The following is a 137,241-nucleotide window of genomic DNA, read 5'->3' on the forward strand; positions in this document are numbered from 1 at the left end:
AGGAAACAATCAAAAATGCATTTACCTCCCAGAGTGGTGTTCAGTTTGGCGTACAGGTAGGCAAATTAAAAAAACAAAAAAAACAAAAGAAAGACAAATAATAGCCAATATATGGAGGCTCATTAAGCGCAGGAAGGACAACAAGAAACATTACAAAAAAAAAAAAAAAAAAACATTTTAAAGATGATATGCAGAAAATTAAACATCCACAATTTTTAGAAAAGCGCAAAGTGGAAAAAAAAATCTAATATTTACATTCAAGTGAGTTGGCTGACGAACCAATAAGAATCTCTGAGCCAGAAGCGTAACTACGTTGACGTCACACGTAATCTGTGTGTCATCTCCCTGAATCTCCCAGATCTCACTTCTCACAGAAGCTCCAGGTTTTGGTTTAACCAGATGAAATCCTGAAAGTCTGACCTTTTTTCCCTCACAACTTAGAAGTTGGGGTGGGAAACAAATGACGTACGTCTTCGTTCACCTCAGTAGATCGAATGAAGTGTAAAACTACTGTTTGTACTGCAGGTGTAGTTCCACAGCGTGGTGCATAATTTAAGGATTCCAGCGGGGAGCAGCTGTTTCTAACTAACCATGTAGCATATTGAAAGTTTAGGAGCAGCTGCTTCGCTCGCGTCCCAAATGGCTCGTCGGCAGATGTGTTAACTTGTTGATCGACTGATACTGCTGACTGATGTTTAGCCCAAGTCGGCTCAATTGGACGGAAACGAGGCTTTAAAGAGCCACCGACGCCAGTTGGACACTTAACGACCAGATCTGTTGTACCTTGTTGTACCTGAACCTGGACTTCAAATTTTATCCCCTTCCAAGCGTGTCAGCGCTCCTTGATCATGGTAGCTAAAAAAAAAACAAAAAAACTGTGTTCTAGTAGGAGGCTGTAAACAGAGGGCTAAGTATGCAGCTTTTCGGTTATGGTCGGTAATGAGTGCTGCCAGCTCTTTCAGAGTAAAGACGATGAATTTGAGTCCCTTCAATGAAAATATGGAACTACAGATCGTAAAATGCAACATCCTTCATATTATTCCATTTTTTTCTGGATCCCATTATTGACCAACAGCTTCCGTGCTCTCTCAAGTCAGGGTGTCCGCAGTTGAGTCATCGCCGTGTCAAAGTGTTTCCTCGCCCCTAAACATCAGAGGACATCTCGGCTAAGTCAAGTCTGCTGAGTAGCTCAAAGGCAGGAGCAGATCGTGGCTTTGATCCGGTGGAAGTTTTACAGTTCAGTCGCAAAGATCGAAAGGCTCATCCACTTAAACCTTGGAGATTGAGAGCTGTTCTGGTGCCCTTACGACAAGCAAATCGCCTCAGCTCTTGCCTTTTTTTTAAATTCAAGGTAATCTTTTCAGAGTTCAACCTTGATTTTTGGATTTCTTTTTAAATCTTTTACTGGGAGGTTAAAAAAACACTGCATTAATTCAGTTAGAGGGTGAAGGTTGGGCATTTTCAATCACTACTCCCACTACATCCACTGTTTCTCCATCCTTGCCCTGCCTAAGTCAGCGATTAAATCTCCCTTCATAATGTTTACAGGAAATCTTGATTAAATATTCCCCTCTGCCGAGACCTGATGTCTTTGCTTTTAAATGGTCTCGGGGTGTTTTGATGACAATGGTGTGGTTGCAGTCAGATTGTGCCACTCATCCCACTCCTGCCCACCTTCCCTTCACTGTGTTTAGCGGCTGTTTATTGTGTTTATTTGCTGGAATTAAGTTGTCCGTAAAATAACAAAGTCGTGAAACACAACACATGAATTATGGATTTTCTTTATTTTTCTCGCCTTACTTTGAGCCAATTGAAGCGGCTCACGTGCCAGCTTCAGCTCACTGGACGTTAAGGCGTCATCCGATTGGCTACTTAATATTCTGACTGTTGTTTAGGAGAAAAACAAGCTGGAAAAGATAGATTGTCTTTTCATGCAGAAAAAAACAGCCTTTATCTTCACCAGCAAAGAAGGATGTTGTCACCGCTTTGTGGTTTTAAGAACTTTCTGAAAAAGTCGTGGTAGTCAGGTAACAGAAGAAACAAATGTGCTTTTGTGGCTTTAAAGTCGATTTTCTCTGATGTGTTTTGACGTTGTTGTGTCTCAAGCAGTCTTTCAAGTCGTTGTTTCTCACACCCAGCAGTGCATCGAACATGGGAGGAATTATTAAGCAGTAGAGAAGTTGACACAATCTTTCAACTCAATGCTCCGCTTCCTCAGTGCTCGGTATTAAGTTCAAGGTCAAATCTATTGTGTATACACCAACACATCCACTTTACACTGGAGCGACGGATCCGTTGTCTCTGATCTTCTACTGAAGCTGGTTCTCATCCATTGTGCCAACTGACCAGAGATTTGAAGGATTCCATGAGCAGTTGGCATCCAGCAGGAAGATGAAGTGACTGAATGTTCCAACGAGCGGTTGACACTAAAGAATTGGACAGCATTTCCACATTTTGACCTTGAAAAACAAAGACAGCACTCTGAGTGGCCATTTAAACCGCGTGGCTTAATTCCCAACAAGTTCACTTTTTTGCTAGTACTTTCTATTTTGATTTGACATGAACCAACAGGCTAACCGCCTCTGTATGAGATGTTACAGTGAAGGGAGACGGAGCAAACAGCCTTATTTTCTGTTGCTTGGACAGCCTGAGTCCAATTTTCTGTCAGTTTATCTCCTCTGTGACTGGAGATTAGCCAGAAGCTACATTTGAGCCAAGCGTAGCAGACTATTGCTCCCGTCCTGGATCTTTTTCTTTACCCTCAGCTTGAAGGAACAAACACAAACCTGCACACATCATTTGTGTGGCCGAAAGTGTCGGGAACGCGATAACGTGACGGCTTTTTTACACGAGACAGCTTAAGCCTGCTGGCATTTCAGGTTTAAGCAAAAAAGTGGAGGTAGTGCTTAATATCAACGGCAGTTTTCATTAATAACCTAGCATAACGCTAAAGAAATCAAAGTAAATAATAGATTAAAAAAAGAAAAGAAAAAAATGCCAATAACCAGAACCTGTTGCAGGTGATAGCGCGTCCTGAGGCAGTGATTAAGATGCTGCATGATACAAACTAAAAAAATATGCTGTCGCTTTATGCTATATTTAATTCTAAATTGCCAATAATGGCAACCGCTTGTATCCTGGTTTCCTGCAATATTGCTCTGGCTTTAGTTGTGCTGACAGCAGCAACGCTGCTGCTCTTTTGTTGTGTGGAGCGCACCAGTTCCTTTGTCTCTTTTGTAGTGGCTGCAATTAACTCCCACGAAATGTGCAGCACATAAAAGAAGGAGAAGAAAAAAAAAGGTAAATTCCCAACAATTACCTGGATTTTTTTTTTTTTTTTCTTCCGACTGAAAGAGGTTCCGCATTCTGATAACAAAGACAAGTTCACCAAACTTTACTGTCACATTTCAGATTTTTTTTTAAGGGGAACGTCTGTGAACTTTGTCCTTTGTGATCTCATAATAGCTGAAGCTTGTAAAGTGAGTATTTTTCTTTGGCATATTATGTTATTTCACGTTGATTGGATTAAATTGTATCGTGTGATGCCACAGAAACGTGTGCCATTATATATATTTTTTTTACACACTGGGATCGAAAAAAAATCCCATTTTGAGTTTCTCACCGACTGACTCTGTATTAGTGCATTTGCATCCGCGCTGACTTGTCGAGGGATTTTTTTCCTCAACAGGAAATTGTCAAGATCCTCCAGAGTCCCTCTCTGCTTTAGTGACCAAATATTGTTGAGCAAATAAAGCGCACAGTAAGAGGCTTATCTGATAAATTTCCTCCTACTTTGGCTCCCATGATCCTATAAGGCAATAAGCTTAAAACCCTCCTCCCATCGGCTCCACTAAATTAATTTAACACAAATACAGATTCCACTTTGGAGTCCCTGTCCACTTGTCCTTGTGGTTGTTTACTCTCTATTTTTATCAATGTGTTTGTTTTTAATGCATGCAAATGAGGTTTTTCCTCTCACACCTTGCTATATTTTCTGTCTTTTTACATATTGTCTTGGTGGGTTTTTCATTTCACGGCTGGGATAATTGGGATCGCTGGTGGATTATAACTACTGTTTTGGGATTTGGGGAGATAAGAAGGAAATTATAAAAAAATATGTAATAATACAGTGCACTGTACACAATGAATGCCTGCAACTCAACAATTATTTATTTATGTATGTTATAAGACATTTCTAAACCTAAAAAAAAATGGAATAATGCTCGCATGTGGGGATATTAATTTTCACTGTTTATACGGAAGTGGATGAATGGAAAAAAAAAAAAAATATTCCTCTGCATCCTATGCATCGTCGAGTATGTACCTCCCTCGGGGAGGAAAGCAACACAATATTCTCCACTGAGAAAAATCCTCAGCGACGGTTGTACGTTCTTCTTGTCCATGTATGTATATGTAAGTATGCATGCACGCTCCTTGTTACCTAAAGTTTTGTCTTCTAATCTATGCTTGCATACGTGCAGTAGGTCAGTAACTCAGAGCGACATTCTATCTCGTCCTCCTGGCCCCCTCGGGGCGTTTCATCCCAGCTTTGCAGCTGATTGTTTATTGAATCAAATGAAAGCCATGCAGAACGTCACCGAGTGCAAGGTTAGATATGGTGTCTGACTATATAGACAGATAGATAGATTTCTGCATGTATTCCCTGTGTTGTGTGTGGCCCTTTGATTCGGCCTAATGAGAGCCGTGTTACAGAGGACTGTAACGCTTTAGGGGACCGTTGCTCCTGCTGCAGTGTGCGCGCGCGCTCGTGCGGCAGCCTCCTCTGACTCCCTGTTAATATTCTCATTCCGAGGTCTGCACGGAGCGAGATGGTGCTCGGACCCCTTGAGACCTTGCAGATGGGCCGGCTCATGCCATGCTGTGGGGCCGACACATCCAGACGGTGAAATGCCACAAAAATGTCAGGGGTAGCCCAGTTGGCTGCACGGCACGCACACACACACACACACACACACACTCCTCAGTGATACACCATTGAACAAGACCAAAGAAAAGGCCAGACCCCCTCCACACTTCCACCGCGCACGCCCCCCCCACGCTCAAGTGCTACCACAGACTGCATATTGGCTCTGTCGCCGCCACTCAGACATTTGTTCAATATTTTATTGGCCTGTTATTACTCGGGACTGTAACGAGCAAAGTTGTGTGTTTATTAGACGACAGTGTGCACATAGTTGGGAGAGCAAGTGAAGTTGTGCAGCTCCAAAATTTAGTCATTAGCCATCACAGGCGACTGGCGTTTTTTTTTTTTTTTTTTTTTTTGCAGCCCGTCCGCTTGTTAAATAATCTATGACCTTTATTGGCCTGCGAGGAGCCGCAGCCAATTTGGCAGAACTTACATCCTCCCCCCAAGTTACTGGCAGAGAACCAAACCTCCAGCCTCCCCCTCCCCCCTCCCCCCTCCTCCGCCTCCTCCGGGCGACGGCCTCCAAGATGCACTTTAAAAAACGGGGGCAAATAACTGCGTTAATTACCACAAGACTCCAGTTCAAGAGGAGGCTGAACAAGAGCTGTTAGAGCAGGAAGCTTTACCGCTCGCAGACTAATGCTGATACTAGTGCAAGCCTTGTTGTGTTATGTTTTTTTCTAAATTGTTGAACCTCCTTAAATGGAAGGTTTAATCTCGTTATTCCCTAATTCAAATGCACAAAAATGTAAAAAAAAAAAAAAAAAGAAAAAAAAAAATGTTGAATTCCACTCAAAGGTTGCGCCTGAAAGCTGGCAAACGTATCATCACAGTGACCATAATTCAGTCAACTTATGGGCCATTTTGGGAGGTCGATGGCGTTTCGCTCATTTTATGTCACTGTAACTTTGCAGGCGACGAGACCGAGAGCATCTGCTCGTGATTTTCCGATAAATAAAATGTTGGCTTGCTCCCCCTGTATTAGGCTCGACACGCAGCACAGCTTCCCTCTCTGCGGACTTGGACGTCAACGTCGCAGACATTAATCCATATCAGGGAGCGTCCTCGGCCGGATGAGTGAGAGGCGGACGCCTCCTCGCGATATGCATTTGTGAGTTTTGCGGCGTCGAGAGCCCGTCTCAGCAGCGACGCTTGATTAACATTAGAGCCAAGTGGGTTCTCTCCCATTATCTATGGGCTAATTACCGGCTAATTATTTCAAGGGAGAGATGTGCGAGCGGCCACTCGGCGGGGTTGTTTTATTGATAGAGACACTGCGGCAGTGGCGGTGACAGCTACATTGTGTGTTGCTGCAGTGAAGGGGGAAAAAAAAGAGACAACCGTTCTAATTAGAAACAAAAAGAAAAAAAGGTAAAGCTCAGTTTCTTCTAAAGAACATAGACGAAATGTTGGTTATCACCTGCATTAACGTCCTCAAATGAGTGGCTGTGGGAACAACTTCTGTGGCAAATGAAAAAGAACAGAATGTGCTCAAAAGCTAAAAAAAATAAAAAAAATAAAATGTGTCTTTTATTATGGCTTCCTTTATTGAAAAAAAAAAAGTTGCTGTTTTTCTTTGCTAGTTGTAATTCTTATAAAAGACCTTCCCGAAAAAAAAGAGCTTAAAAAAGATTTAACAATCTGAACAAAAACAAAAAGTTTAATTTAAGAGAAGACTACAGTTTTATTTGAGACACTTTGTCATTTCAAACGACACTGGAGACGTTTTGAGTTGCACACAGCAGCAGTGATCTATTCCTTTGCATTAGAGACGGTGCAAAAGACAAAGAATCATCTAAAAAAAAAAAAAATCATTGGGACAAAGCTGGAGAGAACGGCAGAGACTCTGCAGAGCATTAAACCAACTTTGACTCATTATTTTGGCCTTTGACTCTCACAGAGCTCATTAATGTCATGCAGTCCACCTGTTTCTACCACATAACCCACATACTGACTCTTTCCCCTGCCGAAGCCGTGAGAAAAAAAAAAGATCCACGGTCAACCGTCACTCGGCGGCACAACATCAGCAGCTCAAGGTTTGTAGAGCTGCAGCTGCTGGTAGAACCCGGGGTTGGGGCGAACTGAAGGTCTGGCCATCTTCACCTGGCTGTAGGCCTCCTGGAACAGCAGCTTCTCTCTCAGCATCAGGTAGCCAATTGCAATGGAGGAGGAGCGTGACACGCCGGCGTTGCAGTGGACCAGAACTGCACCGTCCTGTGTGGACAGAGACAAAGATGAGGCATCAGGTCCAGCAGGAAGGTAAAATCAAGTGTTTGACTGGAGGCTGTAAACAGAGGGCTACACATGCTGCTTCTGGAGTGACTATTTGAGGATAATTGCTTGTGTTACTCTACATGATTACAGACCAGAAGATGTGTTATTAAATTAAATGGTGCTCTCAACTAAAAAGAAGCGTACACTGTTTTGGCAAGATGTGGCTGGTTTCATCACGTTAATTATTGACTAAACATCTCTGAAAAGTCTGCTGTTATCCACGTGTATCTTTCACGTCAACAACCACCCCGAAAAAATTTTTTAATGCAAAAATTCATCTGAAGACGGAAAAGTCTGATTTCAAAAGGCCTTGTTTTTTGCGTTCGAGCTCGAGTGCAGCAGCTCCAGGAAAATCAAAGTGTGCGAGGCCTGTGTGAACACTCGCCACTGACAAGGCAGCAAATGGGTTTAGCGATCACATTTACATGCAACATGTTCGCGCAAATGAAGTTTCGCGAGTCGCAGGGCGGAAAGAAAACATCTCCGCCTGCCTCGGCGCCTGGTTGAAAACGTGTAACGTCTGACTCTTGCGCGTCTTCGGCGGCAGGATGGGACGGAGCATGTAGGCCGAGGCCAGATGGAATAAATCGCTTTCTGCCGTTTTGCCCTTGCGTGAGCGCCGGTGTGCGCGTGCGTGCGTGTCAGAAATTTGCGATACGATTAATATTAATGTTGATGTAATTATTTTACTGCCTGGAGTGCCTGGCTGGAAATGAATTTTTTAAATTCCTGCCACATCTTTAGACAATGCTTGCAGGCCCACGGCTGCGTTCTGAAGCTCAGCATATTGACACATTTATCTCTTTTATTCAACACGGCGCCTCCCATCAGAGGCAGGAAGGGGGGGGGGGGGGAGAGCTCCTTTTCTTGGCTGAGTTGGAGAAGAACAGTAGGCAGGTTTGTTTTTTTTTTTTCTTTTTGTTCTAAATTTTACATGTCAATCAACACCCACCGGAGGACGGGACATTTAAAATAGCTTCGGCTCGCCGCAGTTTAGGCTGTTTGAACACTTTGGCACTTTATCTCAGTGAGAAATTCTTATCATTATCAAACACGAGCAAATCTGGACAGTCAGAACATACAGAGAGGACAGACTGATGACTCTTTCCATCAATCATAAAGTTTGTCTGCAGCGTTGCTCTGCTGCCTGTGCACACTGTAGATGTGCACCTGATCTTGTTTCACCCCCCCACAACAACAAAAAGAAAAGTGGGGACGGCAAAAAGTTCTGGAGTGGAGAAATTGCCCAAGTAAGACAATCCATCACAGCAAACATGGAGACTTAATTTGGTTTTGTCATAGTTTCTTGTTTGCTGTTATTTCATTGCCATCGAGTCGAGCGCTCTCATATCAGCGCTCATATCGCATTATGTTCTCTGTGCGCACAATTCCCCAACGCACGCACGCACACACACACACACACACACACACACACACACACACACACACACACACACACACACCAAAATAAATTCAAAACGTCCAGTCGGGAACCTTCCCTAAAAAAGTCAGGCAGGTGTGGACGGAGAATGTTGCGACTGTGTCCACATTAGATGAGACCAGCGTGATCACTCGGCTATTCCGGCCCGGGCCCGTCTCACCTCAGCGTTGAGTTACAGATAAGTGATTGCCGCAGATGTGCGTTAATGCATCACAATGAGGCGGCGCGATAGATGTGCACGCTGACATGTTCAATAAGCCGGCAGACGCGGGGGTGGGGGGAAGTGCTGCGGTGAGGGAAGCAGATACAGGGAAATTAGAAGAGCCTTGGTGCGCTTTTGTCCGCCGGGAGCGTCTGTTGTGAGTGTTTGTGCCTTTCCTGTGTGCGTGTCTGTCAGAGGCGGAAGACAGAGTCCTTGCACTGCAGCGTCGCGGTTCTTGCACTTTACTCGGCTGTCTGATTGCGAGAACATTTTATGCTCCGATGCACTTATTTGCTTTACGCTTTGGCACTTTAGCGCAGCTTTTGACACTGACGTTGGTCATGATAATAACGATGATTTTGGTGGTTACTTTGGGTTTCTTTAATGACGCTAAATACCAAAGAGTAATCAAGGTTTTACTGTTAAGGAGAGGCAGTTATTTCAACCTACAATACGTACAATACGATGAGAAGCAATACAAACAACTTTTGACTGGTCGTGTATATTGTGTTAATTTTCTATAAAAGGAATATTTTTGAAGACATCTATTTCATCCCAGCCGTGTTTCAGAGTGATGAATGCACCTTGTCTCGGGCCTGGTCAATGAAGCAGCTGCATTCCTCCATGTATGAAGTTATGTCAGTGTCTGGGAGGTCCAGGATCTGGAGCGTCTTGTACACCAGCCGATCCGGGAACGGGTTTGTGACTCCGTAAGCCACATTTAGCACATGAGACACCTAACAGGGGACAAAGAGACGAGAGAGTCCTTCAGCAAATAACCTCTCAGCATTGACTTGTCTTACAGAGAGCGCTCCTCGCTCTGGCAGTGGCGCTGTTCCGTCAGCCATATTGATGACACGACACCATGTGAATATGACTGAAGGGCAGGAGGGTGGTAGGAGATGGATGACAGACCGAGAGGGAAGAGAAGCAGGTTGAAAAAGAGACTGATGATCCAATTCGTTTGAAAGAATCTTGTCAAGCTCCTGCTTAAATGCCACCCGACACCTTGGCCACTGCACAGACATGCAGTCAAAGACTCGCAGCACACGTGGACTTACTAATGGTTTTCTGTATTTACCCGATGCTAAATTATCGCAAACTCTTCAGGCAGTTTGCTTGAATTCGTATTTATTTAACTATGTGGCCTCGTGGCCACATAGGGATGTGACATCTCTTAAAGTCACATTTGACTTTTGTCTTTTTTTTTTTTTGTTGCGATATCAAACAAGGATTATTAAATTGAACAGATAGGACCAGGCACCCCTTTATAAATTGACTCTGGTCCCCATTGTCAAGAGCTTTACAAGCTATCTGGCTTTATTTGCTTATCAGCGGCACGAAGGTCTTGTCGCAGGGAGCAGGAACGCATCTGTAATCTGTCCGATTCATCACGCTGAGACTGCACAGGCAGCAATAAGCCGGTGCCCGGGAGCAGCCACTGCAGAGGGAAGGCGGCCACATATCTCCGATGTGGAGGGGAAAGAGGGAGCCTCGTGGTAATCGTGGACTGACTCCCTCTAGTGAGCCAAAGCGTCACTGCACGAGTGGCGAAGCTCCTCCAGGTATTGGCTGCTCGGCGCACGCACCTGCACGGCCGCCGCTAATCTCATGTCACAGCACATGAGACGGGCTGCGAGGCAAGGGCACGCCGGCCGCATCGATCCCACTGTACTGACCTTATATCTCAGCAGGGTGTCGATGTCATGGGCCGCATCCTGAGAAGCTGCAAAAGGCAAAGGCAACGCGGTGAGAAGACAGACGGGAGGGCACGCCACAGCTTACAACGTCAAGGCTTTTGTCTGGGGGAAAATGCTTCCTGCAGCTTAATTACTCTACGGATCAATGCAAAATGTTTATCAGAATTACTATTTTTTTTGGTCAAATTTTAGAAAGAGGAGACTATACACTTTATTTCGGCTTTGCAACACGAGTCAAAAAACACTTAATTTGCTACTGAAGGCGTGTTAAAAAAAAAAAATCTATTTTCTTGGCAGGTATTGTTGTTGACTGGACAGAACTGATACGTCTGTAGATTCTGGCACTGGGGCTTAAAGAAAAAGTGAAAGTCTCCTCCTAGCCGTTTTCCTCCAAACAGAATGAATAAAAGCGTAAGCCATGCGGCATGAAGGGAGATAAAGCGATTCAGTTGTGTAAATTTCCAGCAGCAGACGGCAAATGCTGCAGGATATCAGCACCTTTATCACTTAGTGGGAAAACATTCAGACAGAAAATGCTTTTTGAACAGCTGTAACACCATAGGGGGAAGATATCAGTCAGCAGAAACCAACATTAAAATGGCTTAAAGCTAGAGTGTGGGGAAAAGGAATCTGATGATTTGTATGGTAGCACCGGGCCAGGCCAGAGAACCGCTGAAATAAACATTTGCTGTTATCTCCCACTGCAGCAAAGGGAAGTTTATGGTTTTCATGAGAAGTGGGTGTCTTTTTTCCCCCCCCTCCAACAACAGCCAAGAGTGTGAATAACTAATGCAGGAAGCGCCTCAAAGACAAATGGAGGGCGAGAGAGACGCGACTACGGCCAACCGGCCGACCAGCCAACTGGTCCGACTGACCGTTAGTGAGGGGAATCGCAGGAGGAGCCCAACAACAGGCGCTCTTTTAATTTGTCACATGACTGTCGATTAAGTCAGCAGTGGTCGTCCGGAAGTGGCAGGAGCAGGATGGTCACGCCAGAGAGACACATGGGCAGGATGGGAGATATAAAGGCCAGTCTTCCGCATGCAGTGGACAGCCGGCGCTGCAGCACGCCGCCTTTAAAGCGGCAATATTTGCACTCTCTCGCCGCAGCTGCTTTCACATAATGCCAAAAATTCATGGAGTTCAGAAGTAAATCTAAGTCCAGGGGATAGAGCGGGCGTCTTTGGATTTAATCCAGCCGCAGCCCATATGTCTCTTCAGCGTCAGAGGAAAAGATTTAAACTAACACATCTGTGAGGAGACGCAGGGGGGCCAGGACTTTTTTATGTGGGCACGGGGGTGGAGGAGGGGGGGGGGGGCAACAAGCGACTAAAGTGAATCTGGTAAGCGATGGAAACAAGTCATCTCTAAATCAAGCTGTTGGGTTTTTTGTTTTTTTTTGCCGCTGTCAGGGTTTAGCAGGAAATGTTAAATTGTTGAGATTAAAACAAACTATTATGCATTTTAAGGCTACAAAACTAAATACACATTGATTAACTTTCTGAATTCTATTTTGAGATTAAAGCTCTTTTTCAAGGATTATCCAAAAAATCCAGACTGTGCTAGAATAAAGAGATTATCTGCCCAGTTAATCTGAACAGACTAATTTTTTTTTTATGCAAAACGGTCAGCATTCAGTCAGCATCATTAAATTCAACCAGCGAGAACAACAGCACACTGTAAATATTATGTGGTAGAAGTACAGCAGAAGTGATGCTATAAGGTTTCCTACCAGCGGAATGACCAATATGACGTTATTAGCAGTGAACCGCTGTACGGGAACGAGTGACCTTTACCGAGCTGAACAGATGTAATATTTTATTGATCCCCGCTGAGAAATTCTCTCTTTTCATTCTCTCCTGCGGTGAGGTCAGAGCGCAGCATAAGCCACAGCTGTGAACTGCACCCCTGTGTTCAATATCAGGCTCAAGGACACTCCAGTAGGACACATGCACGTTGACATGTGAGGGTATCGTCCATTGGCCTGAGGACGCCAGCCGACCCGCTGAGACTAATTCAAAATGAATGACATTGATTTATACCTCATAAGGTTTTTTTGTGGGTTTTTTTTTTTTTATAACTTAAATCATTGTTACATTGACTGGAACACAGGGGTAACTTGTGCATTGTGCAAGTTAGAAAATTATTTGGCAATTAGGTCTATCGACACTGATGACTTTTTAATGCTTACAAAAGTATTTTACACCTATGCATCCATCTTCTATACCTGCTTTTTCCTGCACTTAGGGTGGTGAGTGTTTTGCTGGAGCTGATCACAGGTGTCATTGACAGAAGGCAGGGTTACACACTGGACAGGTTGGCAGTTTATTACTGCCCCAGAAAATAATAATAATAATAATAATAATAATAATAATAATAATAATAATAATGGATTGCTTGAATCCAATGCCAGTCCTTTTGGTCCACTTGACTCGCCTGTCATGTTAAGTGACAATATGTACTTCCCCTCCACAGGAGGGCACTCTACATACCTATACATTACCTAACAGTAAGAAAGGTCTGACGACACCAACTTGAAGGTCCAGACTTTTATCTTCAACAAATCCGCATCCTCCTCCCTCCTCCAGCTCTTCCACCTGCTCCTGGCCATCACCTCCATCACTCCTCCTCTCCAGCAGCTTCCTGCCTGTCACCGTGGTAACATGCGTGCACTGTTTCTTCAGACTGCTCTTGGAAAAGCCCTGGATCTCCTGAGCCAGCGAATGCATTGCAGCAGCCTCAACCTCAGTCAGCTGATAATAGAAATGATGAATAAAATTCATTTTAAAACAAAAAAACTAACAAAGACATTTTGGGTGAAGTGTTGATGTTCTTCAGTAGGAAGATTACCACCTATTAATTATGTTATGCTGTGGTTAATCACTTTTTTTAACGGGGCAGTTGTGTCACGTGAACAAATGTGCATGAGCTGCAAGACTTTACGTTGCGGACTCTACAGAGTCAATAGAACGCGTTGCGTAAGAATGTGAATTAAGATCTTTACCTCAAAGAAGTAATGGAAGACAAATGGTCATTATCGTCTTTTGTTTCTTTTTGTTAGTTTTCCTGCATTTTTCCCAGAGGCAAAATATAACTAAGTCCTATTTACGTGTATCGAACTTCGACGCCGTTCAAGACGGACCTAAATTCTGCATAAACCACTGTAATAACGTAGCATTAGCTTCTACAGGGAGGAATTCAGCGATTGACAGCTGAGGCGGAAGTTGCGTCATGAACCTGATGCGTTCAAAGACAAATAGTAAAATTGTTAATAACGGGTTTCTTTTTATTTTTAGGGTGCTTCGCGCAGATCGACGTGAACAGCCAGCAATACTTGTTAATACTGCATAAATTTAGAGAATCTGACTTTTTAGAATATTGACAACATTTCTCAATGCCATTTATATGAAATACTGAAGCAGGAAAGTTGATGCTGTACGCTCAGATTCTTCAGGAATTCCAAGAATCTGATTCTGGTTTCTGGTTTCAGGTTTCAGTGGGTGGCCAATTACTAGATTGGAATGCATAATATCGGTGATATGTAAATACATATTTCTAGTTCAGAGGGGAAAATATGTATTTTTATTTGAGCGGTGAGACATTTTCTCAGGTTTTTAGTCCTGTTACCGATTAAAGTTTTTTTTTTCTCTGGGTAATGATTCGGGAACGTCTAGTTTAAGACACCGGTATTCTTATTTACGAAGATCTTTGAACGCAGCAAAGGGGCAGCCTCGTTGTGGAAATCAGGACAACTCCTCATCCCTGTGACCGAAAAAAAAAAAAAAAAAAAAAAAAAAAAAAACAGGCAGGGAGACGGTGGGTGGAGTACAGGAAGCGACTGTCCTCGAATATCTGAACATGGGCGAAATCTGATCATATAAAAACACTAGTCTGTCCTTTTTTTTTCTTTGTTTACGGGCGAGAGCCTGCGGAGATTCGTGATTTTTTTTTTCCCGGACCAGATTGGAATTTTAACCGAACAGGGCGAAGATGTCTCGGGGAGTGATCCAGCCCAGCCAGCAGAAGCTGGCAGAAAAACTCACCATCCTCAACGACCGAGGCATCGGGATGTTGACCCGTGTTTACAATATCAAAAAGGTTCGCAAACACACGCATGTTGTAGCGGCAGTAATAACCACACGGGATATTCACTGTACGGGTAATACTTGCACCTGCATCCCAGACGAGTGTCCATATTAACGCGAGTGATCGTATTGCCTTATTAGCTTTGACGGATCACTGCTAATGTAAAAGTGAGCGAATGTTTTGGGTTAGTTTAACTATACACCTTTGTTATTACAATAGAGACGATCAATAATGCTCGTTTAATGAGGTATTGTGGGTCGTGTAATCCTTATTTTGACTTCAATATGTCACATTAGCATCCCGGTGGCGCTTTGCTAAGCCGAAAGCTGTCGCTTTAGCTTGCGGTAAAAGCTACCTTGGGTTTGTAAGATGTACGCTGGTTTTTGGTGGTGTTGGGTGATACATACACTGTAAAGTTAAGAAGCTTAGATAATCTTGACGATGAACGAATCGCAGGAACATCCTAAAACATGGTCCAGTGAACCCCCCCGAGATAGTATCGGCAAAACGTCAGGCCTCGCTAACTTCGCCTTCTAGTGTTAATGGCGGCGGTTGCTAGGCTAGGCTAACCAGCGCTCAGCTAAGCCAGCAGTCGGGCGTCGTCTCCGCTCCATCATCAGCCCAAACACTAGTGGTGTAGTGAAGACCGCAATAACCGAGACCCAAGACATTTGGAGCTCGAGACCAAGACAAGACCAAGACTTTATATATCAAAGAAAAAGAAAAAGAAAAAAAAAAAAAAAATCAAGTTTGCTTCTAAATCGAACGGCAACATCTCTTTTCAACGAGGTATTTTAAAATAAATAAATAAATACATTTCTTTAACATTTTGCTGCTTTACCAGCTATTTTGAAACATTTTCCAAAAAACAAGTTTGCTTCATAAAATAAAAAAATAAATAACTAGGTATAAGGGGGTGTGTCACTCTACGTGTCACAAACGGAGCGTAAAACGGCCGCAAGTGGATTATTTCCCGTTATTATTTGTCATTGTAGTGTTGGCTGAGTATTGACTAGCCTTGATCAAAATCCCGAGACTAAGACAAGACCGAGTAAAAATGCCTCGGAGTCCAAGACGAGACCGAGACCCTTAAAAAGTGCTCTTGAGACCAAGACCAATCTTGAGTACTACAACACTACGAAACACGACTCCCACTAAAACATCAAACCACAATGTTTGCTGATGCAGGTGTTATTCAGATTGAATAGTCTTAGAAGTTTTTTGTTTTCTTGTTCTAATTGTTTCTTATTTTATGGAGGTCGACTGCATTTGCCTAACCAAGCTATTTTAGAATGAATATACTGTCAAATTGTCATATGGGGCATCTTGGGTGGGTTGGGGGAGCGGGGAGAATCAATAGGCTATTGCAATGTTTATTTGTCTTTATCAATCTGAAGTGATCGGGAATTGTTTTTGCATACACTACCAGTCAAAAGTTTGGACACGCCCTACAAATTTAATGTCTTTAATGTCTTTTGGAAGTTGTAAAGATAAAAATTAAAAAAAAGAAAGTTGCATCAGGTGTGTCCAAACTTTTGACTGGTAGCGTAGGTTTACTACATTCGCCTAACTAAGTGGCTGTGAGCTACTTTAGAATGAATAAACTGTCAAATTGTCATGTATATGGGGCATCTTTTGGGGAGGCGGGGGTAAAGGGGTAGTGATAAATCAATAGCTTGTTGCTATGTTTATTTGTCTTAATCAATCTGAAGTGGTAGCATAGATTATCAGTCAGACGTATCGCTAAACTATATGTCATTTTTGCGATTGGCTCTTAAAAACTCATTTATGCTCTATATGAGATATGAGATATATGTTGAATGAAATCAAAGTGAAGATGTCAGGACAGAGTGAACTGAGCACGTTTGAGAAAGCCAATGAATGGAAATTTTGAGAGGGTTGTCAGTTATTCTTAGTCCTAAAACCAAGAGGGGGATTTGTCACCATTGTTTTGTAACAATACGATCCGACCCCACAGGCCGCCGCCCTGCTCCCAGACTGTTTCTGGTTTTGCGTATTTCTGTACAGATTAGTTCAACATCTCCTTCCTGGGCTTTGTCAGGAGCGTTTGACTTTAAGCGGTAGTCTCTAGTGGACGATGTGTTGCCTCTCATTCATTCTATCTCAAATGACATGTAATAGTCTATGAGGGCCGTGATGTTTGCCTCATTTTAAACAAGTGGATCCTTTTTCCTGCCTAGGGGAGCATCAATGAGCCTTTAGTAAGTGTGTGTTGGAGAAAGTAGTGAGTCTGTTTGTGTGGCATGAGCCTCTGTGCCAGAGTGTGCGTGATGCAAAGGGCAGAGAAAGAGTTCAGTCTGATCAAATGTGTATAATAGGGACAGAGCAACGTTAGAAAGTCTGAATGCCCACGCTAGGCTTTCTGTCCACAGATACACATCAGCGGAAGTGAGTTTAGTGGAACCTGTTCACTAAGTTCCGTGTTTTTCTCTTTTTTATGAGCTTATAATTCAGTTAACAAGGCCAGAATGTACCACGTGGACATTCAAGTCCAAATGGAACAGTGTGAGAAGTTAGACTCCGAGTCAGAGAGATTTTGTTGCTGATTGCTTAAATATGCCGCCCCTTTCCTTCCTTCCTTCCTTCCTTCCTTCCTTCCTTCCTTCTCTTTCTGTCTTCCACATCATGCTGTCTTTCCTTATCTTCCTAACCAAGACACTTCTCAACATCTCCACCCTAAAATCATTTTCATCTAGCTCTATCATGTACTGTATAATGGAAATATCTAGCATCAAACAAAAACCGAGTCCGAACGTTAGAAATCAGGGAGAATTTCTCAACAGTTGTATCTCTGGAATCCCACCCCAACAGGATTATCGTCATCTAATTTTACAAATGCATTCTTTTACATCCAAACATATTTCACTCATTGCCCATGTGCTTACATCAAGACAGGAAACGCATAAATAACAATAAGTCTAATAAATACAAGGTCATCAATCAAACTGGCTGAAAGTGAGAACAGTTCAGGCGATGGTGAATACTCGGAATGCTTTAAATATAATCAAATTGTTCAAAATTGGATCGAAATTTGAAATGATAATTTTAATATGAGCAAATGTTACACAACAGTGCAATGAGCCTAAGCTTGTGGAAAAAAGTAGTACAGGATGAGTACAAGCCCAAGAAGAGGTAGACCAGTCTTAGGTCACTCTCAATGCATTGCATTACTGCAGTCTTGACTGCAGCGGACCCATAACACGGGCTGCACTTGCATGTTTGCAAGTTGATTTCACTAAACGTCACCCACTTTTGTTTTTCTGGGGCTGCCAATCATGCAAACGTTTGGGTGAAATATATTTTGGAGTTACATTTTTGTGAGACCAAGGCTTTTTAAATAATTACAGTGGGCTGCCTGAAATATTATTTTCCTCCTTCTCTGACAGTTTTCTTTTATGTAGGTGTGTTTCTTTGTCCAACACGTGCTTAACTTTGCAGCCTGGATTTAAGGTCATGTATGCTGGATTAGAGGGGACACTTCGCTGTGGTTGCATATCATTAATTCGCAACTGGAACCAAATTATAATTTGACATTTAATGAAGGGCACTTCTGAGTACCAGGGGACATTTTTCACTCCTCTTTTTTTGAATATTAATGGTGTTTTATGGGCTCTTAAAGGGCAAATTGCCCAAATTTTGAAACCACTTTGGGGGGGGGGGGGAGTTTTACCCAGAGACCTGACCGGTAATAAGTCACCCTTCTTTTTGTCTTCCATGCTGACTGTCTGTTATATCTGCCTTCGAAAAGAAACTCGGGAGATGTGAGCCCTGTCTGGATACCTCAGTGAAGTGCACGCCCCATGATGAGCCATTGGTTTAGCCCTCAGCATCCACCCTGGTCTGAATCTGGCCTGGTCCTTAGCAGCCTGTTTCCACTGCTGTGTCTCTCGCAACATTTCCAGTCTCTTTCTACCGTCCAGCCAGCCAGGATGTTGTAATTAATTGTCGTTTTTATTCGCAGCAAATTCCCTCATGGTATCGTAATCAAAGCTTAAAAGCGTGTGTATTATAAGTCTAAGGAGCGGGAGCGCGCTGAGTTTGCGTCTGTGGCAGAATCCAGTTCAGCAACAATTAGAATCCAGTTCAGCTGCTATCAGAGATCCAGTTCAGCTCCTCCTCAGCTAGCTGTCGAGACTTCAGCGTCTGCCAAAAAAACTGCAGACTACCATCAGTTACATTATATTCCAAATGCGTCAAGAGAACTACTGCGTGATCAGCTGTTCAGCCATGCATAGTCACGATTAAAGCCCCCGTGCTTGAGCGACCAGTGAACTCGTCATTATCAGTTACTAGGCAACCGTCAGGAGCGGAAACGTGCTGCGCAAAAAGTAGAAATTGCCAGCGGCCAAACTTTTGTTTTTTTTGGTGGACGTAGCGTCGGCCATATTCCCTCGTTCCCTCGACCCTTGTACAAAACACACGGTGTTAACATCTACCAGGGGGGGCGGGAACCACAACCTGTGTTACTTTGCAGGCCGCTCGTGTTAAATCCAGTGTGAACACGATGACATGTTGGCGCAGTGTTTGTTCTTGTCAATGTGTCACAAGGAATGGCCCGAATACACTCATAAACAGCAGTGTGTGTGTGTGTGTGTGTGTGTGTGTGTGTGTGTGTGTGTGTGTGTGTGTGTGTGTGTGTGTGCCTGTGTGTGTGTTTGTGTGTGTGTGTGTGTGTGTGTAGAATCAGAGATCTCAGCAGTTTGTCTGGGTGGGCTCTTTGTTTTGATTTCTTCTCTTCTTCTCTCCGTTCCAATGCTTCCCCCCTCTCCTATGCAGCAAGGACAAGTTTGGAAGGTTTGCAAAGTTTATCACCTTCCACTTACAAATTCCCACCCCACCCCACCCTCCCGTCACCCTTCCTCAACCGCTTCCTCCTCCTTCTCCCGCCCTCCCCATCTCTCCCTCCTCCTGGCTACCTGTACTGATCTGTCGGTCCTCCTCTTTGTGTCCCACTCCAATTCACGTCGGACTCAGTCTCGCAACGGAAAAGGCCTCACTCTTAGTTTCACCAACATTCAATAGAATGTTAATGCATTTTGTCATATTTATGGTAGGTATATAGCACTTATAACCGCTGCCAATAATGTGTAATTTAATAAAACTACATTCTCTTGTTGTTTTTTGAAGTCTTACCAATTAGGATGAGCTTACTAACCAACTATAACAGCTTTATCCAGCCCCCACAATTGGAGGTATTAAAACAACTCTGGATTGGGTCTAGAGCCCAATCCCTAGATTGCAAATCATTCACGTGATCAGCAAATGTATCATTTGTTATTAAGCACAGAATGTGGTGTTTAGGAGATCACACTGACTGCTGGGTGGCTGTTGAATGGCACTGTCCCTTCAGTAGCCAAACAATGCAAACATGTCTGGCTTCTACTCTAGAAAACTACTGAACTCCGCTCTTACCACAGTTCACATAATATTATGTGTTATATAATTTAAATAGTAATACAAAAACACTCAGTTTGAATTGGCAACAGTGCTTTGTTCTTTAGAAGGTGTTTTTGTATCATTTTGCTGGCTTTAATTCCGACAAAACAAACAATAAAAACAAACACAATCGCGTGGTCTTTGTTGTTTCTGATGGGTCATTTTAAAAAGTGCCTGTAGGCATGGTTCCCTGAAGCCATAAATAAGCCCGTCTGGGATCCTGAGAAGCTCCTAATTCTGACCGGAGTGGAGAAACAACGGTGGAGGCCAGACTGCGGTCTGTGCTGTTATCCAGGAAAGAGCCTAACCCCACCCCCCACCTCACCCCACCCCACCCCACCCCCGACCTCGACTGATTTATTCCCATGGCCCGTCCCGTCATTCACCGCGTCCCTTCCTTCTTCCATCCATCCGTCCATCAGCCCCCCACCCAAACCCAGCCAGCCAGCTTACTGCACAAAGCCGCCACCACCAGCACTAATGGCCAGTGTCATGCCACCAGAAATAACAGAAAACATCGACGAATGTCCGCAGTGTTGTTGTGCGATGTCAATTCCGCTGTTTAATTATTGAGACTAGAACGGTTCAAGTAGAGCGAGACGCTGGAATGGTGTGGCTGGAGTAGATCCACTGAGACTGAGACTAGACAGACACATGCTGGTTGAAAGGGAGTTTTGCATGTTTTAGCCCAATGATGACAAGACGCTGATGTAGCTTCACCTGTAACGTAGTGTTTTACACACTGGATGTTTGTCCAAGTTTTCCTGCAATATACACCACCGGTCAAAGGTTTGGACACATACTTCTGATTGGATGTTTTTTTTTTTCATTTTCATCACTATTTACATGGTAGATTGTCACTCAAGGCATCAAAACTAAATTAACACACATGGAATATGTACTAAACAAAAAAAAAAATATTTAGGTTTAACGGTTTTTCTTTTGCCTCATTAATCCACATATATTGGTCATATTCGATGTCTTCAGTGTGTATCTACAGTGTAGAAAGTAGTCAAGTTAAAGAAGAAACAGGTGTGTCCAAACTTTTGACACAAAAGAAGTTAAAACCTGTAAATGTGTGTACTAGTCAGTACTTTAACACGCACACACACACAATTTGTGTTTGGGCTAAAACTTGTCAAAACAGTTTGACGGCCGAGATGCAGATGTGTCCAGTAACCAGACAGTGTTTTTCACTCTGCAGTTCCCCAGCGTGAGTCAAAGGGTAACTACAACCTTAGTGGCTGCAGTAGAGATTAGCTCGGTGTGTAGGGTGAGGCCCTGTGCTGTGCGTCATCACAGGAGCTCCGTGCCTGTTAAGCCCGGGCTTTTTTCGTTTTCTGTTTCTTTGTATTTTTTTTATTTATTTTTTTTGCAAGTGCATGGATTTCACAGTCGACTCTTGGCTTCCTTGTCCCTGTTAGACACGGTTTCAGTTCAGTCCACCTCTCTCACACCTGAGCAGGTTGTGTTGTTTTTTTTGTTTTGTTTTTAAATTTTTTAAACCTGAAGCTCTCAGGAAACGTGCTCAGGTGCGAGGGGCCAAAGCGGATGCAAGGAAACAAGCTGAGACTGGAGGTGTACAGTCTGTGTCGTCAGTAGGTGCTGAAGTCATGTCGGTGTCGTGTGTGTGTTTCTCTGTGTTCGACTCCCCAAAGTGTCGTGTGTGAGATCCCTGCAGTAGTGGGCGCCTTTATTTCTAGCCTTGGCTCAGCATGTTTCTGCTGTTCCAGAGAGAGTGGACCCGGTCAGGTAGCCAGCATGATGCGTTGTGTAAAACTGACCCCACCCATGGGTTGCTGTTGTTGTTGTTTTATATGCTGAAGTCTATCATTTTGCATCCTTTGTCAAATGAAAGCTGATGCAAAGTGACGGCAGATGCTGATGAGTTTTTCCTCTGGAGCTGGAAGCTGACCCAGTAACATCCGCAGCAGCTTTTGAGAGTCCTGAAAAGTTGAATCCAAAGTGGCAGAAGAGCAATTTGTTGTGCCTTTCACTTTGGATTTATGGTTTCCAAGTCTGCGTCGCTGACAGACTTGTTGGTGTGGCGTCTTTTTATAGGAGGAAAAAAGTACAATGTTACGGTGTTCTGCTGCCGTCGGTAGGAATGCTGCATTTATACCATGGTGCTGTGTTCCAAGACCTCATTTTGTAACTTCATGTCGATGGCTTTTTCTTTTTTTTCTGAATGTGTGCTTGCATTTCCTGAACTTGAAACAATTGACCACGAGGAAGTCAATCTGCAGAAGTGTCGGCGGCACTGAGCTGCTCTGCGATTGCTCCTCCGTGTCGACCGGCGAGCGGCCGGCAGACTTTTTTTGCACATTCACTGTTTAAAGGCACATGCATGGACCACATCTCCCTCACCATCCACTTCTGCACCACCCATAATGCATGAGCAGTGTGGCCGCCTGCCCAGAGACAGGAGCAGCTTTAGCGGGATAAAGGGAATATTGATAAGCAGGAAACAGGTTGGTGTAGTCAAATATTTATGTAGCTGCTCTGCAGAAAATTCCGCTCTTGCAGGTTAGTGATAAAAGAAGCTTCCCTCTGAGAAAGTGACACTTGCCTCTCCCGAGTCATTTCTCAGTCGACCTCTGCGTGCGTCCACCTCTTTCTCTCTCTTCTCCCATTCTGTCCCTTACACATCCCGCCTGTCCATCACTCTGCCTGTCATGCAGCAGTATGAACAGGTGATGGCACCGGCCCCCTGCCCCCACACTGAGGTTATCCCACTCCCCCCCACCCACCCACCCACCCACCCTCGTCAGTGGTTCTCATCCTTTCCTGGCCTGTAAAAAGCATTTTGTGAAGCCAGACCTCTGATACGTGATGTCAGTCTTAACTCCAGGTGATGGAGGAAAGAGGAACTTGCACTGTAGACGTTTCCATGGCAAAGTGTTTGGAAAGAGTACCTTTCTGGTGCATTCCATTTCCCTTGGAAGTGTGAATTTGCCGAGCGCTGGGTCACCTGCATCATCAGAAACGGCCACTGAAGTCTGACTTATTGGCTTTTCTTTATCATGCTCTGCATAACACAGTTTATCGGCCTCTCAGTGTGATTCTGGTCTCATTACACTGACCAACTGTGTTTGATGTTGCATGCAGTTATGGGCTGATCATGCAGCAAAGAATGAACGTGTCCATCTCGCATCGCCACCTACTGCTTGACCGTTGTGGCATCATTTTAAATGCTCCAAATTCCCTCCTCCAAGGAGAGGATCGGAACGGTGCTGTTCCCCTGCAGCTCCCGCAGCTCAGCGCTGGGCTGAGAACCACTGACGGCGAAGGTCCCAGCCGGCTCCGCTCCAGCCGGTTCCGCTCCAGCCGGTTCAATCTGGTTTATTTCCAAACATGAAATCCACAAAGTGCATTTGTGGCTAAATGAAAAACGTGCCGGTCACTCCACTCGCCTCGAGTCCATGTCTATTCTGTCTCCATGTCTTGAATATTCCACCGGTCAGTTCATCCACACTCACGAGACCCTCAGATTAAACCAGTTGGCACTAATGTCTCCCCGCTGACGATCACACATCTAACATGCCTGACATGAAGACATAAAACGATAACAACAACAATAATAATAATGATGATGACAATAGAAAAGTATTAAAGTGTCTTGGTTGCATTTGTGTGCGTGTCTGTGTTTGTAGAAATGAGCCTTTTCTCTTCTCACCTCCTGCTCTCCTCTGCTTTGCAGGCTTGCGGAGACCCGAAGGCTAAGCCCTCCTACCTTGTTGATAAGAATTTGGAGTCTGCGGTTAAATTTATTGTCAGGAAGTTCCCGGCCGTGGAGACGCGTAACAACAACGTAAGTGCGCTTGCATGGACCTGAGCCGTGGCTGTCGGGGGTGGGGGAGGGGGGGGTCGGGGGGGGGAGTCAGTTGCTTCTGAGGTTAAGAAATTTGAATTCAATGAAAAGTTTCACGTCAGATTATGGGATTGAAACATTAACGTGACTCCCAACAAAACTGCCGACTGCTGCGACAAGAGAGGCAAAGCAGGTGAACTTTATTTGAGAAGCGAATGCAAATCTTCAAATGATAATAATAATGGAAATTCACCCACTGTGTCACAATCATAGCGCTGATTGACAGTCGAGATGCAGCACAGCAGGAGGAGAAGAGGAGACGACTGAAGATCGACAGACCAAACACGATTCTATATTTGTCTAACCGGCTCACTTTTATTTTGTGTGCCTGTGTGCGTGCTTGAGAGTTCCACGAGTCATTGCAACAATAAATGTGTCTTTGCTTTAATTGTCAGTGTAGCAGCTGGCCTGTGATGATGTTGAAGTGTCGTTTAGCCAACAGCTGCGTGTGAGTGTGTGCGTGTGCGTGTGTGTGTGCGTGTGTGTGTGTGTGTGTGTGTCTAGCCAAACGCTTTATTCAGTATAACTGTGCAATATGTGTCTCTTACGTTGTTTTTTTCTGCTTTGTTTCCGTGTTTGTTTGTGTTCTGCATGCTAAACTCGGCTTTTTCCGGACTTGTGCTTTTTGGTAAGTTTTTGTATTTCAGTTCACGTACTTAAGTTTTGTAACAATGCAGTTTTTCGTAGCTTTTTTTTTTCAGTGTGTTTTCCTTTGCTCAGCTTTATCCTCTCTCCTCTCTTGGCTAGCAGCTTTTTTTTTTTTTCCTTCCTTTAATCCTTCATCCGCTGAGTGACTGTGTGGCGTCCTTATTGAACTGTACGCTCTGCCAGTTGATCCAGTCGACTGGCTTTTTGAATGATGCACTGCCCTGCACTTCCTGCACCGAGGAGTCCGGCCCCGTGCCCGACACATCAGCCTCTGGCAGTTTTGCTTGTTGGACTGCAGCGGGAGCGAGCGCTGACCAGTTAGCACCGACTCAAAAGTCTGGAAAGCTCACAGATAAGAAAGCAGTCATTCTGTTTCCCGTCGAGCGGTGAAGTGTTGAACTCCTCGGTGCAGCGGCAGTCTTTCCTCGACTTCTTCCCACTTTGCCTCACCACAGTTCTCACCGGAGCGCCTGTGGCCGGAGGCTTTTCCTATTTACATGCAGCATGATTCAGTCAGTGCCGACATGTAAATAGAGGCTGCTTCGCACTGGCTGAAGACAGAGCCGTCACATTCTGCAGCTTCTTAGAAGATGAATGTGACTTCTTTATTCTTCTCATTATTATTCCTAAAGTCACGGTTTGGTTTGAAAAGGCTCTCCCTCCACAGTTTACCATCCCCTGAAAGTTCCCTCTCCTGATGCTTAATGTTTGCCCTCCTTCATTTCTTTCTTTCTTCAAACTTTCGACTTAAGACATTATGGGGGCGACAGTCTGGCTTTGCTTTGATCATCAGATTTTCTCTTTCTTATGTTGAGATCTTAACAGCATCTAGATTCGAGTTTGTGCAGCCCAGACCTTAATTCTTAACTCTGTCACCAACTCTGACAGATGATGGGTTTATTTGAGGATAGAGAAATAACTTTAAAGAAATCCAGTGTGGGGCATTTAAAATGTGCCTTTGAATGTGGCTTTCTTTCTGTCAATATATATTTTCCTTTTTTGCTTTGCAAAAAAAAACAACAACATATTTTTAGTTGGGACAGGTATCGTGCAGGGCAGTTAATCAGATTTCAGTTTGCAGTTGTGATATTCAAATAAAATTCGACAAAGCAATTTGAAAAGATTGCAAGTTTGTCCCTGACGCTGCAGAAGATGCAAGGGAAAATGTAGCCTCTCTGAAGCAAAAAGAGATAAATGCATACAAATTTCTCTGTCTGTTATCAAAGCAAACAAGGCCAACGCACACAATTTGTCACCAGCACGTCCGTCACCACTGGTTGTTTGCTAACTGTTTGCTGCCTGCGTTCACAGCAACAGCTGGCTCAGCTGCAGAAGGAAAAGTCAGAGATCCTGAAGAACCTGGCGCTCTACTATTTCACCTTTGTAGATGTGATGGAATTCAAGGTAGGAAAACACTCACTCACACACACACACACACACACACACACTTAGCATCCTGTAAAGTCCACTAACGTGAACATTTCAACTCTTATGGCAACAGGACCATGTGTGTGAGCTGCTGAACACCATCGACGCCTGCCAGGTTTTCTTCGACATTGTAAGTCCATCGCTAGATTCCACCTCAACACCTCAGACTGAACTTTGTCACCACCACAGGAACCTGAAAAAAAAAATATGAAAGAACGTTTCTCAAAGTTCTCGCTACCGTGTCACAATCTCATCTCGTTCCCTGTCAGACGGTGAACTTTGACCTCACCAAGAACTACCTGGACTTGGTGGTGACCTACACGACCCTGATGACCATCCTGTCCCGCATTGAGGAGAGGAAGGCCATCATCGGCCTGTACAACTACGCCCACGAGATGACGCACGGGGCCAGGTGAGCCGCGCTGCCTGGTTCAGTAGCTGCCGCGCTGCAGCTCGTGACTGGGCCATGGCGACGACGGCATCTGACCCTGTCTTTGTTGCTCTGCAGCGATCGGGAGTACCCCAGATTGGGCCAGATGATCGTGGATTATGAGAACGCTTTGAAGAAGATGATGGAGGAGTTTGTTCCTCATGGAAAGGTAAGGAGACTGTTTCTGGCCGTGTCTTTCTTCAGGCAGGGAAATTAGCCCAAATGTTTTTTTTCATCCAGTCGTCTCACTGTGTGAATCTCTCTCCACCCCCACCCCCCCACCCCCGGCCGTCCAGTCTCTGTCCGATGCTCTGATCAGCCTCCAGATGGTTTACCCCAGGAGGAATCTGTCCGCTGACCAGTGGAGGAACGCCCAACTGCTTTCGCTCATCTCTGCTCCCTCCACCATGCTCAACCCTGCACAGTCGGACACTGTTAGTATACACACACACACACGCCTGCGGTGATAATAAACCCAATTCTGGCAGGCAGAAGTTTTGACAGAAAATCTTTTTGCCTCTTGTCTGCAGATGCCCTGTGAATACCTTTCTCTGGATGCCATGGAGAAGTGGATCGTCTGTAAGTGTTTTTCTCCCGTGCTCAAACCTCCTGCTTTCACACCAGGCGCCTGCTTGTTCAGTCATTTATTCCCGTTCCGTGTCCTTGCAGTTGGTTTCATCCTGTGCCACTCGGTGCTGAACAGCGACGCCACGGCCTTGTCCCTGTGGAAGGTGGCGCTGCAGAGCTCCACCTGCCTCTGCCTCTTCAGGGACGAAGTCTTCCACATCCACAAAGCTGCGGAGGATCTGTTTGTCAATATCAGAGGGTACGAGCCCGAGATGGAATGAAAGAGTTTGTCAGTGGGTTGTATAAAGACAAAATCAAAATCTGGAAAAATAAGCTGAGATCTTGAAACGAAGAAATCAAAGAGGCAACTTGTTGCCCTTATGTTGCTCTGCTTTGACTGCCCTCCTTTGTGTTTTCCAGATACAACAAACGCATCAACGACATCAGAGAGTGCAAGGAACAGGCCCTGTCGCACGCGTACGTACACCGTCGTCACGTTCGTCACACACGTGTTGATGAGTCACCATCATTTTCTTTATGATTCTTTCATATTCCTCCATATCTTCCCTGCTTCCCACCTTTAACCAGCGGTTCAACTCTGCCCCCTGCCTGGAGTTCCTCTTTCGGGGGTGTCACATAAAAACATCACCCTCTTCTTATCCTCTTGCCTTCTTCTTTCTTTCTTCTTTTCCCCCTATTTGTCTCCCCCGCCCGCCTTCTCTCCCCCCCTGCTTTTATCCTCATTACTTATTCTTCCTTCCCCTTTCATCTTCACTGCCTTTCTCCCGCTGTCGTCTGTCATCTGCTTACTTTTGTCCTCTAACGGGATTGTCCTGAAAGTGTCAAAATAAGCGTTTAATCGTGATGCGTGTGTGTTTTGATGCTACGAGCTGACTCCCCCCTCCGTCCCCCACCTGTCCTTCCTGCAGAGGGTCCATGCACAGAGAGAGACGCAAGTTCCTGCGGTCGGCTCTGAAGGAGCTGGCTACTGTTCTGGCCGATCAGCCCGGCCTGCTGGGTCCCAAGGTAACACAGCCGCCTGGGAGTTTGACGCCTTATAGAACAGATACTCAGAGGGAACAATAGTTTAAAAAAAAACACTTTAGTTCCCTTCCGTTTAAGATTTAATCTTAAATTCCCGCTTATTTCTGCTTCCGTGAGTTTCATCACCTGATAAATCTGTGCAAAGTGTGATTTTTCAGCAGCCAACCCACCTGCAGTGTTGAGTATTTGGTTTTAGACGGTTGCTTCCAGCACTCAGTCATTTTCATTTCGGTCTCTGAGGAAACTGACATTTCTTTAAAGCGCCGTGTCTTTCTTCTTCACTTTCGCTTCCTTCCCCCGCTCCCACCAGGCCTTGTTTGTGTTCATGGCGTTGTCGTTCGCCCGAGACGAGATCATCTGGCTACTCCGACACGCTGACAACATCCAGAAGAAGAGCACAGACGACTTCATCGACAAGTATGCGAACAAAAAATAATCAAGTCATGAATAACTGCAGTTTCGACATCGCTGTGTCCTTTGGGCTCATTGTCTTTTTGTTTTGACTGTGCGTTGTTGTTTTGCAGACACATAGCAGAGCTGATCTTCTACATGGAGGAGCTCAGGGCCCACGTCAGGAAGTACGGCCCAGTCATGCAGCGGTACTACGTCCAGTACCTCTCCGGGTTTGACGCTGTAGTGCTCAATGAGTTGGTGCAGGTGAGGATACATTTTCACATGAACTGGTTCATATGAGCAACTACGGCCTTTTAAGATTGTACGTATATCCAAGCTGCAGCTCCTCCATGAACTGGATCTTTGTCTTGCTCTCTTTTTCTCAGAACCTGTCGGTGTGTCCAGAGGACGAGTCCATAATCATGTCTTCATTTGTCAACACGATGACCTCCCTCAGTGTCAAACAGGGTGAGGGGTTTGTTTCAAGCAACAAGACACAGCAACACTATACGAGCAATTTGGCACCATGCAAGTCAACAGATGTGGCAAGCAGGTTTTTGTTTTGACTGATTTTGCTGCAGTAGAGGACGGAGAGGTGTTTGACTTCAGAGGCATGAGGCTGGACTGGTTCAGGCTGCAGGCCTACACCAGCGTCTCCAAGGCCAGCCTGGGCATCGCCGACCACAAGGAGCTCGGCAAGATGATGAACACCATCATCTTCCACACAAAGATGGTGGACTCTCTGGTGGAGATGCTGGTGGAGACGTCAGACTTGTCCATTTTCTGGTAACCGGCCCGCTCACACATTGACAGCACTGTAAACTGTGTGTGTGCAGGCGCCCGGACGCTGACTCTACTGTTTTATTCCCTTTCCCTTGCAGCTTCTACAGCCGCGCGTTTGAGAAGATGTTCCAGCAGTGTCTGGAGCTTCCTTCCCAGAGCCGGCACTCCGTCTGCTTCCCTCTGCTCTGCACGCACTTCATGTCCTGCACACACGAGCTCTGTCCTGAAGAGGTGAGTCACCCAGTTCTACTGTCTACTGTCCTCCCGAGTCAGCTTTTCTGCCATTCCTGCAGTTTAAAATGCCGTGCTTATTATTCTTCCCTCATTTCTCCACCAGCGCCACCACATAGGGGACCGCAGTCTGTCGTTGTGCAACATGTTCCTGGATGAGATGGCCAAGCAGGCCAGAAACCTCATCACTGATATCTGCACTGAGCAGTGTACCCTCAGCGACCAGGTACACACACACACACACACACAGGAAGCCCTTTAAAGAGAAGAAAAATGTTTGTGCCCAAATCAGAGCTCAGAAGACTCTTAAAAGCTCTGGCAGTGTCCTCCTCTGCTCATCACTGATTTCCATTCTTTCACTGCAACCTTGCACAACATTTTAGAGCAATTTATGAACTTACTTTGGAATAATCATGTCGGATGGGGGCGGGGGGAACCGACACAAGAGGGACACAGGAAATCACCTAGTTGGTGGCTTTTAACCTTGACGCGTTTCTCGCCCCTCAGCAGTTGCCAGGTAACCGGCTGACGTTCGGCGAGCTGCTGGTCCCAGCCGTCAAATATTCTGACATTTATTGAGCACCTGAGAGGGAGCGCTGATATTGTTATCGAACGCTTCTCCGCCGGTGCATCTTCCAAAAATGTCCAATAATTGTTTCTCGATTGGACCTGAAGGCAGCCATTTTAAAGGCTCACAGTGACTTTTACACGCGGTCACGTTAATATCAATGTGTCTTTCAATGTCATTGAGTCTTTCAGAGTGGCACCGTTTCAAAACGCTGCTTAAATTTACCTGCTTTCTGTCTCACAACTCAATCTGCAAGACTGGGACTTTTTAAACGCCTGTCTTTTTTATCTTTCTGTCCCCCCTGTGTTTCTCTTGGATGCTGCAGCTGCTCCCAAAGCACTGTGCAAAGACCATCAGCCAGGCTGTGAACAAGAAGAGCAAAAAGGCAACGGGGAAGAAGGGCGAGCCAGAGAGGGAGAAGCCCGGAGTGGAGAGCATGAGGAAGAACAGACTGCTGGTCACCAAGTAAGTACAATCACGTCGCTACAAGTGAAATTGCATCAGATATGAAATTCAGAAATTATTTCCACAAGCAGAAACGACATTCAGGCTTCTCTTTTCCCCGCGAGTGGTTTAGTACTTTCATCTCCTGTATGAAGTAGGGACTGCCGAGAGAATAACAGAAGCAGAATAACTATTACTATATAATATATTTATAATAATATAATCATTTGTTAGAAATATTTTATTTTCAAAGATTAAAAAAAAAAAGTCCTTGCAGGCGTTTTATAAAGACTTGCCCTGTTAGAATTGCTCAAACCAGCGTTCATCCTGTTGCTGCTTCAGGTGAGATTGCGTAAACAAATGCGACAAGCCAAAACATCGCTGCTTCCCGTTGTCCACACAAAGCAAAAAACCCCAGGACTGCACTGGATGTGTGTGTGTTCATCATCGGCCGCGCTGCACGTCTGCTCTCTGTCCCACTGTCCGCCAGCACACACCAGCTGCTTTTGCAGACTGAAGCAGCAGCAGCAGAAGCTGCTTGAGGCTTTCTTTCGCTTCTGGGCCTCCACTTCCCATCCCGTGCAATCTGCTCCGCGTCGCGTTGCTGCGTTCTGCATGCGGCAGCGAACGAAAGTAGCAGCCCTGCGTTTCTGCTGTGTAGGACTCTGGATGGCTGGAGGTTTAATGGACCTGAGATGCACTGCACACACACAGAGGGGTGGAAGCACAAGCATTGATTAGAAGTCCAAACTGTCGGCTCCGCTGCTGCTGCACAGCAGAGAAGCAGCACACGCCAACTGTAATTAAGGAATTAAAAGTTCTCTGGAGGTCTCTGCCCTGCAAGCAGTTTCCCCGAAGCTTTAGTTTCTGGACCAAGAGGCCAAACTGGATAAGAAAATCTCGGAAAACTCGAATAACTCTGCTGCTGTTTGACCGTTAATCTGTTTTTATTCCCAGTCTGGACAAACTCCACACAGCTTTATCTGAACTCTGCTTCTCCATCAACTACGTTCCCAACCTGGTGGTGTGGGAGCACACGTTCACTCCCAGAGAGTACCTCACCTCGCACCTGGAGATCCGCTTCACCAAGTAAGCGCGCACGCACACGCACACGCACGCACACACACACACACACACACACACACACACAATGGCTTTGTTTGCATTCATCGTAATAAGGCCAAGCATAGAAAGTGGTCTGTTCTTTAAATGACAATCTGTCGACAAACCACCACATGTCATTCCGGTTGTTGTTGTTCTTGTCTGACTGTCTGCTTCCCCTCCTTCTGCAGGTCCATAGTGGGCATGACCATGTACAACCAGGCCACCCAGGAGATCGCCAAGCCCAGCGAGCTGCTGACCAGCGTGCGGGCGTACATGACGGTGCTGCAGTCCATCGAGAACTACGTCACCATCGACATCACCCGGGTCTTCAACAACGTGCTGCTGCAGCAGACGCAGCACCTGGACAGCCACGGGGAGCCCACCATCACCAGTCTGTACACAAACTGGTGCGTTCACGCTCTCACACACACGACCACTGTACTTTCATAATAAACTCCAGCAGATCCCCGTGTGGTTGCTGGCGGTACTTCCTCGGCACTGCAGGGAAAGATGTCACGGTGTTGCTGCTGCTGTTGTTGCGGGAAACGCTGTTTTTATCACAAAAGACTGAAGGCCAAACTTTGTATATTTGCACTGTGACGCTGCAGGATTGTTTTTCATTTTATCGAGGCTCATGTCTGTACTTGTTTTTGGATATTGTGTTTTTGTTTCTCGGTCTTCAACTTGTGGGAAAGTTTCAGTGACAGTTGTTTGTTAGTTTTTTTCTTAGCTCTCGCCTTTATTAAAAACAAACACATGAAATGAAAAGCAATGCAGACATGGCGGTGCATCAGTGTATTAAGCTGCTTCACAACATTGCTGAGATTTAAAGTTGGCATTTAAAGTGCCATACTGTTTTTTTTTTTTTAATATATATAGATTTAAAGAATTTAATTTTTCAGAGAAAGATGTGATGATAAACAGAATTTTGTGTGTGTTTTGTGTAGGTATTTGGAGACGTTGCTCCGTCAGGTCAGCAACGGACACATTGCCTATTTCCCCGCCATGAAAGCCTTTGTTAACCTGCCCACAGAGAACGAACTGACCTTCAACGCCGAGGAATATTCTGACATCTCAGGTGCAGAGACTCACTGCTCTCCGTCTTTCTGGAGGGTTTGTTTTTTTTCTTTTTTGTCTTTGTTTGTTGTAACGTTTGCGTTTGCGTTATTGCAGAGATGCGTTCACTGTCGGAGCTGCTGGGCCCCTACGGAATGAAGTTCCTCAGCGAGAGTCTGATGTGGCACATTTCATCACAGGTCGCCGAGCTGAAGGTAAAGATTCACAATCGCAGTGAATCTCAGTGAAAAGTGCAAAACCTGACAGAGAGCACGTTTTGACAACATCTGACGTTTCTCTCTCGGCTCATCGGAATCCTTGACGGTTGTAGTTGTAGAAGTTGTTGGCAGGTGCACTTGGTTCTTGGTCCTGAATAAATAATAGGAATTCAGATATCCAAGTTCTAATTCCAGTTGTCTGCCGCTCAACCCTTAAAAGATGCTTTGAAAGTTAACAATGTGGATGGAAAAGCGTGAATCGGCAGTTTCACGTGACGTTCACTGTGTCTGTGCAGAAACTGGTGGTGGAGAACATGGAGGTGTTGACCCAGATGAGGACGAGCTTTGACAAACCAGACCACATGGCCGCTCTCTTCAAGAAACTTACCTGTAAAGACACACACACACACACTCACACTCAGACATGGCTGCCTGAGACAAATGCTTTGGAGTTTTATCTTATTTGTGCTCTAAAGGTTTTTAAAAAAGTAAATTTTTACATTTTACTCTTGTACAACTTAATTAAACCAAATGTTGACAGAGCAGACTTGACTGCGAGCCAATTTAAAGTCTGACATGCCCTTAAAACTGAAAGCGCCAAGTCCATTTTATTCTGGGCTGACGAACAACTGCATTAATATTGATTCCAGCGCAAAGTGGACGGCATTTATGTCTCGTTTTCTTTTCATTCATATTCATCCTCTGACGGCTGAAGCTGCTTTTAAATAACGACGCAGCCCCTTTTAGTGCAAAGGGGCCGATAACACACACACACACACACACACACACACACACACACACACACACACACACACACGATCCAAATAGTCCAATTTGCGGAATTGTTATTGAGTTTTGCTTTGGTTTTTCTCTGTTTGCAGCTGTGGACAGTGTATTGAAGAGGATGACCATCATCGGCGTCATCTTGTCCTTCCGCTCGCTGGCTCAGGAGGCTCTGAGAGACGTAAGATATTTCCCCCGCCACTGCAGCTGGGAGATAACCAAGACTTGGAATGCTGACAGCCACACACCGGGGTTCATGTTCTCACCCCCAGCGGGCAGACAAACACCATCTCATTCTCATCCTGCCTCCCTCCCCTTGTGCAGGTGTTGTCCTGTCACATTCCCTTCCTGGTCAGCTCGGTGGAGGACTTCAAGGACCACATCCCCCGAGAGACGGACATGAAGGTGAGAGGCAAACACGGGGGTCGCTCACGATAAGCATTTCTGCTGGCTTCGCGCCGCTCTTCATTGGTGCCGCCGCCGTGGCCTAAACGATCCCTCGTGTGGTTGCAGGTGGCCATGAACGTGTACGAGCTGTCGTCGGCAGCAGGTTTGCCCTGCGAGATCGACCCGGCGCTGGTCGTGGCGCTGTCCTCGCAAAAGAGCGGTGAGACGCACAAGCTATAGTAGTAGAAGTAGCCTACACACACACCTCCTCTAGCCACTGTACCTCTTCATGCTACTAAAGGCTGCAGGGCTGTGAATGCAAGTCTCAAATCCCTTTAAAGGTCCAGTGTGTAATATTTGGAGATTTTGATAGAGAAACAGCGACATCGAGTGGTCATATCTCAGATTGCAGCGTATTTCACTCTCTCTCCCCCTCCTGAGCTTGTCAGTGAACTACGGTGGCCTGCACACCAAAACCTGGATACAGTGCCCACCTTCTTCTTCGTTGGTTTATTTGATCTGATTACGAAACGTGTTGTCAGGCAGTTGAATTGTCCACACCGGGCTTCCTTAGAAATGTAGCGGTGCAACTGGGAGAAAACCATATTATTTTACCAATATAGCAATCACGAATCAAGCCAAATATCACACACTGGACCTTTATATAACATTGTCAGAAATTTCAAATTTAATTCTAATCCCTTTGCTGAAAAATCCAACGCCTTTAATTCTTCTCGCTACCCCCAGTTGTAGATTTGCCACATCGCGCCTCTGATTATCGAGATTTGATTCCTGCTCGTGCTTGTTGTAACACTGGCAAACTGGTGCCAGTCCCAGCTGTCCTGCCGCCTGCTCCGCTGCTGACGTTGTGCTCTCGTCTGTGCAGAAAACATCAGTCCAGAGGAGGAGTACAAGATCGCCTGCCTGCTCATGGTGTTTGTGGCCGTTTCCCTGCCGACGCTGGCCAGCAACGTCATGTCGCAGTACAGCCCCGCCATCGAAGGTGAAATTACCACTACCTTTAAGAAGAGGGGCTTTCTGTCAAATCAAGCAAAAAAAAAAAAAAAAAATGAACTGGTTTCCTGCTAAAGAGCTGCTGGACGGGGGGGGGGGGGTCATGGGGTCCAATCTTTTGCAAATGATTGCCACGCACAGTTTAACCGGCGGTATGTTTGCGCTAAAAATGCCATTATTTAATGTTGCATAATTGCTCCCCGACAATTTAAACCCATAATAACTTTCTTTGTTCAAACAGTGGCAATAACGAGTTCATTGTCGCGGTGAGAAACGGCTCGGGAAGGAGCGCGAGCGCTGCGGCAGAAAATACCAGATACATAATTTGCTGCTTCAATGGCACGAGACTGTTCTGCATACAAATGATATCGACCTCGCGGCCTCAGATTGATTCAGCGGGGCGTCCCGCACCCACAGCACCCCCACTTCATTACGTGCACTTTTTAAAAAAAAAAAAACACACAGCTAAATTATAAATACGTCTTTTGTTGAAAGGTCGGCGTACTCGCCGTGACGTGTTTGACCTTATTTGCCGCTTATATTTACACGGAGAAAACGGTGCATTCTGCCCCGCGGCGGCCGACACTCGGCACAATGGAGACATATTGTTGCAGCCAAATGAGCTTTTGATAAGGTATCAGAGATTCGTCACTCGAGGATGAATTATGAAGACGTCACTTCTTAACAACCTTGAAATGAAAGGGGGCCGGTGTTAATAAGGGACGTTTGAAAGGGATAATAGCTTGTAATGGGCCATTGTTAGTATGCAGACTGCGAGCCGGCCGCCACTCGCATTTTCCAACAGCACGTCGGCGGCGCGAGGCTGCAGAGGGAGCAGAGGGAGCGCGCAACTGTTTTATCAACTTAATATGGCACGCTTGTGTTTCACGCACACGCACGAACCGAACGCTAGTTTTTAAAAACCAGAAAAGCGCTGCAGGCTGCAGAGGCTCCAGTCTGGAATGTTTCTCCGCACGACGACGGGGGGAGGGGAAAAAAAAAAAAAAATCCCTCACACGTCGGGAATCAAAGCGAAGGTTAAACGAATTTCAATCCGGGGGAGCCGACGCCGACGCCGTCGCCAACGCGTGTGTTTGCTGCCCTCTGCAGGCCACTGCAACAACATCCACTGCCTGGCCAAAGCCATCAACCAGATCGCGGCGGCTCTCTTCACCATCCACAAGGGGAGCATCGAGGACCGCCTGAAGGAGTTCCTGGCTGTAAGGCGGCACACGCTCACACACACAGTCGTCTGTTTCGTTTGGATTCCGCTAATGATCTCCTGGGATCTCCCATTAGAAAGAGAGAAAAAAGAAAAGCCGCCCATTTCCATCCCATTGCTCGCGTTTGAGGGAAGGACGAGCGCAACAGTCAACAGTCAGACCGCAGACGAGCTAAATTTGTCGCTGCTTAATGGCCCTCGTCGTGAATTCCATCACACTTATGAGGATCGTTTGTTTTCCCTCGTTGTGGAGAGCAACAGACACATTATCATTATCATACTGCCGTTGTTCAATACGAGCGCTCAAAGGCGAGATTATTCTATTTAGTTTGCAGAAAGCTTCTTTACTATAAAAAAAAAAAAAAAACTTTTGTTTTTTTCTTAAGTATTGCTATTATTTATGTTGGTACTTTTTACCCTCTGCAGCTGGCCTCCTCGAGCCTGCTGAAGATCGGCCAGGAGACGGACAAGATGACGACCCGTAACAGAGAGTCGGTGTACCTGCTGCTGGACATGGTGAGAGACAGACAGACAGACAGACAGACAGACACGTTGCTGCCCTCGGATGGCAGCCGACGGCTTCAGCTCGAAAGTCTCACTCATCCACTTTGCCTCCGTCCAATAGGAAACAGTCGCTCTCGAAAACCTCTCTGTGGTGAATTTAGAAGCTGGACGAATTAGAGGTCAAGCTGTGATCAGACCTAATATACACTACTAGTCAGAACTTTGGACACATACGTCTGAGTTACTGCTTTTCCTCTCAATTTTTCGGGACTATTTACATTGAATGAACACATGGAATATGTATCGAACAAAAGAGTGTGAAATAACTCAAACAAGACGAAGATAAAGAGGAGTACAGTCGTTCCTGTGAGCTGTAAATAACGGCTGCTGCTAAAGATGAGATTAGAGTGTACTCGATGGAACTTTTCTTTTTAATCCCCTGCTTGTAAAACCCATTTGTCCCGGTGATTGTAAGAGAGGCGCGCGAGGACGATGCAGCAGCTGCATCGTTTTCACTTTCAAACAACACAGCAGGTTTCTCTCAGGCGACTGGGCTCCCTCCGCCGAGGGTTCGGCCGGGTAAACACGGCGGCGGCGGGCAGCCAGGGGGCGCCGACGCGCAGGCCGATGTGGCCGCTCGCACCTGTTGGGAGCTGCCGGCCACATCGGCCGTGACAGACCGACGCTTTTGCCCAATTACTTTCCAAGTTTTGCCTCCCAGACGCTCGGAGTCAGCGCCGTCTGGCAGACGGACGCCTGAGATCCGTCCAAACGCTTTAGGAAGGGATCCATCTGGCAGCAGGTCGACTGTAGTCCAGTCTGATTAGTACCGTACACACACACACACACAAACATACACACAATCAGAAAGTCACAGAAGCTGCTTTTCCATGACAGTTTTTCGCAAAATAAAAGCGATTTTTCTAAAATTTCGACAAAGTGCAGTTGAGTTTTGTTTGAGTTGTGTTTCCACGTACATCCCCGTGCATCACATCTAGTGATGTGTAAATGTGAAAAAAGTGTTTCCATGACACTTTTGCGATATGCCTCTATATCAATACATCTGAAAAACCCCATTATGCGAGCGTCAAAATCTTTTAGCCATATTTGAGAGCTTTTTCCAAGTTTGGGTTTTTCCATCAACGTTTTTTTTATTGAGATATTTAGAAGAAGTGCCGCCAGGTGTCGGTGACCCTCTGCACGGACGCTTGCTGAAACTTTGCTTTTATGTTGTGTTTTTCAATTAAATTTTTCTAATTTCCCTCTAATCCCCCCCACCCCCACCCCCACCCCAGATTGTGCAGGAGTCTCCCTTCCTCACCATGGACCTGCTGGAGTCCTGCTTCCCCTACGTCCTGCTGCGGAACGCCTACCACGCCGTCTACAAACAGAGCATCAGCGCCAACGCGTAGACGGCGCCCCCGCCGGGCCGACGGGGGAAGCATTCCCGCACACATCCCAAACACTAACAGCAAACGACACTAAACACGACACTAAACGCAACACTAAACACGACACTAAACACAGCCAACTACAACAGCAAAATAGTCATTAATGATGAATAAAAGTCCAGGTGCAAAACTCCCGCAATGCAGCGCGCTGAGACACTAAAAGACACTGAAATTGGACCAATAAGAAGCAGACACACACACACACACACACACACACACACACACACGCACACACACGCACACACAGACAACACTAGCTGGATGACAGTGGGGGATCAGTGTCTTTATTTTAATCATTGTACTTTTTCATGATGTTGCCGGGGACCATCGCGTCGCATAACATTATACCATATGTTTGGTTGGTATAAAAAGAACAAAATATAAATATATAGTATATATATAGTTGACACTAAAAGTATAAATTCCTTTCCTCTCTTTTATTTCTCTCTCTCTCCCTCTCCCTCCCTCTCCCTCTCTCCACCTCTCTTTCTCTCTCTCTCTCTCTCTCCACCTCTCCCTCTCTCTCTCTCTCTCTCCACCTCTCTCTCTCGCTCTCTCTCTCTCTCTCTCTCTCTCTCCACCTCTCCCTCTCTCTCTCTCTCTCCACCTCTCTCTCTCTCCCTTGGATGAAATCGGATTTTCAGTGTCTGGCTGAACTTCTCTGTGGTGATGGATTTGGATGCTTATTTCAGAAAAAAAAAAAAAAAGCAAACTGATTCTGACGTGGCGTGTTTTTAATTTTGTTTTGCTTTTAATAAGGTGGGGGGGTGGGAGGGAGGGTCGGGTAGGGTGGGGGTGGGGATGGGGGAGGGGTTTCCTGTGTTGATGATGGGGAAAAAAAGCAGTTGCTCGTTGACGTGAGTTTACACCACACCGACACACGCTGACCAGAGATACTACTACAACACACACACACACACACACACACACATATTTCATAGTGAGCAATGCAGACACACTCTCGTACAACATGGTGACCTTTTTTTTCTTTATTTTTATTTCCCCCCCCCCGGAGCTTGTTGTCAACATGAACATGAACTTTTTTGTGGGTAAAGATATAATATCTGTATTCTACTTTGATGTGAAACTGAACTTGTCTGTTTTTAATGTTTGGGTTCTTTTTTTTTTTTTTTTTTTTTTTTTTACTTTTACGACGACGAGGATTTGCCAAATGTGTTGACACTACAAAAAAAAAAAGCTAACAAAACAACAAAAAAAAAGACGTGTATCAGGGCTTGGAAGTGAGTGGTGCGGTGTTTGGGTGTTTGACGGGTGAGATGCCATGTTTAAGTGTTTGCACGGTTTGGACTGTAGATGTTCTGGACGCGCTCCATCTGGCGCCTCCACTAGGACTTTTTAAGCTGAAGACAGAAAACCTCTTTCCCAATGTTCCTCGCAGCTGTTTCGTTTCGTTTTTTTTTTTTTAAATCCTTTCTCCTGATTCATCAAAAGTCCAGCAGCTGCCGTTGAAAATGTTCTCATCACGTATTTGGCCACGAAAATGAATAAATATTCTTTCTTTTTGAAGAGAATTTCAGTTTTTCTATCCCGACTGTTGTAGCGCTGACCAGTAAACGGCGCCTCAGCAGCTGAACACAATTTACACACACACACACACACACACTGTGGGCTTATGAATGCATTATTTAATTTCCCAATAACAACAGTTAATTGAGACAATTTTAACCCCTCCCCCAACCCCTCCTTCTCCCCCAGAGCTTCAATGAAACACTAATTGATTGCATAGTTTTAACCTTTTACAGCCAACAAGCTGGAGAAAATGCGGCCTGACGTTTTAATTTATTTGAAGGGGTCGCGAGGGGCATCGCGCCAAGAAAGACACACAATATTCCACGCGTGCGAGCCCTCGATACCGGCTGTCTCTTCTGAAGGCTTCCGCTGCACACTGCGAGCGCAAAAGTTGGCAACTGGACGGAGAGGAAAGCATCGGAAAAAAAAAATTTGGTTTTGTTTTTCAGGACGTAGCAGGACATCTAGTGAAGTGGTGTGTTTGACATTAGAGCGCGCGTCTTAGTCGGCTGTATGTTGTAGTCTATAGTGTGCATTGCAAGTGTGAGAGGACAGGACAGATCAGGCGGCGTGGACACATTCTGCCATTCAGTGTGCATCGGTTGCTGTAAGATTCTATTTTTTTTTCTAATTTCTTTTGTTTTTATCTTTATTTTTTATTTTTTGTCTCTGATTCCACCGTGTAACTTAAACCAACATGAATTAAAAAAAATAAAAATAAAGTTTGGGCCTGTGTCAGACCTGAGATGTGATTAACAAAGTGACGTGGTGGTGCTTTATTGAAGCTCTTGAAGACAAAATCAAAGACATTACTGGTATTGCAAAATTTTGAAAAAAAAAAGAAGAAAATAAATCACCCGGAGCTACTGTACATAGTTAATAAAACCTCTTTATGTCTCTTGACCAGCAGATGAAAGAGCACATTTTTAAAATATATACTGTATATATATATATATATTATTACAATTACTTAAAATATCCAAAATGACCCTTGTGACCTCCATCCAAACATGCAGCAGGTCCATCAGAGCATTTATATTGGCTACAGGCTGTAAACAGAAGGCTAAATGTGCTGTTTTCTTTGAATGTTTTTTGATTGGCTGCTCTATTGGAGTCTCAACATATAAGTAATACTGTACTGTTTTTTAATTGCTGACAGGTGGTACTTACCCGGAAGTCCTTCAGACTGTTCAGTGGAATAAACCACTTCCTGTCGGACAGCACGTCAAACATTTCCCCTCTTTTTATTTGTTGAAGTTTCTCTCGCTATTATTGGCCAGGACTCACTCCAAAACTGAAGCGTCCTCATTTTCGATACCTGCTGCGTCTCATGCAACCACCAGGGGGCGCCCCTGGCAAACCGACAGAGTGATTTTGCTCCTTCATTGCGACGATGTCTTGACATCCGGTGGCTCGTTTAACAACGGAGTAAAATAAAAAATATATGACACGAAGCCGTGATAAAAAAAAACAAAAACAAATGTTCAGATCACCCAGTTCCGTTACAAAATCAACTTAACTGCAAACGGAATTGAGGTTTAAAAAGATTTGTATAAAACCCAAGTTTCCAGATAGTCCGTTTGTTTGCACTGGAATGTAATTCTTCCTGACGATTTGGTGGTGGCATTGTGGCTGAGCGAGATTTCATCAGTGAGTAAACGTCAGTCATTTATTGCTTTATTGTTGGCTGGTCCTAAACATTTTTGCGAAATAAAATGTCATCATTTGATGCCTTTTGTTTTTGGGTCAGAAATCAGTTTCTCCCTCGGTTCCTGGAATTATTTAATCATGATTTCAAATGTGAATTTTTATGACACAATCGCAAACGTGTTAATTTTAATAGTAAGTGAAAAAGACAATAGGCTGGATGTCCTGGCTGATCCAAGGCCTCTTCTCAGCCTCGCCACTTTGACTTAATTTATTTATTTTTATTTTTTTAAACCTCCACTCTCTCTCTCTCTCTCTCTCTCTCTCTCTCTCTCTCTCTCTCTCTCTCCCTCGGTCGATGACACAGAGGTCAGCAGTTCGGTGGTGTTGGTTCTCTGGCTGAGGTTGGGCGCCAGGTTCAGTCACTTTGTCCCGGTGGTCAGAGAAGAAGCTGCCGTGCTGAGGGTCCTGCTGCGGCTCAGTCGCCCTGAGGGTTCGTCTCCTCCTCGTCCTCCTCAGGTACTGGAGTCTTCAGCTTACCTGCAGCGCGTACACAAACACACACACACACACACAGTCATTCAGTTACCGAGTCGAACCCAGGCACCTTTAAGTTTGTATCTTCTCTTCCTTCCTGAGTTCCACCTCTCAACATCTCGCACACTTTCACACAAATTTTGAAATGTATTCCACTTTTTCTGCCTCTGGTCATATTATTCATGTACGAGTTGCACAACGAAGGTCAACGAAGGCACTGGAAAATAGAGGAAGTAGAAGTGCACCGATGTTTTGAATGTAAAGGTCCCATCTAATTGTGCAACAACACGCTGTTTTTAACACTGAAAGAGCACATTAAACGTCCATCCCCCATTTGTGATGTCACAAGGGGCACTGATACCTCTCTGACATCTCTCCCAGCTTAGTGACTACACCCCCTCCACCCTGTGAGCCCCCCCCCCCCCATCTGCTTTTTTGTTCCCCTTTCCAAATACGTGCAAAACCCAACAAAGCATCAGTTTACGCAGGAGGCTGTAAACACAGGGCTAAATAGCCTGTTTGACGAGATAGGCAGAAGTTTATTGAATGGTGTAAAACTGTGTGAAGCTGCTCCACGTGAGTCCAGAATGAGAAAGACGTCAGTAGAATATCTTTACCATTGAAAACCCCTCCAGGGTCAGAGTGATTTACGGGAAGTGTCTCGCCCTGACAGCTGCTGCCGTCCCACCTGCGGCTGCTGCAGCTCCAGCTCCGCCCCTCCTCTCGCAAACAAGCCGAAGTGTCTCAGCTGTGGCGGCGGTGGCAGGAGACGCTGATCTCCAAACAGCCGGGTCGAGCAGATGTGCACAAACAAAACACGGCGTCTCCCCTGGACAACCTCCTTCCCAAACACTTTCAAACACTCTTAAAAGGCTGAAACTGCTCGAGGTTGCGCCCCCACCAGAGAGAAAAAGCACCTTTCATCCAATCTCAGTCAGAACATTTACGAAAGAGGATTAGGGCAACAAGAAGAAGAAAAAATATTACAGGAAGGAATTTTTTTAGTTTCTATTTCGAGTTTTAGAGTTGAAATTTGGTGAATAAAGTCGACTTTTTTTTTTTTTTTTTTTGTCTTGTTGCTTGTCGGAATAAAAACAGACACGGCTGAAGGAAGAGACAAAGTAGAGGAGAAAAAGCACCCAGACGTTTAGTAAACATTTCAATATAATACATCTTTATTCACAGCCAGTTTCTACACAAGCACCAGCAGCGCCTACGTTGAGCCTGATCTATCACCTCCGACTGACACCTCTGCGTTTGTGTCTGAGGCGAAGGAGGAGGAGGAGGAGGAGAGTGTGAGTGAAGACATCCAGTGTTTATGTGCAGCGACAGTGTGTGCAAGGCAGCGCGTCAGTGGGAGCAGTGGCCGTCCGAGGAAGAGGAGGTGGAGGAGGAGGTGGTGGAGGTGAAGGAGGAGCAGGAGGAGCAGGAGGAGGAGGAGGAGGAGGAGGAGGCTACCGGGACACCGAGTCAGGGCTCGATGCCTCCTTTTTGTGGTCGCGTGACAAATCTGGTGATGATCAGGGGGAGGTGGGCGGTTGTGATTTCAGGAAAAATAAAAGGAGAAGAGAGGGAGGAAGAGAAGAGAGGAAGAGGAGTTAGTGCTGCTAGTGAATGGTATGGAAATGTAAACATGGTCTGAATTATTAGTGGCCACTGTGTGAGTGTGTTTGTCTGTGTGTGAGTGTGTGTGTATGGACTGTTCTCAGTTACGGGAAATGTTTATAAGTTCACAATTTAAAACCATCAACTTGATGAATTTGGCTCAACTTCTCAACTTAAATGAGTTCTTTGCTTCTTCTTTTTTTTTTTCTTTGCTACAAAACTAAGCACTCAACTGAAAGCTGTTTTAAAGAGATTCCAGACGTATTTATTTATCTATTTATTGTGCCTCGTATAAGCGCCAATCTATTAAATTAACAGAATGAATGCACTAATATTGGACAGGTTTGCTCAAATTGATCAAAAGGCATTCGTTAAAACAATTTAAACCTTGTGTGAACTTATTTGCTACTGCAGCGAATACTGTTTTGAGTTCTATTATCCCCAGAAATCCTAATTTCGCGGTCAAGCCTTCACCCTTGAAACTGGTGGAATGTCGACAATCGACCTTGAGTTTGCAGGTCACGATAGTTCCCAATCTCGTTAAAAATTTGTTAGCAAAAGTTTTGTGCAACTTTGGGATATGTTGTCGTCATCCCGACCACCAGTCTGCGGTAACTGAAGCACAGCGTGTGTGTGTGTGTGTGTGTGTGTGTGTGTGTGTGTGTGTGTGTGTGTGTGTGTAGATATAGATGATGTTGCGCGATGGTGAGGTGGCAGCCATGTCTCAAAAGCGTTTTTACCCCCCGAACTGTTGCCCTTGGCCACTCCTCCTCTCTCCCGATTGGCTAACAGCGGACACGCCTCATTCCCATTGGCCTCCTCCGGCCCATTGTGATTGGCCCAGAGGGAGGAGCTGGCGTACAGCTGGGCTGTGACTGGACTCAGCTGGCCGTCTGTATCACACAACCCCGCCCCCAATAAGTGTTGCTCCGCCCCCTGTTGAAGGTCTGAGGAGAGAAGAGCACCTCTATTGGAGACACGCTGCAACTACCACTATAGTTGCGCAGGATGAAGCCCAAATCATCAGAGGAATAAGGGAATTTACAAGAAATCCTTTCAAAACATGGATCACAACTGAAGCAGGGAGCAAAATGAAAAAAACAAATCCAAGTGAAAATCAGCAACAAAAAAAAAACTAGCCTGAGTTTCCTTTTTTTAACGCTGGAAAATCCTCTCTGCTCCAGTTACTGTATTTCCAAGTTGTAGGGAGGAGGGAGATGATATGAAAGTTTGGAGAATTTTAAATTTTAAGTACTTTTTTATGAGCTATGCAACCTGCAGGTGCTCTTCGAGAAATTTACGAGGCTAATAGCTAGCTGGCCACACACACACACACACACACACACACACACACTAGATCAATCAGAGAAGCTTTTACTGTGGGTGCTTCCTGGAAGCGGCTCAGTGCTGCACTTGCTATTCGCTATGCACTCTCACTGCATGCTGACTTTAAAACCCTGTTTTTTTTACAATCACAATAAATATTTTTGTTGTTGCTGCTTGCTGTAAATAAACAGCAGCAGGGAACACGGAGCACCGGCTGTGCCGGTTGCATGAATTATTCAGTCGGATAATGATAACAAACGGCAACCAGGCCATTAATACAGCAGTTCAGCAGGCAGGAGGAACATCAGCAACTTTGCCCCCAAAAGTTCTTGTTTGTCGGGTCCAAAGTGGCGACTGTAGATATAAAACCCGTCACCGATCTCATTCTCTGACTGACTTTTAAGAGGAAATGGTCCGAAATGATCGCCATTTTGTGTTTTACTCAAGTTGGCAGATGTGAACCGACCCAACACACAAGTAGCCCACTTCCCCAATGAGAAAGAAATAGAAAACAAACCAACAAAAGTACGGCTGCAGGGGGAAAAAACAGGGCGGGATGTGACATGATAATTATGATAAAGCAAACAGACAGCGGTGGTCAAACAGTTACGAGGTGGGTGAAGCAGCAGTGCATGACTTCACACACACACACACACTTAAAGCAAACACGCAGTCAGTTCCTCATCACGGAGGACGTTCCTGTAAACATCATGAGATGATTCTTTGAACAGGACGACGCCGGGCTCAGGAGTTCTGTCACGGGTTTGTGCAACACCAAGAGCATCTGCAGCTCCAGCGTTGTCATCGTTGACGGATGACGCTTGTTTTCTTTTCTTCAGACAAATAAGTGGGGTTGCCAGGATGTCACCTGTTTATTGACAGTTTGGACTGCGACTCCAGTCTTCGTCAGAGGCTTCTGACGAAGACTGGAGCCGCAGTCCAAACTGTCAATAAACGGTTTTGAGTGGAGAGTCACAGTCCAAACTGTCGAGTCATTTTACAGCCTCATGTGACTGAACCCTCTGTTAAAATTGGTCCTTTGTTTACCTTTCATGGTGGGCGGGGCAAAAGTGCTCTGCTTCCTCTGTGCTCCGTCCGCAGCCTGCAAGAGACAAAAAAAAAAAAAACTGTGGGAAAAATGCACACATTTGATTATGTGGTTAAATCTTTTCATCTAATGAACCTGTGGTCTGTTTAATTCTTAGCTAAAAAAAAAAACAAAAAAACTAGGGGGCACTAGAGGTGACTACTATTAAGTGCAAATAGAAATCTTGTCTTTGCGTTTCAATTTTAACTTAAGTTTAAAGCAAATCTGTTTCTAAATGTTCAACCTTTTACGGGGGAGGGATGCTGGGGAGTGGGGGGCAGGGGGGTCATTCCTAAACTCGTTAGCAGCGCCACCTAGAGGCTTGACGCTGCGTCGCACTGACACCAACCTGTGGTTCTCCGCCGGCCTCGTTTTGGTCCCCAGCGTCTGCAAGCAGAAGAGCACACGGCAGCAGCGTTACGCGTCTGGTCGCTCCTTGTTCTTGACTGGTTGCACGCAGTGGTTAGCTCTGCCGCCTCACAGCAAGAAGGTTGTGGGTTCCATTCCGGGCCAGGGGCCTTTCTGTGTGGTAGTTTGCATGTTCTCCCTGTGTCTGCGTGGGTTCTCCCCAAGTTCTCCAACCTCCTCCAAAAACACGCATGTGAGGTGAATTGAGAACTGGAATTGTCTGTAAGGTGTGCGAGCGAGAGTGAATGGCTGTTTGTCTCTCTGTGGCCCTGTGATGAACTGGCCACTTGTCCAGGGTGTCACCCTGCCTTCACCCTATGACAGCTGGCAGAGGCTCCAGCAGACCCCCGTGACCCTGAGCTCAGGAAGAAGCGGGTTTTGGAAATGGATGGATGGATGTTTCGCTCGGCTTGGTTGATCTGAGTCGCCTGCTCGTGTTTTCCTCTGCGGTCTGACGGCTCCGGCTGCAGCAACGGGGCTGCTTGTGAACTGACGTTTTTAAACACGTCTAAAAGTCAATGCACTGCGGCCCTCTGAGAATTCCTTTGTTTCCTTCTTCTTCTTCTTCTTCTTCTTCTTCTTCTCCCCATGGGAGAAGGTAGAAGACGTTCCGCCTCTCATCTGAAAGACTTCTTCAGTTCTGAACGGGGTTGGAGAGTCCCAGGTATTTCACCACCAGGAGGTGTGGGTGGGGCTAAGGCTGATGGTGCCTAATCTTAGCACGGTGTTGATTTTTTTTTGAGGTGTTGATTATCAACGAGGCGTTCCAACCCCTGTCAGAACTGAAGAAGCTAAGCGTCTTCAAGATCACGAGAAGCAGTCCAGTTGCCCTACTGTGACCCTTGACCCTGCTCCTCCTCCTTCTCTAACCCTGCAAACGACTCTCTCCTTCAGCCGAGGTTGGCAGCAGATCCAGGCAGCGTGTAAACACCTCCTGTACCTGCTGACCTCACGCACTCTGATGAATGGGCTGCTTTTCCGAGTTGGCGGCGGTTTAGGATAAAAACAGGCTGCTGCAGTCAAGTGGAGGCTGACGGAGACGTGTTGTGTGCGTGTATGTATGTGTGTGTGTGTGTGTGTGTGTGTGTGTGTGTGTGTGTGTGTGTGTGTGTGTGTGTGTGTGTGTGGGTGGGGTGGGGTGGGGTGAGGGATTGGAGGGGTTTGTGCCTGAAGAGCACGGCCGCTGTTTTGTTTTGTTTACATCAGATTCATAGAATCAGACACCGCTGACCTTCGTGTTGCAGAGCGGTTTACACAAGCGGCACCTGGAATAATTTCTCTTTATGTGTTTCTGCCAAACAGTTTTTATTACATTAAAGTTTGGGATTCCAGTTGCACGTTTGGCTCCCCCCCCCCCCCCCCTTTTTTTTTTCTTTTTTCCAGACCAGCGCAACTCGGTGCGTTCCCATAATAATCTCCGACGGTCTATTGCAGGACCAGACGGTGGATGTCGTTGAGGTTTTCAGAAATACACAACTTCAGGTTGAGCGTCAACAGCTGTTGTCGTCCGCTGCTTTTCTGCCGTGACGGAAGACAAACTATCGACTGAATTGGAGCCCGCAAAACATTTTCAGTCCGTCCGAGGGTGGAAATTGCGGGATTGTGGGACCGTGTTGTGGTCTGTCCTCGACAAGCGTTTGCTAGTTTGTCCTCGTTCCTGTTGACAGGCAGATGTTGAAAAAAAAACAAACACTTAGAGCGAAAGAAAGAAGTGTCGAGGGAGGACGAGGACGAGGACGAGGACGGGAGCTTTGTACCGCTGGAAGCAGCTGAGCTGAGCCGAGCTGAGTCGGCCAAATGGAATCGCTCTTATTATTCTCTCCGTCAGTGCCTGTGCACTGGGATTTATGGGAGCACGCACGCACACACACACACACACACACACAAACACACACCATAGGCATCCATCAGTCCAGCCTGCATGCTGAGATCACTTACCAAAAGCTGCAGCACAAACCTAATAAAGGCTCCATTATAGCTGCTGCCCTTTCAGCTCTGCATCCACCCCCACTCTCAACACACACACACATACACACACACACACACAAAATCTCTCTCTCACTCTCTCTCACTCTCTCTCTCTCTCTCTCCCTCTCTGTCTCTCACCTGCTCCAGGTTGTCTGTAGATCTGCAGGGTGGCAGGAGTCGGTCGTCTGCGGCGGATCTGAAGTAAACACACAAACACACACGTTTGCTTTTTAAAACTCTGCTATGTGTGTGTGTGTGTGTGTGGTGGTGGTCGTGGAATCAGAATGGGAACCTTGTTCTCGCTGGAAACCATCTGTTCCAGTCAGCCTCTCTCTGCTTATCGGCCTCGGTGTTCTCACGTCGTTCCCACTTCCCGATTTTGATTTACCGCCGGGATTCATGGAGCTCATAAAGCCTCCACATGCTCCGAATTAAGGATTTACGCCAGTCGTGTAAATAAACAGGCCGAAATCTAACAGCCCCTGATCTTTATACGTCCATCCAGGACATTTCTCTGAGGGTGTTTCTTTTTTGTGAATGTGAATGTGAATGTGAATCCACTTTACTGGCCTTCAGGCTTCAAATGCCTTTCACGACGTCGCCCTGCTCTAACAGACAATCGCTGCTTTATCCTCGGCTGTCTGAGCTTTTCACCGGCTACTTACATTTCTAGAGTTGTATGTCTCTTTGTTCATATCCATTAGTCCAAATAGATCATATTTTTATTTTTTATTTTTTATTTTTTTTTTTTAATTTTTTTTTTTTGGGGGGGGGGGGTGTCCCCCTTCAAGTCAGAGAGCAGAATTACTCACAATGTCCACTGTGCCCAGACATCTCGCTGAGACTGCTCGTTTATTTTTTACTGTTCCCTTCTTTCTAATAAAACGTTGGCCGTAAAAAGGCCCGTTTAGATTAATCTTCCAGCCATTAACACCAGACGTGTGAGTCAAAAATTCCTCTTGCTGAAACAGTAATTGAACAATTGGAAATCGCAGGTCCCTCTGCCGGGCTCACAGTTGAGAGATGAAGGGAACGGGGCAGCAGGAACGTTGATGAACATCCAGAAGTAACTCATGGTTTTACAAGATGATATCCCACGAACAAAACAACGTCCAGAAAGTATCTTGAACATCTGGAAGTGCTGAGCCAGGGGGGGGTGGGGGGGGGTGGGGGGGGGTTCTGAGCAGGCAGCCACACTGGGACCGGGGGACTTCCGTCTCAACCCAAAACTTCCGGGTTCTGTGCGTCAGACTCCAGAGAGAAGCAAAGGCCAGTGTTCTCTGCCGCAAAGCTCCTGCGTGAGGCAGCGAGTCAGTATTTGGGACCGGCTTATGTTTGTGTGCCAGAATCAGCGAGAGGGGAAATCACACATCGCATAATCCACCTTATTCAGCGGCGTGTGCGTCAGGAGCCCTGGAACTGGCCTGTGTGTCAACCGGCCCCGGCTCTTCTGTTGTCGCACTTATTAAATTAGCCGCAGATTAGCCACCGCGGCGCTGGATTTACATGCACAGTCACATTTTGCATCGTGAGCAACTTGTGAAACAAACAAGTGAAAACTTCAAGGTCCCACGTTCTGCTTGTTTTTCACATCTTTATTTCTCCTCCGAGGAGAGGAGAGCTGAAAAACTTTTATTCCGACCTGTCACAACCTTGGAAGGTTCTCGGTCTCAGAAGGCGGAGCCAACACCTGGATTGGGGGTGTGGTCAGTAGCTTGGGGGAGGTGCCAGTAACGTGTCACGGCCCTTTGTGTCGTCACAAAGCAGAAAATCACACTTTGTAAATAGTCAAGGATGAGATTTTTTTTCCTCTCTGGGGAGCTCTAGGACGACAAAGATGCGACAAACTATATTTAGCAAAACTTTCATAATGTGTGCCCTTAAAAAAAAAAAAATCACAGCAACATTTTCCAAATGCCAAAATTAAACCTGATGAGATGTTTCTCAGTGGCATTTTTCAGGCGGCTTCACCCTTTTACTCGTCCACACCTTTCTGCACAACGACGCAACAACGCACAAACACAGAAACTCTCCAGCTACTTTAACGTGCCGCACACGCAAAAGCAAGTCGACGGGAGCAGAACATCTCCACATGTTGTCGTGCAGTTGCACAAAACACAGCGGGACTCGCACTGCTCTGCACCCACACACACAGAAATTCCAGACGCGGCTCACAACACCAGATAGAAGCTGCATTCAAAGTCTGGTGTTCGTGGACCCGCAGCGTCCACATCACTCCGCTCAGCAATCACACCCACACACACACTCACACTGGCACACACACTCACATGTTCGGCAGCCTGTGGGTCCAGCTGTCCCTGCAGCGGAGGCACAGCAAACTGGATCTTCTTGGGACTGCTGGGCTCCATTACTACTGACTGAGAGGAGGAAGGAAAGACGGACAGGGGTAGAGGGAGGAGTGAGGGAGGGAGGGGAGAAAGAGTGTGTGTGTGGGGGGGGGAGGGAGGGAGGGAGTAAAAGGGGAAGGAGTGGTCTTCTCTCAGCCGCCGGGTCCATTATCACTAATTGACAGACTCATAGAGGCAGAAAAGAAAATAGCCGCCGAGTCACTGCAGCATTTTTCCCAAACACGCGTGCAGGCGATGCAGGAAGGAGGCCAGTGATGATGTCACACGTGTTTACATCCCTCCAACTTTGAGTTATAGAGAGATATAGTGAGATATATGAGATATAGAGAGAGACATAGTGAGGTATATAAGATATACAGTGAGATATAGAGAGATACAGTATATAGTGAGATATAGAGAGATATCATGAGATATATGATATATATGTATATGTATATATATATGTATATATATATATGTATATATATATATATGTATATATATACATATATATATATATGTATATATATATATATATATATATGTATATATATATATACATATATATATATGCATACATAGTGAGATAAATTAGATATATTGTGAGATATATGAGATAGAAGTGAGAGATATAGTGAGATACATGAACATTCAAGAAGTGGTCTGCGCGTGTGTGTGCGTGTGTGTGTGTGTGTGTGTGTGTGTGTGTGTGTGTGTGTGTGTGTGTGTGGCAGTGGAAAGACCTGGATCTTGATCGACTTAATGGCCACACACACATGCACACGCACACACACAAGTATACACTGCACAACAAGCCTCTTGTCTTTGTATTTTTTTTTCTCTCAATCCATGGAAACTGTGCGTGAAGTTTGGCCGCTGATGTCGCCTGCAGCCGGCAGGAAGTCACGTCTTTTCCACTGCTGGCGGCCGTGACGGCCGACTTCCTGGTCAGGACGTGACGCGACGCTGGTTGTAAATTAGTGACGCTGCTGCGTGCGTGTGCAGGCATAACAAGTCAACAAGATTTGGTCCTGCACTCAGTGACACACCTGCCAGACGTGGTTATATTTTAATTTTCCTTACTACCTGACCTTCTGATCTTATATGTTTGACATGACAACAACATTTTCATATTTATTTACTCAGAAGCCTTTTGGGGTTGTTCAGGTTTATTAATTTATTCCTGAAACATTGCAGGAGAAGGTCTACAGTGCAAACAATCTCAAAATCTTTTTTCTTTCCATTCAGCTTCCTTCCAATTCTTCATTTTCACACACAGACATGTTTTACTTTTTTTCTTGATATTACACTAAAACCAGAGAACCACTTCTCTTTAATACCTCAGAGTTGTAATAGTATAACTTTATTTGCAACTGTCAGGACAAACTTGGAATAATATTGTCAGACGCGCCGGCCGACACTGCGGGTCATCTGGTCACGTTTGCGGGACACAGGTGGTTCCAGTAGGGGGTGCTGCGGCAGTACCAGCAGTGTTGTGGACTGGGCCCCTCCAGATGTGGCTGGGATGCACTTGGGGCCCAGAGGGCAGGGTGGGGAGGTGGCGGGGGGTGCATCATAGCAGGCCCGGGGAGGCCGGGCGCTGACCTCTGACCTCCGGCCGTGGGCAGAGTCACGAGGCGAGGCTGGAGCTGCATCATGTGATGCTGTTGTGACAGCTGCTGTTGATGGACGGGCGGATGTGGCCACTGTTGCCACGGCGACCCGGCCTGTAGGTGCTGGTGGCCGCCTCCCTCGGCCTGAAGGTGCTGGTGGCCGCCTCCCTCGGCCTGCAGGTGCTGCTGGCCGCCTCCCTCGGCCTGTAGGTGCTGCTGGCCGCCTCCCTCGACCCCTGCGGCCTCCTCCGCCACCTTGACGATGCGAAAGTCGTCAGTGTGGTGGTTCTGCGGCAGCACCTGGAGGTTGAGGGTGGAGACGATGGTGTCGGGGCGGCTGAGCGGCACTCTCTGACTCGACTGCTCCTCCTCCGTCTCCTCCTTGGTCTCCTCTGGTCCATCACCTCCAGGCTCCTCCAGCAGAGACTCCTGGGAGGAGCTGCTGGAGCTGCTGCTGCTGCTGCTGGACTCGGCCTCCGACTCAGACTCCACGTCTGGTCCAGAGTCTTCAGCGGAGGAGCTGGACTCGCCATCGCCCCCTAGCCAGGAGGTGGAGCTTTTCTTGTGGTTGTAGCAAGCGGCACAGCGAGACAGGCTGAGGAAGCCGGCGCCCGGCCTGGACTGGACGGACAGGAAGAGGAGAGTCAGAGCTGGTTGGCTGGTTGGGGCCACATCATTTTCAGGGGTTTCACGTTCAGTGCAACTGCATTTTGAAGTTTTTCGTTTCTGTCTCTCCACCTTAAAAAGCTCCAATCTAAAATGTTTTTACATGAACTTTTGACTTAAGAGCCAGTCAGCTTCTAGAATTCATTTGAGAGGAGAGTTAGTGCACAGCTTCTGCTGCTTAGTTGAATTTGTCGTCGGATGGATCTGCAACTCTTTGGTGTTAATTCAGGGCTGTTGTCTGTTTTGCTGTTTGCTCTTCAGTATTTTTTTTTTTAAATCGGGTTTCTCGGTCACCTTGTCCATTGACTTTACTTTATTCTCTTTGCAATCTCAGTAAGTCTCAGTGAAGTCACCGAGTCATATATGGAAACTTCAAATATTTTTTTTTTTTGTGAAGAAAGGCTCCATCTTATCTCGTAAACTGGTTGCTACCTTGGTGCAGGTGGGACTCGCAGCCTCCTTCTCCTCCTTATTTACCCCGCCACCCTCCATGAACCTGTTGCACAGTGAAAGACAGAATGTCAACCTCGAATGAAAGATATTGCACGACTGTGACATGACTGGAAAAAAAAATCCAAGCACCTTTTTCATTGGTGGACGACTCCGGCCAGTCTTCTCAGGCAGGTCTTCCGTCGTCCTGCAGGTGCATCATTGCGAGAGAGGAGCTGCTGTTAGCGCCAGAGCCGACTGACTTTAAAAAAGTCAGCCAAGGAAAACCGTGTAGTGTGCAGGGGGGGCGGGCTCTACGCGGCTGAATGTGTTTGCGCAAAGGTAATATTTGAAAGTGTACATTGAGTCCATCTCCCTGAGGGCGTCCAATGTCTCTGTGAACAAGTAAACTATTTTGATGGGAACAAACGTACATTAACATAACGTTCATTTTGTTAAAATATCACAAAACAAACAGTAGTGTGAAAGGTCTGTTGATCCTTGGGAGATTTGGAGATGGTACTTTTACAAGTGTTTATGTTTAAATGACCCAAATGCACCTCCTCCTACATGCAGCAATTGCAACCGCATCCCTCAAAGGTACACCTATTCACCTATTGGCAGCAGAGAGTGGGTCAGAGATATTTAAAGGTCTTGTGTCATGCAAAATTCTCCTTTGGAGTGAATAATTTCTTTTCTGGTCCAGCCTTTACCAAAACACACAAAATGTGACAATGTGTCAACACCAACACCTCCTTGCCAGGTTTTAGTCAAACCACCCCGTTAACACTTCTTTTGAGAGTTTTTCCTGTGAGGCTTCATCCATTGGAGTCCAGGCATTTCTCATCTATCGGATCTACCAACCCAATCAGAACCGAAGAGTTTCAAACCGAAGCGCTCAGGTGTCTCATTGCTAAGCTCTTCCAGCTTCTGCGCATACAGCTTCTGACCAGTGGAATTTCCCCCATTAGGGCTCGTTTCAAACAGAGGAAATATTTGAAGAGGCATCACTGGCCTGCTGCGGTTAATCCCAGCAATTACTCCGCATTGTCGTCAAGACTTTGTTTCATCCGTGCGCACCTGACCTGACTTAAGTCGTGTTGAAGCGAGCAGAAAGTCCTGAAAAACTGAGCTGGTTGTTAAAATGATTGTGAGAAGGAACAAGAATCTTCTTTCCACTTCTGGACAGCGACGGTCGAGTCGGAGTTAATCTCATGTTTAGGAAACAGGCTCTTCCCGTGTTCCTGCTGAGGGAGGAGGTTGGTGGTCATTAGTTAAGAGTCTCTCAGTAAGTGAAGTATATGACTTATGAATATCGGAGGCTGTGGATGAAAGTGAGTGTTAACAAGAACTTTTCGCGTCTAAACATTTAATCTGAATATACCAGATTATTTCTGATTACTTGTAAATAGTATTTATTTTCATTTTCTATTTTTAAAGAAAAAAAAGTTTTGTTTTTTTTTTATTTGATTATAATTTATCTAAAGAAAGAAATAATAATTGTATCTCTATGAAAGGAACAAAATAAGTCATATATAAGAACTTATTCATTTTACGCATTTACTGAGTTTAAGAGATTGATCTAATTTATTAATGTTTCAGCCCCACAAATAATATGCAGTAAATAAAAGAGCTGCAATAAAAGCAGCCCTAAAACTTGACTTAACTTACTTTAAGTGAACATCAGCAGCCGTCAGTCACTCATCCTGCCGCAGGTCCTACTTTCTTGTGTTTCTCTCTTCCAGTGACTGTCGTGCCCTCCTGGTCCCTTCCCCTAATGTGAACGTCAACAGCTGCGGCCGTCCACGCCCAGCACTGTGTGCCTTCCACGTTCTGTACACAATCAATCCGACGCCCTCAGTGGCAACGCAAAGGCACCACAGCGACAGGACGCACCATCCGTAAACACCGAGTTCAGCGTGTGTGTGTGTGTGTGTGTGTGTGTGTGTGTGTGTGTGTGTGTGTGTGTGTGTGTGTGTGTGTGTGTGTTCATTTAGAGGGAATATCAGAACACAGAAATTAAGTGGTTTTCTATGTTTCATTCAATTCATTCATTATCTCCACTGGAGGACCACACATCCTCACCTTCTCTGTTTTTAAACTGTTTGTTTCAATGAGACGTGCAACTGTGGTGAAAAATGTGGAAACGCTCTGTTTGCGATATGTTTTATGTCCACTAGATGGCAGAAAGGCTCTCATTACTGAGTGGGAGACGTCACTGCCTGTGCAGTCACAAAACAGGTTTCGCGTGTGTGTGTGTGTGTGTGTGTGTGTGTGTGTGTGTGTGTGTGTGTGTGTGTGTGTGTGTGTGCGTGTGTGTGTGTGCGGCTGATGATCTGCAGGAGCCTCTACAGCAGTGCAGGATCAGTCTGGAGAGGAGATGTGAACGTGTGACTGAACAACAGCATCTCCACTGAGCTCCACGTCACTGAGGGACTGAGCGATGAGGAGGTCAGCAGCCGCCAACATGAGGTCAGGCACCCGGAGACCAAGAAGAGCCTCCACCACCATCTAATTAGGTGCAGCCAGATCTTTGAAGCCTCACCTGGGCAGCAGGGACGTGGTGTTGACACCAGGTGTGAACCCTATTCAACCGTCTATTAGTGTATCTGCAGTGATAGCGAGCCGCTATTGGTGTGCTCGCAACACTGCGTCCCCTCCTCGTTCACTCTCGATCATCGAAGGTACAAAAAAAGATCAATCAAGTGAGAAAGTGCAAAACACTTGGAGAGCATGTTGGGGAAAGTGACTCTTTTTATTCTTTTTTTTTTTTTTTTTTTTTTTTTTCCTCGGTTAACAACTGAATCCAGTCAGCCTTGTTTCATCTTATTGTCGTCCACATGGCAGCATGTCACAAGTCATTACAATTCACAGATGCACACACTTCTGCGGAAGTTTGCAAACATCTCACGAGCCGACTGTTAAGAAAAAAAAAAAAAAAATCACAGAAAAGGCATTAATGCAAAACCCCAAAACTTAGTTTCACTTTCCCCGCTAAATTTGCAGCTGAATCCTGATGATTGGCAGCAGGAGATTCTGTTCTTGGCTTTGGCAACAAAAAAAAAACAAAAAAACAAAAAAAAAAACAGGGAAGAAAGTGCAGCTACTCTCACGCAGCAGGTGAGGAACAAACGCAAGAGCTCTCGTCCCAATCCTCGAATGAAGAGCTTCATTGGTGAGGCATGATGCACAGTCAAGGCATGATCACATAAAAATATAATACAAACGTCTGACGGGTCACAGAATAAATAAACCTGGAAATTTTGAGTTTTTTTTCTTTGTACAACTAGTGAAAATAACAGTGACTTGATTTTTTTTTTATATATATATATATTTTTTTTTTTCTTGCTGATTATGGACCTGAGCGTGCAGGAGCAGGATGTGATGTGTGGCAGGTGCTGTGGCCAAACGTTGTATTTGTGAAAACTAATCACAGCAGCATTGTTCTCATCTATCGATTGACACGGCTACAATTTGTAAGAAAAATACATTTTAAAATTGAATACGACTACATTTTTTTTCATCTTTCAATAAAGAAAAATTTTGAATAAATATTTGTTTTGATTGTATGTTTGTTTTTTTGTTTTTTTACTTGTATCTTCCTTCTCTGATAGTCTTTAATTCTCTAAGGACTGAAAGTGCATTTGCCCTTTCTCAGGTTTCCATCATGTTTACATGACATGAGATCGACGATGGCATTTTCATTTGTAATATGTATTTTGTGAACGGAACAGCACTGTCTTCACAGTCCCAGTGGATAACATTTACAGATGTCTACTGGCATAAAATGAAGCATAAACTACGCATGTAGTCTATGCTTTTGTCCCATATCTTACACACCGCCGGGGCTTTGGAAATGACAAATAGAACTTGCGACGGCAACATTGTAACATTCACTCCGTACTGGAACCTGCGCAGACGTGTCTGGAGAGGAGCAAGGCGACGCTGGAGAAGCACAAATACTTCAAAGGCAGGAAGTTGAACACATTCAGGAATCTGTTCCACTCCGTCAACCACGAGCGCCCCCTTCAGGCAGGAGATGGGTCGCTCGGCTATGGAGATGGAGACCGCACGTTAAATAGCAAAAAAAGATAAAGAGCATCACCTTTTTTTTTCTGGGATGCAGACTAATATATAGTGCAAACTTTGGCGTTTAAGGACCACAGGCTTGGTGGGTCTCTGTGTGAGTGAAGGAGCTCCAGAGCTGCTGGGGAGGAGTGCAACAGACTTCTTCTCTAAATGGCATTTGCCCCCAAAAAATAAAGCTAAATTAAAAAGAACAAAAAAACAAAAACAACAGAATGAGTCAGACAGGTGCTTAAATAATACAGGTAAGGCAGAAGACAGCTGAGCAGGAGATGCTTTTCTTTCCACTGACACAAGTCACTTACATCCAGGACGTTCACTAGGTTCACAGACTTCTTTCCAGGATGGGATCCCTGTGGAGTCCAGGGACGGACGGACAGACAGAGGGACGGAGGGAGGAGTCAGCGGCTTCCACTGTCACAACCTCAAATACTTCAAATTCACATCAACTCAGGTTTGAGCTGCCACAGGACAGCAAGGGGTGGAGTGTTTGTCTTTCCCTGCACCGAGACCTGAAATACTGGCAGACAGCCTGAAGGACGGACGGACGGACGGACAGACAGACGGACGGTCGGACGGCCAGTCCAAAGTGCGTGTGAAGTGTTGCTCGGTCAGCTGACTCCACAGGAAGAAGCACAAGGACGATCCAGGAGGAGGGAGAATGCCGGCCGTTGAGCTGTTGTTGGTTTCCCTGATTAGGGACTCGCCTCCTCAGATGGATTTTGCTTCGTGAAGTCGCCTCCTCAGATGGACAGGTCGGTGTCTGTGTCAGTGGGCGTGGTCTTTGAGCTGACCAAGCCCACTCTCTCTTCTGGAATTGAGCAGGGGTCGCCGTTCAGGCCGGGCAGGATACCTACGATAGACGCAGACGCGGACGCACAAGAAACAAATGCATCAATGAGCAGTTTTCCTAATGTGCGGTAGAATTCTTAATCCCTGGCTCGGAAGAGGGAGTAAGGGAGCAAAATGTCGTCGATGAGGAAAAATACATATATATATAAAAGAAACACATTGTATCTTACTTTCTGTATCGTAAACAGAGCTGTCGGAACAGGTCCGGTTCCTGCGCGCCGTCGTCGACCGCTGAGCTCCCAGGTACTCCTTCAGCACGCCCGACCTGAGAAAAAGAAGATTAAAGAAGAAAAGTTCTGAGAGACCTGGAGGCCAGAATTAATGTGAAGCCATCAACAGTCCTAACAGTGTCACTCAGATCAGTTTTCATCCTTGACCTGGTCTAATTCAGAGAGCTGCTCAGTCTGCACGTTAGAAATCAACAAAATGAAACTAAATTCACTGGTCAGAAAATCGCTGTACTGTAAAACTGTACTGTTGCAAACTGCTGTGACTGATGCACAAAAGTGGTGTGTGCACGGTGCTTGTTTCTGCTCACCTGTCAAAGCTGTACGTTCCAGGGTGACTGATGGACCTCTTCATCTTTTACCAGACAGACAGACAGACAGACAGACAGACAGAGGTCAAACACGTTGGTTAGACTTTCTAAAATGCATGCGACAAAACAAAATCCAAAGAAGTCCATTCATTCTCACCCTCTCAGGAGGTCTGAGGTCAGGGGTCAGGCTCTGGTTGGCCATGCTCATACACTCCTCCAGAGTCCTGATGAAGGTTGCGCAAGTGGCACTGAGAAGAGACGCCTGCAGAGGGCCGAGAACAAAACTTAAACACCAAGGATGAAAAGAAAATATTACAACTACTACTACTACTACAATACATACTTCAGTATGGCACAGCGCCCCCCGCTGGGCTGGTGTAACAGTATGCAACTTTTGCCATCTGCCTGTTATTTTGCAAGTTAAAATAATCTAAACTATTATTTTTTATTTAATTCCCGTGACAACAATTTCATTTTTAACTGGTGGCAGAATCTCGTAAAGACTCAAATGTGAAACAAACCCTCTCGAAAAGAAATAAATCAATAGAAAGCCCTGACATTACCTCTGAGGTGGGCGCAGTCTCCGGGTCGTCGCCGTGCTGAGACTGGATGGTTTGCACCTGCTGGACGAGGAGGTCACAGTAGAGTCGGAGCTCAGACATCTTTGTCTTTAAACAGTCGGGGCCTGAAGGGAAAAGCACATGAAAAAAAAGAAGCGCTCATGCACACGCAGCACTCAGAGAGTGTTCAGGGACGTCCGTCTCACCCTGAACGTTTAATTTGACAAATATTTGACAGCAATTTAGATTCAAATGGCAGTTAAAGTGGCGCAGGATTTTTTTTTTCTCAGTTCTTTGTATATTATGGTTACACACGTGAGTCACTTGTGTGCAGAAGTGCATTTTTGCCACACTAGAAAAAAAACCAGGGCCGAGCATGACGCTACAACATGAAAACTATCGCGCTTCTAAACAATCATTTTCACGTTATAATATGAAGCTATGACGTTATTTCGTGAAAGTTTCATGTTTTAAACGTGACACTTTTCACAAAACGACGCGACGGTTTCACTTTTTTTTTTACGTAATAATTACCATGTTATAATGTGAAACTATCACTGGATTTCTTGATAATTACTGATACTGAGCCCTGGTTTTTTTTTCCTAGTGTGGCAGCAATGCGCTTCCATACCGGTGCATGCAAGCTTGCGTGCATACCTCTGTGCTTGTGGCTGTCCAGGGTTCCAGCCTTGGACGAGCCCAAAGCCACCAGCCACCTCTGCCTCTCGGCGGCGTTCACGGCACGGACATAGAAGTGCTGCTCGCCGGGGATGATCAGCTCCAGACGCGTCACGTCCGTCGGATGAACTTGGAACATAATAACAACGCGGGAAGAAAAACGTTGATGAGTGTCACCGCGTCAGCGTCAGGGCGGTCCACGCGGCCCGGTCTGGCAGGATTCACGGCACTCTCTAACCTTTGATGTCGCACACAGACATCTTGATGGAGCCCTTGCTTCCCTTACCCACGTCGTCCTCGCTGTCGTAGTAAGAGATGACGCCGTTGTCCAGGACGAACCAGCGCGGCTGCCAGCCTGAGGAACGACAACACGAGACCAGCGTCAGTAAAATTAAAAAAAACAAACAAACAAAAAAAATAACAAAGCAAACACAACACTTGTCTTTTGAATACAAAGACAAGTAACACAAAATAGCACATGATAAAGAGATAAATGCATGATATCTGTCTGCAGACATTTCCAAATAATGTTCTTACAATGTAAAAAGTTGTATTTCCCCTTAGGAATCATGACATAGTATAATGTTTGTAAATATTATACAGGATGAATGGATGGATGGATGGATGATGGAAGTATTTTTTGCACCCTGGTTAATATTAATGTACAGGAGTTTCCCCAAACTTTAAAATACATGAGAGTGGGGAAACTTTGAGACGATTCACGTGACGCTCAGCTCATTCCCAGCTGACCGCTTAGTGGGATTAGAAAAGTTGTCAGCGGAACCTATTTTGGGGCCTTCCAATTTCTGTGATATTATTAATAGACATCGCATTCTGGTGCTGTTTGGATCACATGCAAATTATAATCCACGTTTCCATTCCAGCGACGGCGGTGCAATCGACCAAAGCGGATTGTGTGTGACCTCAGTATCTAATCGTTGGTGTAGTTTCGTGGTGGGGGGGAATGGCAAGTGTGAATTCAGTTTGGATAGTTTTTTTTATATTGTATATTTTCGACAGTTGAAGGAATCAGCAGCACTGTCTGCAGACAGAAGCATCGTTGCATATGGCTGGTCGGTCATCCAGTTAGAGGCAAGTTGGTGACAAAAGCGTTTCCGACAGCAAGACACGGCACTCACCCGTCATGTAATTCGTCCATTTGTACAGAATCCCCTCCATAACTTCTTCACATTGGCGAGTTCAGTCGGTTTCTTCGCGCCGTGGCTCGGCACAGCTCGGCGAGGCTAGCATTAGCATTAGCATTAGCATTAGCCGTGACGTTAGTGCGAAACTGCGTCTTCCGCAACAGGAAGGAAGCTTAGAGATAAATACACATCGCGGTGCGCCGCGTTTGCCTCGACAAAAGTATGTTGCTATTTGCGACGTGTGAGCGCTACAGGCCAAATGCGTTGACACGACAGGTGCATTGTCAAGGTTTGTGACAGCCGGAGGAGTGTACCTGAGCTGGCCAGCTAGTTGATGGACAGTCAGCTGATAGCGAGATAAATGTCAACACTACAGGACCCGGCTAGGGACAATTTCAGGAGGAAATAGAACGTATCAAAGTGCATTGCCAGGAGGCAATTGCTGCTAGTTCGCGTATGTTTTTTTATTTTTTAATTCAAGGACATCCGGCCTCTTATGTACTATAATAAATTTATGTTTAAAAATAACTATCAAACTAAGGTATTTTACACTATCATTCAAAAACGTATACACACCCGTTTCTTCTTTAAGACATCAAATATATAACCAAGATATGTGGATTAATGTGGCAAAAAATATCTAAATATGTTATGTTATACGTATGTTATGTGTTCAATCATAGTTTTTGTGCCTTGAGTGACAATCTGGTGTAATGTCAATAGTCATGACAATGAAAGAAACATTATTAAATCAGAAGTACATGTCCAAACTTTTGACTGGTATAGTATAGTATAATAATGAAATCAGACGAACTGAAGAAAGCCAAAGGCAGGTGCTCACAATTCTTAATCTCTCTTTATTGCATTAGAACATACATTTCTCATATATATCTATATATATATACTTTATAAATGTGAATTTGTACACTACAATCTTTTATTGTAACATGTTAGAAAATACTTGTAACGTTTCAAAACATAGCACTAAAAACAGTTACCAAACAATAATTATTACATTTCCTCGTTTTTGTTTTGTTTTGGCCACCAAGAACAAAAATGAAAAAAATAAAAATAAAAATGAGAGACATGAAAAAAGGATGGCAAAGATGAAAGTATGGATGAGGAGAGGAGGGAGTCACCACGGGCAGACACGGGCAGTCGGGCTGTCGACTAGACATACAGCGGTGATCACAACATGGTAGAGACGAGGAGGAGCAGAGCGGCTGCAGCAGGTTGGTCGTTTCATTTCAAATCAACAACAACCCGAACGCACGTGTAAAAAGACACAGAGTTCAATTACAGTAGCCACCAGGTGGCTGCAGCAGCTGTTTGCGACTTAAATCCTCCCACCTACACTGGAACAATTTCAGGACTTTATTTTTTTCCAGGAATATTCATATTGTTTTATCAACGGGCTATTTTACTTTGCTCATGTGCAAGAAGTCATTCATGCCAATAAATCAATTCAGGTGTTAAGACACGCAGCCTTTCAGCAGTGAATCTCAAAGTGGAATCAAGCAGCTGGTGAGGAACTGAGAGGGAAGACGCGGCAGAGCGCCGGTGCAGCTCAACCTGGACGCGTGATGTGTTTGAGCGAGCCGACGGCCACCAGCTAACACACACACAGAGGGGGAGGAGTCAAACTAGAGGTACAGACGTGACGAGCGGCACTGCGGAGGGTGGGGGGTCGGGGTCAAGGGGTCAAGGGTTCAGCAGGTGAGTGGATGTGGGTCATCACTGAGACACGAGGGGTTCTCTCCTCCTGAACCCTTTTCTGAAAACACCAACCTGCGTCAAACACTTTGTAACACCACACAATGATTGTCCTCTTGAACGTGCCGCGTCTCCTTTGACTTCTTTTCTTTCTTTCTTTCTTTCTTTTTTTTTTTGGACCCTCATCCCCTCATCGTTCACCCGGCAGGGATTTATTACCCCTCTCGGCACACACGTCCACACAAGACCCTGTGATCGTAATGGGCACACGAGTACACACAGTCTCTCTCACTCACTCTCTCTCACACACACACACACACACACACACACACACACACACACACACACACACACACACACACACACACACACACACACACACACACACACACAGGAGACAGATGAACACAGAGCGAGGCGGCGCTGCTGAGTGATGTGTGAGCAGGGAGCGGAGGAATCGGGCCGAGCTCGTGTTGATTGTGACAGAGCTCGGCCGGTTGGCCGAGTGTGAACAGACAGAGCAGCCTGATACCGATATGACAATCAGCGCCAACAGCCACACAACAACCAGAAAAAAAACAAACCAGGATGTTATAGTCAGACGTCCGATAAAACTGAAGGAAATTAAAAAAAAAAAAAAAAAACAGTCTCTGCCTCATCAACGGTAAGATTTGCTTGTTTTCCTCAAAGCATATTTTCAACATTAGATCACTGTCTCCTTATTGATAACAGACACACAGATCAACAAATAAAATCATCACTTGGAGCCGAAAGAACAAAAAAAAAAAAAAAAAACGACACATATTCAATTTCGCTCACACTTTAGGCGTAACATTTAAAATTGTTAGACCTTCTTTTAAGACTTTCCAGTTTCCTCCCTCCCTCCCTCCCCCCTCGGTGAGCAGTACGGTGGTGTTCATGATGTAAAGTTCCTAAGGCAGTATCACAGTACAGTCCATAGAGAAACAACAGCAGTACAGAATTACACTGGCCTGCCCAGAACCCCACATCCAGCTCCTGTTTGACACTGACCTCATCTGGATTGTAGTTTGACTTTTTCTTTTTGTCCTTTCTTTGAAAGCCTCAGTTCATTCGAACGCTTCACATTCAAACCAGGCAGAGACGAGCGGAGGGAGGGGAGGGGAGGGGAGGAGAGAGTGTGGACAAAAACCTTTTTTTTTTTTGGTTTTTATTCATAAGGGGTGAAATTTCATCTGGTGTGGTGCCCTGCTAGCTCAGCGGGCTAAGGCACATGCCAACTCGATCAGTTTTTTAGGAAACAGCCAACGGCCAACAGTGCATCTACCACACTCTGCTGTGACAACGACGACGACATCAACAGAAAATCATCACGGCGAGCTAATTTATTCCAGTTAGTCAGCTGGCACTGTAGTTATCTGCAGGAGAGATTTTGTCTTTTTTACCACGGCAAAAATGTATTTTATCTAAAGAGGCGACTTTAAACTTTAAAATGCAGCTCATACATCGTGCCAACGTCAAACAGACAGTGTTTTCTTGCTCTATGAATAAAGAGGAAGGAGCCAGTGAGCTTCTTCTTCCTTCTTCCTGGAGATCAGCTCGGCTGCTCCGGTAGCGGCAGTGTCATCACAACTGGACCACATTTCATTGTTTTGTTGCTAAAGTTGCCGTGTAGCAACATGGCTTGGTGCGCTCGCACCAGCAGGAAGCTGCGGCTCTAGTGGTAACAAATCCCATTGGTCCGTTTAGACGTGGCAGTCGGCTATTCTGCTCAAGTACCTACGCCGAAAAGTTTGCGGAGCTGGTCGTTGGATGTGAGGGGATGGATTGTCCCGCCGTAGCGGCCGGCCCCTCACTTCACTTCACTTCACTTCACACCTTCCGGAGGCTTCTGGGATCTCAGTGGAACAGCTCTCAGACACAGGGTTCTGGGCCAAAGCTGTCGTGGGCTGGTTCTGGCTCCAAGGACGCCCCCTTTTTCTTATTGTTGCAGCATGACTGGCCGCGGGCCGACCACAGTCAGCGGTCGTTTCCTTTTGTTTTAAATGGAGAAGACGGAGGCGTGGGGAGTGTGTGGAGCCTCCTGCGGAGCCAGAAGCAGCCCAGCGGTCTGGACAGGTGTGTGGTGATATTGTAGTGCGTGTGGTCTATAGTACAGTAGCATCAACACAATGGTCCAAGAGACAGATCAGAGATATCATACAGATGGTCCAATACAGCTATAGTACAACATCTATACATCAACTATACATTGTGCGTTGTTTTTTTTTGTTTGACTTTTTTTTTTTTTTTTCTCCTTTGTAATATTTTCCAGGGTGTCAGGGGTTTTTAGACTTGGTCACCATTACATCACTGCTGTTAGACGGGATGGGTGAATGGCTGGAGGCAGGGGTGGGGGGGTGGGGGGCAGAGACGGCGGTTAGCAGAGCCATCGACGGCACAGTGCTCGGTGACTGGAAGTAATCAGCGAGGAGCTGGAGGAGAGACTTTAAAGAGCCACCAGTGAGTGGAATTATCCCGAGCACGTCGCAGCACTTTGTCAGTTAATAGCCGGTTATGACTCATTCCCGGCTATCACTTTTTTTTCTTTTTTTTTTATCCCCCATAACATTATTTGATACTTGTAACGAATAAAAAAAAAAACGATGCAAAAGCATCATTGGCAAAAACAAATCGCTGGAAGATCGCTGCAAAACGAGGACAAACGAGTGCGTTTCCTCTCCTGGTGTTAAGAAAAGCATACATTCTGACACTACACAATGACTTCAGACTGGAATTTCAGCATTGCTCTTAATGTGTATAACAGAAGGACAGTGACACCCCTCTGCATTAAATCCAAGTCCTGTCATATTGTTTCTACGTCTGCGTTTCCGATGCGACTTCTCTCACAGCCTCGTCAGTGTTCCAGTCAGCCGTCTGTCCGTCCACGGCTCCGGTAGCCAGACAGGGTTCACAGGTTGTCGGAGTTACAGGTTCAGGGACATAAGACACCGAGGACTTGGGAGGGGGGGAGGAGAGAGTCAAAGGCTGGGGGTCAGGTCGACTAACGGGGGGGCTACGATACTACAGGAGTGTTTTCAAGAGTCTGGACGATGAGGCGTTGCTGTTTTTTCAGAGATGACGAGTCAAGGTTTTACAGTGATGAGATATTTACCAAGATACAGGAGACCGATGGGTGAGGAGGCGTCGGTATGTGTTAGTCATGAGTCTCATGGGGTCAGTGGTGTTAGGATATGACGGTGGCCTCCGTTACTATGGCCGGGTCCTCGATGTCGGCTTTACTCTGAACCATCCGGAGCTCCAGCTGGGGGGGGCTGGGCCTCCGGCCGGGACCTGCTAGCTCTGGGGGTGAGAGGGACGGCGCGTTGAAAAACACATGAATTATTCCTTCATTGTTCTTTGATGTATTTATTTTTTCCAAAGTGTTTACCGTGGGCATATGAGATGGTCCTCTGGATAACGTGGTGCATCACCGAAAACGTCTTCTCACAGGCCGTCTGGGAGACAGAGAGAGACACAGGTTCACATTTTATGCCTTCATTAATATTTTCCAATCCTTTCTTTGAATTACTTGGCATAAACGTGTGTGTGTGTGTGTGTGTGTGTTTACGACTGCTATTATAGATTACTTATAAATAACAATTTTTAAAGCTGCTCTTACAATCTATGAACCACATAAAGTGCAGATTTAATAATCATCCACTCCTAATTCAGATATACATGAGCATTATCACTGACAAAAGTGGTGCTATGTGATAATTAGAATTTTATTTTTTTTATTCTATTTTTTACCTTGAGATCGTTGGGGTAGTGGTGTGTCCACGCCAGCAGCATCGCAGCAAACAAATCTCCAGTTCCCACGAAGACGGCGTCCACTTTGGGAACTTCTATTCGGACTCTCTGTGTTGTCCTGCTGCCGTCGGGACGCACTGATCACGAGAGAAAAGCAAAAGGCGGGGCGGAGGAGGAGGAGGGGGGGTGGGAGGGGGAGGAGGAGGAGGAGGTCAGCCTGGGCCGACGACGGAAAACAAACAGCGAGCGGCACAAAGGAATTCGCAGACTGATTATTTGCGGGTGGTTTACCGTGGCGCTGGCTGCCCAGCGACACCAGGAAGCGGTCGCCCAGTCTGGAGGGCAGGTCAGAGGAGGTGATGACCACCGTGTCCGGGCCCATGGCATGGAGCAGGTCCATCACCTGCAGGCCGCCAGTGGGAAAAACAGCTGGTTAGCATCAGCGGCGAGGGAAAGTGGAACAAAACAAAAAAATGTGACGCAACTCGAATGGCGACGCAGCAGCTGTTGTTGTTACCTCGATGGCGTCTTTCTCTGTGCTGATGTTCTTGCCTGTCAATAACCTGAAGCACAGGAAGAGAAAGAGAGAGAGACAGGGAGAGAGAGAGAGAGAGAGAGAGAGAGAGAGAGAGACAGAGACAGAGAGAGAGAGAGAGAGAGAGAGAGAGAGAGAGAGACAGAGACAGAGAGAGAGAGAGAGAGAGAGAGAGAGAGAGAGACAGAGAGAGAGAGAGACAGAGACAGAGAGAGAAAGAGGGAGAGAGAGGGAGAGAGAGAGAGGGCGAGAGAGACAGAGAGAGAGAGAGAGACAGAGACAGAGAGAGAGAGAGGGAGAGAGAGGGAGAGAGAGAGAGAGAGAGGGAGAGAGAGACAGAGAGAGAGAGAGAGAGAGAGAGAGGGCGAGAGAGACAGAGAGAGACAGAGAGAGACAGAGAGAGAGAGAGAGGGAGAGAGAGGGAGAGAGAGACAGAGAGAGAGAGAGAGAGAGAGAGAGAGAGAAGGTTGAGCGACACACATCACTCTGCAGATGCACTGAGGCTCCACTAGGTGGAGCCGCTGGCAAATATACAGTGAAGAAAATCTGATGAGATTTTAATCCAAGTCATTTTGCAGTTGCAGCAAATGTAGCGCAAGATATGAAACATTTGAAAAAAAAAAAAAAAATAGGCCCACTCGTGTGGCTTTCTGCACTTCTGGAGCTGGAAATTCACCGAGTGTGTTAGATAACGACACGGAGTGGCGTTACGCAAACACAGTGTTTAGCAGCACTTTGCTACGAGACACAGGTTGAAACTCCTCACAGAGGTGTTGGGAGCGCAAGCCGAATACAGCAACATTGATTTATATCAAACTTTTAACTACTCACTCGGCCTCAAACTGGTTGGGGGTGATGATGTCAGCAACAGGGACCACTTTGTTCTTGTAGACGGGATACAGATTCTGAGGAACGTACTGCGGATTGACAACGAGCAGGTCAGAGGCACGCAACGCAAAACACACACACACACACACCAATGAATTAAAAGGACGCGCACGTCAAACGAGAGGGGCCTGTTAACACCGATCCTCTCGCAACCCATCTTCATTTTATACGACACAAGAGGATCATAATCCTCGAAAAAGAACATCCAAACAATACAATAAATAGACACAGACAGACACACACACACACACACACACACACACACACACACACACACACACACACACACACACACACACACACACACACACACACTGAATCACAGTGTACAGTTTCTGTCAGATCACAATAATCCATTCGTCACCGAAAAAAAACAAGCTTTGAAACACAACCCCAGAGTGCGCATGCACACACGTGTGAACACACACACACACGTGCACACACTCACTCACTCACTCACACACACACACACACACACACACACACACACACACACACACACACACACACACACACACACACACACACACACACACACACACACACACATGTATGCAGTGAAGAAACATGCAGGGACTGAAAGTGAAACCCTCCCACACACATCTCAGTCAGTCTCAACACTGACGGTGCAACAACTGCACACATGCACACAGACACACAGATACACACACACACAGTATAAAACTGACACTAAACTCACCATGGATCCATGATCGCCGAGGACGGGGTCACACACTGAAATCACACACACACACACACACACACACACACACACACACACACACACACACACACACACACACACACACACACAGTCAGTCAGAGCCGTCTAGCTGCAGCAGTCACATGACCGCGCCGCTGCAGAGGCATGAAAGGGGATTTGGAGATGAAGCCGTCAGATTTCAGCGCCGTCGTTGCAAACGTACACATTATCCCGAGGCTGCAGCCCAACTAAAGGTCATGTGTGCGTTGCGTCGTTGCTGTACACAAATAAAAACAGTACGCCAAGGCAACATGAACAGAACCTCCTCATTCATCCAGAAATGGAAGATAAGAAATCCACCTCCTTTCATCGTCGTGCTGCCAACTTATGCACCATCACAGACATGAGAACATCTGTGGCCATGTCGCAGAGCAGAGCGGAGCGGAGCAGAGGCTACGTCACAGACTCACTGTTACGTTTGCAAACGCAACACGCTCTGTCCACAGCCGCAGCACATGAAGTGACATTTTGCATCAGGTCCTGCGGTGCTAAGTGTTCCTGAGCCGGGGCAGCAGGTCCACAGAGGCTGCGTCTGCTGCCGCAGCAGCCGCGATCTCTGAGTGAAACTGATTTCCAGCACGTGACGTGAGAAAAAGTGCTCTGGGCTGCACTTGCAGAGAAAAGCATCTGGAGGGTTGGACACCGAGAACAAAGAGGGGCCGTCGGCTCCATCCCGTTAGGGGATTTTGTTTTTATTGTCCCGCGTAATCGCGTTTAATCGTGAGCTGAACTCGACGCCTCACAATTAAATTACTCGTATTGCGGAGCGGGACAACTCAGAGATGAATGTTACAAAACTGTGCAGCCTCTTTCTTTCCCCCCCCACCGCCCCCCCCCCCACCGTCTGCTTACATCACCCCACTCCCTGGGAAACATCAGGCAGCTGCTACAATCCAAAACACCTGGATAAACACAACACACGCTGCCCACCCGACACCCAACTGCACCGAGGGACAAGATTTACTAGTTGGTGGTGGTTGTTGTGTGCAATTTACAAATAGGTCAAATAATAATGGATCGCACAGGTTCTGGCTGTTCTGCCTCCAAACTGCATTCGTCTGAGTGGGCCAACCCTGCAGTTACTCACCGTAGACGAGGTTGGGGTTGGCTCGCTTCAGCTCCTGCACGATGTCAACCACCATCTCCAGGAAGGACGTGTCTCTCGTATATCCTGAAGACAACACACGCACACACACGTACACACACACGTTAACACAATGCAGCTACATCGTGACAACACGGCTTTTTCAATAATAATTCCCTAAGGAATCTTAATACTGGCTTTCTTTTGTTCCAAATGCATTTGTGTGATTTACCGTCGATGGGAAATTGTGTTTATGCTGCAAACTACCGCTTTGAACCTGCTGTACACGAGCGTTGGGGAGTTTTCTGTCCAACTACAGGCCGTTGTGTGCACTTGAACCTAACTGTGGCTCACCTGTCAGCACGTAGTCGTACTGATGTACGTTGTTCAGCTTGATCCCCTCGTAGAGGACGTGGAGCTCGTCGGCCGTCAGCACCTGGCCTTTCCAGTGGGAGTAACCTGCAGACAGCGGAGGAGCGTTCAGGGGCTTCTTTTCACTTTAGGTCACACAATAACGCACACACACACACACACACACACACACACACACACACACACACACACACACACACACACACACACACACACACACACACACACACACACACACTGTCTGGTCACTGAGGAACAGAAAGGATGCAGACACAGACACCTCTCCTCACAAACACACCTTCTGTTTCCTGGGTTTGTGTGTGTGTGTGTGTGCGTGTGTGTGTAAAGGTAGATGGGTGCAGATGCACATGTATGTGACGGCCATGCCAATGTGAGGGGGGGGGTGCCAGTGCATGTCTGACGTGCGCAGTGGGGCCGATGATGTCGCATTTCCAGGTGAGTCACAGCCGGGTCACGTGCTGGAGGTTCTGGTTGCCAGGCAACAAGCCCAGAGAAAGCCAAGGGGGCTGAGGAGGAGAGAGATGCGCAGTCGGAGGCCCCCGTGCGTGTGTGTGCGTGTGTGTGTGTGTGTGTGTGTGTGTGTGTGTGTGTGTGTGTGCGCACACGTGTGTGTGAGGGAAGTGGGGCGGGCCTTGAGATAAGAGCTGCTTCTGTCGTCATCATTCGCCGCTGTCGCAATTTTACACTCCTCCCCCTCCTTCTCCTGCTCCTCCTCCTCCTCCTCCTCTACCTCCTCCCCCTCCTTCCCCCGTTCTCCCTCCTCCCTCTTGCTCCTTCTCCTCCTCCCGCTGTGCTGCTGCGTGCCGTCTCTCTCTCTCCCTCCGCTGCCTCCGCCCTCTTCCTCTTCATCCCTCGCCGTCTTCTTCTCCGGTTCGGACAAAAAAAAATAATTAAAAAAAACAACAAAAAAACTTCCCGTCCCTCCTTCTCTCCATTCACCTTCTCCGTCCCCTCGCCTCCCCATCTCAGACGCACGAGGCGGCTTCATCAATCTGTCACGGCAAATTACATTCAAACCCCGGAAGAAATGGCAAAACGCTCGGCTCTAATCAACAAAATCTGATTAAACTTGCTAAGTTTTACCCTTCTGCAGGAGCCGTTTGTTATTCCTGACAGCATCCTCGTCTCACAAGGTTCCTTTGATTGGATTAATAATCTGACGTTTGGCTAATTGTTTCTGAGACTGAAACTGGAGAAATGCAATTTATGATGACCTCTTGGAAGGCCGTGCTGAGGCAAACAGGAACGACAGGCTATTATAGTTCACTTTGGCGCCACATACACACACGCGCTTCACTCCAGCAAACATGTAAGGCAACAGCGCTCGTGTCGCAGGTCCATGTCGGAAACGCTGTAATGATTTGTGAAAAAAATGGCTCAAAGTTTAGTCATGCGACGAGACAAAACTAATAGATGGGAAAATTACTTTCATGAAAGCCACATTCCTGTAAACGTTCCTGGGCCAAACTGTCCTCTGTGTCCGGCATGAAGCAACACGGCAGCCGCAGCAACAGCTGTGCACAAGTGTTTGTTTGTATTACGCTCATTCAGTCGTTAGCCGACACCATCTTACAGCAGAGGAGGGAGGAGAGACGGTGAAGATTACTCACTCGGAACTGAAAAATGAGCCCAAACGTTTCAAGCGAACGTGACACCGAGTGTCGCCTCAGACGAGCCCTCTGAGCCAAACAGCGGCGGGCTGAGCGCTTAAGTCCAAATCTCTCTAAAAACCTGATTACCGCATTAAAATATGCGCAAAAACAAGTTACAGAATCATAGTTGATGCTCCCCGCTCTCCTTCACAGAAGCTGAATTGCCTTTGTATCGCTGCTTCTTCACGGCGCTCGAGCGCCTGGGTCGATGGGATTTCAATCCTGAAATCTTGCTCGGTCCATCTTTACAAGGCAACAACTTAACATGCTGTCAGTCGACCTCTGTCTTCCATGAAGTCAGTTTCCTTGTCTGCAGACCAGGAAGCAGTTTCTGCAAGGCGTCCAGAAGAACCCCGGAAGAAGAAATAGAAGGAAGACACCAAAACACTGATGAATATTGATGGGTATTTTCCACCTATCTTTTATATAGCCAAGAATGAACCAGTTGAACAAGCTTCTGTCCATCATGGACAACCAGGACCACACTCTAGACCGACAGCGGAGCGTCTTCTCCAAAAGACTGAGGCAGCTGCGTTGTCTGAAGGATTGCTTCAGAAGATCCTTCCTTCCTTCCGAGAGCCATCACCTTGTACGACTCCCCCCCCCCTCTGTGACAGACAGCATTCTGGACTTTTTAACTGGACTCAACGGGAAAATAAAGCAAAAATGGTTTATAAAGCCCGCTTATATCCCTGCCTCTGCACATCTTTGACTGTCTTTGCACATCTGCCCCTGGTCTGTTGTACATCGATATCTTGTAACTAATGTGTATTTTAACTACTTTTTAACTGTAACTACTGTATAGTTTATTTTTATCCTGCTATTTTAACTTTTTGTATTGTTTTTGACTGCTGCAACAGTGTAGTTTCCCAAATTGGGATCAATAAAGTTCAATCTAATCTAATCTAATCTAATCTAATCTAATCTAATCTAATCTAATGCCTGAGACGGACCCTGAGTGTGTCTGGCTGTAAACAGTGATTGGAGTTGGAAAGCTGCTCTGGTGACAGCCAGTGAAGTCACTGAACCCCCCCTAGAAGACTGACTCACGGCACAGTCGCACTCGCCTGGGTGACAAACCTCTCTGGAACACCAGCATCACGACACCGAGGCATCTGACTCACACACACCCACACATGCACTGCAGTCAAAATTACACAAACACGCCAGCGTCAGACGAGATGAACCTCGAAATCTCACCGGTGTGATTGGAGAACTGCACCGAGTTGATGGAGTCCACCTCAAAGCCCAGAACCTGGCAGAAGACAGAGGCGGGAAAGAGTTGCGGAATTATTCAACAAATCCAACTGATTTAGCAGCGAGTAATCATATGAAATGCAACAAGAACATAAGACAGACCACTGGACACTAAAACACAATTGTAAATACTGTGATTATTTACATATATTTAGAGTAAAGACAAACATGTTAGCACAGGGGTGGGCAATCTTTTTGACTGGTGGGCCACAATGGGCTCTGGGGGGCTGGAGCAGCAGCAGATGGACGGAGGGTTTTGGTGACCCACCTCAGAAGATAAATAAAAATATCATTGGATATGTAGAAACCATGTGCTTTAATGTCAATTGAAAATGAACAAAAGCAAAGCTACAACCAAATCAGAGTCTTTGAAGCCCCACGGTATTTAGCTCTTGATTAAAACGACTCTGAAAACACTGAAAAATGGATGAAATACAGCTATTTTATGACTTACTTACTATTAATAGGACTTCTTCAAGTTGGGCGGGCCAGATTAAAAAGCTTAATGGGCCGCATATGGCCCTCGAGCCGTAGTTTGCCCATGCCTGTGTTAGCATGTCAATTGTGGACAGTTGATATGAAGAATCTGTAGTTTACCAAACATTTATTCTGCTCTTATCTCTTGGTCTCCATCACTGACTCGCTGAGATTAACCGCTTGACAACAGACAGTTCACATTTCTATTGGATGACTTTGCCTCATAATTGCACATTAAACACATCTATACATCCTCCCCCTGCTCTCCAAGCATCTTAACACACTCTACTTTTAGTTACCGCAAAATAAAACAAGAAGAGAAGCAGGAGGGGGGGGGGGGGGAAACGAAACACATGACTCGTCCACGTGCACACTCACTTGTTATCTAAATGACTTTATTTAATTGGGCCGAGGTGAAAGCTGGCCGAGTGAATGGGCTCTTTGTTGTCTTCAATTAGCTGCTACTTTCAACACAGCCGTCTGCCCACAGAGGCCGAAGACGGCTGAACGGCAGAGATGACCTCGTGTGTGTGTGTGTGTGTGTGTGTGTGTGTGTGTGTGTGTGTGTGTTTGTCATTGCACATTTCTAGAAGGTTCCAGAATGTTTTTTGGGGGGGGTGCGACGACAGCGAGACGGGATCAACCTGCACACTCCCATCATGTTTCATATAAGAGAGAAATCACGTGTCTTTGTGCTTTTACACTGGCGTATCCATGGCGTACATGTGCCCGGAAACATGTTATATTCAGGTCACATCTGTCCTTGTGCTACTCAGAAGCCTTTACGTCAGTGACACAGATAGGTTGTTTACAATGCTGCTGATGGAAAGGAACTCTGAGTGAAGGAGGAGAGGTTATTAGGGAAAATTACCCAGAAGGCGCATTTAGTCCTGTCTCAGAAAACACTTTTGTGCATTCCAAATTGACAGATTAGGGGTTTCACTCTCAAGCACCGCAGACTGAATACAGCATCAGGTGTACGTCTGTACTAATTCCATATACGGTTATAATTACAATCTGTTCAACTGTTAATTTGAATTAAATGCATGTTATTCCCTGCTGAAGAGTCTCCACTTAGAGATGTTGCAGGCGCTTGTATGCAATCTAAGAAAGATCTAAGAATCTTGCTGATTTACAGGTTATAAGGCAGTGTCTGTGAAGGACTGTGAAGTTGTTCCCCGTTGATTAAAATGCAAAACCAGGGGCAGAGGGTGAAACAACCTGTTCAAGAATTATGAAGTGAACACCGCTCAGAGTCTAAAACTGTTTCCTAAAAAAAATTCACCTGTCAGCTTTTTCTGATGTTATAAGCTGTTGGCCATCCAGGAAGATTAGTCTTCCTGTAAAGCACATTTAAAATGAATGCCCTGTGAGACAGCTACATCAAGTCAGACTGACTATACATACATAAATAACCTTTCAGGTGGAGGGGAAATTCAGTTCACCTTAACATTTTTTAAAAAAGGATGTTGTTCCAGTCAGTTGTGGCGGAAGACAACATTCATCTCAGTGTCTGTTTCCATGAGAACACAGAGTCTTTCTAGTTTAAAGTGCAGGCAGCCTGTCTCCATCTTAAGTGATGTCACCAGTTGGAATCCTGCGGCAGCCAATCAGAGCCCTGCTTCGTCATATTACTGTCTGCGGCCTGTTTTTTTTTTCTTTTTTTTCTATTTCCTTTTTCTGTCAGCACAGGGCGAGGGAGAGGGAAAGAGAGGGATGCCCTCCACGCATGCTGACATCATCACCGTCATAATCTCATTCCTTATCTCCACCAAGCCCTGAATCACTGCTTTGAGCAGCTCATTCCTTGGCTGTCAATAAATTAATGCATTTCTAAACTGTTTGGTGCATATTTGAGTTAAGAGGGGACATTAAAAAAAAAAAAAGTAAGAAGCTCTGCAAGAGCCCCAGATCAAAAATAAGGATGTGCAGAATTATAGACATTTGTGAAGAATGTTGAAATCAGGCTTCAAGGTTACATTCCAAGACCTCATTTTAACGCAATACACTGGGAATGCTACCCGTGCCCGGCGCAAGCTTCATTGAGTGGTACCAGTAAACATTATCTGGTACAAACAGGCTCAATCAGCCGTGGTCGTTGAACATGAATGGATGTGTTGAATCCTGGTGCCATGCATCAAAGCCCAGCAGCCATTAGGATAACCGCAAAACACATCCCTGGGCGCAGTTGGCTAAAAATAGACTCTGCACTTCTGACTACAAGTGATGGTCTTTCAGGATGATGGGACATGGACTGTGTGCCGGATGAGCCTCAGCATCACTACACAGTGCTGCTGCTGCTGCTGCTGCTGCTGGAAGACATGAAACAATAACAATCACCAGCATCAGCATGGTGGCAATTAAGGACCCAAAGCACTCGCCGCTATCACACCGCCGTCAGTGTTGGACTTCATAAAGGAAAATGATAATCGCTCTCACGGCCAGGAGGAGAGAATAACCTCAGTGTCCCTTCACTTAACGACAAATCAACAGCTTTGCTTCCCTCTCTCTTTCTCCCGCCTTGCTGTGGTCATTTATTCTTGCAAAGTGCCCAGTTGACTGTGTCTTTGGGTACAAGCGTTAAAACAGCCGTTAACGAAGGTAATGATTTAGCTCCAGTCTCCAGGGCCCATTAGAGAGCAACAGAACATGACATGTGTTGAGCCCAAGCCTTCTTTGCCCTTAATGTGTTTCACAGCTCACTGTCAGATCCTCCCTGTGCTCATACACATCATACAGGCCAACACGTCATTCCCTCCAATAATTTCAAAAACTCTGTCAAATGTTGCCTAGTACGATGCACATTACCAGGGTTGTTCATCAACGAATGGTGAAGACATAACATATGGGCTAAGGTTCAGGCGTCATACCATTGTGAGGAACCTGGAACAGATGTGTCCAGAGATGTGTGGCCAAATGACAGGGTTCTTTCGTATTGCATATGTCATTGGGATTTAAAATGGTAATTTGGTATTTGTAATTTAGTCCCATGATTAGATGGGAGAGTTGAAGCATGACTGCATGCAAATTTAATAAGGTCCATCTTGAATTTGTTGGGGTTGAAGTGACTCCCTAGCACGTCAATAACGTCCCTGAAAATGGCACATATTCTGTTGTGAGTCTAATACATGGCCTTTAAATAAGTTGTGTACGAGTACTGTGTTAAGAGTAGAGGATGCATGAAAACTGCAATACAAGGTCCCGGGCAATTACTGTCAATAACACAAAGTAAACAACTTCCGCAAGCACTCAAACGCAGCTAAGTGATCCAACACCGCTGACAGCTTTTGCCCCAGTTTGTTGCAGCTCGCCACAAAAACTAAATAAAAACTGCAAATAGCTTTATTGATTGTTTGTCCGTTTTTGCAGTAGTGACTTGCGGGTTCTCATCACTCCATGCAGGATTTGTCCAAACCGATGCTCCAACAACATATACATTGTGTCCGTTCCGGCTGTCCGCCTTGCCTGACCTCAGGCAACCACTGTGGTGACTGGTTAACTAGTTGTCCGCGGGTAGATCATTCCCTGTATCTCCTGACGTAATCATTAGCGAGGATTTTCAAAAAAAAAAAAAAAAAAAAAAACCCTGTGGCTGGTGTCAGCAGGAAGTGACAAGTGAAAATAGTGGAGTAGCTTTCATCTCGACCACTCATTCGACAAGCACCAGTGAACTCGTGGGTAAAGACCAACAACAACAGAAAGGTTAACTTAGACAATTTTATCGGACGGTGCTGCACGACTTAACATTTCTATTCTTGGCGAATGAAAACAGCGACATCTATCGTCTCGCTCTATCATAGGGCACCTTCCCAATGACAGGTGCCTTCATTCGGCTGAAACCCTGACACACAGAATAAACGCGTCACTGACAGTCGGTAAAGCATCATCCTTGATACAATGCGCCTTAAAAAAAAACAACAACATGTGCACCTTTAACAGTCAGGTAAAAACAGGGGGATTCTTTCCGGTGGTAGACACACATTTTCACAACACATGTCGTCTCTTGCTCGGCTTGACAGCGCTGGTATAATTTCGCAGCGAGATCCACAAAAAAAAAAAAAAAAATCGAAATCCATAAAAGCCATTTGAGACGAAAATAGCAATAGAGGAAATTCGAATCACCGCCCCCTACCTACAGTGTCAGCCCGCACAATAACGGCTACGACGGCTCACCGATTTACGTGGGGCAAGGTGGCACCAACTTTTTAAAGAAATGCATTCCATTTCAACAGAAAAGGGGCAAAAATGCTGATTTAGTTCGGAGGCGATGAGGCTACGGAGCACCGCGCTCGGCTTCTTTCTCAGGGCAGAGCAGAGGCGCGCGTGTCAGACAGGGTCGTTAACGCTGAACTGATGTCTGGTCACAGGCGGTGTCCGAGAATGGATGCACGGCGGTTCGTATTTACCTGTAACGGGAAAGAGGCGCTCTTGTTGCCCACGTATCCCCGGACTACGTGGCTCTGTATGGAGAGAACACGGCATTCCATGGCGGCTTCCCGGTCAGCCGGAGCAGGGGGGGATGCAAGATGAATCCTTTTACTCCCGACGACAAGCACGTCTGCACATAACAGCAAGGCGAATAAAATAATAAACGTGTGTGTGTGTGTGAGGGAGGAGGAGGGGGTTCTAAATAGGCGAACGACACCGGCGGTTGCTGAGAGGAGACGTTAGCTTGCTAGGCTAGCAGAGCAGCTTCGCTCCGTGTGTGCGTGTGTCTGCCACAAGCAGGATGGCGGTGTGTGTGTGTGTGTGTGTGTGTGTGTGTGTGTGTGGGGTCGGGGGGGTGGGGGGTGTGAGTGTGAGCGCGTGTTGTGGTTGTAATGGGGATGTGTGCAGTCGACAGTCGGTGTGCGTGATGGAAGGTGGGTGCGGGCGAGGAGCTGTTCTTGCGGTGGCCACACACATTCACGCGCGCGCGCGCGCGCGCGTGGACACCATTGACTGTAAGTGGTTCACGTTGGGGTGGGGTGGGCAAGACTAAAGGGGGGCGACCGTCCGCGGCGCTTTCCTCGACACTCGGCTGACTGGCAGGCAGCGGAGGGAAGTGTGCCACCACCACCGAGCTGGTCAGACAGACAGACAGCCGAGGGGTCGCGGCGCTGCTAACACTGAAGGACATCGTCACACACACCCGCTCGTACACACATGCCCCCCAGCGCACACGCACGCCACGGACGGACCCACATTCTGCGCAGGCAATCTGAGTGACCGCCTAAACTGGCTGACGTCACCAGAAGACCACCTCGCGCATCCTAAACGGGCTGTTTTGAAAACCAGATTCCAGGTTGAAACGCAAAGGGAGACTATGATTTTTGCCCCCTTTCATTTATTTGAGTACATATGTTTAAAAAAGCCTTTAGAATGATATGTGTTTATTATTTAAACGTGTATTTCATAGTTATTTATTAATCCCTCATTGGGGAAATTTGCATAATTGCAGCAACGGTATGTGCAAAAATATGGAAAATTATATTTATCAAAACAAAAAAAGGAATAAAAACAAAACATTTGTAGATGTAAAAAAAGAACCAACATATTTACATCTACAGTTGTATTATTTGCAGCTATCTACATACTGACATATAAATATTATTGGAAAACGATTGAAAATTTTACTCTGTGTGTGTGTGTGTGTGTGTGTGTGTGTGTGTGTGTGTGTGTGTGTGTGTGTGTGTGTGTGTGTGTGTGGTCGTGACTCAGTCCCAGGAGTCGTGACTGAGGAAGCGGGTATATTCAACTCGACAAAGACCGCCCCTGTCACCCCTGCAAAGAGACACTGTTTTGTATAGACAACATTCGACAGTAAATTATGACAGCAGCACCACCTGCTGTTTCATCAGCTCTTCCACCGGCTCGGGCTACATTAAAGCCTGTCCGTCTGCATCGTTTCAGTGGTGGTACACTACTCTGGGCAGATGGTTCCCACCCCCTCAGCAGGGATATCTGAGGGTGCTTGAATGATCTTGTAGAGCAGAATATTGAAGAATTCACTAAACCACTGTTTTTCTAACAAAAGTATGCGCCTCCAACTGTTCAGTGAAGTAGCGAGGCTGCAGTTACGTGTGATCTGTCCGTTAGAACAAATTGCCTGGTGAATGAACTGAATTGAATCACTTGCTAAACAGAGTCATTTGTATATCGCAGTGGTTTTCCTGATGACAGTTTGATATCACGTCATCAGGCACTGTGCAAGGGAGTCTTGTACACCTGTAACTGTACTGTCAGGTAAAAGCATCGGGGGTTCACACATTTCACAATGTTAACACTATGCCGGTCAGAGCAAATTGTTCAGTGAACGATTCAGTGAACGATTCAGTGAACGGACTCGAATGATTCGCGTCACCGCAACGAATCAGTATCTCCCAGAACTGCGAAACCCCTCGAAACGAGAACAATCCGTCCGGCTCCTTTCGCTTGCTCCACATTTGTGCTCAGACGCCCCGCTCTGGAAACGTCCCTTTGTGACGTCATGCACCTACCCCCTCGCCCAGCAAGGTGTTGTTCCTCCGAGACCGCCTCCCGAAATCCTGCCTTTACTCCTGCGCTGCCGCTAGCACCTTGTCCCATTCAGACATGCCGAAGATACGAGCTAAACACGCCAGCTGCTCGGTGGTCGGCTGCAAGGACGAGCACATGAGTTTATTTCAGCCGCCGGCGCCCGAGGATCTGTGGATACAGTGGATCACTTTTATATTTGACGGCGAGATGCCCAAAACCGCTCCGAAAATGTTGTACGTGTGCGCCAACCATTTCACCGAGGACTGCTTTTTAAACGCGGGCCAGTACCGGGCAGGCTTCGCCAGAACGCTTAAAATTGACAAAAGGTCGGTGCCGACCATCCGTAAACAGTCGCCGCCATTGCAAGGTGTAAGTATTTGCGATTTCACATTGTTTTGCCCTGCTGTTATTGTTTTCTTTTCTTTTCTTTTTTTTTTTTTTTTTAATCAACTCGGTGATCGCCGAACGTGTCGCTAGCTCGGCAGCTACTGTTAGCTTCCGTTCTTTGTACAGGAACATATGAGCAGCTTGGAGACAAAGGGGGCGATTCAAGAGAAGCAATGTGTGTTTTGTGCCCCAGTTATTACAGTTTGGAACCAGGTTCCCACTGCACTGGTGCCGCAACTTTTCTGTGGCAGGCAGCTGATCGCAGCCGCTGTTGTGGATGTTTCATCCTCCAGTCGAGTCGACGCGAACAACAAGTGCTTGTCTCCGAAGTTGTGCCAGACACACACATACACACACTACCAGTCAAAAGTTTGGACACACCTTCTCCTGCATTTTTATTTATTTATTTATTTATTTATTTTAAACCTGTACAACTTTCTACACTGCAGATAGATACTGAAGACATCAAATATTTGAGGAAGACATATATAATTATGCAGGAAAGAAAAGCACGTTAAATATCTCTGAACGTGCTTTTTTATGAAAGGTGGTTATGTGGAAGAAATGAAATTTAAAACGTGTTTGAGTTATTTTACACTTTTATTGTTTCCTACACAATTCCCTGTGTGTTCATACGTAGTTTTGATGCCTTCAGTGAGAAACTGCAATGTCAATAGTCATGAGAATGAAAGAAAAGACATTCAATTCAGAGGGTGTGTCCAAACTTTTGACTGGGAGTGTATACACACACACCCCATGGGACGAGTGTTGGTGAAACCAACACGATCGGTTCCTCTTTGTTGGTATCACTGCGAGATGTTTAATTTGGTACCAAGCCCCTAAATCATGTGCTCCCTGTGCAGAAAGTCCAGCCGATGTTAACGTCAGGTCTTGATTCGGTACCTCTGTCAATCGATGTGACTGTGTGTTGTCATCGCACTGATTCTTCACACTGGAAGAATCCGTCTGAAGCTGTCAAGAGTAACAACGCTTTCGCTCTTGTTGTCGCCCTGCCAGGACATTGTTGATTTTACTTCCATCAGCACATCAGGGGACTACATGCGGTTTCCTGCAGCACGTGATGTTGCGTGCCAAACGGATGCACCAAAGAGTCGCGCTGTGGGCACGCAGCTGTCTGCAAAGACTCTTCGGCCCTTCCTCGGAAGAAAAGGTCGGTATCCATCTATATATCCAGCTAACTATCAAAATCATCATTTACACTGTCGTGCACACACAGTGCAGTGTTCCTGTTTGTGTGTCTAAAGTGCGTTGTCTTGCCGTGGGTTGTTTTTTATAAAATATCTATTTTGGGATTTGTCTCTTATCTCCAGGCTCTGTTTGGCTGCCGTATCTCACAATCAAACAACTAGGCAGCCAAAAGCGCAAACAGAAACACGTGAACCCACCTTCAAGCCCACCTTCCAAAGACCATGGAACCACGATGGACCACGGGAGGATGCAGAGCTGAATCAGCACACACAGAGCTGGCTTTCAGTAAGTCGCATTTGTTGTGGGACGACATATTGAGGAAGTACATGGAAAAAAAAAACATCTATATGTATTGTTGTGTATTTGACAGCGTGTGTTGCTGACAAAGGAAGACCTGTTATGCAAAAAAAAAAAAAAAAAAAGTCTTTGTGGACACGGCACCATGTACAGAAGTTGCGTTGGCAAATCTACGTTCCAGGGGACCTCACTGCACAACTGAAGTGGCCCGACGACACAGCCAGTGTGACCAGGTTCAATCAGGGGAAGGTTTTAATCCCCGCATAGTGGCCTTGGATGTCGGCAATCTCCGTGTGGATGTGCAGGCGGCTCCTGTTCACTGAACTCTGTTAATACCTGTGACAGATAAAACTGGAGCAAGTATTTTAGTCCCGCAAGCAATCATTACTAGTAGCGTCTGGCACTTTTTCTATAGGACTCTGCTAACTCTGCATGACTACTGACTACAAGTGCATTATTTGTTGTAAATAAATGTTACAAAAAAAAAAATCCCAAGAGAATGATGACTGAATTGTATGACTTATGTATACATGTACAGTATGATATTGACATTACCTGCTGATGGAAAATGTATTGAAAAATAAAATAAAAGGTAGGTAGGAAGTTACAGCTACATTTGTCACTTGTTATTGCATTTGTGAAACAAAGGAGCAACACCTGGTAAAACATTCTCTTTTAGACAAACTGGCTTTTTTCCTTAAGAAAGGTGCGCTGTACCGCCCCTATTAGACTCTACTCCAAGCTTTTTTTTAAGCTCTGAGTTAATCTGGAGTGTTCCGCTGAGTGTGACCTTTTCCGTCTGCCTCTCAGTCTAATTCAAATTTTTGTAGAAAAACTTTCAAATGAATTCAAAAATAAAAGTAGAGCGCCGGTCATGTCTCTTCCGGGAAGGGGCGTGGCCCCATGACTGCTACTATTATCATTTAAAGCGCCAGGCACCGAAAATCCAGTTTTGAGCAGCAGCTCTGGGGATAAATGGTCAAGACCTTGACATTCAGTGCAGACAAGACGACCTCAGCCATCAAGTCCTGAAGCTTCTGCAATTTTTCTCTCGCCAAGATGCATAGATTTTAAATGAAGTCGTTCCTTTTTTGGTGATTTGGTATTATTACTATTTTCTGTACAGAAACATAAATAAAGCAACACAGCTGCTCCTAGCTGTTGGGAGTTCTCTGTGTGAGACCTGAGGCTTTTTCTGTTTATAGTCTGGGAGGAGACTTCTATGGAAGCGTCAGTGTGTCGTGTTGTCTTCAAGCCTGCCGAGCCTCCGGTCCAGACAAACGACTCTCTATTTCCACACACAGCCGAAGGCCTCTCACTTTATGGCGCACATGAGATAGGTCAGTTGTCAGCTCACCAGTCTTTGAGTGAAACAACTTCAAAGTGAGTGTGGACGGCTGACACCTTAAAGGCTGTAGTTAACCCAGTAAATCTGGAAAACAAACAATCTCCCATCAAAATCAACAGACTGGTTGACTCGGCTGCAGTCTTGGTCCATCTGAAGTTTATTCTGAACATTGAGAGACAACAACGTACATCATCTTCTACAGTGATAATTAACAGCGGACTCTTTCTCTCTCCACGGCCGCCAGTAAGCGCTCATATATTAACTCTCAGATCGCAGTCGTATTATACACAGCCTGGAAGGTGAATGGTGACAACCGGTTCAAAGTGGATCGGGTTAGTTTCAGAACAGTGTAAGACGGGAGCAGGGATCCAGCATAAGGGTGTGAGACAAATTCACCATCATCATCATCATCATCATCGGTAAGAGGAAACACAAACATTCACTTCCACACGCACAGCTGGCTCCTGATTGGACAGTGGCTGGTCCCTAACAAATCTATTGGTCCTCTTGGTATTGAGCTATGGCAACAACCGTGGCGTTTAAACAGAAGAGAACTATATTTCAGGCAAGGTGAACAGTCGGGTAACTTAAATGCAGAAGTGTCACTGCTGCCATCGTCTGCACTTGTAACAGGAGGGAAAAACAAAAGACAGAAACATTGTCGCTGGCTGCGAGCTAACTCCTGAGTGAATTTCTAGAAAAGGAAATGGAGAAAATTATATTTCTCTGGAAAAAAAAAAATGAAACTGATCCAATTTAAATAAATAAATGCTCTTATTTGGCACCTTCATAAATAGGCGGGACTACTTTCAATGTGTAGGCACCAGGAGAATGCAGCAGCTACGGCAGAGATGCTGACAACCCATGATCAGCAATAAACACAAACTTCATGGAATGTCAAAAAAACCTTGAGGAGGAATTGGCTAAAATCATAAAACCGCTAAAGTAATTGTAAAAGTGTTTCAAGCTGCCTCACTTTAATACTTTTCTGTGTGATTGTAACCAAGCTAACGCGAGCTCTAATTTTTTGTTCTCGTCTCTTAATTTACAGATTGATAATCTGAGGATATTTCTTAGTACCATACAGTCTTTCGAAAAAAACAAAAAAAGATTAAAAGCAAATCCACGAGCAGTCAAATTGATCCGAGTACCATGTTCCCTTTCTGCTCTGCTGTTGGATTTACAACATGCAGGAATAATTACGTAGAATCTGTCGGGTCTTCGGTCGCATTTCGAAAAATTTCTGCCGTCCTGCCCTGCTTTTAGAGCCAACGTGCGTCTAATAAGTGCCAGAGCTTCCGATATACAGTAACATTAACTCTTCCCTGTGAGAGCCTTGGAATGACCTTGAGCTCAGTTCCAGCGTCTGCAGCAGCCAGAGGCGCCTTTGCAGCTCTCAGCTACTTGATTATCTCAGGGTTTCCTCCACCTCTCTCTCCCTCTCTCTGTGTCTGCAGCAAAGTAACAGAGGTTAGATGTAGAAACAAACAAACAAATAAAAGCATGACCTCCGTGCACCTTCAACACCACAAACAATAAAAAATAAGACATTCTGTTTGTAATTAGTGCCTCCGTTTAAATTAGTCAACGCCTCTTTTTCTCCTAGCTGCCTTTGTTCCAGCCACAAATCTATCAGCAGTATATTGAAGCAGGTGAAGAGGACGTCTCTGCACTTCCTCCTCTCTGGAGACTCGTCATACAATTGCAGTAAAATCCTTCCATTGATATATATATTCTTTTTTTTCTTCTTTTTTTTTTTTTTTTAGCATCGTTATCATTTCTCATGAAACATGTACATATTTACCACCTTCTCCAATCATCTGGCGAGTGTCCAGCGACAGTCAGAACAGAGCAGAGCAGAGAATTAAAAACTACGGTTCCGTCACACGCAGCCCCTCCGCAGTGAGAGCAGGAGAGATGAGTTTAAGACTTCATGTAACAAAATTTTTTAAAAAAGGAAAGAAATCGTACACCTTGGGTTGAGCCGCCCACCTCCAAAGTCACACAGCCGTTCATCCTCCTCCTCCTCCTCTCTGCTCCTCTCACGCTCGCACAGATCAGGGTTTTCGCCGGGATGACTGACGGAGGACGGCTGGGATTGTCACTGGAGTGTCGTCTGCGAGGCTTTTTTGTTTTCTGACGGAGGCTGACGAAAGAGGAGAACAGCAAAGACCCGGCTGGTCTCCCAGAGGACGTGGTTCAACCTGACGGGACTAACTGGACTGAACTGAGGGGCAGATTTAAAACTGAACTGGAGGATTTTCCACTGCTTTATTAGCAGCTGATCTGGGATCAGATCGCCTCACCGGAATCGACTCATGCCATGTGTTTGGGATCTGCCGGTGAAAATGAAGGTCAGAGTTGATCGGAACCTCTGATTCCTGGTTTAAAAATGAATCTAAGAGATGATATGTCTGAAAGTGAGATAATCTAAGGACTCCAGTCCAGTCTAATCTGGCCCTGCTGCTCGGTCCAAATGACACATCTTTTATATATAGTTCGATCCAGTCAGCTGAGCTACAGTCCTTTTTTTTTTTTTCTTCTTCACGGTTCTTCAAAGAGCTGAAGGTCGAGTCTGACGACAATCTCTCCCGTGGGAACCTCGTGGAGCAGCAGCCGCTTGGTGATTGGTCCCTTGGAACCCTGGTCCTTTTTGATCTCAGCCAACCGGATCTCCGTCCTTCCCAAGAAGTCTGTTGGAGGAGGAGAGAGAGCAAGGGAGGGAGGGAGGGAGGGAGAGAGGGAAGGAGGTGGGAGGGAGGGAGGGAGAGAGGGAAGGAGGTGAGTGGAAAAAGCAAACCAATTATCAAAGCAACCGTCCTCGACCATTGAGAAGGACGACTGACCGTCAGGGGAGAACTGGTCCCGTTCAAACACTGTGACACACAGGACGTCCTGCTCCAAGTCCTTGATGAAGAACTGACAGTTGGAATTCCACTTGGGATTCAGCGTGTCCTGCACCAGGAGAAAGAAAAGCAGTTAAAAGAAAAATAATCCAGAAATAGTGCAAAACAGAGAAAAGCTTGATACAATTGGACAGTTCGTACCTGTAATGTTTTTGTGATATGGCACTGGGAGCCCATGGTGACCTCACAGTATGGGTTGCTTTTTCCTACCAATTAAAAGAGTCCATCGAGGTTGTTGTTAGCATCATATTTCACCCAAGCAAACACAGGACGAACAAACAAACACATGGACATGAACTAGTTTTTATACCGTGAGAGCGACAAGGCTTGAGCTCGATTCCCTCCACGATGTTGACCATCAGCCTGCCGATGCCCGTGGCCCTCTGGGAACGCACTGCGACACAGTCGGCAGGTTCAGTCAGTGCAAGAGTGACATTTAGAGGCGGCATCGTTTTTATTTTTGCTTAAGAGCAGGAAAAGAACAAGAGGAGCACCTAGATAAGCCTTCTCTCTTTTCTTCTTCTCCGTCTCGATGAAGAGTTCCGAGGCTGCTTTTATCTTCTGAACCCACGCCGTCCTGCAGGGATACACACAGGAAAAGGGTTTGGTTTGGCTTCAAGACATGCACAGCGTTCACTTAAAAAGAAAGAGAGACAAAGAAAGACCTCTCGTTGATGCTCTCGGCCCTCAGCGTGTAAACTCTGTCGATGTGGGAGATGTGGAAGAGCGGCTCGTCTCCCGACGGGTCCGTCGGCAGCTTCACCAGCACTTCGTTCAGGAAGATGGGCTGCATTCACAAAGAAGGATTTGATTCACAAATGAATATGCTAATGTAGAGCTTGAAAGTGTAACTTGCAATCAGTGCGGACATCTCTCACCGTCTTGTACATGCGATACTGCAGGTGCGTCTTGGAGGAGAAGACTTTGTCTGAGCCAGACGAGCCCAGAGGTTTGGTCACCTGGCAGAGACACCAGGAGGACTTTAGACAAACACACACACACACACACACACGCACACACCTCTGCAGTGCCTGAGGGGGACCAGGAGGGGGCGCGGTCAGGCTCACCTGTGTCAGCAGCAGGAAGTCGTTGAACAGGAAGCCGTAGAGCTCCTTGCTGCTCTTGGCTTTGAACAACTTGCCGCTGTGGAGGAACTTCCTGGGACCCAGACAGTTGGTGACCGAGTTGAACACCAGTTGCTGGGACGAGGACAAACGTGACAGAAACGTCTTATTGTGTGTGTGTGTGAGTAGATTTCACACGGACATTTGAAACCACTGAGGTCTCACAGCTCAGAAAAAAACAACAATGCTTTGGCACAAAGAATGAAAACCTTATTTACATTGCCTTATTGTATTATTTTCCAACCTATTTAATGTTTATTTAACCAGACAAGTGATACAATATAATGTGTGTGTGTGTGTGTGTGCGTGACAGAGAGAGTGAGTGTGTGTAGCACCTCTGACAGGCCCTCACACTGCACGTGAGCCTGGATCCACTCCAGGCGGTCCGAGTTCTCCTTCTCCCGGACGCCCTCGTTGACCTGCGAGCAGAGCTCCTCGGCCTTCTCCAGCGCCGCCCGCAGGTGGCTGTGGTCCGGGTGGGACTCGGGAGTGTTTTCCAAGATCTACAGGGGGAGGACGCACAGGCAGGATGTGAGCGACGGCGGAGCAGGAACTCTTCTATATATTAGTCTATCAAAATGTTAAATCAGTGTTAGTATCGGGAGGAATTCTGACAATAAAAGTCATCAATCAATCAATCAATCAATCAATCAATCAATCAATCAAACTACTCAAAGCTGGTCAGGCTACATACATTCTTGATGATGAGTGGGTAGCGTGTGACCCTCTGCATGGGTTTGAGCAGGAAGCTGGACAGAGGCATGCCCTTACACCTGGGATCCATGGCCAACCTCTGCAGGAGACACACCACAGAGCACAGTTTTGCAGAGTCGTACCTGCAGCAATACTCTCACACTACAAGAGAAACAGTTTTGTTTTTTTTTAAGTTTGTGTCTCCTACCTTGAGGAAGTCTTTGATTTCCGGGTTGTCGTCGGTCTTCTGCTGGATCAGAGTGGCTCCGTTCAGCTGGCACGAACAGAATCTGCAGACACAAAGAAAAGAAATTTGTTGTTTTTTTTTTCCCCAGGGAGAAATATTATCACTGACTTGGCTGCTGTTTGGTTTTAACAGCTGGCAAGTGATACCTGATGTAAGGCTGCATGTGAGGCAGCTGATTGGTCAGGATGTCGCCGATCATCTTCACAGGCATCCTGTCGCCAGACATCTTCTTCCTTACTCTAAGAGCCCTGCAGGGGGCGACAGAGAGACACGTTTTTAAACCTGCCTGCTTCAACCTCTTGTTTTTTTGTTCCTTTTTAAATTCATTCCGCATTGAAAGCCGGACTCTTCTGTGTTTACTTGAGCAGTTTGATGTTGCACATGATGAGCTCCTTCCAGTTGACGAAGATCATGGCCACCTCCTTCTCCGTCAGCAACTCGCAGTCCAGCAGTGGCTTGTGGAAGATCTGCACACGCAGGAGCAGCAGCGGTCACATTTATTTTCTTCTCGGATTTTGTGATCATGATCAAAAGCTATTTATTGCTCCGGAGCTCGTCTAATATCCGACGTGTCCTTCATTGAAAATTTGTGGGCTGTTTACATACAACGTCCGTCTGGATTCATTGTCTCAGTTGAAAACTAAAGGCGGCAAGAATCATCATTGCATTTGTTCACATTTTAGATATTTTTTTTAATATAATTCATTGACTTATAACAGAAAGAATAGTACCACTGGCACCAACACAGCGCCCCCCACTGGCCTGATATGTTACTACATAATTATGGTTGCCCTCCCTGGCCTCAAAGGAAAGATGTGACTAAATAGAAAATAATGACTGACAAATGTTTGCATTAAAAGTCACGTATACATCGAGGAATGGTGATCCCTTACGAGGGTTTCATGCTTTAACATCATTTATTAAATAACTGTCAGGCTTAGATTACTACCAGCAAACATCACGTTGTAAGAGCTGGAGAGAACAATCTCAGCTGCGCTCAGTGTGTGTGTTTTACCGCCAGGTGCAATGCTAACTGTGTGTGTTTGTGTGTGTGTGTGTGTGTGCACTGACCTCGGTGACGAGCTGCAGGTCGTTGACGTAGTTCTCCTCGGTGACGATCAGCTCGTGGATGTAGCCCTGCCTCTTCCTCTCCATGGGACTCAGCATGTCCAGCAGGTGGAGGTCAGCGCACCCTGCAGCACAAACATCACACACAGTGGTCAAACACCAATAAAAAACAACTTCAAAGACATGTTTAATATCACCAGCAACATACATACCTGTTTGTTCAATCAAAAACCAATATAGATCCCCAGAAAACTGCATATTTAGCCCTCTGTTTGCAGCCACCAGCAAAAACTGCTGGGTCTTAGCCTCCTGCTAAAAGTGGTGCTTTGGTTGGTAACAATGACAAGGCAGTCTCAGAGGGGGCGGAGCTAACAGCTGGCCATGGGTGGGTGAGGGGGTGGGGGGGTCGTCACTAACCCGGGAAAGCTTTTAGTGACATCACAAAGGGCTCGACTACACAACTAGTGTGCTCGGCTTGCTATTTTTTTCCCCCCCGGATGAGACATTTAAGAACAGGCCTTTGAATTTCAAATTCAGTTTTATTTAAAAATAGAAACTTGACAGTGAAGTCATTATTTAACAGCGTCAAGCACGTGTGTGAGTCGGTCATGAGCACAGTCTCAGCTTCTAATCATCACGACCAGTCAGTCACTCTCCCCTGTCCCGTCATGCCGACAAATTCACCTGCTCATTCATGCATTTGTATTCGCTCCTTCATGAAGCTCGAGCCCCAGTCTGATGATCCACCACCATAAAGATCTTGCTTTATGTTCTCCCAGCCAGCTGCAGCAGGATGACGTTTGGTCTGGCGGTCTGTTCTGCTCATTCATCAGAGGGTTATAAATGAAGCACTAAAGCTTCATAATTCATGAGGCTAATTATGGATCATGAAGCTCTGAACAGGCCAGGCTGGACCAGAACCGAGCTTCTGAACGGAGGCAAGTGAAATGTCTTGCCAGAAATGGAAAAAGGGGGAGGGGGGGGAGGCAGCACAGGAAAGCGGCACCATGATGCTCATCAAGAAAATGATCAACGCAGCTGGGGGCTTTGTCATGTTAGAATAAACAATAATAACTTGCACATTTATTTCATTGGGCAGGTTCACTGGAGAAGAAAGAACAAATTCAAAATTCTATATATCTGTGTAGTAGCAGTACATGTTTTTTTTGTCATTTAAACATAATACACAAATGCTGATTAAAAAAAAATAAACAAATAGGCCAAATGTTCACAAATTTGTGTGTGTTCAAGAAGATGCTAAATGCTACAGTCCGGTTCACCACCACTATTTTATTTTATTCACTGAAGTTATTAATCTTTTTACAGTTTAGGTTATTTGTAGACATTACTTAAAATGATAAGCAGAGTGCAATTACTTGAGAAAATGACAATGCATTTTTTTATGCTAATATTTTTTGTATTTACTTTTATTTCATAACCGTTCATTGTTGTTTCTCATGTATTATCACCATTACAATGTTGTAAAAGTGAATTTAGAACAATGTATCGACCGCTATAAATACAAACTCCCGCACAGTTGTTGTTAACTTGCAGGAGCTTATATGCAACTTTGAATTAATGCTAATATGTTTCAATATGGCAACATTTAGAAGAGTAACACCGGTGAGAAGCACAACTCTGTTCTCGATAAGCTTTTTTTTTCTCCATTCCATCAGAGGACTTCCTCACCAACACGGATACATGAAGGAGCCAATGGGATTGATCGATGCGGGACAAATAACGATAATCATCATCATAACTGTATTGCTTGTGTTTTGTTTTTTTTCTTTTTATAAAAAGTTCATTCATGGTTTGAGGGTAAACATTAGTAACAGAATACTGTCATCTGGATAAACAACAAATAAATGACACAACACAAATCTGATATGGCAGCTGTTGGACACCACAGTCTGTCGCTCTTCTGCGTCTATAAATCAACACAGGCCTGATTAATCCACCCCATCAAATGAGACAAACACGTTTCCGAGGACATGGAACAGTTAACGGCTGGAGGACAACACGCTTAACGTCTGTGTTGGAAGGAAACTTGGCTGAAGTAATGCTGCATGGCTTCACACTATAAGTTTCTTGTGCAAGATGAAGCAAAAAAAAAAGCTGACGTAAGAATCAGCTTCTTTTTTTTTTTAATTCATAAAGCTGAGTGAAAATCTACGAACACTTTTCTTTTCTTTTTTTTAAAAAAAAGGTGCAACACAGTGAGGAAAATACACAGAGGTAAAGAATAAAACAATTAAAAATGTCAACAATTCATGGCAGTAAAATCATTGGAGCTAGTTAAAGGAGAAGTTTGTGATTTTGGTTTTGGAAAACGGTCGTGATGCGCAAAAAAACAAAACAAAAAAACCAATTGAATTCTGCCCTCATAATTAAGAACATGGAGCTAGTTAGCTTAGTGGCTTAGTTAGCCACCGTTTCTCCCCGTCTGTTAGGTTCTTTCCATGCATTCAAAATGGTTAGTGGCTCTTCTATTTGACTGATAACGGATAACTGTGACAAAGGCATCAATTTCCCCACCGCGCAATCACAGAAAAGCCTTTCCAAAACGGTTCAATCACTCCGGTGACTGAAACGATGTGACGCGACCCCGAGTGAGTTTGTCTCAGAAGATGAGTCGTCCCGACCCAAAGCATTTAGTACCGAATCAGCAAAATGTGTGAAGGCAAAGTTCGTCGTTAGCCCTAAATACTGGAAAAGGTCTAATCACCATGGCAACGGAGCCGAGCCATAAACGAGGACAAAACACGAAAGTCATCATTTAAAGTTAATACAATTCCACAATGTTGAACTACAACAGACAAAACAACACTGTGTCTGTGTGATCTGTAAATGCACACCCCGACCTCTGTACCATGTTGCATTGAGTGTGTGTGTATGTGTGTGTGTGTATGTGTGTGTGTGTGTGTGTGTGTGTGTGTGTGTGTGTGTGTGTGTGTGTGTGTGTGTGTGTGTGTGTGTGTGTAGTATGGTTAGCTAGAACGCTAAGCAGTTACAGCATGGCTTTCCATGTGAGCCCTGAGCTGCGCGGCTGAGTCCCACTTCCTGTCGCCGTGCACCCCAAAAAAACACGGAGAAGGCAGCAGCGACCTCGGTTGGCACTCAGCGTTAGTTTGCAACAGGACGCATCTCAACGGTGCCTCGCTTCCTCTCCTCTCCCGTCACGTTCACTCCTTTGGAACGGCATGGAGTGGGGGTGGGGGGAGGGACAAAAAACAACAAGGAGGAGGGGGGAGGGAGGGAGGGAGGAATCTTTGGCATAAGGAGAGAGGAGGCCAGGAGAGGAGAGGAGGAGCGCAGGGCTTCACATTGAGACGCGTCCTCCTGCAGATAGTGGGTCGTTCTGTGAAGCTGCGGGAGCGGAGGGGGGGCGGGGGGGGGGGAGTTAGTGATGGGGGATGAGGGTGGAGCCAGCACTTTTGAGTGACAGGTGAATGACGCTGCTGAGCTAGCGGGAAGCAAGCTCAGAGGGAAAGTAAAAAGGAGAGGCAGGGTGGGGCTGAGCTGAGCTGAGCTGAGCTGAGCAGAGCAGAGCAGAGCAGAGCAGAGCTACTGGTTCTGGTTCTGGTGACAGAATCTCCCATAAAGCCACAAAATGACCCACTATCCACTTCACCAGGCTAGGATGTAGGGTGTGCGCCGCAGAGATCCGCGTGTGAGTGTGTGAGTGTGTGAGTGTGTGTGTGTGTGTGTGTATACAGTCCAAACAGAACATGTGCATCAGTCCAATCTGCAAGGAAGGAGCTCAACAGTCTCTCTGAGAAACTCCCTTCTCTCCATATTTGAACGTTTTTTGTCTGTTTTTGCTTGATTGTAAAGGGAGAGAAGAGGAAGGAGAAGAAAAGACAGAGGAGGAGGGAGAAGAGGAAGAGAAAAGAAGAAGAGAGTCAGGGAGGAGGAGGAGTCCTGACTATTGATCTCCCTCCTGTTGAGCAGTGCTGTTTGGAGCCAGAGCCTTGAGATAAGGAGAGTTTGGCCAAGTCCAGTCAGAGCAGCGCATGGACAGAGTTCTCGCCACTAGGGGGCGCTTGTTGTTGTTTTTTTTTTTGTTTTTTTTAAACAGTTACACTGTGTCTGTCTGTCTCTCTGTGTATCTGTCTGCCTCTCTGGCCTCTATTGGTGGAGAGTCGCCATATCCCCCGGGGTCATGTGACCTCCCGCTGCTGTCCCATTGGTTGAGTGGCCTAGTGGGTCTCTTTGAGGGCTTTGAGGAGAGGGGGGTTCTGGGTAATGATATGATCCTAGAGAGAGGACAACAACAACAACAACAACAACATCAACAAAAACAACTAAACAAAACAACAACAACAACAACAACAACAACAACGACAACCAATCGGGTGCTAGGTGGGTGGAGCGTGCAGCAAGGCAAGAGTGTGGAGGTGTGGTCTGACGTGGCATAGAAATAGAGTCTGTAGAGCAGCATCACCACAGCAGTAAGGTGACGACTTTTCACAGATTTTTGCTTTAGATTAAATAATGTTTGATAAATTAGAAAATAAGATGCATTGTATTCACTCAATCAAACATCATTGTGGTTATAACAAATATCTGTGGTGACACAGAGCTTCCTCACAAGCTGACCACCCCTTCATGTCAACTTAGACTTATTATTAGTGAATGCAATTTATTTTAGCGACTTCGTAATGTATCTTGCACACTTATAAGCCTTTGATTTTTTTTTTTTTTTTTTTTGGTCAGTCTATAAAAACATAAGAAGTCTGCTATTGAACTTTCGGTCGTGACTCGTAAAGATCTAGAAACTCTACATCTATGCATGGATCATGCTGAAGGGAAGACATGCAGGAAGGAGGGAAAGGACTTTACACGGATGAGGAGCGTACGTGCACGCACACGCACACAAAGAGGGCATGCACATACAGCAGCATACAAACACACACAGGTGCCACCAGGTGGAATTCAATGACTGGTCGGTTATCAAAGAGGCCCAAAGGAGTGTCAAGGTGAAAGGTCAGAGGTCAAATCAATCCAGGGTCACAAACTGAGAGAGGGAGAGCATCTCCACACCTGCCTCTGGTGTGTGTGTGTGTGTGTGTGTGTGTGTGTGTGTGTGTGTGCGTGCGTGTGTGCGTGTGTGCGTGTGAGAGTGTGTGCGTGTGAGAGAGAGAGCGAGAGAGAGAGAGAGCGAGAGAGAGAGAGAGAGAGAGAATGCCGTAGTGCAAGTGTGGCAACGTTCTGAAGGGTGTTAACGTGTTAGGTTTAGTACCCCGGGTGTGTGGGACTACCGGGGCGGGCGGGTACTACTCACACTGCGTGCTGGGGTCCGTGTCGGTGGTCAGCTTGACGTAGTTGCTGGGGAAGAGGCCCTCCCTCCCGTTGAGCTCGCCTTTCCACCAGTCGCAGTCGTCCTTGTTGAGCACCGTGATCACCTGACCCTTCTGGAAGGCTAGCTCGTCGTCGTTCTGAGCCACGTAGTCGTACATGCCGATCACCTGGCACACAGCTACAGGCCCACAGAGGGAGGATTTAGTGAGAAGAAAAAGCCACACTGATTTCTGCAAGAAAACTGATCTTAAAAGCATGAGGTTTTTGTCAAATGATGGACGTACCGGCGCTGGCAGGTGCCAGTTTAGGTGGGGTGGGTTCTGTGGGCGTGGTCTTGCTCGTGCTCGGGCTGAGCAGCTTCACATAGTTGGCTGGAAACCAGCCAATTTGGCGTTTCTTCCCTCGAGCCTGAGCAGACAAGATCAGAGGATCAGTGAGTTGCTAGAAAAGGGAAACAACTGTAACAACAAAAAAAAAATCAATCTCTAATTCTCAAATAAAGAATTGTGATTGCGTACCTGCAGTTCCCCTTCCCACCAGCCACCTGGATTCTTCTTCCTGATAAGGATGAGCTGCCCCGGAGCTAAAGTCAGCTGTTCTGCTCCTGTAGCATTGTAGGGGGCGATCACCTGAGCAATTTCTGACAAAGGGACAAACAGACGGACAGATGGAGGCATAAGAACAAGCAGCAGAGGTGTGGTAGATTTAATACATTTTGGCTGAGCGTATTTTTTACTGCAGCAATTAAAAACACACCTGGTTTCTTTCCCAGGCTCCCCGTCTTCCCGGCTGACCCAAAAGACTGAAAACAGAGCCGACATTTAAGCGTCAATCAATGTGACGACGACAGCACTGACGACTGGATGATGTGCAGCCATAGAGTGCAAGGTCACCTCCGACATCGAGTCTCGCGGCTTCACGTAATTGGAGGGGAAGACCCCGGTTTTCCCCCCTACTACTCCAGTCCACCAATCCCCTTCTTTCCTGGTCACCACCACAACGTCTCCTTGCTGGAAACTGAGGTCGCCCTGTTCGCTGCTCTCATAGGTGTACATGGCCATGTACTCTGCAGAAACAGGTGTAAAAACGTGGTCAGACTCTCAGAGAGTCAGAGGGTTTTTATTGAAATATTGTAACCCAATTCTCAGATGAACAATCTGGATTTTTGATGCTTTACCTTCTCCAGACTCGGAGGACTTTGTCGGGGAAGGGGAGGGTCGCTTTCCATTGGGCGGGCTCTCTGACACCACCGACTCACTGGAGAAAACAAAAACAAAGTCATCCCAAGTTAGCTCAATTTGATGGGCTGTCCTGCGTTTGTATTCTACTTGCAAGCTCTGAGCTCACCTTGCGTTTTTGCTTCGAACCGCTGCAACCATGGGTGGAGCAGCAATGGCGGCAGAGATGAGCTTGACGTAACTTTTGGGGAACCAGCCTCTCTGTCCGGTCTGCAGCTCACCCAGCCACCACATGTCCTGCTGCTCCAACACAGTGATGATCTGCGCAAAGAGCGAGAGATTCATTCATCCCGCGAGCCTCGGTGAGTGAAGCAGTGCAAATCAAACGCAAGCATGAAGAAAATATGTTACCTCGTTTTTATTAAAGTTGAGGTGGTTGTCTTTCTTGGCTCTCCAGGGATACAAGGCCTGAGCCTGAAGACCCTCCACTTTCTCCCCCTAGTGCACAGATGAGATGTCTTTAATTTTCTGCTTGACATGAGAGGCCATTTCCCCCGACAAGTTTCATGCACTGCGTCTGGCTACCTGTCCCAGCACAGGAGACGGGGAGGAGCCTGTCGTCATGGTGGCCGGCGTGAAGGCCGAGCGCTGCCGAAGCTGCGCCGAGGGGACGCTGAGTGAAGGATTCTGATTGGCGGATGAGGAGGAGGTCGGCCACGCGTCCCACCCTTCACTTTCCGATTGACTAGCGGTGTTGGAGGGCCAGCTGGAAATGTATTTATACAGAAACAAATGTTTTTCGGAAGAAGATGGCAACAGACATGAAAATGTTGTCGACAAACTAGCTGACTGAAAAGCAGGGAGTCTGTTGGACTCACGTGGTGCTAAAATCGGCCCAGTTGCTATTGGAGGAAGAGGTGGAGGAGGAGGCTTTTCCCGGCGCTGGCGGAGGTGTCGTCATTGGCTGCTGGGCTGACGGGGGCGTGGCCGAGGCGGCTGTTCGGAGGCTGACTGGCGCCTCGCTCTCAGGTATCCGCTCTGCGTAATTGGCCGGGAACCAACCAGTGCGGCCCCTGAGCTCGCCTCCCAGCCAGCCGGGTTCACCCGTCTGGGATTCATCCACCTGTGAGCGCACAGAGGCGGAGGAGCCCAGTTCAAGTCAGGAGATGTGGGTGAGCACCTACGGTCACGTGACTAACAGAGGTGTGTATGAGGTGGAACAGAGCAGTCACATGGACGTGAGAAGTTTAAGTTCCTGAGTGGAAAAACAACAAAAAAAAAAATATCGTACATGAACCTGACGTGACATTTGATATAATTGCCAGCATGTTTTGCTCCAGCGAATAGCTTGTTTCTAGCATGTCATGTTATAATGAACAAGGATTTTTTTTTTCACTTGGCTGGCTAATGTAGTTTATTAGTTCAATGCAAGTATCCTAATGAGGCCCGGATGTAAATGCAAAGCCCAACACTCTACGACTTTTCACAACACTGGCAACACAACACCGATGGACCACAATGCCCACGCCCGAGTCATTCATCCAGCCTGTGAGTGAATGCACGTGACGGATGACATGGAGATGAACCGATGTGCTGCGAGGGTTCGCGTGAGTGCTGGCCTGAGACTGGTGGGTGCACAAGACTGGGCGGGGCCAAGAAACTTACCCATTCCCCCTTCACCTTCAGATTGCACGGCAGAGGAGAGAGGAGACAGTTATTACCCGCACTCGCGCACACGCACAGGCACACGCACACACACACGCACACGCACACACACATGGAACACATTTTTTTTCACAAATGAGAAACTGCACATCTAGTTGTTATTTTGCTTATTTGGCTCCAATATAATAATACTCCATCTACTCTGAATGGTGAATCCAATTTCATTCTTCACAGGTGATATAGATGGGATACGTGTGTTTGTGTGTGTGTGTGTGAGAGAGAGAGTATGCAACTGGAGAAAATGTGTGTGAAGATTGAGAGGTTGTGCAGGTGAGACGCACCATGATGACATCACCAGGAACGATGCTGATCTCGTCATGGCTGCGAGCGTCGAACGGATATAAAGCCCTGTAGTAGACCACCTTCACTGGCGGCTGCTGCTGCTGCTGCTGCTGCTGCTGCTGCTGCTGCTGCTGCTGCTGCGGTGGCGGCGGCGGTTGCTCAAAGCTGCTGACCGGCACCTTGTGGTCAAACAGGCTGGGAACTGGAGCCTTCTCAACTGTGAACCAACAAATATACTGTCACAAATCCTGTGATGTAGCCACATTAATAACTACATTTTGGGCTGAACTTTCTCGAGACTAGAGTTCCGTCTCATGCTGACGTAAGCACCCACCTGCAGAGGTCCAGGGGTCGGTGGGCTGGCTGAACAACTTGCTTAGTTTCTCCTGCATGTCCTTTTTGCTTCGACTATCGTCCTCCTCCTCCTCCTCCTCCTCCACAGGTCCCATCCCCTTCCTGCCCTCCTCCTCATCCTCCATGGCTCTCCTCCTCCTCCCCTCCTCCTCCTGGGTCACTCTGTTGAGCCAGGCGTGAGGCGCAGAGACAGCAGGTGGGCTGGGGGCTTTGCAGGTGTCGCCACCTCCTGCCTCATCCTTCCAGGCCAGGGTCTCTTCTGGCAACCTGCACGGTGATGAAAAAAAAAAAAGGGCACGTATTAGAATACATCAGAATAAAGCTATCTAATAACAGTTATGGAGAACAGGGGTCTGCTGGTTCCTCTGTTGTGTGAAGTGTTTTGACACGTCACCGGGTGTGCCTTAGAGCTCTGTACTTAAAGCTTGGTCAACCGATTGAGGGGTCGCGACCTACGAAACTGCCCATGGGATCTCAAACTCACCTGCTCTCCTGGAGCTCGGCGGACTTCCTCTCAGCCGACACGGACATAAGCGCGTGCGCCTCCCCCTCCATCTCCTTCTGCTTGTGCCTCTGCTGTTGGCTGTGGATTTCCCGCAGCTCCTGCAAGGCATCATGGGATAAAGGAAGGGACAGCAGTGAGGGGGGGGAGGAAGTTGGAGCAAAGGGGACGACTGGAGCGGAGTGCCGGTGACAACGAACACGGCAGCGACGGCGCGAGGCGTTAGTCGGGTGGCAAGCTCCGCCCACAAGACTGAGCGGGTTAAACGACTGGCGTGGATCTGGAGGTGCAGAGAAGGAAGCTGGCTGAGCTGAAGGGCCAAACTTACCATTCATCACCAGACTGACAGCTGTGGGTTGTTTGAGTAACTTAAGCAAATGCATGCTTAAGTTACTGCTCTGCTTCATTACAGTGGGGCGGAGCTTGCACAAGGTCGGGACATTTGTAGGTGGGGTTAAACCGTAAAGAAAAAATGGAGAGAATCGGGGATACAGTGGAGGGAGGGGAGGCAAATCTGTGTAGTCATGACAACCGGCTGCGCCACAAGAGCACTAAAACTGCAGAACCAGAAGACAGAGAAGAACTCTAATCACCTGGAACAGGAAGTTGAAGATGGAGAAAACAGAACATGCCAAGCACAAGCAGCGTGTCGCTTAATACTTGCTGGTTAGATCAACATCGACTGTCCTGCGTTGCTGAAACACTTCTGCACTCGGGTTCAAAAGGATGAGCATGGCGACATCAGAACATAACCAATTCTAGGGCAACTGCTCGCCACACACTGCAGCTAGCTTTTTGTGAAAACAGTTGTGAGCACGGTGAGCCGGTGGGCTAAAGCAAGTGGCGACTAGGGGTGGGAAGTCCAGCAGAGTCCAAGATTTAGTGAGAACCTGGATGATTTGGCCTAGTTGAGTCAGACACGCCCCGACGGCTCACACACACTCCTGCTCCTCGCAGCAAACGTGCACATACACAGAAAAAGCGTGCACACGCAAACACACGGGATCAACTGTTCTCAACACAAAAACATTCACAGATCAGGGGTTCAAGTCAACACCATGACTGAGGCAAATTTCGGTAATTCACAACAACCTGTCAAGCACAACTGTTTGTATGACAGGTACAGGTCAACTTAAACTGTCTATTGCCTGCAATTCCATACAACATATCTGATTATTATTATAAATATGCTTTGCTTTCAGTCTCTGACCTCAGCATATTTTCAGCAGAGATGAAGATCAGAGCAGAAAACACAATGAGGTTTTCATTCATACTGGAAGAGGCTACTGTGACTCACCAAAGTAAACAGCTGCTACTGCCCAGTTGTTGTGAGCAAATGTTTACTGGCCTGTGTATGTTGCACAGTTGCCATTAGTTCAGTGGGACTAGGACCAATTAAAAAAGTATTTTTTTGTTTCCAACCAACCACCTTCTCCCCCTAGTGCACAGATGAGATGTCTTTAATTTTCTGCTTGATGTGAAAGGCCATTTCCACCAACAAGTTTCATGCACTGCGTCTGCGTTTTGGAGTTATTGCAAACTGCAAAACTTCAGTGATATCACTGCCAATCTTCCAACAAATACAACACCGACTTTTCTCATTAAGTCGGTGGTGAAAACGTCTCTATATTACTGTTCAGAGGGACACAACAGAATCAACACGCAGGGCTGTTAATGCGAGACCAGTTTCAGTCGAGTGCAAAGCCTCTCAGTGCCATGTGGGGTCATCAAAATACACACAGGTTAATTCAGTATTTCTGCACAAACCAGGCACTTAAAAGTCTGGTTTGGAAATGTTAGCAGTGGCAAAGTCGTCTCATGTGACTAAAACTTTTCAACTCGCTGGAAGCTGTGTGCCCGTATTCATTTGTGCCTCTTTCACTGCTACATTGTGAAATCAATCCAAGTGCACAGCATTGTTTATCTACAACACAAGGTGGTGTGCTCATGTGATTTTCTTTCTCTCTCTTTTTAAGTTATTGTTGACCCAGGTGCAGTACCGCCCCAGGCCAACAGCGGCAGTGTGCTCTACCTGTCTCCCTCTATGATCGGCGTCAAGCTGGCGTCGCAGGGCTTCTATCCTGGCACAGTGGCTGGCATAGAACTCACACAGAGACTGCCAAGTTCAAGGGAGCAAAGGGGGCCAGTGTGGGAGATAAATAAAAAGGAGTAGAAATTATAAAAAGGAGGGGTTTATTATGAGGAACAGAGAATAATACAGGAGGGTGTGGACGACGAGAACAACGGGAGTGGAAAGTAACGGCAAGGAAACCGATGAGGAGGAAAGCCAGCAGAATCGGGAAAGAGGCAGCGGTGGGGGCGACGGACACGAAGAGATCCAGCGAGTGTGAAGGACGGAGGAAGACGGAGGTTTGATTGGAGGGAGTGAAATAGTGAGAAAAGGAAGGCAGACGTCAGTATAATTAGAAATCTGACAGATTTCAGAGGCACAGGTCTGCTTTCCAATTACCGAATCTGGAGAAGAAAAGATGCTCAAGATGGCCGGTTATGCGCTTTGACCATTAAGGAGTTGCGCGAGTGTCGCAATTGTCCCATTATGTTGATCAAAACAAATAAGGCTGAGAAACAACAACCTCATTAGATTAACCATCAGAAAAAATCTAGTTATTGTGCTCTGTTTCCCTCAATTTCCCCCTGGGGCAGATATCAGGACGAGTCCTCTCTGCAGTCTCTGTGACCTGCTGCACTGGCGGACGGTGGAGAGGAAGACTAAGAAAACAACAATTTTAAAATATCTCAAACTGTTATGAATAAAGAAAAAATGAATTCCATCTTCCTCCGTTTACTTAAAAACAAATGGGGAAGCTGCTCACCCTCAGCGTCTCATGTATTGATGCAGACATGAGTACAAGTGCAAGGAATAAGAGCGGCAAATTCAAATGCATTGACAAACACAAGCATTGCGATGCTATTAATCCGCTGTGAAGATGGGGCGACTGAGAAGACCACAGCAACAGTTGACTTGATATTTATAGAAGGCCAACAGGATTTCAATTTAAACTCATACAGATACAATAAAATGTTCTTACCAGAAAAAAGGGTCAAGGGGCGCCCCTAGTGGTCACCTCTATAAATTTCTACTCAAATGAATTTTTTTATTTTATTTTCTTCTTTATATGTGACCTGTTGCCTGGGGGCTTGTATTGAATGAATGGCTGCGCTGACTTGCCGTTTACCTTCAGCTGGGTGTTGAAAGCATCTATCTCCAGTAGTTTGGCCCTGGTTTCTCTCTCCACCACATCCAGTTGTTCCCGGAGCTGCTGTCTGTTGGTCTCCTTCTGCTCCACAGCCTTCTGCAGGGAACACAGACTGTCTCCTGCAGGCCGCAGAAGATCAAAGTTAGGGTTGTTAGTTCTCGAAAAGCTTGCAGCAACATTAACAAACAATGCTTGTGTGTAATTAGAAGGGGCGCTCACGGTGCAGACTGTTCTGCTGGACTTGATTCAGCTGATCGTTCAGACTCTGTTTATCAGGAATTAACCTCCCCAGCCACTGCTGCGAGTCCTGCGGGCCAACAGGGAGTCAACATTACCACAGCACATGGCGACGCACTAACTTCATCACTTGCACAGAATGGACAGACTCTGTGATTACGCATCAGACGGCTGCTGACCTGCAGTTGTTGTTGCAGCAGTGTGATTTCAGCGATACGCGTCTCTCTGGTCTGATTGGTCTGTTCAACTTCTCTCCGCTGAGCCGACAGGCGGAAGCGCACATCCTTCAGTTTGCCCTCCAACTGGCTCTTCTTATCGTTCTACAGATGGAGGACAAGCATTAGGAAACAAAGTCTTTTGGTTGATTTTTTTGTTGTTATCAGGTTTAGATGATGTGTGACTGCGTCTGGGTCTGTTGATGTTTGATTACCAGGGCCTCCAGTTCAAACTCCAGGGTCTTCTTCCTGGCCTTGAGCAGCACGATACTCTCCTGCTCTCTGTTCCTCTGAGTCAGAAGCTCCTGCCGACGCTGGCGCTCCCATTCCAGCTGCCGCTGACGCTCCAGTTCTCGCTTGGCGGCCTGGACATTTGTGAAAGCGTGCGTGTGGAAAACAGTTTGGCTTAGAGGAAAAAGAACATATTTATATTTGACAAAAGAAACATCTCTAGTCTTGTGGTCGTCTGCTTGCCTCTCTCCTCTCGATCTCTTTGCGTCTCTCCTCCTCTCTATGCCTCTCCAGCTCTCTATGTCTTTCCAGCTGTTTCTCTTGTTCCTGCTGCCGCCTCCTCTCCTGCTCCAGACGCTCACGCTCCTGAAACGCAGACGAACAAAAATATTAATACATTTCAAGGGTGTTTCACAATCAGAACAAATCCCTGAACAAATATTCAGTCCGCTTTATTATTATTTATTATTCATATTACCTTCTTCTCCTGCTCCTCCCTCTCCAGCGCCGCCAACCTCTCCTGCTCCTTCCTCTGCTGCTCCTGCAGAGCCTGACGTCTCTTCTCCAACTCCAGGTTCCCCCTCTCAAAGTTCTCCCTCTTCTTGTCCTCAAAGGTCACTGGTGGAAATTCAAATCCATCCAAACAATTACTGTTGGCTGTTACACAAGCTTTTGTAGATAAGAAAGCGGAGATGGGGCTGTAAGAAGATTGTTTTTTCTCCTCCTGTATTACTTTAATGCTGGGAAATGTTTTATTTTACTTTCTAATATGTCATTTAGTGAGGAATTCTTGCTGACCTTTAAATTTGGTACGTTTATTAGTCAGGTATTTGAAATCAGGTGCACTTAATATTACAGCTGCAGCTCCAACCAATCAATCACCTGGCAGTTTCTTGTCCAGGCTGCTCTCTGCCTCCTCCTCTGCCTCTTCTTGGGTACTCTTGTGATCAGACTGAACACTGTCACTTCGCACACGCCTTGAGGGCAAAAACCCCCCCCGCAAAAAAACAGAATCCTGATGACTGATATTCACATATTTCTGATAAAAATGTGCATTAATAGGTAATAACAGATTATTGATGCACTGCCGTACTTACCTGAAGGTGGGTGGGAGATAATCTGGAGGTAGGACAGGCGGCAGAGGTAACCCTGACATTGCCATGTCAATGAGGTGCATGGCTAATATAAACTCTTCAGCTGTCAGCTTCCCATCCTGGTCAATATCTGATAAACTCCTACAAGAATCAATTCAGAGTTTAAAGCCTATGAGTGTGAGCATTTTTGTATTCTAAAAAACATCTTCTTTTTTTTTCTTCCGTTTTTGATGCACTGACCATATTGTGGCCAGCTGGCTCTGAGGAAGACTTGACTGCATGAGGATGGTGCGTGCCTGGGGACCTGGGACCAAGTCACAATAAGCATTGACTGCTGGGGGCAAAACTCAGAAGAAAATATGGTGACAAATGAAATCATGCATTGTGTGTCTCTGTACCTGTGAGGTGACCGCTCATCATCTTGTCATGAGAGTTAAAAAGCTGCCTGTACTTCAGCCTTGAGGACTGAGGAACGGCCCAATCTACCGGCGGCTGAATGCTGCAACAAAATATCAAAACGGGGATAACTGTCACACTTCTTTGCTACATGTCTATATTGATGCAACAGTAGTACATGGTCATCAGTCAGAACTGTGGAAGCCTTTCTTATTATGTGGCATACTTTCCGTCCAAGGATGGCCCCTTTTGCAGCTTAGTACTGGACCGATTGAATGGACTTTTGCTGATAGGAGGAGCTGGGAGACACAAAATAAAATGAACTTCAGCTGGGACCAGCAAGCCTTTTTTTTTTTAAGCTCTTTTTTTTTTTATCTTTCATCGTCTGAGGTAAAAGACTATAAACAGCTAGCTCAGACGTGTCTAAAGGGTAAACACAAAACAGGTTAGAATGTAAACAGAGGTTTAGGACGGAGACTGAGACGTTTTTCCCTAAACACAAAAATTTCCCACGTTTTATGACACGTTTGTATTACCAGGGTGGGAGAAGCCTGAGATTGGCTGCATCATTCCAGTGGATGGAGCCCCGTTGGCGATAGGCGGGGGGAGGGATGGTGGGCCAGAGGAGACGAGAGGCGGCGACACTCCGACGGGGTGGGGCGGGAGAGGGATGGGAGGAACACCTGCCAGAGGAGGCGCCATGGAGGCCAGGGAAGGCATACCTGGCGGGGGAGAAACGCTTTGAGGGTAAACAAACATTTTCCAGGAGACAACTGAGAAAAACAAACACCATTGTGATGGATAAAAAGCAGTTACAGCATTTACAATGTCACACGCTGTGCTTGGTGTGTTTTGGCCCTTACCGAAGCCAGACTGTGGCGGTAGGGGAAGGGGGGGCTGTTTCATACTGGGAGGAAGCGAGGGGGGTAGGGGGTGACCCTGCAGCTTGAGCTTGATCAGCTTCATGGCGATAGAGAACTCATGGATGTCCATGCGGCCGTCGCTGTTCATGTCGGCCAGGGCCCTGAAAAAAAACGTTCAGAACAAAAGAGGGAGAATTTGTGACTTGTGATATTATGTTTGAGTGTGTCACATCTGTCTGCTCAGCTAATGGCCACTTCCTGTCAGTGTGACTCACCAGATCTGAGCCAGGATGGGCGGGGGCAGGCCTGACTGCAGGAAGAAGTTCCTGGCTTGGTCACCTTCGTGGGCAAACAAACAGAGCCGTGAGAATATTTAGTATGTATGCGACAGAAGCAATAACATTGAAAGACACTTGCACAAAACTATACAAGAACAAATCAAAGTCCCTCTTTACACAAACCCCAGCGTTTCCGTTGCTGAGTCCCCTCACTAAAGGAAGCATAAAAGCAAATTGATTTTTTTAAATGTCATATTATCTAAGTGCTATGTCTGGCAGAGACAATACGCTGTGCATTTCTCAACAATCATTTCAAATGTTACAGTTTGGATTCTTTTTATTCTTGTGTGCAATTATTAAAACATCTGCCAGGTCTTCAGAGCTCCAGCTGGACCAGGCGCATGGGAAAATGTTGGCTACACATAAATAATGATAAAGCTGTCTGGAATGGAGATACTAGACGTTATATTTGTTCTGAGTTACCTTTATTACCATGTGTTCTCCTTGTCCCTTTGGACTGATAAATGCAGTACATACATTTTTTTTAAATTGTGCCTTGGATATAAGGACATTGCTCTGCTTTCTGATAGAGGTTTATATCCTCTGCATATACACGTGTCAATATCCTGCCACACCCCTGTAATGACCTGTTAACTGAACTACCTGTCATAAACTATTTGAGAATTTTTTTTTTTATAAAAATATTTGTATGTACCATGAATGGCAGCAATTGTAAGGGACAATTAAAAATATCAGTAGGGAGAATGAGAGGAACAATATAAGCATATTAGAAATGTTGTGAGGGGGTTGGGGGCAAAGAGACAGACAGTTACCTGTGATGTAACCCCCGGCCGTTGGAGAGAGGCTGTGAAACTGCTGATCATACTTGGCTCTCTCATCCACGGAGATCAGAAAGACATCTGGACCTAACCCGCAGAGCAAACACATTGGAGGCGTGAAGGCGCGGGCAGAGCCAGATGGACAATGGAAGAAACGGGAAGTATGACAAGAATGCAGTTAGTCATGGATTTCAGTTCCTGTAAGATGATTCCTATTAAGTGTGTCAACCCAGCGGCCGATGGAGGGGGGGGGGACACAGATGAGATGAATGAGGGGGGAAAGAGTCAGAGACCTCTCTCCTCACCCAGGATGACTTGCTACACCTCCATGTAATCAGCCATTCCTCCTACTACTATTACCAGTTTTTATTACTAATTACCTTTTAATTGATCAGTGGATTTAAGCCAAGCCTACACAGACAGGTCAGAGCAGTTTGTCTTTCCTGCAGTGACTTAACTGACAGCTTGTGGTGTTGCAATTTATTGGCAGTTTAACTCATTCATGCTGACTCATTTCTTGGGGCCTTGGAGCTTCGACATAGAGAAAAGGGAAATGCAGCACAAGTGCTTTGCTATGACTGAATTAGTTTAACACTTTTTCTTATCCTAAACATTTTTCTCAAAAATAAATTCCAAACATTCAATGATAATAGAAGGGAAGGAGGTGTTTTAGATTTTTCTCTGACATGGATTGAATATTTAACAATTAATTTAAAAACATAGAAAGTTAAAAGTCTGTGCTTGATGAGTGCAGCACTCAAATCAAGTCTGTTATGAACATCAACAACACTGCCCACCTCCGAGAGCAGTCTCTGACTCACTGACCTGTGAATGTGGTGGGGAACTGCGCCATGGTTCACTCAGTTGTCTGCGCAACACAACACCTGTAACAACACAATGTAGGAAACAAAACACGGCTTGTTTATCTCATCAACCTCACAATTTCTACCAATCAATAATGCAAAGATAACAAATAATTTAGTCATATAGTCATAGCATGGTAACACATTCACTTCACCCATTCACATGAAGCTGAGTTTCATTTGTTTGTAAGTTGTCAAGCGCACGCACAGAAATCTATTTTATATACTGTTTTTCTGTCCCTCGCCATGTGCACGGCAGGCCTCCCCTGTCTGTGTCCTTATTCATCGGCACAACCTCCCAGGATGGGACGGCTCCAGTACCGCTAACCATGTCCCTACCAGACCCAAAAGTAAAGCAAACGGCACATTTGCAAAGTGAATGAACAGTCTGCCGGGACAGCAGCAGAGGTCAGGAGATAATGGAGCCTGGGAGGTTGGCACCACGACACCAGCACCAGAGGCAGACAGAGGGGATTAGGAGGTGAGGCCGTAAATGAACTCTGTCAGGAAATATGGAGCTGCCGTTGGTGTGGAACAGCCCTGAAGGAGGCTGAAAGGCAAAGAGAGCAGCAACACCTTGCTGGTCAGCTCAGCCAGGCAGACAGACAGAAGTCAGACGCACGGCAGAGGAGAACGTCGGGCTGATAACGTCAATGTGAAACAAGCGTTTCAGCTGACAGCTGCAAATAAATGTCACCTAATATCCAGTTTGATTAATAAGACTTTGGCAAAAGGCGTCAGAACAAGCATAATTATATTATCAAACGTTCAAACAACACAATCTGCACAATTCAGCACAGTTACACACACAATTAGAACTCACTGCTTAAAGGGTTTGTGGTGTTGCGCTAATTTAATGCATTCATCAAAAGCATGCATGCAGGCACAGAATTTTCAACAGTTCCTTCCCAAGCCGGGCCACAGAGGACTGGACCCTGTCAACCCTATCCTGTGCAAGTCAAAAGGGCAGCAACCCGTTACTTATGCAGGGCAAGCTGCCTCAGAGTACTCTCTTGGATCGCAAACCCCTTTTCTTCACAATCACTCATTTACACACATTCTCATTTGGGACCTGAGCACAACAGTACAACAGTGTTCCACTGTTCTCCTGTGAGAAGCAGTGCGGGAGTCTTGTAAAAATGCTAATTTGCTTAAAAGGAGAGGAAGCTGGCAATGATAATGACGACGATGAATTCTCAATGCACATGGGCAAAGTTAAATCCAGTCCCACCAGAGTTTACCTGCACTTTCAGACTTAATAGGACCTTTAAATAACAAATGGTATATTATTTTATAATTGGAGTGTAATTTTCTCTACTCCAGTCACGAGTTCATGATGAGGCTGGTGTAGCTTTGTCATGTCATTTGTAATGCACCGTGTCTGTGATGGTCTTCAGTGAAATATTTTCAGATCTGAGACTTCTGTTGACATCACAACATGCTTATGAGTGGATTATGTTCAGCTCAGGATTCTCAGTCTGCAAAAACCCCAACAGCAACGTGTGCATATTTGCAAAGATGTTGATGGGAACATTACGGCTCGGACAGTTTCTTCAAAAGGAATACTGTCCTTGTTTAATTGAAGGGCAAGAGTGTGTGTGTGTGTGTGTGTGTGTGTGTGTGTGTGTGTGTGTGTCTCATTATCATCAGAGTGGAAGGACAAAGTAACCAGCTTAACTAGGTCAGACGAACAAAGCCCAGCCTACACAAATACAAAGACACACACACACACACACACACACACACACACACACACACACACACACACACACACACACACACACACACACACACACACACACACACACACACACACACACACACTTTCATGGCTGCCACTCTCGAGCAATCGTTTGGAGTTATCATATCTAGAAACTGTCTGCTGGTTATGTCAAACTTAGTTTTGTCTGGTTTTTTTTCTTGTTTTAAATAATATTTCACCTTCTGTTAAAGGAAAAAAAATCTTGAGACACATAATTTAATAACAATGAAGGATGTCTAGGACACCAACAGGACAAAGGTCACATCTGAAATGTGTCTTGAAAGATTTTTTTGTGACGCTGTTATCATATGACAAGCATCACTTTACGCATCCTTGAAGGAGGAAGTACCGGAGAGGAGGGACGGTGCAGCAGTGAGTGCACCGTTGCCGTGAGTTGATGTTACAGGAAGAGGAAGGAGACAGTAATTGAATCTGCAGGAGTCACAGCGACAATCGATGCATTTTCATTTATATAAACATCACTTATTCATTCATTGATAACATTCAAATGTCCGCATCCAACAATGGGCCGATCGTTCGGATGAGGTCAGTCTATCGACCATGTTCCATTTAAAAAGCTGATTAATGACGATTCCTTAATGACAGTGTTTTTAGTGTATTTGTGGGCTTCCTGCTCACGTTTACCCCTTGTGCATGTGTTGTCTTTGTTGGATTAGTCTGCGTAATTAGAGCACTGGATGTTACTCGAGTGTCGGCCTGTTATCAAGGATTGTAGCAGATGCCACTTTAAGCCCCTCGTACACTCACTCATTCACCAGCAGACACAAACAGTCGCTGTCAAAACGGCTTCAAAAAACATGAAACGTCAGACCGCCTTGTCCCTTTGTCACCTGCTTGGTTTTTTTCTGCCTTTGCTCAGTGTCCATCTACAATTACATTTATAATTTACCTTTGTACAATTACTCCCTTCTTCCTCCTCATTGCTGGGCATAATTGTCAATGACGGTTATTCATACGTCAAACATTAGTTAATAAGGATTTAATTTAACCTCAAATAAACTCCTGGCCATGATAACGATTGAATTCAATTCAAAGGTGATGACCTTCCAATGATAATTTCATTAACAGCAGATTTCCATCATGCCTTCCACACACAGAACATGCATTTCAAACAAACATTGTTAGCTTCACAACAGACACCCACTCTCCCTCTCACACACATACACACTTAAGAAACTCTATCAGCAGCACTCCGTCCGTCAGTGAGCAAAGCTCTGCATCTCTGACCAAAGACATACTTGTCACTCTCTTGACAAATAGTGATGCCTGAGAGATGACAGCACACTCAGCCAACCAACACATGCGCACACATTTGCCCAGTCCATCCATCCATAACCTCTTCCTGTATCTGCCCCATCCTTTCCTTGCTTAACCCATGTTACTTCCAGTCATAAAACCTCCACTGCTAACTAGTTTGCCTTGGCTTGGTTACAATGCACAAGCGGATGATGCTTTATGACATTGTCCCCCAAACACATATTTCAAAAATGTTGGCCACTTATATCTCTGCGTTGATAATAACAACCCATCTGTGGCACACAAGTAAAAGCCGTGGAGGGAAGTGATGTCATCCTTGGGGGGGAAAAATGCCACCATATGCACTTTGGCACACAACCCATTGCATATTCTTGCGCAAACCTCTTTTTTTTTTTTTTTTTTTTTTTTCACGAATAGTCCCGTCAGCATCCATCCCACGGTCGATACCGTGGCAACCGGTTCCGTCCACACTGAGGGGTTAATACGAGACCAGCTCGTATAAAACTATCTGGATACACACCCACTGGTGCAAAAATAAGTCTCCTCACTTCAACTTTCACAGTAACAGGGCGGCTCTGTTTGTCGTTGTCTATTAATTTACCAGTATCACACACTTGAAGCCTTTAACCTATTAAAAGAATATTCAGGGTGTGTTTTAACTGGATAGCTACTTTGAAGAAGGCTTGTGGCTAACACCAGGCACAGTCGCAGCGAATGACATGTAGCTGAAATCTGTTAAGTCACTATCTGAGGAGGGGCTGCCGACGAACCTGATTCATTTTCAACTAGCGACGAGGTGAACGGCGGGGCAAAGGTTTCCCCCCAGGTAGCGCCGGGGTCAATGTTAACGTCAGGTCACAGACTGCCTTGGCAGGGCAGATGCACTGATTTAACATTAGCAATAGAGCTAACTGTTAATATCATCTGTGCGTATATCTTCACACGCTCACGAAGATAAAATACGTCGTGGTCCACATTAAAGTACAATGTGTGTGTAGCCGTCAGGTCTATGTCGAGGGTCAATGTTGACGGCTGCAGGCTACAGCAGCTAAAATCACCAGCTATCAGCGCTAACGTAGATATCAGTGCAGCTAGCACATCGAGCTAGCCTGTGAAACGCTAGCGTCAGCCCGCTCAGGGACATTCTTTCACATCACGCATACTGCACTCTATCGTTACCTCATAGTTTATCATCCATGATGAAACGCAGGACGAGGCAGCGTCGCATGGAAGCGCACGAACAAAAAACGAGGTATCTTCTCCACCCGATGCAGATTTTATCACCGAAGCCCCTTTCCGGCGATTCTCCGGTGGCTCCAAAATCCCGAACCGACTGAGGGACAGCTGGAAAATGGGGTAACGATCACAAGGTATCGCGAGATTCCGTGGGAACCGCAGTGATGTTGCTTCATTATCGCGAGAACCGCAAGCCGTGCGCTTTCCGTATCGCAGGGACGCGGTGAAGTCAAAGTTAGTTTAGAAATTGCTTGATACAGTTGATTAAACATTGACGATACTTGCACACATCACCACATCAATTGTTGAATCACGACTTGCGACCTGATCCGCACTTTATCATTGAACAAAGTACGTCTTTCAAATATTGTCATTTTCTTCAATACTGATATGAATCCGTCACTGATATGCCTGCAAGGACAGGAAGCAAATACAAATTGCTGCTAGTTTATATTTTTGCGTTTTAATTTTTATGCGATTATCTTCCAATTAAAGGAAACACACGACGACAAATTTATTTAATTATTTAATATCTTAGAATCTGTGAATGATGGTATTATCTCAAGTTACAACACTTAGACTCATCATTATATTCTGCTAGTTAAATTATTTATTCAAAGACGCCACTACGGTGTGAATAATGGATTTTTTTTTTAAGACATCGAATATATATATATATAAAAATAATGCCTTGACGTTTACCAAGAAATGTAGGGTTTTTTTTCCCCCAATAGATGGCAGTGGTGAGCTCTCAACCTCCGGCAAAGAATTGAATGACGAACAAGAAAGTGTCAGCTGATTCAAGCTAGTCAGTAAGAATGCTGCCATAACGTCCATTGTAACTGTATCAGAAGCAAAGACAAAAAAATAATATTGACCCAAGTGATACGAAGTAGTGACGCTTGAGTTTCTCCTTGCAGCTGCCTTTGAACAGAATGAAGGGTTTATACTGCCGAGTCGGTGTGAGTGACACTGAACCCAAGTTCGTTATCCAGGAAACGGTGAGCCTCTGTTTGTGTTTTGCCTCTGCAGGTGGATGGTAATGATGACGGTTTGCAGAACGTATTGCCTGCCTCGTTTTCATCTGTTATTGTGGCCGCAGTGAGATTTTTGGTAGCGTTTGAAAGGCCCCGTAAACAAATAATTTAATCATGGTGTAAAGGTAATGGCATAAGCATCAAGGCGCAATGCAAAGTGTATTTTGGGGCTGATCTAACTGCCTTTGTTTCTGATTATGTATCCAGACTCTTTCAGAGGTTCTAGACAGCCATTCGGTCAGAGTTCAGGTCAAGGCATGTGGGCTCAGTCCACTGGACGTCAAGGTACTGTAAAATATGATTTAAAAAAAACAAACAAACTGATTGGCAAAATAAATTTAAAATTGGTACAGAACACAGTTCTCTTCAACCTGTTACATATGTGCGGAAAAAAAGACTTTTGTGATGACTCTTTATGGCTGCAGTTGCTGCGCGACGTGGGGATTTCTACTGATTTAATCCCTGTTGGCAGAGAGGTGGCCGGCGTCGTTCAGCAAGGTTGTTTTCACACAAACACAAAGGAAACGTGTAATTAGTTGTGAGTAGCAGATTAATTGTTTGATCTCTCCCCACAGTGGGTGCAAAGGTCTCTTTCTTCCAGCCCGATGAAGAGGTCGTAGGTAGGATTTGTCTATATATATTTTTTTTTTTACCAACTTTTAGAACTTGCGATATAGACGCAGTCAGCAACAAAGAACAAAATACAACAGAAATGATTATGTTGTATTATGTATGTTTTATTTATGTCCATAATTTTGTTTCCCTATGCACAAACCTCAAGGTATTAACCGCATATAAGAAATGTGTCTGCCTTCTTTTCCCTAGGGATTCTGCCACTGGACTCTCCATGCTCGGGACTTTGTGATGTCATCGACATAGATGAACACTATTTAGGTAGCTCCCTACACACATAATAGATTGACAGAAGTGTTTATATAAATGTGTTGGTTTTTTCCCCCAATAATTTCACCTGCTGTGAAGTAATTCCATGGCCTTATAATATAAAAAAAAATAACTTCTTGGTCTGTTCAGTTCAGAAGCCGGAGAAGCTCAGCTCAGTTTGTGCAGCTGGAGCTTTGCGCGATGGTGTGTGTGCCTATACTGCCCTGCACACACATGCCCGGGTGGCAGCAGGACACACACTCCTGGTCATGGATGGAGCCAGTGTATGTACCACCCCACAAATTGAGCATCAGCTGTGCAAATCCAAATCTAAAATCATTTCCTCTTTGTCTTCCCTCTAAGTCTTTCGGCCTCATGTGTATCCAGTTGGCCTGTTACCACGGAGTGAAGGTTCTTACGACGTCACACACGCCACAGAAACACACGTTCCTGGAGCAGCTTCGACCCAGCGTAGGTATGTGCACACTTGCATTCGGCTGCCTCCAGGTTTCAGTGCGAGTTTCCCAAAAGCCATCAATATCATCTGTGATGTAAACTTTTCCACCTAATCCAACCACTGATAATCCTCAGTAAGATACCATTGTGATTATTAAAATGTCCTTCTGCTTTTCATCATTCCTGATATTTGTTGTCCTTTCTATGCTGCTTCTCTTTTATTTCTGCCTTTCGTCTTAATTTTTCTTAAGGTGTACAGGAGCCGGTTGTTGGTGAGAGCTTTTCTGTCTGTCCTTCTCACTTACACGGTTGCTGCCTTTGTCAACATGTCACACTTGCAGTAAATAGTAGCCTGTGCATCACTGTAAAGAAATGATGCTACTTTGTGGTTCATAAAAACAAAAACATAATTAAAGTAAAACTGAAAGTTTGACATGAATAATAGTTCCTTTTCTAATATCTCACTAATAGTTTCTTGCCATTTTGCATTTGTATGAAAAGCCAAGGTTATCCCCGTGTATGATGGCTCCTCAGACCTGCTGTCTGTGCTTATGGAGGAGACTGGAGGACTGGGAGTGGACATTGTCGTAGATTCTGGAGGTAAATTATTTTCTCAAATCACTTTATTAACATGGCAGAACAAGATGTGAGGAGCGGTGAACATCGTAATGTCTTGTTTTTTTTGTGCTAAGTACGCCTGAAAGAGGAGGAGGAGTCGTTAGAAGAGATGAAGCTCCTCCCACACAAACATGACATCATCAGTGTGCTGGGAGTCGGTGGACACTGGGTTACGTCCCATAAAAACCTGCAGGTGACTCATCTGCTACATACATATCAGCAGAATAGCAAATATTTTAAACAGGCTGTTATATTTCTGCCTTATATACAATGTTTGTTTCCTGTGCTTCCACAGCTGGACCCTCCAGATTGTAGACTGCTCTTCTTAAAGTCGGCCTCAGTGACTTTTCTCAACCCTGAAGTTTGGACAGCTTCCACAGCACAGCAGGGGAGATACCTCCGTATCCTGAACTCACAGTGCAGCATCTAAAACACTTGTGCATGATGAGGCACAAACACCTTTACCTCCTTAACACGCATGTCTCAGATATTCTCAAAGATATTGTGGAGAAAATGTCGACTGGAGTTCTCAGGTGACCCAAATTTAAAACGGCTGGTCACTCAAAGCCTGAGCTGCTGAGATGATCATCAAGGCACTTTGAAATTAAAAAAAAAAAAAAAGTTTTTTCAAGTTTTGTTTAACATCTTTTATTGGTGTCACTGCTTGTCTCTTCTTTACACTCACTTGTATTATACATTCAACTTCAAACACGTGTAATCCATCGTGTCATCTCTGCCTGCAGACCTCAGCCAGAAGAGCCAGTCCCCCTCTACGAAGCCACGGTTGCCATGGAGACCATCCAACGTCACCACAAGCCAAAGGCAGTTGTTCAGCTCTAACCAAAACACTGAGACCTTGATATGATCAACGACGGCGCCATTTATAGACGCCTTTCAAAGACACACGAACAAACACACAAACATTTATATCTATCATCTCAATAGGATTTTAACTTTGTGTGGCTGCAACAACTTAGAATAAATCAAATCCATCAGACTTGAGAACAAACCTCTTTTTTTATACGTCTTTGCATATAAAGTGATTCAATCGAGAAGCCTCACATTGAGTAATAATGTTCGAAATGTGCATCATCTTTGATAAACTAAAAAATAAAATGGGAAGCATGATACTAATAAATATCATGTAGTTCTTGTGTTTTGTTGCTCCCATTTGTCTTCTTAATTAATTAAATTCTGAAGTCCTCACCTCTTTGTGGACCTCACCTCAACACTCTTGGATGATCTCGCCTCGCTGTCCCTACATTTCATCTTTGACCCTTGGCTCTGTCGACTGAGGTGTTAACAAGCTCACTGTCCTGCTTGGGGCCATTACCAGAGAAGCACACATGTTTCTGCATTTCTGGAGCCAAAACTCTGGCGCTGTGGTCATAGGGACTCAGGCTGTCCAGCTGGTTTCCACCCTTCATTCGTTCGGAAACACAGATGAGGCTGGCTCATCATTATGAAGACTGTGCGGCCTAACTGGGACAGAGCTCTGACCAGATGTGAGCCAACTGCATTCACACGACATTTAGCAGTTCAGCTGGTTACTTGTATGATTTGTAGTTCCATCAAACAGCTTCCCAGGATGCACTTCTCTTCCTCACGCAGTGACTGGGCCACAAAGAGCTGCTCTCTGACTGACTGCTCACAATGCTGGAAGAGATGGGTGATCTGAATAAAAACAAAAATAAAATGCCTTTACAAAATGAAAAACACAGATGAATTATTGCAAACAGTTTTTCAGTGCGCGCACGCACACACACACCTTATCCAGAGCTGTGTGTGTGTCCTTCAGCAGCCTCTGGCACAGAGTGCTGGCTGTTAGTCGGCTCCACTGCTCCCGTTCATCGCACACTGCCTGGCCGAGCAACACTGCCTTCCAGTGGTGGCTGAGAGGAAGCACATGCATCGAATGAATCACTCTTTTCCATATACTCTTACTCTGAAAGTATCAGTTGTCCGCATGCTCTTACTAGAGTGTTTGCGGCAGAGATAACAGCCTGAGAGCCGTCGTCAGCCTCCAACTGGGACCCTCACTTGACACAGTCAGGTTACTGAGTGCGGGGTTAAAAGCAAAGTAAAAAGTCATTTTAAATGAAGAAAATGTTGACATTTAAATTATTTGGCACTAGTATGCAATATAACAATGTTATCCTAAGTCTCAGCATTAATACTGACATAATCCTGTGCATGGAAATGCATTGTGGAGTTTGCTGTTGGTAAATATATTGCACAAGAATTTCTTGCATGACATGGTTCCTTTTATTTAATATCAACTTTGTGTAAGATGGAGGAAGAAAAAAACAAAAAACAGCCATCTTACTGTAGAAAACTGTTTTCTCTGAGGAACTTCATCTTCTGCTCCAAACTCCTGTCACCCCTTAGAACATCAATCAGGAGAGCTGGCGGAAATAAGACCAGTGTAACTGCTAATTTGTCACAGTTTATCTGTATCTGGAGTCACAATTAGGGTTATTCTCCCTAATAATCTAATATACTTAATGACGCAAAATACAAGGCACAAAAATATATGCTTGATAGCTCACCAGAGTCCACATAGACGACACTGTGAGGGTTGCAGGGAGCCATGAAACCATACTCCAGCATCAGGCGCTGGTTATCATGGGATCCGTAGTTGATGAAGGCCTGATGGTAGCGTTTTATCCCAGCAACACTTGTGATTTCATAACATCTTGTCACATTGTTGAAACTTGCTTTTACCTGAAAAAAACAAAAATCAAAAACCCCTTCCAGAACAAACTGTCTATTTACATTTTTCCACAGTTTACCTGCACGTCAGGCCTGTGATTGAGCAGGTCCAGGAAGGGAGCCAAAGCGTAAACATCCTGTCCACACAGGAAGCTGTTGGCTGCGTGTGACATGAAGACGGATCGCGTGTTGACGCTGCACCAAGCCCACCTGAAGGACACAGATCACATTTTAAATTATTCTTGGAACCAAAAATTCAGCAAATTTTAATATTTGAATGGTTTCATATCAGTAAAAGAATATGCTGTGCATGTGTTTGAATGTCTGCTGATGCAGACCTCAGTGCTTCGTAAGTCAACACCTCCTCCACTGGCTCACTGAAAATGGGCTGCAGGGTTCTAGAAAATAAAAAATAGGACATTTTAATTAGATTGTTAATTAAATAAAAAGTGCTTATCCGATTTTCAGAACTACAATTTTTGAGAGACATATCGTGCAAATTAACATAAAAATAGTGAATGAGCCATTATGCAACCTGCCACATTATAGTGGATGATTCTTTGCACACAACCAGAACTATTTGCTGAGAGACCCAGGGCATCACATTCTCACCTGATAAAGTCTTGATTATCTGAGTGGATTTCTTGAACGGCCTCACGCTGTTTTAAAGCCTTTATCTGCACACTGGCTGGAAGTACAGCCATGGTTTCATCCGTAAAATAGGCGGGGCAGGTGTATGTGGACGGTAGCACATCGATATAAGGGAACCAATCAGAGGCTTCTCCTCGGTGTCGCTCGCACACCAGGAAGATACAGAGTGCCACCAGCGGGGAGAGTCTGGGTTTCCAGCTGAAGAGGACAGACAGTTTTTATCTCCACTCATTTCTTTGCAGACAACTAATGATAACTTAAAAATGTGAAAGCGCCACAAACAACCCTGATACAATCTCATATCCAATTTGCAGGACATAACATGACTTGAATTACAATTGAAAAGCCGCTGTTGAAACATAGAAATGTCCAAATGCTATCTTTGACATTTTAAAAGAAGGCACTTGTGAGTGAACGTTTGCATGTGCTTGCCTTTTGATAAAATACCCCAGGTAACTGTCAAGCACCGTTGAGGTTGTGAGCAGACAGGACTCTGGCAAAGAAATAAGCAACTGGCCAGGCTGATGGAGGACAGGGACAAACAAATAAGTGTAAAGAAAACAAAACACTTGCAATAAAAGATGATGTACTTCCTTCCATCCAACACCTTACCTTAACAGTCTTGAGAGCCTGCAGTCCTCTACCAGTGTCTGGATGACAAAAGGCCCAGCAAACACACACAGATGTCTCTCATGAGAAAGAATGCTGTTTTATCTTGACAAAGTAAATGCACAGGTTGTGTTGCCGGTGCTGTACCCGTGAAGTGTGCTGGCTGCAGCAGCCTAGAAGTGAATCCCCGTCCGTGGAGAAACTTCATCAGCCTCACGTACTGCGGCTGGTGACACAGAGCGGCTGGAGAAAAAGACAGGAGACGTCAGAGGCCAAAACAAAAACGTTTGAGACGGCTGCAAAGCAATCATACCTGACTGTGTGAGGCTGTCTTGTTTGTGTCTCCTCTTCCTTGTGGCTCGTCCAGCCTGACGGCTACGACCCATCCTCCACCCCGTGGAGCTGTGAATCGCATTGACTTGAACTCAAGTGTTTTCTCTATAATGCTCACACGCGACGGCGTACTTTACAGGTATATGCATAAAATCAATCAGTAAAAACAATGAAAAACGCATTAAAATGCATTTTACAAACAACCTCACCTGCAAAAACAAATGACAACAAAGTACTATACAAAAATAAAAAATATCTAAGATATATGCAAACGGTACACACATTTCATTGAATGAAATACCTCGATTTGTTATCTGCTCCACGTGAAGCCGTTGCTGCCTGTGATGGTGTTTGGTGAACTCACGTGGTTTGCTTTGCCGTTCCGGGTATGAGCAGAGAGGCTGCGCAGCGAGGGCCCAGCTATCGTCAGTCACGGTCTTCTAGCACCTTCACTTGTTTTGCATCTCTGTCACCACCGCGTCCCTCTGCTCTCTAGAACCAAGTAAGAAGTTTTTGTCTAGTTGCAATCACGTAGTTGCTACTGTATTAATAACACTGGATGCATTTTATGTGCATCCAGTATTGAATAGTTTGCGTGCTAACTGGCGTTTACTAGCGCTATTACATCACGTAACACGGTGGCGTAGGCTGAACGACCTGTAGTTTACTGAGTTTTAGGAAATATTTATTTCCTGCTGAAGTTCATTTTCTCTTTTAAAAGTATTTTAAATCTCAAGGTAGCGTAACATCAGTGTGACGAATTAGTCAGTGCATAGCCTCAACATTTGTTGCTTCGTCTGTTTGTAGCGTTGTAGAGAGAAACTGAAATCGATTTGTCCTAAATTAAAATACAACTTTCAAGTTTCAACAGTTGATATGCAACGTCGTGTCAGCATAAAATGTTACCGTGACCATGTATCTACCTGTAACTAATTCATCAGCATTTCCACTGATATCTCCCTCAGACATGTCCACCAAGGTTGCTATTGTCACAGGAGGCAACAAGGGCATCGGTCTGGCCATTGTGCGGGCGCTCTGCAAACAGTACCAGGGAGTGGTTTACCTCACGGCCAGAGACATGTAGGTGGCTTCCTGTGTACACCTGGACCAGGCTGAGATTTACAAATTTATTTTTGTAAATTAAAAAAAAGACAGCAACTGGCATAAACTGAAGATGTAAGAGAGGGTTTCCAAAGAAAGAGAGGGTGCATGAAATCAGACTTTTGCCTCTTTTGCAGCGGCCGTGGACAGGACGCTGTGACTTCTCTGACCGCTGAGGGTCTTAAGCCTGTGTTTCACCAGCTGGACATCGATGATATTAACAGTATCACCACTGCTGCAGCCTACTTCAAGGAAAAGTACGGAGGAGTGGACGTCCTAGTCAATAATGCTGGGATTGCATTCAAGGGTATGAAACAAACAAACAGAAACCATTCAACAACATTTAAATCTTTAACAATGAAGAGGCACAGATAAGAATGACAGTAAACTGTTTCCCTCTCCAGTGGCAGACACGGCTCCGTTTGCAGTCCAGGCGGAAGTGACCCTCAAGACCAACTTCTTTGCCACCAGAGACATGTTGACTCACTTCCTGCCACTCATCAAAGCTGGAGGTGAGTACAGGGCAGAGCAAGGCCCGAGATGCACCTGGGCCGGTATGGTCTTTAAAATTGAAGTTAATCGAAAATGTGTATTTGGTTTCTTTTTAATTTTCCTACTTAAATGACTCTGTGTTGTCTGCTTGAGACAAATGTGAAAACCATATGCAAGCAGTCCCTCTGCTATTTTTTTTGTTTGTTTGTTTTAAGTAATAAGTCAGTATGTTTTATCTGCTCTTCTCTTTTTTAAAACTAATTATCTGGGAGGGAGTTTTTATTTGTTTGAAAATATCCTCAACATATACATAAACCACACTCTCAACTAGGTCATTGTTAGTTACAAATTAAGAGACTTCTGCAAATTTCAGGTCGCGTGGTCAACGTCTCCAGCTTTGTCAGCGTTCGCACTTTGAACAAATGCAGCCCCGCCCTCCAGGAGCGTTTCCGCAGCGAGGACATTACAGAGGAGGAGCTGGTGGGACTGATGCAGCGCTTCGTCGATGAAACCAAGAAGGACGAGCACAAGCAGGGCGGCTGGCCTGAAACAGCCTACGGAGTATCCAAGACTGGACTGACGGTACAAGAACACACTTCTACCTTTTTGACTTGTCATCGAGTGAGCAGAAACAATAGAAAATGTCCTATCTTAACATGTGTTTTCATATTCACACGTCTGTAGACGCTGTCCATGATCCTGGCGCGTCGTCTGTCCAATGAGAGGCCAAGTGACGGGGTAAATTCAGACATGAATCATGTCACATATGATTTGAACTGCAAAAATATATGCCATGCAGATTTAGGTCTTCATGGTCCTATAGAACTTTAAATCTGTTCAGATCTACATCCCTCTTCACTGCAGTAGGTTTATAGTTTTATTATCACAAAATATAAATTAAAGAAATCATCCACAAAACTGTCATTTAGTTTCTTGCCGTCCTGCATTCATTGGACTTTCTTTATGTTGCAGATTTTGCTGAACGCCTGCTGCCCTGGCTGGGTACGAACGGACATGGCTGGTTCCAAAGCTCCCAAGTCTCCAGAAGAGGGAGCTATCACTCCTGTCTACCTGGCGCTGCTCCCTGCTGGAGCCACTGAGCCCCACGGAAAGTTTGTCTCTGATAAAGAGGTCCAGCAGTGGTGAAATTATCAACCAAAGTGTTGTCAAAAAATGTAAACGCTTTAATTGAAAATAAGCCTTATTTGTGCCAAACGGAGGCATTTTCACCTTTGATAACATTTATTTTTATGATACTGACAGCAAACTTGGAAATTGCCTTATTTGGATGTTACAATCAATAAAATGAGTTTACATTAAAAAAAAAAAAATTCAGACTCAAAGTGGCTTGGAAAATGCTTTTGACCAAATTGTATTTAGATTTATTTATTTGTGTTTAGATATTATTTAATGGCACTTGCTGGTGAAGTTCATAAGACAGAATAATGTGTATTGTATGAAATGCTATGTGAAAGTGAAATATCCCTTTTCTCGTAATAGAATAGAGTGATAGGAATTAGTCAAAATAGGATTCATGTAAAAAATAAGATTATGCTTTCAGGATTATTGGTATAATCTCCTTATTCTGAACGTAAAATAACAATGGCCACATAAACATAAATCTCAGAAAAACAAGTACTCAAAGCCTCTTTAGTTGGGACTGTCAAGTTAGAACTTAGGTTAAAGAAGTGCTTGGTGCAATTTGTAAATTTCAGCACTCATAGCACAGGACAGTAGATTTCCACCCCTGCTCATGTCCGTCCACACACAAGACACTCGTGCTGCGGCTTTCCGTCTACACCGTGAGCCTTCAGCTCATTGTTAAAGACTCTGAGTACGGCATCTCGCAGCTGGCTGCTGCTCATGGTTGTCAAGCAGTCCTGGCCGCGAGGAAAATACGTTGTATTGGTGCCTGAAATCTGAAAAGACGCTTCTGGGAATGGAAAGTGGGCAGAGTTCAGTGTCACAGCTAAACACTGCACAAAAGCATGTGGCAGAGTTGTGGAGGTCCTTACCATTGCACACAGCCAACTTGTTCCCTCCTACATACTGGGTGTTCCATTTATGTCTTGTCTGGATCTTGCATTCATCATAGACATGACTCCTCCGCATAAAAGCAAAATCGTAACCCTGACAAGAAATAAAAGTCACATCATCATCATTGTCATCACTCTTTTACCAATTTTGGCAAAGATAATTTTTCTGATCATGTAAGAAGTGCAACATGTTTCATTTAGTGGAAAAACATTAGCTATTCTCACAACTGTATCAATTGTTCGTTACCACCTCCACAGGTGCTAGCACTACATTGTTTTTCTCCCCTTATATAATGTGTTGAAGGCCTGAAGTATCAGAGTCAGCAGGAGGCTGCAAACACAGGGCTAAATGTGCCGTTTTGTGTTTCACAGTACTTGCCCTGGAAGACCCAAACATCGGTAACCCACAATTTTAACATAGAAGGCTCCTCCAACCAAAGTCCAGCTCGGTGTTTTGGATTCAATGTGTGCATGACTCACATGGTTGCACATAGGTTTGCAGTAGTATTCATTGCCAACTCTGGCACATGCCAGACCTCCGTTGACAGGTATTTCAGGTTCAGGGCATTGGGTGGGCTCTGGGTCTCTGCACTCTGCAAATCAGAGGTTACGTCTCAGTCTGAATCCATTTGCAGACATTTAAATAAACAAACTGCATTATTTCTTCATGTGAGACGGAAAATAAATTGACACAAAATTCGACAAGATGCTTTAAAATGGGATAAGCTGAATAACAAATGATGTGGCCCGTGGCAGCAGCAGCTCTTCCTCATTAGGATTTGGTTTAAGGTATAAGACAAGCAGAACGAAAGAAAATTCTTTTGACTTTGAGTGCTGGGACTTCAAGCAAAGGAAAAATGAAGTACAAAAAATAGAAACATAACGACTCGTGACACGTTTCTCCTCCTACCTTTCTGGAGGTGTTTGTGCAGAAGGTCAGTCAGACTCCTCATAGAGATCACCACCGCAGCCGCCTGTTCTCGGCTCCATGTCAGATTTTGGCCGCACTCTGCTACCGCCTGTTGGTAATTTCTGAACATTAGAACTATTTTGTTCGTTTGACAGTGGCTCGCCTAAAAATGATAGTCACAATTTTGTGTATTCAGGCTCTGGTGACACTTTGGAATACATGCAGCTAAGGTTTTGCCAAGGAAAAAAAATCTCCACATTACAGAGATGAAAACAACAACAACAACAACATCAATTACAAAAAAAAGAGAGAAAAACACCCGTAGTGTGTCTCCATGGAGACCCTGCGGAGTCCAACTTCATATGAATTTACATGTTTTATTAGTAAAAATACTAAGTCCTTTTCACGTGCATGTTGCATGGCTGAGATCAGCAACGGACACAAGAAAACATTTGATAGTTTCACAACAGAACCTTGATAGCGGTTGACAGCTCCTCAGGTTGGGAGCTGCAAGTGTCTTCAGCAGCTGCAGAAAAAGACCAGACTGCAAACGGTGACACACACACACACACACACACACACACACACACACACACACACACACACACACACACACACACACACACACACAAATATTACATATAACTACCATATTACATCTTGAGAAATTCACTGCCTGATAAAGATTGTCTCCAATCCCCTGACAGTTACAGCTTTCCAAAAATGTTCCAAGCTTACCCACAAGAGAAAAGAGGCAGATTAGTGTCGCCCTCGAAGCCATGGTGACTTAGATGGAGATTTACTGAACCAGAACTGAAGTAATACAGTGGGACCTGGAATGAGTCAGTTTCATTTGACCATGACGAGCAGTCCAAAGTTTGCAAGGTTTGCAAATATTGTTGTTTGCTGCAAGACTGGATTTTCCAAAAGACCAAGTAACTAAATACTGGCATTTCATTGTATCACTTGACACAAGTTGAATATATTGATGTCAAAGGGTCTTTTGCCTGGTTAAATCGGTTAAATAAAAATATAATGTAGGAATGAAAACAAGGTTTTGAGTCTTTGTGCCCAAGCATTATTGTTTTTTCTGAGCTGTGAGAACTCAACAGATTCAAATGTCTGTGTGAAATCTTCTCTCTCTCTCTCTCTCTCTCTCTCTCTCTCTCTCTCTCTCTCTCTCTCTCTCTCTCTCTCTCCCTCCTTCCCACACACACACACACACACACACACACACACACACACACACACGGTGACTCAGTGTCGGTAAGTTGCGGCACACTCACAGGCTCTGTAAATAATTCACCCTCGATCTTATTCATTATGGATGTTTGACAATCTGGGAGCAAATTAATAATTGAGGTTTGTATGGAGCACGTTCATGCTCATTAACACAGAATTTACATTTTTTGGATGTTTGATTTGAGAAAAGAAGGTGATCAGTCCTAAAAATACTTTGAAATCTTCCCACAGATTTTTCTCTTAATTGATTCTCCCTTTATAACTCTTTGTCATCAAAGTGATGTTGGACAGAAAAGTTGAGAGATGATGGCCCTGAGACCATGAGATGGTGTTCTTGTGGCCTCATGGTCAGTCTGTACCAGCACCTCGGATCCCCTTTCATTCGTCTGCCCATTTTCATTGCTTCAAAGTTACCTTGTATGACTTTTGACGTCTATACTGTGGGAAATATAAGAGGGAAAGACATCAATGCAATTTAATTCTTTACACAACTCTTAAACGATCAAGGCCCCCAGTTAGAAAATGATCGATCGGTGCTGTGCCTGCACTGAAAAAAATAAATAAATAGAGAAAACAGACGGCATCGCACATGAGCAATCAGACTCAAATGACGCAAGAGGCAGCAAGCAGTCCTTGGAGCAATGAACTGAATAAACTCCCTTCAGTTCAGAAGCCAGGGAAGCGGGACACACACTCCTGGTCATGGATGGAGCCAGTGTACGTATCACTTTCTAAAAGTGAAGCAAGTAAAATAAGTTAAATATGGATATTTCTCATTTCTGTGGGGCTCAATTACAGGCTAAATGCACATTGTTTGAAAAGGAATGTTAAAAATGAATTTTGCCTCGTATCGGACTGACACTGGTTCTCTGCAGTTTAATTCTACACACAAAATCAAAGTTCAAATGTATGTTCTATACACTAAATGACAATGAAGGAAAGTAGCATGATGGCGACTGTAGTCAAACGCTGCCACCTCGTGGCTCAAAATTATGGAGGAAACGGAAGGACGTGGGAGTCATGAACATTGTTGTTGATTCTGGAGGCAAACGCTTTCACCCAATGACTTAATCCGTTCTGCTGATCATGAAATGAGAGGCAGTGGACATTTTCATCTATTAAAAAAACAACAAAAAAAACTTGACTGCAGAAATGACAAGCAGTCTGTATTTTATTTCCAAGTTTTATTTAATATGTAATCATCGTTCTTAGGGTCAGGGTCATTATTCACATTCAAGCATAATCAATATGTATTATTATTATTATTGTTGTTGTTCACATTGAAGCTTTTATCAGTGCATTAGCCAACTGTTTTTGCAGAAGCCAAGGACTCACTCCCCAACCCCCGCCACCCCCCCACAAGTTCGCAATTATCAAAAATGTAACCGAAGAAAAGATCGTGTCTCTGCAAGACATATGCCCTTTCAAGTCTTACTAACCGTTCATCCATTTTAGCCAAACAAATAACTGCAAGCTGCAATACGTTCAATATCTCATGGCATAAGTCAACAGGCCGCCGTTCAAACACCACACGGAAGTAAAAAAGTGTGGAGTCATGCCCGTCAAATAAATTACACAACATGTCCACACTTTACAACCATAGGTTACACCTACTCACCGCTATACACTGTATCTATGCTCACCGCTACAGGTGCAAAAAAACCCTGCCGCCCACGTGGGCTGCCTGGTCATTCCGGGTGTGCGCGAAGAGGCTGCGCACAGTGACCGCTATTATTAACTGGTCCCAGCCTCTTTCTCAGCACCTTTCACCTGTTCACCTGTCGTCGTCAGCAGCTCGTTCCTCTGCTCCCCAGAACCAGTCAAGTAAGTTTCTGTACAGTCAAGTCATTTAGTTCCTAGCTTATTGCTTATATTGAATGCATTTTTTATTTATATGTGGTAGAATAATTCTAAATCGCGCAGTATTGTATAGTAGTGTAGGGTAATAATAATGATACATGCAGCTATATGGCTAGTGGCGACTACTAATTATTAGTGCTTCGTTTGTTAGTATAGTTGCAGTGCGACGTAAAACCACAGAAATTCTCATTTATATATATATCTCAAAATTGAAACTAAGTTTAAACAGTTGATATGCTGTGTCATGTCTCAGTAATAAGATTATTTACTGCTCACAGCTATGTTCACATTGGTTAAGAATCAACGTTTGTCATCATGTAAAAAAAAATACGATAATGACAGTTAAGCAACTGCTCTCCATGAATTAGTGCTTGATAGAAACTGTAACTATTTAAAAATGTACCCACTCTTTAATCAGTATTAAATCTCCCTGTGGTCAGACATGTCCACCAAGGTTGCTATTGTGACAGGAGGCAACAAGGGCATTGGCCTGGCCATCGTCCGAGCGCTCTGCAAGCAGTTCCAGGGAGTGGTTTACCTCACGGCCAGAGACATGTAGGTGGCTTCGTCTGTACACCTGGACCAGGCTGAGATCTACAAATGTTTTTTTTATTTGAGGTTAAAAAAAAAAGAGAAAACAACTGAGATGTTTGAAAGGGTGTCTCTGTTGCAGCGGTCGTGGACAGGAAGCTGTGACGTCTTTGGCCGCTGAGGGTCTTAAGTCCATGTTTCACCAGCTGGACATCAACGATCCTAAAAGCATCATCACTGCTGCAGCCTACTTCAAGGAGAAGTACGGAGGAGTGGACATCCTCGTTAATAATGCTGCGATTGCATTTAAAGGTTAGATACAAAAAGAAATCAGACGACAACAACATTTTAAACAATAAACAGTCACAGATAAGAATGAGAGTAAACTGTTTCTCTCCCCAGAGGCAGACACGGCTCCGTTTGCAGTCCAGGCGGAAGTGACCCTCAAGACCAACTTCTTTGCCACCAGAGACATGTTGACTCACTTCCTGCCACTCATCAAAGCTGGAGGTGAGTACTGAACAGAGCAGAGTTGCAACTGGGCTGGTATGGTCTTTAAAAAATTATGGTTAATCTAAAATGTGTATTATTTTTTGTGTTGTTTTAATTCACTTGAATTAATCAGTCAGTTGGTATTATCTCTTTTTCTCTTTTTCAAAACTCATTATCTGGAACAGAGTTTTAATATTTCTATGATAATATCCTCAACATATACATAAACCACACTCACATAGAGGCCATCAGGAGACTAGAAGCTCATTGACTTCTCCTGTGGATTTCAGGTCGCGTGGTCAACGTCTCCAGCTTTGCCGGCTCGAACGCTTTGAACAAATGCAGCCCCGCCCTGCAGCAGCGTTTCCGCAGCGAGGACATTACAGAGGAGGAGCTGGTGGGACTGATGCAGCGCTTCGTCGATGAAACCAAGAGGAACGAGCACAAGCAGGGCGGCTGGCCTGAAACAGCCTACGGAGTATCCAAGACTGGACTGACGGTACAACAACACACTTCTACCTTTGACCTTTGATCACCTGTGATTGGCTGTCTAGTGCTCAAGATCCTGATATTGGTTTTTATCCTATCACATATTAAAATGTAACAAAGCAGGACATCGGAACTAAATGTGGATGTTTTTGTCTTTCTGCAGATGCTGTCCATTATCCTGGCGCGCCGTCTGTCCAAGGAGAGACCAAGTGACGGGGTAAATACAGACATGAATCATGTTGCAGATAAAACTTGATCTTGCAAAGGAAGATCTAGATTTGCATAATCCAATATACATAAAACATGCGTCAAGCTTTTTAGTCTTATTAGCACAAAATTTAAGTTAAGTAAACCGTCCTCAAAACTGTCCATTAGTGATTTAGTTTCATGTCTTCCTGCTTTCATTGGACTTTCTTTATGTTGCAGATTTTGCTGAACGCCTGCTGCCCTGGCTGGGTGCGAACGGACATGGCTGGTTCCAAAGCTCCCAAGTCTCCAGACGAGGGCGCTATCACTCCTGTCTACCTGGCGCTGCTGCCTGCTGGAGCCACTGAACCTCATGGCAAGTTTGTCTCTGATAAAGAGGTCAAGCCGTGGTGAAATGATCAGCTAAAACTCCCCATGAGTCCATTGAAGATAAGCCTTATTTGATTCAAATACAAACATTCACACTTGTGATAACATTTATTTTTGTGATACTGACAGCGTACTTTGAAGTTGCCTTATCTGGACACTACCATGCTTGTGTAAATCAATAAAAAAAGAAATCACAACAAAAGTTCTTTGGACTTTTTCTGGGTCAAAGTGAGTTGGAAAATGATTTCGGACAAAATGTATTTAGATGTAATCACGTCTGCTGGTAAAGTTCATAAGAGAAGAATTTGCACTGCATTAACTACTATGTTAAGATCCTGAAGTAACATTTTCTAATATTACCTTTCTTTTATGCACTTTTCTAGAACAGTCATAGTCTGCACTGCTTCAACGCATTTCCAATAATTTTGTAATGTTTGAAATAATTTCTATGAAATGTAATCTCGTCCACGTCGATGTTATTTTGCTTTTCACGACCCTGAGATGAACTGGTGTCTTGTTCCGCTACCTCGAATGCAGAAGGAAGCGGGAACAGAAAATGGATGGATGGATGGATGGATGGATTGGTGGATGGATGGATGGATGGATGGATATCATCATCGTATTTATAGCGTTATCGTTTGATAAGGGTTAGTCTTATTAATTGTTTTTGTGTCACGGTGACTCAGCAGATTGCGCTATGGACATTTCCAGACTCCTCCCAAGATGTTGATACAAAAGAAAACACCTGGCACCTTAAAGATTTTAAGATTATAGAATCAAATGATATATATATATAAAAAAAATACGATGTAGTGGTCGGACTGCATAATGATTTATATGCTTAGAAATATCACAGTGTGTAAAGTCGTGTCATGCAATTGAAATACCCTAACCCTAATAAACAGATAAAGGAGCAGTAAAAAACACTATGAAGCCGATAATTTGCTTTATAGCTGCAGTGATGCAGATTAGGAACGATTTGCACATGGATCCCCTTAAATTTCATCGTCAACATGACTCTGCAAAAATCACTTTGGTTCTTAAATTTCCTGCTGTACACTCCATTATATAACTGACTAAGTATAATAGAGGACGGTTAATCATTTTTATGGTTGGGTCTGGTGTTCAAAAAGAGAAAACTTGTACTTCTTGTTGCCTCTTGTTGCTGCAGTTTTTCTTTGGTCACACGGCTGCCAAAAAGGGAAAGTGGAAGATTTTACATCTGACTAATTTCCAAGTGTTCTGCCAACAGTCAGAAGTTTGTTTCCACAGTCAGACATCTCAGCCCACAATTCCCAAACTTTTAATCCAGATCAGAATTGTCTGGAAGAGCTCAAATCTAAGAACTGGGTTTCACAAGAAAGAATATTTTAGGTGATCCTGATCTACAGGAACTTTGGATCCAAATCTGGCAAACTTGGTCTGAATCGGGATCTGATGTCAATTTTGGTTATTCTAAAGGTCCAAGGTTGAAGTTCTTTCTAAATTTGGTGATAGAAATCTTCCTGATTGAACTGAGGGTTGATTCAAATTGGATTGAGAGACATTCAATACTTTTATCACTGATCTCTGCATGCTACCTTGAAGTAGAGTATAGGACTAAATGATACATAGATTTCAGATTATATCCTGTTTATTAGTATAATCTGCATATCACAGCTGGCTGCTGCTCCTGGTCATTAAACAGTTCTATGCCATATTTGTGTCTGAAATCCAAACTGGAGCTTCTGGGAACGGAAAACAGGAAAAGTTCAGCTTCACAGGTAAAACAATGCACAAAAATTGTTGCCTCAAAAATATGTGGTACAACTTCTCACCGCCAGTGCACATAGCCAATTTGTTCCCTCCTACATACTGGCTGTTCCAATTAAATCCTGTAGGGGCGCTGTGTTCATCAAATATACGAGTCCTCCGCATAAAAGCAAAATCATAACCCTGACAAGAATTAAAACCGGCATCATCATCATCATCATCATCATCATCATCATCATCATCATCATCATCGTCATTGTTCACAATACTTGCCCTGGAAGACCAACGGAACAATGTTAAAGCAGAAGGCTCCAGTTCTATATTTCCTGTTCAACGTGTGTATGACTCACATGGGTGGATAAAGGTTTGCAGCATTGCTTGCCATCGTCCTTTCTCCATGCCAGTCATCAACTGACCAGTACTCTGGGTCCTGGCTTGTGCGTTGCTTCTTCTGCAAATCAGAGGTTAAGTCTCAGTCTTCCTCTGTTCTGATGCAATTTGCAGCCATTTTATTGAACATACTGCAGTATTTCTACTTCATGAGACAGAAAGTTCTACAAGGTCTGTGCAAGGACAGTATATCCCCCCCCCCCCCCCTCCTATTTCCTCATTTAATTTCAGGTTCACCTAAGCAACCGCTGTAGGAAGTGCTGCTCGAACGAGCCCATCAGCGGGGACTACTTCACAACTTTTAATCTTAATAAGCCATGAGATGGATTTCTGTGAAATATGCAATTGTTCTGCTTCCCAGGTGGAGTTCTTACAATATCAGTGATCAAGTCAAGTGCTTTTTTAAAGTGGGATAAGATGACTAACAACTTCTGCTGCAGTGGGACCTATTCCTCATTAAGGTTGAGTTCAAGGTGTACGACGAGCGGAGAGAAAGAAATATCTCAAGACGATAGAGTCCTGCGACTCAAAGCCAAAGAAAAAGCAGCAATCATCCAAAAGACGTTGTGAAATACACACAAGTCAAGAGAGACAAAGCAGCAGGAATGTCTTTACGGTGCTCCTGGTGTCCACCTTGACATGCATTTAAAGGTGTTATTAGCCAAAATATTGACATTTACTGTCTATAGCATGTGCATGTTTCATGGCTGAGATCAGCAACGGCTGCTTGTGGAGAGCCGCTTGAAACAGAAATATGACAACGTTTGATTTCCAACATCTCACCACAGTTCATGCGTCTAGTAAAAAGCACATTTAGAATGACTAATGGTTCACCTGAGCAGCCCGATCACCAGGCTGTGAGGCTGCAAAACAGCACAAGACTGCAAATAGACACACACACACACACACACACACACACACACACACACACACACTACATGTTAGCACCATAATATTACAGACTAAAACTTTTTATTGATTGTTGCGTTTCACTGCCTGATAAGGATCAATTCCCTCCAATCCCAGCTCCGCTTTTTCAAAATGTTCCAAGCTTACCCACAAGAGAGAACAGGAAGATGAGTGTCGCCCTTGAAGCCATGGTGGCTTAGATGGAGATTTGCTGAACCAAAGCTGAAGAAATACAGTTGGAGCTGGAACGAGTGAGTTTTTTTTGAACATGACGAGCAGTTCAAAGTTTGCCTGTTTTGTAAATATTTTTTTTGGAGTGTGCTGCAAGACTGGATTTTGATCTTTTACCTGGTGACTGAATAAATAAAGAAAAAAAATTGCACTCTTCTCTTCAAAATGAATCGTTAAGCTGTGTGACGTAACGATGTTAACGTAGCCAAATGTACTGTATGTATGACATCTCTCTCCCTATTCTCTCTCTCTCTCTCTCTCTCTCTCTCTCTCTCTCTCTCTCTCTCTCTCTCTCTCACACACACACACACACACACACACACAGGGTGACTCGGTGTCAGTAAGTTGCAGCACGCTCATAGGCTCTGTAAATAATTCACCCTCGAGTTTATTCATTATGGATGTTTGACAATCTGGGAGCAAATTAATAATTGAGGTTTGTATAGAGTGCCATGGAGCTTATTAACGCACAGAGTTGACAATTGTGATTTCAGTTTGGTGTTTGATTTGAGAAAAGAAGGTGATCAGTTCTCAAAAATACATTTTGAGATCTCCTCACTGATGGTCTTGTAATTGAATCCCCACGCCGGGAAAGACAGATAAGTCAGTCTTTAATGATGTTCTTGTGACCTCATGGTCAGTCTACACTGTCACCTCGGATCCCAATTCAAGCAAAGCAGTCCTGAAGCAATGATCAAATGCACTTGAGCTGAGAAATATATAAAAAAAAACCAACTCAGCAAACATTAAGATTTGCCAGACAGCAGCAGAATCAGCCTGCCGACCTTCATGTCTCTCAGAGCACCGACTGAATCCTGCTTCATCTGGGGTTAAAATCATAACTATCCTCTTGTGCCATAATGTCATGCATGTAACCTAGTGAGGTAGTTTCCTGCAGGGGGCAGTCTCGGCGCAGGAAAAACCTCCACTCCCTCCCACGACGAGCCACGTGTATTTGTACCACGCACATCACGCGCAGCATGCCACAGTCAGACACTCCGAAGCCCTTTGGCAACCCTGCAATGTGAAAGTAATGAACAGCACGTCGTCTGATGGCGGCTCCCCTCTGTCTAACCTCCCCCTGGTACCGGCGGTATCCCCACACACCAACCCGCGGCTCCTCCCACTTTGCCCGTTGCTAGTTGATGCATGTGGCTGCAGCTGCAGCCGCGGAGGCTAATTGGCATTCGGCGTGACGCTGCGTGTACCTGTTTCACAGAGCTGTTGCTGTCTGGGAGGTTGAGCGTGGGCCTTCGGGAAAAGGTTTGCAACGCAAAGCAGATGATGAATAATAACGTTTCAGCTTGTTGCTAATCACCCCTTTTCTTTTTTAATCAGTCCCCCCCCCACCCCCCCCCCACTACCATCCTTCCCCAAATTATTCCATGACACGCGGTAGCAGCAGCAGCAGATGTGTTTTTTTCTGAAGAAGAAAAAAAAAAATCAGATGCAACACAAAGTCCCTGTGGGAGATTCCCCTCCAAAAAAAGTCTGCAAACACCTTTCAAAAGCAAGATGTGCGCCCCTGTGTACGGAAGAGAATGCTGGGGGGCGGGGGGGAGGGCGGCTAAAGAAAAATCAAAGTAAACAGGAAGTTTTAGACAAGCGGGTTACGGGGCAGCCGAATGTGGGCCTGACAAACTCCAGCTGTGCGGCGTCAAAAACACGAGTCACAGCGGGAGGCGGCGGAAAAGATCCTCTCTGATCCCCCGTCTCGCGCGACCCACTGCGCCAATTAACAAATAATTACAACCGACACAGAGAGAGTCTGCCGGTGGGGAGAGGACGTGGAGCGGAGGAGGTGTTTGACTGACGGCTCCGCTCAGAGTTTTTGTGCGCCGCCCTTCTTTCCAAATTGTTTGGTGCATTTGTCGCGTGTCAAAGAGGCGACAATTACAGGGAGCGTGCAAATCGGAAGCATCTTTTTAAGGAAAGACTGTTTTGTCTCTTGCACAAAAGCCAACGAGAAAAAGCGTGACGGCAGGCGAACGGAATTTCTTGTTTCTGACGCATGAAAATCCCATTGTCAGTCTGCAGTGTGGCCTCGTGTTGCATGTCGACGAGGCAACAGACAAAAAAAAATCGCAAGAAGAAAAACGAATTCAATGAGGTGTTCTATAAAGCACACCGACGTGATCATTCTCACCTAGAAAAATAATGTGCAATGGGAACAATACCGGACCACACATCACACAACGAGCGCACACAGTGGCTTTGAAGAACCTATGTGTGGACGCTAATCTTTGTTTGATGTGCTACAGCGAACTCAGACGTCACAACTTCCTCTTCCTGTTCTTCTCCTTTGGATCAGCGAGAACATCATCCATGTCAAGCCCCCGAAACTTTTTTCAGCGACACCAGGCTGATGTATGGGCCTCTTCCTACTGATAATCCTGATGCCCCGGGCAGGCATGAAGGAGACACCTGGTGGTCAGACGGTGAATTACACGTATCCGAACCCTTTGATTATGAGAACTTTTATCTGTCTCCTACAGGCTCATTTCCCAAAACACCTTCAAGGATTGAAGAGAAGCAACAGTGCAGAACACACACATACACACACACACACACACGCACACACACAGCAGATGGAGTTGACTATTAATTTTTCAAATATTTATAAGATGCAAATGTGCGCCAGGAACGATGGGGCCGTCCCCGAACACCTGTTTCCCTGCCGGCTCGCCCGGCTCACCGCGTCCATCGCCCGCCTTCCCTCTCACCCTTTCATCCGTCCTTGCGCACGAGATGCTCTTTGAGTTCCGCCTCGTCTCTGCAGCATGCGGGTAGAGCTCCGCGCCTCGCTGCCACACAGCAGTAAACACACCTGTTTACTCTTGCAGCTAACCTGTTATTTTTCTCTCTTTGACACATCACTTCAGTCCTTTGCCGCTCCTCCGTCTCTTTGCTCAGCTCGCTGCCATTGAGTCGCCGCGCCGACAGCAGCGTCAAAGGTTATGACATGACTGGCTGCTGACTGTCTATGAGCGTGTGTACACAAGCTATTCAACTGGTTCAGAGCAGCGATGTGTCACATTTTAGCTACGTAAGTGCGTGCATACGGTCCTGATACTGATTTTGTTCTTTAAAGTGCATGACCTGCGTCGGTGGGATTAGTTTCAGCTACCAAAGCCGCCTCAACAGACATAGGAGTGCATAAAAATGTCCACAATTACATTCAACAGTCCTTTTCAATAAAAAAAATAATAACTTAAAACTATGCGTTGGATTCGGCACCCCCGGAGGTTTTCACTCCACCTGGAATACTGAGAAATTCTGCCAAGTCGGCCTGCCATGTATTTGATGTGTCGAAGATTTATAATTAACCAGATGGGAGCAAAAAAAAAAAACACAGGCGCAAATATTTTCTACGATAAACACTAACCACATGTAAACATTTGTTTTCCTACGCAAATAAGATGTGTGAACATAACAAACGGTGGCGCAAATCGCACTGTTTTGGCCTCCCGAGTGCTACAGCACAGTCATTTTGGCGTCGCGCTGAAGATTTAATGCGAGGACTCAAAACCGCATGACAGCAGTGTAAAGCCTGCCGAGTCACCCGGAGCAGATCTGAGTAATGGCGATACGCTCTGCAGCTCCGCAACAGAACGAACCGGGAAGGAGGCGGTGTGCTTGTGTGTGTTGGAGCGAGGGGGGGGGGATTCCTCGTGGCTTGAAAGGGTTAGCGCTGCTGCCAAGAACTGACAGGAGGTCAAAAAGCCGCTTTCCCTTTTTCTCACTCCTTTTCTTTAAAAGCCCGAGGAACACAAGCAAAACAAAAGGTGCCTGCAGGAGAGGTCTGAGATGATGCAAACAGAGGAGGTTGAAGAGGAGGAGGAGGAAGATTTGTTCGCAGCTGATTCAGTGTTTGCCCGAGGTCACAGGAGAAATGCCTGTCACAGTTCTTCTCATTTCTGATGGAAGTTTTGATTTTTGTTTTGACAAGGTCGTCAAGGCTTGATGTTTTGCGGGATAACCATGAACTATCTATGGTATCTTAAAATCCACTGGACTCCTCAGGATGCTTTTACTCAGACTACTCACTCATCAGAAGAATCAAAGAAGGAAAACAATCAGCCTTCTAGGACATAAAAAAACAACAATATAGCGAAAAAGAGAAGCAGGAGGTCTGGAATATATGAGCTGCTGAATCTGGTTTCCAAAACAAATGACATCTTTAAAAAAAACAAACATTCAAGTGGCATTAAGAGCCTAAATGAAACGGGTCATAGGGTTCCAGGGCCAAGAACACAACATCTTCTGTAGAGTTAGTAAAGAATAATAAAAAATGATTTCCCCCCCCCTCTTGAATAAAAATGCAGTAAAAATTCTGAAATTTGCAAGAATTTTGTGTCTCTCTAAACCCTAAAAGCCATTATGGATCTGAGCTTTGTGAAGAGACAGAAAATGGCGAAAATCAGAGCCTTTGACGTAAGCTGCGTTGTGATTCCTCCTTCTCAACGCAGCTTAAGTCAAGACGGCTTAAGTGTTTTTGGGTTGCAAATATTTTTTTTCTCCTTGAGCCACTCATGCTGTAAATGGGCCCCTGGGAAGGAAAAAATACCTCTCAGATTAGTGCGCAGAAAGCAGCTTTACGATGCTTTACACACTCGGCTGCGGGACCCTCCCTTGTTCGGTCATGTGACGTTTATGCTAATTGCTGGGGGGGAAAAAAGAGCGCCTTATGTTTTATTCATTTATGCATATCAAATATCCCCACGACACACTGTAGCAGTGTGTCTGCATGCAACTTATTAGTTTTAATTCTGTGCTTTGTGTGACTGTAAATGGCTCCTATTTGAATAAAACTCCAGCGACTGGCGAAGCGCTGAGGGTTTTGAGGGGGAGAGTCCAGCCCCTGCTCCTCGCCACCATCAAACGGAAACGAGGTGATGGGCAGAGAACAGAAATACATTTTCTCCTGTGATAATCTTAAGTCTGCTTTCCACACTTCCAGGTTTTCATGTCTATTCATGATGTGAAATCTCAGAGGAGAACGAGGAGCTGTCTGAGGTAAAATTCTCACCCGCGTCTGCTGCAGCACAAATTTATCTTTAATGCTCCTTTGATTCCATTTTTTGATATTATAGACCCCAAAAAATACACGGGGGGCTCATTCCCTCTCTTTTTTTTGTCATTCCGGAAAGAGTTTCGCCAGCTGACACTCATAACCCAATTTCTCCTTATATGAAAAAAAGAAAAAAGATTATAAAAGCAGAGAGTGAACCATTTTTTTTTTTTTTTTTTTTTTTGAAATCTAATATTATGACGCAAGTAAAAAGCTTTTTCAGCACTTAGCACATAAGAATTTAGGCCTGATTTATTCATATGGCCCCAGTTTGGTTTAAAATTTTCATGGTCAACAACAACAGACAGGCACATGGCGCTGCACCGCCAGTCGCACTGAACTTGTTTCCATCAGATGTGAGTGCAGTCTGCAGGGATCCGCCACACGTAACACGCTCGGAGCAGCGGTAACCTTTAAAACTGTGACAGCTGCGCTGGGAAATT

The 137,241-nt window shown here is 45.3% G+C and overlaps 11 protein-coding genes and 4 long non-coding RNA genes across 27 annotated transcripts; 6 read left to right on the plus strand and 9 right to left on the minus strand.

Moving 5' to 3' along the window:
- Positions 1-6,440: 6,440 nt before the first annotated feature.
- Positions 6,441-13,781, minus strand: LOC142899437 (dual specificity protein phosphatase 19-like). 2 transcript variants are annotated; one of them, XM_076042993.1, is made up of 5 exons: positions 13,549-13,781; positions 13,048-13,297; positions 10,524-10,570; positions 9,429-9,581; positions 6,441-7,141 (listed from the first exon to the last, which is right to left on the minus strand). In XM_076042993.1, exons 2-5 carry the CDS (start codon positions 13,271-13,273, stop codon positions 6,959-6,961), a joined length of 609 nt encoding a protein of 202 aa, XP_075899108.1. In that variant the 5' UTR covers positions 13,274-13,297; positions 13,549-13,781; the 3' UTR covers positions 6,441-6,958. The 2 variants fall into 2 exon arrangements, with proteins under 2 accessions (XP_075899108.1, XP_075899109.1); XM_076042994.1 differs by lacking the exon at positions 13,549-13,781 and adding an exon at positions 13,395-13,511.
- Positions 13,782-14,344: 563 nt separating this feature from the next.
- nckap1 (NCK-associated protein 1) lies at positions 14,345-40,523 on the plus strand. 5 transcript variants are annotated; one of them, XM_076042955.1, is made up of 31 exons: positions 14,345-14,642; positions 19,428-19,445; positions 23,788-23,898; positions 25,918-26,010; positions 26,108-26,164; positions 26,304-26,446; positions 26,543-26,633; positions 26,761-26,898; positions 26,995-27,043; positions 27,134-27,290; positions 27,452-27,508; positions 27,961-28,057; positions 28,386-28,492; positions 28,600-28,732; positions 28,855-28,936; positions 29,050-29,254; positions 29,350-29,482; positions 29,589-29,708; positions 30,376-30,515; positions 31,452-31,583; positions 31,787-32,005; positions 32,546-32,676; positions 32,772-32,869; positions 33,169-33,262; positions 33,754-33,836; positions 33,980-34,060; positions 34,169-34,262; positions 34,929-35,045; positions 36,167-36,276; positions 36,705-36,794; positions 38,078-40,523. In XM_076042955.1, exons 1-31 carry the CDS (start codon positions 14,535-14,537, stop codon positions 38,192-38,194), a joined length of 3,405 nt encoding a protein of 1,134 aa, XP_075899070.1. In that variant the 5' UTR covers positions 14,345-14,534; the 3' UTR covers positions 38,195-40,523. The 5 variants fall into 5 exon arrangements, with proteins under 5 accessions (XP_075899070.1, XP_075899071.1, XP_075899072.1 ...); XM_076042956.1 differs by having other exon boundaries at positions 29,053-29,254; XM_076042957.1 differs by having other exon boundaries at positions 25,924-26,010.
- On the minus strand, positions 29,514-30,019 carry LOC142899414 (uncharacterized). Its single transcript, XR_012928764.1, has 2 exons — positions 29,924-30,019; positions 29,514-29,738 (listed from the first exon to the last, which is right to left on the minus strand). It is a non-coding gene; the product is annotated as an uncharacterized LOC142899414 (long non-coding RNA).
- On the minus strand, positions 40,195-50,788 carry ppp1r1c (protein phosphatase 1, regulatory (inhibitor) subunit 1C). 4 transcript variants are annotated; one of them, XM_076042963.1, is made up of 6 exons: positions 50,630-50,788; positions 48,480-48,537; positions 46,315-46,352; positions 45,926-45,980; positions 44,293-44,499; positions 42,895-43,210 (listed from the first exon to the last, which is right to left on the minus strand). In XM_076042963.1, exons 1-6 carry the CDS (start codon positions 50,708-50,710, stop codon positions 43,161-43,163), a joined length of 489 nt encoding a protein of 162 aa, XP_075899078.1. In that variant the 5' UTR covers positions 50,711-50,788; the 3' UTR covers positions 42,895-43,160. The 4 variants fall into 4 exon arrangements, with proteins under 4 accessions (XP_075899079.1, XP_075899078.1, XP_075899077.1 ...); XM_076042962.1 differs by having other exon boundaries at positions 42,895-43,457; XM_076042961.1 differs by having other exon boundaries at positions 42,895-44,193; positions 44,236-44,499.
- A 1,242-nt stretch (positions 50,789-52,030) lies between these two features.
- On the minus strand, positions 52,031-55,285 carry LOC142899424 (uncharacterized). The gene is made up of 5 exons (XM_076042978.1): positions 55,069-55,285; positions 53,551-53,605; positions 53,401-53,464; positions 52,537-52,923; positions 52,031-52,446 (listed from the first exon to the last, which is right to left on the minus strand). The coding sequence occupies exons 3-5, from the start codon at positions 53,458-53,460 to the stop codon at positions 52,117-52,119; spliced, it is 777 nt and encodes a 258-aa protein (XP_075899093.1). The 5' UTR covers positions 53,461-53,464; positions 53,551-53,605; positions 55,069-55,285; the 3' UTR covers positions 52,031-52,116.
- Positions 55,286-57,199: 1,914 nt separating this feature from the next.
- plekha3 (pleckstrin homology domain containing, family A (phosphoinositide binding specific) member 3) lies at positions 57,200-61,619 on the minus strand. Of its 2 annotated transcripts, XR_012928766.1 has the most exons (9): positions 61,251-61,619; positions 60,350-60,466; positions 60,091-60,240; positions 59,437-59,558; positions 59,031-59,135; positions 58,874-58,917; positions 58,506-58,600; positions 57,789-58,336; positions 57,200-57,449 (listed from the first exon to the last, which is right to left on the minus strand). XR_012928766.1 is itself a non-coding variant. In XM_076042977.1 (8 exons), exons 1-8 carry the CDS (start codon positions 61,288-61,290, stop codon positions 58,227-58,229), a joined length of 783 nt encoding a protein of 260 aa, XP_075899092.1. In that variant the 5' UTR covers positions 61,291-61,619; the 3' UTR covers positions 57,200-58,226. The 2 variants fall into 2 exon arrangements, 1 of the variants encoding a protein (XP_075899092.1); XM_076042977.1 differs by having other exon boundaries at positions 57,200-58,336.
- Positions 61,620-65,550: 3,931 nt separating this feature from the next.
- On the minus strand, positions 65,551-78,988 carry pdxkb (pyridoxal (pyridoxine, vitamin B6) kinase b). Of its 2 annotated transcripts, XM_076042984.1 has the most exons (12): positions 78,921-78,988; positions 78,196-78,347; positions 73,256-73,310; positions 70,365-70,469; positions 70,014-70,097; positions 68,864-68,898; positions 68,107-68,192; positions 67,258-67,303; positions 67,032-67,143; positions 66,741-66,877; positions 66,379-66,445; positions 65,551-66,290 (listed from the first exon to the last, which is right to left on the minus strand). In XM_076042984.1, the coding sequence occupies exons 1-12, from the start codon at positions 78,973-78,975 to the stop codon at positions 66,175-66,177; spliced, it is 1,050 nt and encodes a 349-aa protein (XP_075899099.1). In that variant the 5' UTR covers positions 78,976-78,988; the 3' UTR covers positions 65,551-66,174. The 2 variants fall into 2 exon arrangements, with proteins under 2 accessions (XP_075899099.1, XP_075899100.1); XM_076042985.1 differs by lacking the exon at positions 78,921-78,988 and having other exon boundaries at positions 78,196-78,819.
- A 1,169-nt stretch (positions 78,989-80,157) lies between these two features.
- LOC142899434 (uncharacterized) lies at positions 80,158-82,795 on the plus strand. Its single transcript, XR_012928767.1, has 4 exons — positions 80,158-80,656; positions 81,692-81,845; positions 82,006-82,168; positions 82,254-82,795. It is a non-coding gene; the product is annotated as an uncharacterized LOC142899434 (long non-coding RNA).
- Positions 82,796-83,667: 872 nt separating this feature from the next.
- Positions 83,668-111,540, minus strand: itsn1 (intersectin 1 (SH3 domain protein)). Of its 2 annotated transcripts, XM_076043049.1 has the most exons (44): positions 111,362-111,540; positions 107,105-107,163; positions 106,274-106,366; positions 105,438-105,501; positions 105,163-105,323; positions 104,836-105,021; positions 104,526-104,598; positions 104,302-104,402; positions 104,144-104,207; positions 103,907-104,044; positions 103,692-103,786; positions 103,288-103,427; positions 103,053-103,175; positions 102,794-102,943; positions 102,543-102,683; positions 102,346-102,433; positions 102,106-102,245; positions 98,891-99,009; positions 98,387-98,673; positions 98,052-98,269; positions 96,924-97,168; positions 96,631-96,811; positions 96,457-96,543; positions 96,215-96,366; positions 96,045-96,124; positions 95,761-95,933; positions 95,624-95,669; positions 95,386-95,507; positions 95,152-95,275; positions 94,851-95,045; positions 89,570-89,691; positions 88,859-88,965; positions 88,645-88,746; positions 88,460-88,541; positions 88,253-88,351; positions 87,894-88,061; positions 87,502-87,633; positions 87,313-87,393; positions 87,100-87,221; positions 86,929-87,011; positions 86,745-86,828; positions 86,576-86,640; positions 86,375-86,483; positions 83,668-86,221 (listed from the first exon to the last, which is right to left on the minus strand). In XM_076043049.1, exons 2-44 carry the CDS (start codon positions 107,130-107,132, stop codon positions 86,073-86,075), a joined length of 5,319 nt encoding a protein of 1,772 aa, XP_075899164.1. In that variant the 5' UTR covers positions 107,133-107,163; positions 111,362-111,540; the 3' UTR covers positions 83,668-86,072. The 2 variants fall into 2 exon arrangements, with proteins under 2 accessions (XP_075899164.1, XP_075899165.1); XM_076043050.1 differs by lacking the exon at positions 107,105-107,163.
- Positions 92,345-92,783, plus strand: LOC142899460 (uncharacterized). The gene is made up of 2 exons (XR_012928769.1): positions 92,345-92,486; positions 92,549-92,783. It is a non-coding gene; the product is annotated as an uncharacterized LOC142899460 (long non-coding RNA).
- A 655-nt stretch (positions 111,541-112,195) lies between the features above and the next one.
- Positions 112,196-115,549, plus strand: cryzl1 (crystallin, zeta (quinone reductase)-like 1). Of its 2 annotated transcripts, XM_076043052.1 has the most exons (13): positions 112,196-112,419; positions 112,663-112,740; positions 112,881-112,953; positions 113,031-113,075; positions 113,281-113,349; positions 113,488-113,621; positions 113,701-113,812; positions 114,045-114,065; positions 114,295-114,393; positions 114,486-114,604; positions 114,707-114,812; positions 114,899-114,944; positions 115,155-115,549. In XM_076043052.1, the coding sequence occupies exons 1-13, from the start codon at positions 112,354-112,356 to the stop codon at positions 115,249-115,251; spliced, it is 1,065 nt and encodes a 354-aa protein (XP_075899167.1). In that variant the 5' UTR covers positions 112,196-112,353; the 3' UTR covers positions 115,252-115,549. The 2 variants fall into 2 exon arrangements, with proteins under 2 accessions (XP_075899167.1, XP_075899168.1); XM_076043053.1 differs by lacking the exon at positions 114,045-114,065 and having other exon boundaries at positions 112,197-112,419.
- On the minus strand, positions 114,999-119,165 carry setd4 (SET domain containing 4). The gene is made up of 14 exons (XM_076043055.1): positions 119,018-119,165; positions 118,697-118,785; positions 118,531-118,626; positions 118,387-118,424; positions 118,207-118,295; positions 117,736-117,972; positions 117,462-117,521; positions 117,204-117,333; positions 116,961-117,135; positions 116,738-116,816; positions 116,388-116,468; positions 116,180-116,303; positions 115,963-116,085; positions 114,999-115,832 (listed from the first exon to the last, which is right to left on the minus strand). The coding sequence occupies exons 2-14, from the start codon at positions 118,767-118,769 to the stop codon at positions 115,677-115,679; spliced, it is 1,461 nt and encodes a 486-aa protein (XP_075899170.1). The 5' UTR covers positions 118,770-118,785; positions 119,018-119,165; the 3' UTR covers positions 114,999-115,676.
- Positions 119,100-121,640, plus strand: cbr1 (carbonyl reductase 1). Its single transcript, XM_076043054.1, has 7 exons — positions 119,100-119,218; positions 119,682-119,796; positions 119,955-120,124; positions 120,222-120,329; positions 120,683-120,891; positions 120,994-121,047; positions 121,282-121,640. The coding sequence occupies exons 2-7, from the start codon at positions 119,684-119,686 to the stop codon at positions 121,453-121,455; spliced, it is 828 nt and encodes a 275-aa protein (XP_075899169.1). The 5' UTR covers positions 119,100-119,218; positions 119,682-119,683; the 3' UTR covers positions 121,456-121,640.
- A 4,422-nt stretch (positions 121,641-126,062) lies between these two features.
- Positions 126,063-129,233, plus strand: LOC142899461 (carbonyl reductase [NADPH] 1-like). The gene is made up of 7 exons (XM_076043051.1): positions 126,063-126,321; positions 126,798-126,912; positions 127,031-127,200; positions 127,291-127,398; positions 127,671-127,879; positions 128,033-128,086; positions 128,296-129,233. The coding sequence occupies exons 1-7, from the start codon at positions 126,078-126,080 to the stop codon at positions 128,467-128,469; spliced, it is 1,074 nt and encodes a 357-aa protein (XP_075899166.1). The 5' UTR covers positions 126,063-126,077; the 3' UTR covers positions 128,470-129,233.
- Positions 129,234-130,060: 827 nt separating this feature from the next.
- On the minus strand, positions 130,061-131,796 carry LOC142899466 (uncharacterized). Its single transcript, XR_012928770.1, has 5 exons — positions 131,644-131,796; positions 131,422-131,468; positions 130,548-130,648; positions 130,263-130,380; positions 130,061-130,172 (listed from the first exon to the last, which is right to left on the minus strand). It is a non-coding gene; the product is annotated as an uncharacterized LOC142899466 (long non-coding RNA).
- Positions 131,797-137,241: the final 5,445 nt, after the last annotated feature.

This window comes from Nelusetta ayraudi, unplaced genomic scaffold (genome assembly GCF_046127955.1).
Source record: "Nelusetta ayraudi isolate G7.1 ecotype Tasmania unplaced genomic scaffold, CSIRO-AGI_Nayr_v1 ptg000072l, whole genome shotgun sequence".
Classification (NCBI taxonomy): Eukaryota; Metazoa; Chordata; class Actinopteri; order Tetraodontiformes; family Monacanthidae; genus Nelusetta; species Nelusetta ayraudi.

Excerpts from the sequence above, each read along its gene's own strand:
- pdxkb (XM_076042984.1), bottom strand. The coding sequence starts at position 78,975 with ATGTGGGTCCGTCCGTGGCGTGCGTGTGCGCTGGGGGGCATGTGTGTA. Across the intron at positions 70,470-73,255 it reads GCAGTTCTCCAATCACACCG|GTTACTCCCACTGGAAAGGC; the intron begins GTGAGATTTCGA and ends CGCTGTCTGCAG. Across the intron at positions 67,304-68,106 it reads CCCAACCAGTTTGAGGCCGA|GTTATTGACAGGCAAGAACA; the intron begins GTGAGTAGTTAA and ends CCTGTGCTTCAG.
- ppp1r1c (XM_076042961.1), bottom strand. The coding sequence starts at position 50,710 with ATGGAGCCCAGCAGTCCCAAGAAGATCCAGTTTGCTGTGCCTCCGCTG. Across the intron at positions 45,981-46,314 it reads AGGCCGGCGGAGAACCACAG|GCTGCGGACGGAGCACAGAG; the intron begins GTTGGTGTCAGT and ends TGTCTCTTGCAG. Across the intron at positions 44,194-44,235 it reads TCGCGCAACATCATCTATAT|ACACACACACACACGCTGTG; the intron begins CTACACACACAC and ends ACACACACACAC.
- setd4 (XM_076043055.1), bottom strand. The coding sequence starts at position 118,769 with ATGGGTCGTAGCCGTCAGGCTGGACGAGCCACAAGGAAGAGGAGACAC. Across the intron at positions 117,136-117,203 it reads ATCACAGGCCTGACGTGCAG|GTAAAAGCAAGTTTCAACAA; the intron begins GTAAACTGTGGA and ends TGTTTTTTTCAG. Across the intron at positions 116,304-116,387 it reads TCTCTGCCGCAAACACTCTA|CCACCACTGGAAGGCAGTGT; the intron begins GTAAGAGCATGC and ends GCTTCCTCTCAG.
- LOC142899424 (XM_076042978.1), bottom strand. The coding sequence starts at position 53,460 with ATGGAGGGTGGCGGGGTAAATAAGGAGGAGAAGGAGGCTGCGAGTCCC. Across the intron at positions 52,924-53,400 it reads CGAGTCCCACCTGCACCAAG|TCCAGGCCGGGCGCCGGCTT; the intron begins GTAGCAACCAGT and ends CTGTCCGTCCAG. Across the intron at positions 52,447-52,536 it reads TGGCGGAGGAGGCCGCAGGG|GCCGAGGGAGGCGGCCACCA; the intron begins GTCGAGGGAGGC and ends CAGCACCTTCAG.
- nckap1 (XM_076042955.1), top strand. The coding sequence starts at position 14,535 with ATGTCTCGGGGAGTGATCCAGCCCAGCCAGCAGAAGCTGGCAGAAAAA. Across the intron at positions 27,509-27,960 it reads GAACAGGCCCTGTCGCACGC|AGGGTCCATGCACAGAGAGA; the intron begins GTACGTACACCG and ends TCCTTCCTGCAG. Across the intron at positions 28,058-28,385 it reads CCGGCCTGCTGGGTCCCAAG|GCCTTGTTTGTGTTCATGGC; the intron begins GTAACACAGCCG and ends CGCTCCCACCAG.
- cryzl1 (XM_076043052.1), top strand. The coding sequence starts at position 112,354 with ATGAAGGGTTTATACTGCCGAGTCGGTGTGAGTGACACTGAACCCAAG. Across the intron at positions 112,420-112,662 it reads AGTTCGTTATCCAGGAAACG|ACTCTTTCAGAGGTTCTAGA; the intron begins GTGAGCCTCTGT and ends TTATGTATCCAG. Across the intron at positions 114,066-114,294 it reads TGTACAGGAGCCGGTTGTTG|CCAAGGTTATCCCCGTGTAT; the intron begins GTGAGAGCTTTT and ends TTGTATGAAAAG.
- plekha3 (XM_076042977.1), bottom strand. The coding sequence starts at position 61,290 with ATGGAGGGGATTCTGTACAAATGGACGAATTACATGACGG. Across the intron at positions 59,559-60,090 it reads GGACAGCCACAAGCACAGAG|GCCCCGACTGTTTAAAGACA; the intron begins GTATGCACGCAA and ends TTTTCCCTTCAG. Across the intron at positions 58,918-59,030 it reads ACCTCAGACCTCCTGAGAGG|ATGAAGAGGTCCATCAGTCA; the intron begins GTGAGAATGAAT and ends GTCTGGTAAAAG.
- LOC142899437 (XM_076042993.1), bottom strand. The coding sequence starts at position 13,273 with ATGCATTCGCTGGCTCAGGAGATCCAGGGCTTTTCCAAGAGCAGTCTG. Across the intron at positions 10,571-13,047 it reads CAGACCTTTCTTACTGTTAG|CTTCTCAGGATGCGGCCCAT; the intron begins GTAATGTATAGG and ends TGCCTTTTGCAG. Across the intron at positions 7,142-9,428 it reads TTGACCAGGCCCGAGACAAG|GACGGTGCAGTTCTGGTCCA; the intron begins GTGCATTCATCA and ends CTGTCCACACAG.
- LOC142899461 (XM_076043051.1), top strand. The coding sequence starts at position 126,078 with ATGTCCACACTTTACAACCATAGGTTACACCTACTCACCGCTATACAC. Across the intron at positions 126,913-127,030 it reads TACCTCACGGCCAGAGACAT|CGGTCGTGGACAGGAAGCTG; the intron begins GTAGGTGGCTTC and ends TCTCTGTTGCAG. Across the intron at positions 127,880-128,032 it reads TATCCAAGACTGGACTGACG|ATGCTGTCCATTATCCTGGC; the intron begins GTACAACAACAC and ends GTCTTTCTGCAG.
- itsn1 (XM_076043049.1), bottom strand. The coding sequence starts at position 107,132 with ATGGCGCAGTTCCCCACCACATTCACAG. Across the intron at positions 88,542-88,644 it reads CACATGCAGCCTTACATCAG|ATTCTGTTCGTGCCAGCTGA; the intron begins GTATCACTTGCC and ends TTGTGTCTGCAG. Across the intron at positions 87,012-87,099 it reads GCCGAGAGCATCAACGAGAG|GACGGCGTGGGTTCAGAAGA; the intron begins GTCTTTCTTTGT and ends GTATCCCTGCAG.
- cbr1 (XM_076043054.1), top strand. The coding sequence starts at position 119,684 with ATGTCCACCAAGGTTGCTATTGTCACAGGAGGCAACAAGGGCATCGGT. Across the intron at positions 119,797-119,954 it reads TACCTCACGGCCAGAGACAT|CGGCCGTGGACAGGACGCTG; the intron begins GTAGGTGGCTTC and ends CCTCTTTTGCAG. Across the intron at positions 120,125-120,221 it reads TGCTGGGATTGCATTCAAGG|TGGCAGACACGGCTCCGTTT; the intron begins GTATGAAACAAA and ends TTCCCTCTCCAG.